This window comes from Cornus florida, unplaced genomic scaffold (genome assembly GCF_030987335.1).
Source record: "Cornus florida cultivar Cherokee Brave unplaced genomic scaffold, ASM3098733v1 CherokeeBrave_3.0.0_Hap2_Chr08, whole genome shotgun sequence".
NCBI classification, from domain to species: Eukaryota; Viridiplantae; Streptophyta; class Magnoliopsida; order Cornales; family Cornaceae; genus Cornus; species Cornus florida.
In genome coordinates, this window is record NW_026775578.1 from 16,342,352 (window position 1) to 16,480,629 (window position 138,278).

Sequence of the window (138,278 nt, forward strand, 5' to 3'; positions counted from 1 at the left end):
TGAAAATGAGTTTTCGAAGTTAATTTATTAAACGTGTTAGCCAAATATTATGATGGTATATGCAATTGATATATGATACATGTGTTAAAAAGTTGTGATAATAATAATTTGTTGTTTCCGAATATGAAATCTTCCTACATATAGTGAAAGTGTTTGTGGTTGTAATTATAATTTAGGAATTGTGAGATTGAGTTGTGGAAGTTAATTTTTTTAAGTTGTTAGGTCAATATGTTAATTCAATAAAAATAATAAGTTAAATGCATACATAATACATGTTTAGATAAGTTGTGAGCATAATAAATTGATCTGTCCAACTTTTTGTATTGTATTGCGTTACAAATAGTAGGTAATGAAATATGCAAATCTTCGTACATATATGTTGAAAGAATTTGGGGTTCTTATTATTAATTTATGAATTGTGAAACTGAGTTGGGATAGTTAATTGTTTTAACGTGTTAGAAAAATATGTTGATGCAATATGGAAGTAATACATGATACATGTAAAAAAAAGTTGTGATCATATGCAATACATACATAAAGGGCCGAGTGCATTAGGAAGTACCGGCAAGAGCACTCAAAACATGATAGGTTACCGAAGGCAGTGATGCTTGCGGTGCACAAATCTGCTAGATAGACATGGAATACAAAGTCTGCGGCTGATAAAGAGCCATGGATCAGGGAGTGTACAAGACGAAATGAAGAGTACGACAAGCTTCCTGAAGAAAGAAAGGCCCTAAAAAAAGAAAGGGTGATTAAATTTTATGTAAATATTTTATTTGATGACGAAACCCAGAATGTATGCATAATGTGTTATAATCATATGCCTTTGAAGCAAAAGAAAAAGGAAAAGATCAATCGGACCCAAGGTGCCTGGCACAGATGCTCTCTTTCCAAGTTCCATAAAGCAGTGTCACAGCTTGATGAGGAAAAGATAAAGGCTGTTGAGGAGCTTGGATTTGGAAAATTGCTGTAACTTAAATGTTCTCTTTTGTCCCGGGAGTTATGTATGTATTTAATAAAAAAATTTGACTCTGAAAAATGTTGTATAAAAGTTAAGAACATAGGTTATATACCCATCCATTCAGCCGATATCCACTCGATCCTTGGCATACCATTTGGTGTTCCAAAAGTGCCGAAAAATAATCAGTATCTTGATTCTAAGTGGATAGATGAAGGTGGTTATAAGGAAGCTGGTCGAATGCACCAAGATGTATTGTTAGAGCAGGTTTTAACGATAAAGGGAATAGATGAATTCAAGCAAGCGTTTGTGCTCTTTGCTTGCAGTAGTATACTTAGTCCCATCAGTCGTAATAATTGTCATTGGGGCTTATTGAAAACTGTGGATGATGTGAATGCAATTAGCAGTTACAACTGGTGCGGATATGTCCGTGATTGTTTGGTGAGAACCCTGGAACCAGCTGGAGAAGGGAAACTGAAAAAGTCATACGGTGGTTGTATGATTTTTTTGCAGGTATCCTTTGTTATGATTTTTATACATTTGCCTTTAAAATGTGTGTGAATTACATATTAATTTTATGAAACAGAAGAAATAATTACTTTAATTATTGGTCTTTTAAATCAGCTGCTTTATCTGATGCGTTGTGATACACAATACCGAGCTTATCTTGAGGAAGATATTAAAAGCTTAGGTTTTTGGACATCAGAGGTTCTACGATCACGAATCAGATAGGAAATGGGTAATGGAGGTTTTGGACATGGACAGGTAATTATTTTTGTCATGTATGGACAGGTCTATTTACGAATAGTATTTTGTATTGTTGAAAAAAGTTATATATATTATAATTTGATGATAGAGCAGTGTTATCTAAAAATGGAATGGAAATAGTTGATCCCTTAGAAGCTGAAGACATGTAGTAGCAGCAGCAGTGGTAATGATGTGCCAACCGAAGATGGTTTTGGCCCTTCTTTAAACATTGATTTTGATGATTATCATTTTTCTAACTCGGATGTGGAGGTAATTGTGTTGTAAAATACATTATCTCTATTTACAGGATATGTTTACAAAAGTTATGTGAATTAATTGTTCTTAATTTTCGCAGGCTTGCATAACTAAAGTACGAATGGACATACAAATGCCTGAATTCAATGTATTAAAATCCAAAAGAAGCCTAACAAAAATGTTATCTGCCTTCAAGAAACGGGACATGCGAAAAAAAGCAAGACTGTCAAGGGAGAACAAAAGGAAGAATGATGGGTTGGGTGGGCAATGAAGTGATGTAGATGGTAATGATGATGATGTTGACCGTGTTGAGGAATCAGGTGGGGATAAAGAAGTTCAGGATGAAGAAGTTGAGGATGTAGAAAGTGAGAATGAAGAAGTTGAGGATGAAAAAGTTGAGGATGAAGAAACTGATGGTCAGAATGAGGAAGATGATGATGAAGAAAGTGATAGAGACTTTGCGAATGGCAATGAGGCCAATGAGGAAGGTGAGGATGAAGAAAGTGATGGAGACTCTGTGGATGGCAATAAAGAAAATGAAGAAGGTGAGGATGAAAAAAATGATGGAGAGTCTGGCAATGGCAATGAAAGAAGCAAAAATGAAGAAACTGATCAAAGAAGTGAGGAAGAGTGTAATGATGATGATGAGCAGGAGCAGGGTGAAAAGAATGAGACCTGTTCTACTCCAACTAACAGTCTTTTGCTAAGTATTGAGGAAAATAATGACTTGAATGCTGTTGTTGCGGCCAGTTGTCGAGACAGTTAGTTAACAGAGAATGAATGACTTGTAAAGGTTACAAAGGGGAAGAGGAAAATGAAGAGCTGCGGATATGCTTACGCTGACTATGTAAAGAAAAACAATAAAATGGTTCGTTTCACCAAGGAGCAGAAAATGCTGTTGACATATGTGGGAAAGTTTGATGGAGATAATTTGTAAGTTTTTTAATGCACGCTTTTCATCTTCTGCATTACATATGTTTGCGTTTAAATAATTATTGCATTTTTTTATATGGAATGTGTGAGTATGATACTTAATTTACAAGCATTGTTGTGAATTGTCTCTTCAGTGAAATAATCGTTTCCATGTTTGATCGCACTATAAGTCAACATCAGATTCAAAGTGTATTCCCTGATAGGTGGTTGTAGGATGATGTGAGTTGAATGAATTTCGCACATTACTATTGCATAGTTGTGGTTGTTGATGGTATACAAATTAAATTTTTCTAAATTAAATGTATTTATTTAAAGGTGATTAATTTCTTTGGGAATATACTAAACATGGAGAAGGACCTGCTGGGGAGAAGTACTGCTTTACTAATAGAGCGGTACAGTTCATAATTGATTTCAATGTGTTGAAAATAAAGACTAAAGCTAGACGTTGGCCTGTCCTATAGCAAGTCTGGTCAAAATACATTAAGGATTCTGAGATGACTTTTCTTCCACGTTCCATGCAAGCGCAGTTGGTGAGTATGTCTTTTATTTATTGGATAGTCAATTTTTAAACCTTGGTTTTTGTATGATTAACTTTATACTAATATTGGTGCAGTTATTATTCCCGTCATGCATAGATGAGCATTGGTTATTGTTTGTGGTAAATCATCACAAGCGAAGGGTGGATTACATTTGTTCAAAGGGAAGAACCCATACATGTAAAGGATATGTTAATTTGTTGGTACGTATATGCAGTTTCAGTTGATATAAATAATATTTAGTGGCAATATATTTTAAAAAAACTTGCTTTGATCAACAGAAAGAGTTTGCTGGGATTGTGGTTGGTGAATATTTGACAAAATATTGTACATACATACCAAAGAAAATACCCCAACAACCTGACAGGTATGTATAATTGAATGTGTGTTTCATGCAAACGTGAGGTTATACGGTTTTGGCGGGTTAGTTGTAAACCAATTGTAATACAGTTGATCGGTTTGACTTGTTTTTTTATTTTCGTTTCAGCGAATCATGTGGGCTTTATGTGATGAGATTTATGGAGACGTGGAATGGGGAATGTTTTTCCTGTGAATTTGAACATGTAAATAAATATGTTGATAAGTTTTACGTGTAAATATATTTAAAGTAATTTAATTGATACTTACATTTATTCATACAATATTGATAATGTTGCAGGAAAACACAAAAGCAATGCGTTCCGAGACGCTACTGCAATTGATTAATGATGATAGGAATGAAAAAAGATGTGATTTGTACTCGCTGGCCGCATCTCTTCCATGAATGAATGTAAAACAAAAAAAACCAATATTTGTTCACATGTTACCATTGATGGCTGAATAATATTAATCAGAATTTGGTAGTCACCATTGAGTAGTATTTGTGATGTTAGTTGGTAAAAACATGTGATAAATAGAAAGTCTGTTCATTTATTGATAGAAATTTTATGTTATAAATGTGTTCGTACAGTACATGAAAAATATTTGTGATGTTACAGTTGACATATAGTGATATTATAAAACATTTGTTTGGATGACAATTAAATTAATCAGATAAATGCGGTAAATTATTTATATGATATTTATATGACTATTTTGTTATAAATATGTTTCTACACGACATGAAATGTATTTGTGATGTTGATTTATAAAACCCTATAATGTAGGCAAAAATGTATAATATTATTTATATAAATGTTACGTTATACATGTGTTCATACGATAGATATAAAACAATTGTGATTTGAGTTAGTAATACAGTATGATGTATGCCAAATCAGATTAAAACGTGTTTGTGTTAGTATATCTAAATAACAGTTGACATCTAGTGAGATTATAAAACATTTGTTTGTATGACAATTAATCAGATAAATGCAGTGAATTATTTATATGACTGTTATGTTATAATATTATATATATAAATGTTTTGTTATAAATATGTTCATACAGTAGATGAAAAATATTTGTGATATTAGTTACTAATACAGTATGATGTATGCCAAATCAGATAAAAATGTGTTTGTGGTGGTATATCCAAGTAACAGTTGACATATAGTGACATTATAAAATATTTGTTTGTATGACAATTAAATTAATCAGATAAATGCAGTGAATTATTTATATGACTGTTATGTTATAATATTATATATATAAATGTTCTTTATAAATATGTTCATATAGTAAATGAAAAATATTTGTGATATTAGTTACTAATACAATATGATGTATGCCAAATCAGATAAAAATGTGTTTATGGTGGTATATCCAAGTAACAGTTGACATATAGTGACATTATAAAACATTTGTTTGTATAACAATTAAATTATTCAGATAAATGCAGTGAATTATTTATATGACTGTTATGTTATAATATTATATATATAAATGTTCTGTTATAAATATGTTCATACAGTAGATGAAAAATATTTGTGATATTAGTTACTAATACAGTATGATGTATGCCAAATCAGATAAAAACGTGTTTGTGATGGTATATCCAAGTAACAGTTGACATATAGTGACATTATAAAACATTTGTTTGTATGGCAATTAAATTAATCAGATAAATGCAGTGAATTATTTATATGACTGTTATGTTATAATATTATATATATAAATGTTCGGTTATAAATATGTTCATACAGTAGATGAAAAATATTTGTGATATTAGTTACTAATACAGTATGATGTAAATAAGAAGAAAACACGCAGAAAGATAACCGCCAATATAATGCGATCCGAGATTTCATTAATGCTATTACATAACATATCACCCCAGTACAAAAGTAGTAGTCCAAATCAGATTTCATTTAAGCAACAAGGTGAGGATAAGTAAAAAAAATTGCCAATTCAAGGATGTGATACCCCTCGGATCCGAGACACGGGTTGATCAGGCCCTGGCCCAAACCCGAGGAAATATCAAACAATTTAAGTATTTTAAGGCGAACACAGATGACAAAAAGAAACAATAAAGATAGATTAAAGCTGAAAGAAATAATAATAATAAAACCCTCCATATAACTGACAAATGAAACTCTAATCCTCCAAAACTTCAGGGTTACAATTTGGGAATCCACTGGTGGACCCTTAACCAAAAGTTCAACTGAAACTGAAAACTAAAAATAGATAATGCTAGAAATATCGAGAGAAGTCCTACGTAATCAGATGAATGTGAGACTGTCCTCGACAAGCACGATCAAGCTCTAAGGCTGGAACCGTCCTGTACTTGAAAAGAATAATAAAGGAGTGGGTCAGACCCACGAGCAAGTTCTAATCTAACTGCAATCCATACAGTGACCCGATACGCAGATACACCGTAGACACCTCACAATATCTATCTAGTCCTTACATATAAATATATTCGCACTAAGGAACATTCACTAGTCTATAATAGGGGTCTCAACATGAATAGAAGGCAACATGCGAATACCCAAAGGTGGGCATGAGTACCTAGACCTAACAAGGTACACCTCCACCTATTATAACCAACTACGCATCCACCGCCTATACGTACCCTAACCAACGAGTCCGAGACTCAAGCTCAGCTCGTGGTACCATAAACATATATATAAAGTCCGTCCAAATCCAGGGTATGTAGTTCAAATATTTAATAAACTGACATACAACAAACCAACTAGTTAGTCACTCAACTTATTCAGTTGATGTGACTTAACTACCGTCCATTAATCCAGGAAGCCACTCAACTTAGTTGCAGTTGATTTGACTTAATTCCAATTAGGATTCAATATATTTTCAATCCACTCCTTTAATCCGTTAGGTTAGGTTCAGGCGTTTTGAGTTAAACCGTCCCTAGTATGTCACCGTCCCATACCGGTGCATACTATCCTCCATATCCTTGTAAATTACATCATATATATATATGACAGTTTAGTAATTTACAATCCAAGACTAATATCCAAATAATTGCAGTAAGAAGATTAACAATCTAGCAATTAAAATTCAACCGTAATCCACTTAATTGTAGAAAAGATTTACTATTTCGACAATTAACATCCCAAAGCATGTATAGATCACAGGGAATAAATAAGGGACCTTAAAATGCATTTAAAACATGTTTTATAAACATCCAGTCTCCTAATACATTGCTAAAATTTAATTCAACAATTTAATCCGTCCTTCCTCCGTTAACAGTATAGACAACCCAATAATTTTATGCTGTTGTTCCGTTGTCTAGAATTAAACTTTCATCAATTAAAGGTCTTATTCAAACCTAAGACTACCTTTTTAAACATTTTGTGAAGTCCCAGACTTAGTCCAAACAGTCCCCAACTCCTACAGTCTCAAATTACTCATAATTTTTTTTCTTCAGAAAGTGTATTTGAGAGAGAGCCTGCTCCAAATTGTGGGAGCAGGCTCTAGAATGCTTGGAGCTGGCTCCAAGGTCCTTGGAGCCTGCTCTACTTGTGTGGGAGCCGGCTCCCACATCTATGGAGCCGGCTCTCACCCCTTTTTGAAAGCTTCCGGCCTCCTGTTGCTCTGTTTCAGCTTATCCCCTCCGTCTCCAGCTACTTGAACCTTCTTGTTCTTCCTTTACTTTGAGCTTACAGGTCTTAATTTACATCTAGTGATAATTAAGTTCTTGGTTTAGTGCAGAAGGTTCAACAAAAGATTTAAAACCGATAGACGTTTTTATGCAGAAACAGAGACATACAAAACCATATATGACAGAACAATTATATATTAATTTTATCGACAGCAGGAAATCAAATATATCATACAACAATCATACATGGTTCAATTATTGTCCAATTAATCCCCTAAAGGCTATTTAGGTGCACAAAACACAGGCAAAGGGAAGGAGAAAGAAAAGAACTTGCCTGTGATTTTAGTTATGAAATCTCGGCGCCGTCTCTAAGTTTCCGGCAACTACTGAATAACGGTAAACCTTCTATTGCTCCAAATCTAACCTCAATCAACCTCCTTGGTCCTTTCTGTAAAAATTCCCCTCAAGCCTTGCTCTGTTTCTCTCACATCTCTGTTTTCTCTCTGTGTTTCTTTCTTGTCTTTGATATGTGAAAAGGAGTGGTATAAAAACTTTTTAAAACCCTAAGTTGTCTTAATGATATCCTTATAGGTTTTAAACTAAAACCCTAATCCAAAATTTCTACCCAAGAAGGAAACACAAATACTGATATTCTCTACCTCAGTCAAATACGTGAAACCCTAAAAGAAATAAAACCTTACGATAAACATTAATTTAATTAAATTTAATAAAATAAATAATTAACAATATAATTAATTAACAAACCAATACAATCAAAATGCCAATCATTCAAACAACAAGCAAATAAAGTTCAAATAAATCAACCAATGAAAACAAAACAAATAACACACACAATTAAACAATTAATTAAATAAAAATGCAATAAAATCAATTAAACAAATAAAATGCAAATAAAATGCAATTTAAACAATAAATAAAATACCAGGACTATCCTTTTGAAATTAGGGGTATTACAAAGGAAGACCATTGCTGCAACAAAGAAGATAAAGAAAGGTTTTGCAATTGACAAATATAAATTAAGAAGATTGGCGTCTGGAGCAGGAGCAGAAGTAGTTGCACGACCAACTGGGTTTTGAACAGGCGCTGGTGAATCCACCCACATAAAAAAAGAACAACATCTTGCTGCACAATTGAAGAATCGCCTCCCTGGATTTTCTTTTGTGTGCGAAACATGCAAAAGACTCAATTCTCCACAGAAACATTTTGGGTGTGCCACTTCACCCCTACGACGTATTCTACTGTTGCTGGATTCAGCCATTGAAGACCTATGTCACAAAGATACCACCTAACAGAAAAAAAAGATCAAGGTAGGAGTTGGGAAATAAGTGTGTGTGCATGTGTGTCTGTGTGTATATATATAGATATGCTCTGTGTAACGGCTCTTGGCCTTCAGACTTAACGGTTGTATTTCAACGGTCAAGAATTTGAAAGCTGAAAATTATACTATTATTCATACATACAATATTATAATTATATTGTTTTATAAATACGAATATCTATTTAGGTGGCTAAGCTATGTTTGGTTATAATATAATTGGTAAATTTATATATTTTATCCATTTATATGAAAACAATTCTACAGTGCCCCTCTAAATTTTGTAGTTCATAAAATTTTATTTTTATTTTCTCTTTTATTATTCTAATTCCTTAAATTTCCTTAATAGATAAAGTCAAAATTTCCTTAATAGATAAAGTAAAAAATTTCCAAAATAGCCTGATATTTCACAATTACGGTTGGGTTTGTGTTGAAAAATATGAACCCATATATAATTGGTGTTAGGTTTGGATTTAAGTGGTAGCAACCTGAATCCGTATTCTAAATTATTTTCATCTTATTATATACGTTAATTTTTTTTTCAAAATAAAAAAGTATCACTATATTTCATAATCCCAAGTTCATACTAAATAATATTATAAATCATTATCTTTATTGAAATAAAAAATAGTGTAAAAATGTAATATAAATCTTTTGTTATTAATTTGTTCCTACATTATATGAAATATATTTGTGATATTAGTTAGTATAATAGTATGATGTTTATTTTTATTTTTATTTTTTTTTTTTATTTTTTTTTTTTATCTTAGTTACTTGTAACAGATACCTATATGTAATACATAAAACAATATGTAATACAAAAATTACATATTTCACATTTCATATTTCATGCAGTACGCATGAAAGTAAGTTCCTTATAGGAACTACAAATGGCTTGCAAAATACATATATTATATATGACATAACAAAAGACTTGAACTGCTGGCTCTCTTCTACGCATCGTCTGGGTTCTGACCTTCATTTGGAGAGGATATGGGAGATGGAGGAAGGAGGTCGTTCATTTCGGTATAGTCGTGCTCGGTTTCCAGCTTTGCTAAGCGGCGTTCCACCCAGCGCAGTTCTTTCTCCATCCTCTGCATCTTTTTTATGACACGGGTCAGCTTACCCATTATGGTATTCGAAAAGTTAGGATGGTTCATATCTAACTCATCAGTCTCATTTATGCTTGTTTGAGGATGCGGCACTGGTGGTAGAGGAGATGGGTTAGGTTTCCTTTCCATCTTGGTTGTGCCTGTGGTTAGACAAAGTGTGGATAGTTAGGTTTTATAGGGTGAAAATGTAACTACCATATCTGACCATACATAAATGCATTTAGAGATGCATCAGAGAGGTTTGTGTGGCAGAAGGAGATATGCACCTACAACCAATTACTTGTTCGTCAAAAAGAGTAGAAATGCTGCATTTAATTACTTGTTCGGCCAAAAAGAGATGTAGCTGCATTGCATTAATAACTAAGATATTTGTGTAAAACAAGTATACTTAATGAAGTTGTTGGGTATAAATGAGAAGTTAATAGTGGCCAACTACTAATTACTATTCAAATTACTGAATATATCTAAGGCAGTTTCTTGCAACCCGAGAAATATTCCAAGGCATAAAATTGCAACCCGAGAAGTTGGTGAGTTTTTCTATCTTAACTATACTCTTTTTTTTTTTTTTTTTTATCTTAACTGTATATATATAATTTATACTTGTCAGTCTGAGCACTGAACTAGTCAGTTTTGTGCACTTTCTTTTCAGACGGCATTCACGGCATGGTTTCCATTATTGTTCACTATGGTCGGCATACTGGTGAAATCAGAAATGTGAACCCAGAAAATTATGGTTACCTGAAATTTTAAGAAGATTTGTGTGGACTGTCATTCATTCGTGCTATTCCACATCCTTTTGCCATGAACGTATATGCTTCTATCCCTGACACACTCGACAAAATGGTGCTCTGCAGTGATTCAGATATGGCGACGATGTTTCAATTGAAATATCCCTGTAGAACGCTAATTGTTTTCTTTGAAACAGAGGAAATAGGTTATCCATTAGTTACCTGCTTTTGACACATGTTATGTTATGTAATTGTGACACATGTTTAAAACATAAATAAAGTTGTGACATATGTTATGTGATGTGGGAATGGATCCTCTACAAGGAAAAATTTACATTTAAAGCATATATGTATGTATGTGTGTGTGTATATATATATATATATATATATATATATATAGAATATATTTATAAAAGGTTAGTGTGAATTCATATCTTAAGGGGTAATGGGACCGCTGAAAAAAAGGAAGGATGTGAACAATTCACATAAGTAAAAAATTAAAATTTATAGAATGAAAACAATACTACCCAAATATAATTATAAAAAAAATAATAATAAAAACTACGCAAATATCCATACACAAATTAAATAAGAATTACAAATATTAATGAATAAAGTCCATTGTGATGCGCCGAAAGTCCACACACAAACCCAATAAAAATGCAGAACTACCCAAATAATCCTTCTATGTGATGTTGTGAAAGACGACCTTGCAAAACCATGATATTTAGATCATACCAATTACGATTATAATTGATGACATCCTCGTTTATGATCCAACAATGCCAATCAATATGGTTGCCTTTTGGACAACATTTTGGAACATCCGTAAAGAATGATCGATTGCAAACAAAACTCCTTTGAATAATTGTTAACATCTTTCAACGGGTAGACTTGATTGAAGGGCTCAGTATTGAATTTATCCTCAACAACGTTAACAAATTAATCCCCGCCTCTTTGTCCGCTTCACTGGAAAACAATAATGCAATACACATAGGATAGAGGGACGGGTAACCATTTTTACAGAGGAAAGCCAACCCTATTTTTTCATTGTAAACAATCAAATCAACCTATGCAATTTTTTTTGCATGTTAGACCTTACAAATAAATAAAGTGTAATGCGTAAAAGAGTACACATGATCTTACTAAACATACCACTCCCCTAATGAACTTTGCAACATGATCCCTAGATTGAAAACATTGTTTCAGGTACATACGTCTTTCTGGGATACTTTCATATGGTCCATTACGTGCAAGTAAATCAATTGTTGCAGCGTATCGCCGTAGACCTGTCGTCCATGATCCAGTGCCCAGTTCTGTCGTTTCCCTACATTTTAAATACGAACAACACCCATATTCCTTACTTCAGTAATGAAGACCCATAACCCGATAATGCATGTAAATTGTAAAGTATAAACATAACTCACCATGCATGCTTGCCCGCACTATTTGTAAAAGCTATAGCCTCAACTCGTCTAACCACATCTTCAATCGCAGTCTATAGAACAGAATCCATGGCTCTCGAATACATGCACCGACTAGATATGGCGATATAAATAGACACATGAATTAACCGTTTATACTTTGCCTAGGGCAGTTAAATAGTCAAAACGTTTTAATATAACAACGGTTAGAAGGGTAAGGTGGAAGTTCCCACGTCTGGATTATTTAAACGTTTTTTTAAAGTTCATTTATGTTGTCCAGGTGTACACGTGTACATTATAAAATAAATTTTTATCTGAACGGTATTTTTTTTTTTTGGCTTCTGTTACGAAATAATTCCTACATTACATATAAATTAATTACGACAATACATATGAAATCATTTTGATATTATTTCGAGTAATTTAATTAGAATATAAGTATTACAATAAAGGTACAACTCCATAAATAACATTTATTACATCCACTTACATTAGAAGGGTAAGATGGAAGTTCCCACGTCTCAATCATTAATACGTTTTTTTAAAGTTCATTTATGTTATCCAATTGTTTACGTGTAAATTATCAAATAAAATTATCTTTTCAAAATCATTTTTGTCTTGACTTCTATTATGAAATCATTTCTACAGTACATATAAATTAATTACGATAAAACATATGAAATCGTTCTAATGTTATTCCCACTAATTTAATTGGATAATAACTACCATCAATTAATTACCACTCTTTTATGATAATTAACTGAAAGAACGGTAAAATCTTTGCTAAATTTTCATAATTATTGTTTTCTTTACTTTGTTTAAGTTTCAAATCCCCCTTTGAATATTCATTGAAAGTCATGGTAGCTACAACTTTAATGTTTAAACTTTACCCCTCTCTTGTGCTTTTTGTTTTTTTTTTGGGGCAAAAAATGGGCTTGAAACTAAACATGCCAGGCAAATGGTCAATGTGGGTCCAACTCTAATGAGTTTGTTCCATAGAACCATAACAAAAAGAGTAGTTTCTAGACTGATAAAAGGCACTTTGGTTTTTGAATAAAAAATTTTAAGAGTTGAAAGAAATTAATTTTTTATTAATTCCAAATGTCATTGCTCTAAATGCATATTAATTTTAAATTACTTTTTATATATTATATATACTTGGAGACTAAAATTATAAGAAATTTATTGAAAATAAGAAGTTTTTTTATCCACAAAGTAGAAGAAAGCAATAGAAATGTTGATTGAGCTTGGTGGACACCAGAGTGAGGACTCCTTGTACTACTAGTGTCTTTGGTTGTTCCCTTTTATTAGGACTGTTTCCTTTGTAGTGGTTAATATGCCTCGCCCTATCCACCTCCCTTGTCAACTCTCTCTCTCTCTCTCTGTGAAAAGTCCTACCATGCATGAAACTTTATATAAATTATAGTGTTAATTTGGTTGACATTCTTAAGATTTGACCAAATATTACATGAAAATATCTTTCTAAAATTACTTTCATTCAGATTTCAAATGACTTTTTTGTCATATTTGAAAAGACAATTTTACCTTTAATTTTTTTAATAACTTTTAAAATTATAAAATATCAAAAAATTAAAAGGACTAAAATGCCCTTACTCTCGTAATCTTACTATGGGTCGCCATTATGGCAACCCATACGGTTGATAAAGGTCGAAGACCACCGGGTCGCCGTCCATGGAGATCAGACCAGGTCGCCGCCGGCAACCTGGTATAAGGAGAAAGGGCAGCGAGAAAGAGGAAAGCTGCAAAGCAAGATATGCAGATTACTGCTTTTCAAAAAAAAAAGCAGATTACTTTGCAAATGATATGTTTATAATCAATCATATAATGCTCCGTTACCGGCCAATTGCACCCAAATATCATTTTACAGCTTAAACACAAAATTGAACAAATTAGTTAAATGAAGCTCATTGGCGTGTCAGTGTGAGGCTCCTATATATTATATATAATTTCGTGTATACAAATTATCTTGACAAGTCAACAAGGATGGCTAGAATTATTAATTGCAGAATTATTAATTGCTCCTCTCTTCACCATTAATGGTCTCTCCCTCTCTTCTTTGCCGACAGCAATGAAGAAGAAAAGAAAATAAAATAAAATAAAAAATGAAAAAAAAAACAGAAAAATTCTTTGCCGGCAGTAACGAAGAAGGAGAAAAGGAAATTAGAAAATAAAGAAAAAAGAAAAGAAATAGAAAAAGAAATATGGATGCACATAAAGAAGAAAAGGTGGAGAAAGCTGATGGTGTAGATGATGAGAAATACATATACACACACATATATATAAAGAATAATTTTAAAAAATAACTATAATTCGGTTAGTGTACATAATGAGAATTATATATATATATATACATATATATATATATAAAGAATTATTATAAATTTATATAATAAAGGTCAAAGGGTATTCAAGTCATTTCAACACTTTTTAAAGTCCATAAATAGTTAGAAGGGTAACAATGTCATTTTACGTACAAAAGGTATCTAACACTGAAAAATAACTTTTGGGGTGTAAGTAAAAAACGGAACAAACGTCTGTAACGAGTGATAGTTATTTTTGAAAGATATTTTAATGTGATATTTGACCAAACTTGAAGAGTGTTAGTCAAATTAACCCTAAATTATATTGTTCCGTATGCGGGCCGAGAGCCCAATTAATTTTAGACCAAAAGGCCCAATTTATTGTTTTTTGGGCCCTTGAGGCCCATGTAAAATTTTCAACTTAATTAATTTCTCAGCCTTAGATCGGTCAGTTGGGCACTCGAAGTTGGTTTGGGTCATTGGTGGAAGGCTTTAGCCCCGCTGTTATAAACTTTCATGCGATCGGGATTTGGCTTTAACCCGAATGACCCGAACCGGTTCCTTTCGTTGATTGATGTCTTGTGCTCCCGGTGCATTTTAGCAGGTGTCACGGAATAGCGAGCGTCCCCTAATTTAAACCTGGCAAGCGAAGGGTGTAGAGAGAGAGGGTCGGGGGTGAAGTGCGCCAGAGAGAGATGGCCGGAAAAGCTGGAACGACTCCAATCACGTACTCACCGTCGCCGACAACGCAGTATAAGAAGAAAACGCCCATTTTCAGAGACGTCGATTGGGTTCGTCCCGACGGTCGTGGCTTTCACGAGTGCAGGCCTGCCTGTATACTCTCTCTTACTCTTCTGATATATATACATATATACATATATCAATGTTTATGTTCTTAGAAATATAACTACTTGCGTTAATTTTGTCGCGTGTAATAATCTGTTCACTGTGTTTTACCCTCTTATCAGTTTTTCTATACTCATTGATGTGGCATTAGATTGATTAATTTATAATTTATTTATTTATAATTGTTATTTTCTTGTATGGGGATTGAATATATATATATATATATATATATATATATATATATATATATATATTTTCCATTGATATATCGGTTGCACAGAACTCTGCTTCAAGTTAATCAATCTTTGTTAGGTGTAGTTCGTGTTGAATCTAGGCCATAGAAGTACATGCATGAGTTTATTTGACTGCGGAGAGAATTATTATTTTTTGGGTAGGTTTATGTGGGATCATTGTTTTTAGCTTTTTTCTATTTCCATGACTATTGGTATGTGATGTTCCCTGATGTTTACTTGTTTGATTGTTGAATTGTTTGTGGGCAAAACTGTATTTCTTTCAATTTTCTTTGCGCTTGATATTACTGTAAAAGTCACATAAGCAATCCAATGGAATCACTAGCCTAAGTACATTATATTTGATCTCTTTTGCTATTTCATGAAACTCCCAAGTTAACAAAAAGCAATGACATGGCTCACATATGTACCTATCTTTGGTTATTTGTTCCTCCTTTGTTGCAATTTTCTTAATCTGTAGCAGACTAGCTGTGCAGTTTCTAGACTATTAGTTAGAAACCAAAAAGTGGCATCTATATAAGCATATGTATGTACAGATGTTACAGCTATGTTTGCATATATATACTGATATGGGCATACATTTGTAGATTAGGAGTTGTAATTATGTGCTTTGTTGTACGGGTGTCTTATTTTTTAAGATTAGTTGATTTTATCATAGGAGGAAATAATCCCAGTATAGGTGTGTTCTTTAGGGTCTCAGTAGGGCTACGTGATGATGCACAATGTTATGTGGATGACTTTTTGCAAATTGATAATCAGAACATGCCCCTTTTTGCCTCTAAGAACATTTATTTCACAATCCTATAAAAAACTGTCAACCAAACAAAATTTTGTACTGTTTTCTGATTTTTAGTACTTTACAAATATAAAAAAATGTTCTCAGAAAACTGAACCAAACAGGCCCTTAACTTCTTGATTTGATTACCTCTTAGTGACTGATAAGGGTTATGATCCTAGATAGAGCAGAAAGGTGAATGACAATACGTGTATTCAGTTTGAGGTGGTTGAGATATGACTCGCCAAGCTGTCCTAAATTCAGTACTATAAGAATTGACAAGTGTCTACCAGTTCCTAAGCTGTGGGAACATGGCTTTTGTCAGGGCTGAATTGTATAAACCAACATCAGAAGCCTCCAAAATAAGCATGTTGTGCAAAGATTTTAGATTTTTCAAGTTGATGCGGTTTAAGCTCTATTGTGAGAGGTTATGTATATGTGGTGTTCTGTTACTTGGTGCACAAAGAGGTGAAGACAGATAAACAACGAGGAATCCTACCATATAATTAGCCTTTTTTTTTTCCTTCTCTTTCTTTTGTGAGATACTATTGTTCCCATTACTTCTTGCACATGCAGTTTATGTTTTACGGTAAGTTATCAAACAGACAATGCATAAAGGAGATGTCAGCGTTAAGACATAATATAAAGTTATGTCTAGTATCATTCCTATATTAAGTTGTCTCATAGACGTATTTATTCTGTGCTTCCATAGCATATTGAAATTTGTATTCCTCATTGCACTTTATTTGCTTACCTCATTCCTTCCCCTGTATTTTTTCCATTTGGGATGGATATACGTCTTTGCTCTTTCTATAACCTACTTGTTAGTTGCATGGCCTCCGAGCTTATAATTGATTAGTTGTTCAAGTATCTTGAGCTCAAGTGTCTATTGTCCTAAAATAAGCATGTTGTGCAAAGATTTTAGATTTTTCAAGTTGATTTAGTTTAAGCTTTATTATGATTTATATAAGAGGTTATGTATGTAAGGTGCTCTGTTACTTGGTGCACAAAGAGGTGAAGACGGATAAACAATGATGAATCCTACTGTATAATTAGGCTTTTTTTTTTTTTTTTTTTTCTTTCTTTTGTTGGATCCTATTGTTCTCACTACTTGCACATGCACGTTTGTGCTTTATATTAAGTTATCAAACAGACAATGCATAAAGGAGATGTCAGTGTTAAGACATAATATAGACACATGATTTAACAAGTTATATTTCATATACTTGCTTATTCTGTGCTTCCATAGCATATTGAGTTTTGTACATCCTCATTGCACTTTTTTTGCTTAGCTCAGTCCTTCCCCTGTGTTTTTGCCATTTAGGATGTCTAGACATGTTTGCTCTTTCTATACCCTATTTGTTAGTTGCATGGCCTCCGAGCTTATAATTGATTAATTGTTCAAGTATCTTGATCTCAAGTGTCAGTTTGTCTTAAATAGAAAACTTCTTCCCATTGTTTTCCTTCCCCCCAAACCCCTCTCTCTCGATTTTTTATCTTTATTTTTTATTTGATGGCTCCCATGCTATTTTATTCATATAAGTGAATATATTTCGTCTTCTTTTGTCTTCTTGTACATGTTGCCTTGTGGGGTCGAGATCTTGTTTTCATTTTATTTATGTTTAATTTTTGCTTTATCTCTTTTGTGTTTTATGTGGGTCTGAACATGTTTATGCACATTTTCAAGAACACGAGCAATTGATATCTAGTTCTCTCATGTGTGTGAAAGGCCAGTTTGTCTGAAATTTGGTAGTGTTACTCTACAATTTAACTTCAGATATACAAGCATGTGCCAAATTTTTATCTCCAGCTTGACCGTGGGTTGGAAAAATGAAGTAAAAGTTGTTCATATAGTTCTAAACAGTGGATTGACTTTGCTTTCTTGGTTAATGTCTCGTGGTTTTCTTATAAAACGAAGTGGTGAACTTAAAAATATATAACATGTTTTTTATTTTGATTAGTAAAAACCAATTCAAAATATCTAACGTGTTTTGATTTTGTTTTATTTCAGAGATTTTATCAATTTCAGCTATTTCTTGTGTAATGTGTTTGCTATATATGATTCATGATCCTGCGATCAATTCCAAACCATAATTGCGCGAGCATTGGACACCAGAGATCTAGCATTGGTGTTGAGGATTGTTATTATCTAATGGACTCACTTACAGGAGCACCAGAGATCTAGCATTGGACACCATGTTAGACCTTCTACTTTCTGATATCCGTTCACTTGAGAGAAACTAATTTGAATTGGAGCAATCATGGTGTGGATTACAGCAGTTGTGATGTTTGGTAGTTGTTAAATGTCATGCCATGTAATTGCTGCTATATCCTAATTTTCCCTCCCTTGGGGGGTTGATGACTTGTGTATTTCCGTAATCTTTTATTTGCCATTTTAAGTTCTGTTGTTTAAGCCTGTGCAACAGTTAAAGTCCTCTGATGCTTATATTTTCAAATGCTCATTTCTTATCCGTCATTTAGCATTTTTTTATGGACAAACTATTGATGTTTACGTACTCTCAAGTGCTCATTCTAGAATCTTCTGTCAAATTTGTAACTGTCTATATATTTACTTTTTGTCTTCTATTCTCAGTTATTTCTATATTTACATGTTTGTTTCTTAGATTTTTCTGTTTGTTCTTGTATTCGTTTCCATCTTATGTGCTGGATGTAATAGCATTGTATAGTTTAACCTACAATTAGCTTCTAAGAACACTGGTTGGAGATTTGCAGTTCTGAGGACTGGTGCTGCGAATGCCGCTTCAGGTTCTGCATATGCAGAGTTTGGAAATACCAAGGTCATTGTCTCTGTGTGAGTATATCCTTTATTTGATGTAAAGATTTTTCTCATAATTTTTATTTACTTATTTACATATTCCTGCATATAGAGAGTGCATGTCTCATAGATTTTCCATGTTCAGCTTCTGATACTTCTCCTGTTTTCTGTCGGTCATAGTTTTTGTTCAATCGTTTTAGTTGTGGGAACCTTCCTTCCATACTAGTTGATGCTCCCTCTTTGTTTTCTTGATTATGCATTTTTTAACTTTGAATCTTTTAAGACACGTGATTCTTTTTCCTTTTTTGTAGACTTGCATGTATATTGTGACGTAAACTCAAACTAGCCTGAGATTTATCAACTAATTCAAATAGTGTTACTTATAAAATAGTTATTTTATGAGAAGAAATGAAGAACATTTTAACTATGAAGTTGGCAATCAAAGTTTTTGGAATATAAGTGCCTTACTGTTCAACTTTTCCAATTTGAATAAGAAGGGCTGTTATCCAAGTAGTCTTCTTTCGGTGATTGATTATAATATTCCAGTAATAACTTTGATACTGGATGTATTTTTAAAAGAGTTCTTAGCTGCATCTTAGTTGCACTACCATTCATTAGTCTTTTTGCTCCGAGGATAGTTGCGTCCCCGCTTCCAATTGTGCTTCTAAGATTCTCCTCAGGAAGTATCAGCCGCTGCTTATTTTTAGACATGATTCATGTTTGTATGCATGTTATTTTGGACAACCTTATAATTCTTATAGGTTGAGATGCAGAAATTAATTATAAAATTATTTATGTTAATAAGTTACAAATTGAATTTTCAATTTGGTACTTACCTTTATGGTATATGGACTTGGGCACATGTAATATATGTGGTTTTTTCTTTTAGATTTGGGCCAAGGGAAAGTAAGAAAGCAATGATGTACAGTGATCTAGGGCGGCTAAATTGTGATGTCAGTTATACAACTTTTGCCACCCCCGTTCGTGGACAGGTATGGACAATCGGTATCATGTAATGCTTTGTTCATACTCCATTTCTCCTTTTTGTGCTATTTTCGGTTTCTCTTATTTTAATGTTCAAAGTCCTTCATGTGTTAGGTATCGGACAACAAAGAGTTCTCTTCAATGCTACATAAAGCTTTGGAGGGTGCGATAATACTGGATAGTTTCCCTAAGACAACTGTTGATGTTTTTGCATTGGTGTTGGAATCTGGTGGCAGTAAGTTCAATGTTTTTAATGCGTCAATATATTAAATGTAGTCAAATTAGTTCATGATCTTTTATGCATAGCTTTGCAAAATTGATGAGCTGAACCGAGTGTACTACTTGAAGTCATCTTGTTGAACTATTCAGCTGAGCTGAGTACAGACTACAGATTTCAAGTTGTGGCAAGTGTATTGGCAACCGAATTGGCCATCTTGAGATCCCTGCAAAACATCATTGTCTGGCATTAATGTTTTAGTATATTGACGAGCTTTCTATACTTTGGTTCCAGGTGATCTTCCCGTGGTGATATCCTGTGCTAGTCTTGCTCTGGCAGATGCAGGGATTTTGATGTATGACTTGGTTGCCTCAGTTTCTGTGGTATGCATGCACACACATTAATATTTCTTTCCTCATTTTGTTTTGAATCTATAAGTATGAAATAAGCTTCATGTACATATAATAATCTTTACTTGGCTATATATTTGACAGTTTCTTTTATTAAAAATTGAAGTAGCTCTGGCTCAAAATTAAATGGTGAAGGGAAGGGAAAACATTTATACAAGGTTTTCATTCTAAAATCTATCAGATTGTTCAATTACAACGTTGATTTTCAGAGAAATTTCTCTTTTGCCTGTATGCTTGTGCATCATCATAGCTTTGTGTACATGACCAACCTAGCGTGGCCAGACTTCCCTGCATTATCACTTGCTAGAATTATTGGGAACTCTATTTCATGTTTTCTCGCTTTTAGTTTGTGCCCCTGCATCTGACTACTCTTTGCCATAATTCTTCCACTCGATATACATGCTAATGTTTTAGGAATCTGTTTTTTTTTTTTTTTTTTTCCCAGTCAACTAAATGGAGAGGATTTCATTCCTTTTCTGCCAAGGCAGTTATTCTTTTAGTGTCCCTCAATATCACAGATATCTAAATCATTTGTTCGAGATTGACTATTAGAAGAGTTGTGTCAACACCGATCTTTAACCAGAAAGATGCATACTCACTAAGTCACTAAGCCAGCAGTTGGATGAGCCATTCATAGTCTACATGGATTACTAATAAGATACCAAAAGAATTCTCGTTCTTTAATGACCGACCTAAAAGTTTTTGTTCTTATGTGGGGCTATTGCTGATTTCTCACTCTTCATATGCTTCCATTTTCGAATGTCTAGTCTTGCCTCGGGAAGAATCTTCTCATTGATCCTATCTCAGAAGAAGAAGGCAACCAAGACGGAAGCCTAATGATTACTTGTATGCCTTCGCGTAATGAGGTTACCCAGCTGACTATAGCAGGAGAATGGTCAACCCCAAAGATTCATGAGGTATGGCAATTCACCGGGATAGTATTCCTTATTTTATACGTTGCTTTATCTGTCCTTCGCTTTTGGATATTTTTTTCCCCGCATAAGAGGACAGAATGGGCATCATATCTAATGGCCAATTCTCTGCATCAGGAACTGGGCGTCATTATTTGCATGTTTTTGTCCATAGTTTGTTAGTAGCTTTCTCCTTTAGTTTGTAGTCAATTATTGATTTGAAGTTACCTAGGTGATATGCTGGTGAGATTTTAGTATGTGCTTGAGGAGTTCTGCACGAGTACTGGTTGACATCTATCTAATTATAAATTTATTTGCATGCATATATACATTTTCTAGATCGAGATTGGGACCAAAAAAAGTTCCAGTAACCCTTGACACACACATAATAGGACAGATGAGTTTTCATGGGGCTGAGAAATCTGACGTCTTCTATGAACAGGCAATGGAGCTATGCCTTGATGCTTGCTCCAAGCTCGGGAAGATCATGAGGTCATGCTTGAAGGAAACTGCTTCTGCTTCGCAGGAATAGGGTGATAGTTTTTTTTTTTTTTTTTTTTTTTTTTTTCATTAGTGCAGATCACAGAATTAGCTATTGAGTTTCGTTTCCTTAAAACCAAGTTCCCGTATATCATACATTCTTGTGTTTTTTTGTTTTTTTAATTTTGTAATTGGTTTGGCCAGAATTTTGCTCATTGTATCCAATGAAGTTCTGATGGCTGCTTCATCGTTTGAATCTCCAGCCTATTTACTTTTGAATTGAGTCTTTTGACAGTGCAAACAAAGAAATGGCCAATTATCTACCTTGTAACTTGTTTTAGTGTGATTTGTAGCATAGGCTAGCACCTGATCAGTGGATAACTGAAAATAATTGTCAGACTGTTTTTGGGGTGAATAAAAGGGATATTGGTGAGGCTTGGTGAATGGAGTTTTTGCCTTACTTTGCCCTGGTACACTGATCAATCCAACCTCGCCAAGAGGGAGGTAACTTGTTCCCTATTGATAGCTTAGAGAACTGAATATCTAAAATTCTTCCTACATGAAATTTCTAAAAATAAATTTCAGGAGACCATTAAAATCAGGAGAATTCTGTTGGGGGCATGTTCAGACTGGAAAACTGATCTAATTTTGACCTAATTTAGAGATTTATTTCACATTTTAGCTTTTTCTGGCTACTCATTCAACTGCAGATATACTGTATTTTATGGTGTTTTTTTGTTTTGCTTGTTTGTTTTTGTGCGTATATGAGTGTGTTCGACTGCTAGAATGTCGAAACCAAGCTAATTAGGCGCTAATATTTTCTTTGAACAGTAGACTTTATTTATTTATTTATTTTTTAACACCACAAACAGTAACAAGCAAACTAGAAAACAGAGCAACTGGGTAAATTCAAAGACACTGACTTTAGGATTAGCAGAAGACCAAACCACATAGGATTGTTTGGTCTGGATTACAATCTGGCTCAAGCAGGTTGATAACCAATACAAAACCTAATGCTGTGTATTAGCTGATCCATATTTTAATCTGAGACAGATCACATTGGTTGTCAAACAAGACCCAACATATCTACAATTTCTTCCGGTTACATGACGCAAAAACACCCGTGTTTAAATGACGCGTGGTTTATAGTTTGTGGGTGACTGCCCATTTGCGGTTTACCCAGCAACCAAGCCTGGGCTGATAGTTGGAAAGAATTTCCCATTTCTTGTTCTAAAAAATAAAATAAAATCAGTTACATGTTGTGTCTTGTAAAGTCCATCTTGTAGATGTTGATCTAGAATTTTATCTCCTTAATCTTTATGTTTTTATTTTGATAAAATAAAATAAAAAAATAAAAAACTTGGAAGGACAAAACATATCTTTGCAAGAACTTAAAAATACCTTTCCAAAAAAAAAATTCAAGATCATTTTTTTTCCCCATTTGAATGATCTTTTATGCAAGAGACAAAACCTATCAGACAAAGTTCCAAACCTTAGAAGTACAAATTAAACTAGAAATGTTCCTCTAGAATACATTCAAATATGTCAACATTAATTCAAGACAATTTAATAAAAAAACCAAAAAAAGAGTCAAACAACAATGGTGTGTCTATGTCATACATACACAAACATGTTCATATAAGATGTGAATTAAGCAATGCATCTCTAGGGGGGAGGAGGTCCTGGCTCAAACAGTGGAGGGCAGCAACATGTAAGTAGACCACAGCAGCACAGAAACCACAAGCTGCAAAATTAATTGGAGGAATTGGAAGAAGACCAAATTAATGACAATGTGAAATCCCACCTCTCATTTATTTATCTCATATTTAAGATTCAATTTATAAAAGAAAAACAAAATTACCATGATTCCAAGAACCCTCCAGCAGGCGGAGCCGCCGGCGGCGGCTGCAGCAGCGGTGCTTCTGGTGGTGGAGGTGGATCCATAAATGATGGAAGAAGATGAAATTAACTGTTACACTATATGGCTCTGAATAGCGGGAGACAAATAATGGTTCATACATATATATATATATATATAAGTGCACCAATTTTTCCACCTCCATCTACCATTCAATGGAGATTAGGAATTTAGGACTCTAGTACCCAACTAACACCATGAACAAAATCTGAAGCTTTAACACGGGTGCATTGGGACAACTACTACAACTCTCTCGACACTCTTAGAGGTGCAGCATTTATGAAGACTAATGTGAAATTTTACATTATTGATTTTTCCTTTTTCTTTTTTCTTTTTTCAAGATAATTTAGTACTTTACTGAATATTTTTGCTTCACTAGGACTCAAAAATGGGACTGACCTAAAATGCCTCTTCACACGTGGTCATTTGTGTGACTAATTAATATACACAAAAATATTTATATTTGAGGTATATATGATTCCATTAAATGGGTTTACAGGATTTTTTTAATAAGTACATCCCTTTTAATTTGGAGTAATTTCTGGAGCACCTACTGGTCAACTAGTTTTTCTGGTCAGAACTTTATATTTTGTTAGAATGTATGCAGTGGGTGTAACAAATTACAACAAATGGACTTATCCTGAGTCAATTTGGATTGCATGTCCGTTTGTTTTGAATTACAAGAAATTAAAATTAAAAATAGGTCATCATATTAATCGTGATGTGATCCAATCATAAATGTTTAAATAATTTGTAATTATAAAATCAGAAAAGTAATAAATAAGAACAATAATTTTTTTAAAAATAAATTCAGTCACATTTTTTAATTTCTTTATTTATTATTTTTCAAATTTTATAATTACATATTAATTATTCATTTGTGATTGGACTACATCAGCAATCAGTATGAATAACCTACTCACATGTGAGTAGAAAAATCTTATTATGTATTTTTTCCCATCTGGCTTAGAGCATTTCAACATCATTAATTTTAAAAAGAATTTTTTTTTTTGGAAAGTTAAGCATTTGTTTTGTATTATAATTTTATAAAGCGTATATAATTATATTGGGCTTGAAGAAGGACAGGCCCAAGAGCCAATCAAATGAGGACCGGGCCCAAGAAGAAAGAAAAATTGAAACCATTCTTTCTTTTTCACATAAATAATATTATCTTGGTTTCATATTAGATTTTTATATAATTATATGTTATTTTTATCTGATGTTAGATGTTTATTTCGAAAACTTTGACTTATAAAAATTATAAGTCTAAATTTTCGCAGTTAATAACTAACATTGAAGGGAGGTAGTAGAAAAGCGTGCCCTTGCCAACTACCATTGCCAGAAGCACCATCACCATCATCACTGTCCAGCTCCCACCGGTATTTAGAGTTTTGACAGTTGGAAAAAGATGGGAAGTAACTTTTTATAACCGCCTAATGACAAATATGCCCTTTTTTCTGTCTAAAACAATCTTACATGTAACATTGAAGAATATGATGAAATATCTCTCTCTAAATGTCCTAAAAAAATTAGTTACTTAAATTATTGCTTTAAATATTTTTTTAAGAATACAGGAAAATATTTATTAAAAAAAACATTTTTCTTTCTTCAACCTTACTTTTTATAACTTCCTATCTTATTATTATTATTATTTTTTTTTCTGCCTAATCAAATGAAGTCTAAAGATATTAATGGAGATTACATTCGAAGCACTCGATCTCTTTTGTATGCTGATCATTTCAAGAATAGAAAGGATGTGCAAAGAGTGTTGTGGAGTCTTTAAGATATTTATAGAATTGTAAGAAATATTAGAGAATATTATAGTATTAGTATAGTTATTAAAATATATTAGAGGACACTTTTCGAGAGCCAATCTTGTTTGTCCATTAGACATAATTACGACCATTAGTTGGAGCCTTGAGGGTCTTTTGCATTTATAAGTTGAATAATGTAATAGTGTTTCAATGTTTCTGTGTTTTGGGTTGAAAAAAACCAAAATTACAAATTATTAAAAAAATCATTTTATGTAAAACAAAATTCTGCACAATATGGGAGGTTTTAGAAGTCGAAAATTAATTAATTTAATTTAAAAGATTAAAATATATAGTGACATACTTAAACGTATAGTTTTATAAGATTTTTCTCTTTAATGTTGTCCTGATTGAACAACGAAAGGTAAGTCTGTTTACTTAATTTACCATCTATTATTAAATATATGATAAAATATGGTTCACATTTTGTACCTTTATATAAATAGTCTCTTTACATTTGTAGTAAAAAAAAAAAAAACATGCATCACGCCCTTCTCTATCTACTATACCACATTTTGGGCAATTTAAGGTGTTAAATTCTAATGATCCGACTCAAATAAGTTGGTGATACCTTTCCCAAATATAAAAATTAAAAGTATATAAAATAACAACAATAAAAAGATCCTAACTATACAAAAAATGTGCAAGAAACAATGAAAAAAATGCATATAAATCCCTATATTATTAATCCTTTGAACAAATTGACCCCTATTGCATAGATCTGACCAAAAAAAATAAAAAAAATTAGATCGAGTAGAAAATAGTCATTAGTGATCTCATATGTTTTTGAAAATCCAAAAACATTCTTTTTTAGTAACAAAAATGCCCTACCAAGTTTGTGTGTATTTAAATTCTTAATGGCCTTGTTTGGATGTGCTTCAAAAAGCCCAATCCCTTTACACATATGCCAATTACACTAAAATCAAACCAATTACACTAAAATCAAAAGAACCAGCAAGAGCTTTTAGATCCAAATAAGACTTAAAATTATTATTAAGACCTAGCTAATAATTAGATGGAAACCGCCAAAGATCGTAACTAATATTACTTTTTCACCTCCTCCAGTCTTCAAACCCTTATAGGAACAAAAGTGAGCGTTAGTTGTCTGTCAAGATAAAAATAACAAAAAAATGAAAAAAAGTGCTGTTGCATAGAGCAATCACTCTTGTACAAAATTATGTGATTCAACCTGAGCGAAAAAAATAATTAAAAAAAAAGAATCTGCAAGAGAGAATGTCATTGTCAAGTTTTCCATTTGCATATGTATATGGATTTATTATTCACTTTCCTTATATATATATATATATATATATAGACGGGAAAAATGCAGTCTTTAGTCATAGTTCATTTAGTAGGTACAGTATGCCATCGATAATCATCCACGATTCACTCAAAAAGGTTCTAGAGGCGTATGAATTTTAGTTGCAGAAAAATCAATGGTGACTACTGGCTATGGTACGTTGTCACCAATTAATAAATCCAAGTGGGTTCAATGGTCGCCTAGTTGAGCATTTCGTTTTCATACCCTTTCTTTCACGTGTTGTATACGCATTAAACGACTGTGATTGACACACACTATTGTGTGTGAAGTCGATGACATCCATTCACTAAAATACAACATGCAAGCAGAGAATATGGCCTTCAGGTCCGAGGATTTTTTTGGTCCAATTGGAATTAATTTTAAGTGGAAGAAAAACTTAGCTTTATGTTTGTACATTTTTAGCTAAATTAAAATTTGAAATTTTTGGTGCTTTGGTTAGAAAAGTCAACCATTTGATATATTGACTAAATAGGATGTGGTTTTGAATGGGCAATCCAACAAATTAGGTTGGAAATGTATAATTGTGGACAACCTATATACCTCAACCGTATGAGCGGCCTTAAATTAAATAGATTTTTTAATTTTTGCACATATTTATGTAAATCAAACCAAGTGGTCACTCTAAGGTCCCTTGTTTTGAAATCAATTTGTTTGTAAATGACAATTCTTTTCATTAGTCTTATGAAGTGAGCTCATCGAGAAATTATTAAATAGTTGTGAACTATTAATACTTAAGTGGAACAGTTAAATATAAATTTTTTAATTAAAAAAATGACTCCACAAGAATATATTAATATTATGAAGTGTTATAAAAGAAAGGTTGTCATTGAATTAGTCCATCAAATGTTAAATACATTATAACCATCTAATAATTTCTAGACTTAGCTCGTCATGAGAAAAAATAAAAAAGAAGAAGAAGAAGAAGAAGAAGAAGAAGAAGAAGCCATAATGCTATAATGCGGGGTCTCATGTGAGCAGGTGCCCTCATATATTGAATTGAATGCCATATCATGTCATATATTTAATATAATAGATAAGGGCTTAATGAATTAAATGAGGCCCTTAATTATCGGGAAAAAAAAAAATTAAATGAGGCCCCCAAACCAAATTATTAGTTCAAAATTAGCATTCGAAAAAGCCCTTTCTTTCATTTGAAAAAAATAAATCAAAATAATAATAATAAATTAATTATTTTTTGGGCATCGGTAAGATCGAATTCAGACTGACAATAGATTCTAGTTGGTGGCATACACACACACACACACATATATATATTTATATATATGGCCTGTTAGTTTTATATGGTTTTCGAGCAACCACATTGTGCCAACTACAAAATTATGCCATTGAAGAGTTAAATTGATAGAATGTGATGGTATGGGGTGTGTTTATACCAGAACCAACCGACAAAATTTTGCAAGACAGAATGTTGTTAATTGTCAACTTTTCCGTCTGCATATTCACTTTTCATGCACACTGGGAAAAGGGGTAGCTACAATATGCAGTCGATAATCGTCCACGTCCATGACTCACACAGAGGGAACTCACATTTTCGATCTTCACTTAATAGAGACCATTAAATGATGGTCAAGCAGTTATGCATTTTGTTGTCATAATTTTATTTATTTATTTATTTTTTTGGGGAGAGGGCAAATAAAATAACATGACCCATTTGCTACAACTTGAAGAGCCATTGGGAGGGAAACATTGTATAAGATGGAGTAATAATTGCTATTTGGATAATATTGGCTTTGTACATTAATTCTTTATACTTAAAGATATTCAAAACACATCTTTAGATAATTTGAAAACATTTACACTTGTCAACAACTTTTTGCTAGGCCTGTAAATGTAGGATTTCATAATTATTTTCTGTTGACACTTAGCATTCTTACTAGTCAGACCCTCGTGGACTTGTGCATTTCATAATTATTTTCTGTTGACACTTAGCATTCTTACTAGTCAGACCCTCGTAGACTTGTGCATGTTCTCTATTTTAGACTAGAAATAAGCTCAAAAAAAAAAAAAAAAAAAAACAAAAAAACAAAAACGAACACCATCCAATTACAACACATTTTGTCAAAAACTATATCCCACCAATAATCTCATGAAGTTCGATCAATCAAATGTATATAAATATTTTTCTATTTTTGACACGAAAGATGGGCATTATTGTCCGTATTTTACTGTAGAAAATATTTTAAAATGAAAATAAAATCACGATTTTTTGGTCATCGTGTTATGCTAATTATTATCTCATCTTCAACTACAGAGTAAAATACATGGTATCATGAGCCTAAGAAAGTTTTTTTATTTTTATTTTTTTACATTGGCTTGAAACACATGCAACTCGCTCACACAAATTACACTTCAACTCGAACCCTTTTCCTTTTGTTTGACGTGGGAGATTCTCAATTTTGATTAGAAAAATATTCGATAATATTCTCACAGTACCACTAATATATATATATATATATATATATATATTCTTAAGAAATGGACGATGTCAAAGACGACTAGTAGAAAAAAAAAACATGTTTTGTGCATCTACCCTAGCTAGCACATAAAGAGTGGGGAGGAAGAGAATGCTCGTTTTTACTACCAAAAACATATATGGGTTAGGTGTTGAAAACACGTTTTGTTCTAACTTTCGTGACCTAAACCTAATTCCAATAGAGCAGACCCACCAACTACGTACGTCCATGGTTCCATTAGAAGAAGGACAAAAGACGAGTTTTCAGGTTTTGAAGTTTCTGTACTCACATTAGCAAGTTGCTTTCTCACACTAAGAATTGTTTCTCTTACAGGTGGTGTTTGCTAAAATGGAAAATTTAAGTAGCAATTGTAATTTTTAAATGTTCAACATTTACTTTCACATAAAATTTTACTCCACTTTAATGGATGTTTAATCATGTTAAGCATATTAATGTTTGTGTGGTGAATTTTTGTATATTTTATGCCTCTACCAAGGCTAGAACACTTGACAGTAAAAACAGAAAATTTATGCCATATTGTGATATTGCCTATTGAACACTTAGACTGGCGAGACTTGTTGAGGGCTAGTGAGGGGCCCGAGGGCAATTGCCCCCCACTATATATATATATATATATATATAGAGTATAGATTTTTTTTTGAATTATATGTCTATAAAATTTTAAAATTGTCCCCACTAATTTATTTATTTATTTTATAAAAAAAAGCCCATTATTGCTCCAAACATTTTTTTTATTAATTTTTTTATTTATATCTTTTGTTAAACACCCCAAACATAAATTTTTGGATCTGCACATAATTTTCTAAATCCGTTTTACTATATATCATTATTTTTATTTTAATTTTATATGAATGTGGTCAGTTATTATTATTATTATTTTAATAATTATTATTAAGTCAATCGGTCGCCTACCCCAATCACAGGTAGAGGGTGGATGCTGAGCGGTGGAGCAGCAATATCGGTTGATTTCCAACGAGGGTTATATATATATATATATAAAATTCATAACATAATAACAAAGTGATGCAAATGGTTTACTTTCTTGGCCTGTTCATATCACCCCTATTGAGTTTTTGAGTATGTTTTGTCAACATCTTTCCGGACAAAGCAACAATTATTTTCATAAGATTAGGATACCTACATACGTGAAAAATAAAAAATATCGTACTATTGCTATGCACACAATCAATTTACAGTATATAGGGATATTTTTGTATTTTTAACCCTCCTACTTTTCAATTAATTTCAATAAATGAAGCATCACAAAATTACATGAATACCCTTACATTGTTTTTGCTCATAATCATGAACATAACCAATTAGTAAGAGGCCCGGGGGCGTAGCAGTGATGGTAAGGTGTTTGCATGCGGCTGTCGCGGCCCGTGTTCGAGTCCTCCCAAGTCTAATATTTCCTCGACTTACCCGGTGTATCATTGGGGCAGGGGTGTAGGTGCTTCGGGCCTATTAAGGGGAGTTCCTGGTACTAACTAAAAAAAATCAATTAGTAAGAGCATTTATTTTAACTTTTAAGCATGACGGATAGGTAGACCAATTTGCACTAATTGTGTTCACACATTTATGTGCATGTACTATAAATGATTAATGTATCTATTTTTTTTTTTAAAGTAAACTGTCAAGAAAGCTACTTTGTGACAAGATTTGTGTCATTACATTGAAGATTTATTAAGTAATTTATTTAATTTTTTAAAAATTTAAAAATTTTATTGTTATCAGGTGAGCTCTCTCATCATGGAGCTTTCCTTTTTAAACTCTTGAATTAAAAAATATATTAAATAATTCATTTGATTTTTTACAAATTACAAAATATCGTTTCAATTTAATAGTTAAAGGACAATATTTGTTAATACTGTTTACTCACTGGTGAATAGCTCATTACTCTTGTTATGATGGAACTCTCTTAATTGCATTACTATTTTTTTTTTACTTGATATTTGGTGTTCTAAATGAATTTATTGAGATGCTTCTACAGGATTTTAATGCAAGTTTACTAATCTGAAATATAAATCTTCTTATTAATGCATATATATATATTTTTTATTAATGCATATTGATCACATTATGAGGGTCACTTAAAAGTGTCAATACTTATCTCAATCAAATACTCCGTAATAATTAAGGTCATACATATCTCATACACACTTAAATTTCCTTAAATCTAAGTTTAGGAATATCTCACCATTCCCAAATGAGACCATAGTGGTATATATTACATATAAAATTACAAATTGTGGTTTTAACTTGGTTGAATCTCAGAGAGAGAACTTTTGCACATTGTTGAATTTTCGACTACCTTCCGAAAAAAAAAAAAAATTACCTCAAGTTATGATTTGAGTTTTGAATTATTTTATTTTCATTATATATTTGTGAGTGTGATAATAGGGTCTTTTACTGCAAACTTCAAAGCGTCGCTTTGTAAATATCACAGGTAGATCTACATCAAGTCCTCCCTCCTCAAACCCTACTGTAGCAGCATAAAGAATGGGTACTCTCTCTCTCTCTCTCAAGGCTGGTTTGAAGTAGTTTGAGGCGTAAAGGAAAATGAAATACTAACTCAGGTCTTCTTACACTAAGTACATTAATATAATACTAATAATTTTTAGAGAAATGATAGGTCTTCCGACTTCAATCGTTGACTTATCTTCCGAATACAATGTGATTGGATTACGTTGGAACTCTTAAAACAAAGTCGGCAATTGAGGTCGAAAGATCTATCACTTCTCTAATTTTTATTTAAAATTTATTTCCCCTACTTAATTTGCAATAAGCTCAGGGAAATAATAATAATAATAAAACACTATTTTACAATTAAAAAAGAGATAATAGTTTAATTATACGTGAAGACAATTTCATGGGTAAGAAAGCCAATAAATTACAAAGTATAAAAGAAATATGGAGTGTAATGTTGAATAACTAAGTATAAAAGAAATATGGAGTGTAATGTTGAATAACTATTGATATTGTAAGAGAATTTAAAAATTATAAGAAGTTCAAAAGGTACAACCATATTACTTTAAAACAAAAGGTGGATGGTTCAAGTCCTCCATACATGAGTATTTCTTATTAAGGTAAATTAAATAAATACATAAAAATAAAAAATGTAAAAAAATAAATCTTTTAGGATAAAAGAAACATGTATTGACTTTGATGCCAATACACTGTTGGCCAATAGAAAAATGATATTTATTTCGTAATTAATACAATAAATAAACTTGTATTGACTATTCATCAAGAGATAAGTGATATTTATTTGGTAATTAATACCATAAATTAATTTGTATGGATTATTGACCAATAGAAATACCATAAACAAAACTATTAACCAATAAAAAAACAATATTTATTTGGTAATTAATACAATAAATAAAGCATAATTAATATATTAAAAGAAATATATAGTAAGTAAAATAATGAGACAAACAAAGCATGATGTGGTATGCTTATTGAAGGTCTTATATATGTTGGAGAAGATATTAAGATTATTGGTATTTTTTTTTAGCAAACAAACGAGAAATACATTAAACACCCAAAGGAGAACAGTCGGGAGTAAGAGCATTTAACAACCATTTGAGCCATATGCGCCACTCCAAGTCACCACAATTGACTTCCAAAGCCATTTACTCAACAAATGAGCAACCACATTACATAAACGAGGAGTCCACACAAGGGAAGCCTCCGAGCAAGGCGTAAGAAGAATAAAAACATCTTCAAAAATAACCACAAGAGCCTCTTCCGTGGGAAAAAGAGACATTACAGGTTTACAATCACCTTCAAACACTACGTTACTGTAACCCCAACATTTAATTAGCTGAAAGGACTCTTGGAGCACCAGACCTTCCGCTACAGAGGAGCTGCATACATTGCGGAAAAAAACTATAACTATCTGAATAGGTTGGCCCAGATGATTCCGAAGAAGTAAACCTCCCCCACAAAACTTAGAGATCGGATTGGAAGAGGCATCAAACTTAAGCTTAAAACGTCCAAGCGGTGGAGCAATCCAAGAGGGAAGACGGATAAGGGCAGAGGGCAAAGGCAAAGAGAAGAGAGCATGTTGAGAGCAGATATTCCGAAAATCAGTAAAATTCTTGAGAGCCCGCTGAGCGGCATCGAACGGATCCCATAGCTTGTTGCGAAACATGAGATCATTTCGGCACTTCCATAATGACCAATAAATAAAAGCAGCAAACATGATTTTGTAAAATTAATTCCGTTTAATTTTAAAAACTGCCACCAACGCAACCACCTTAATGAGTTAATGATTAATCTGTGTCTACTTCTAGATGGAGGAGAAAATATACAATGCCTCCATTTCTCAAATTAAGAGGTTTTCTGATTATGTATTGAGCCGGAATATCATATGTAAAGGATAATTTACACAAACCTCTCCTATGATTTGTTATAATTACAGGGACCTCATTTCCTGTTTCGAAAATTATTCGGACCTCCTTTAATTTTGAAAATATCCTACACGGACCTCCCTTATGTGTGACGGACCATTAAATACACTAACGGATCTGTCAAAATTTACTAAAATACCCTCTCTTTCGCATCTGAAATTACTAAACTACCCATCTAAAACTCTGGGCTCTCTGCAACGCCAATGTTTGCTTGGGTTGGGGAGGCCTAAAGATCTGCGAATGGTCTAGAAAAGATCTGTGAATTTGTAGAGGTTGCAAATTCTCTCTCTCTATAAGATTTCAACAGATTTAGAACATTTGCAGAGGTTGCAACTTCCTTCTCTCTCTACAAGATCTAATTCCTTCTCTTTCTCTCTCTACAATTAGTCTCTCCTCTATCTTTCTCTTCTTATCTTTCTCTCTCTACATGTGTTTGGGTTTCTTTTCTCATCTTTCTCTCTCTACCTGTGTTTGGGTTTTTGCTGTAGATTAAGGACTAAATATGCACATATACAGATAGAAATTTACCAAAATAAAAATAAGAGTAAAGTACAGTCGTACCTCCTGAAGTTTGGCAAAAGGATACTCAAATGAAACTTACCTGTTTTTTGGATAAAGACACCCCCTGAAGGAATACACCCCTTTACATGAAAAATTGACCAAATTACCCTTTGACCTTTTATGAGACTTTTTTAACTTTACAATTTAATAAATTGGACCAATCTACCCTCATGAACAATTTATGAATAAAAAAAAATAACCAAAAAAAAAAACTTTATATTGTTCACTTTTTTTTTTTTTTTTTTGTTATTTACTTTATAAATGTCCCAACTTTTTAAAAATGTAGACGTCTAAAATGATTTTTTGATCCAATACATATATTTAAAATAAATTATATTTTGTTATTACTTCTTTTCTTTCTTTTTTTTTAATTTTTTTTTAAATTTAAGATGCTTAATTCTTTCATCTAAAAAAATTAAACCAATCTCTTTTCCTTAAAAATAAAAAAATATGGTACCAGTATAACTTTATGCATCTTAAATTATATATCAATATTATGCATTTCCCAACATAAAAGGAAAAAAAAAAAATAATAAAACAAAGGGAAAATAATAATAAAACAAAGGCATGTATAAAGTTATACCGGTACCTATTTTCTTTTATATTGGGAAATGCATGATATTTGATATATAATTTAAGATGCATAAAGTTATACTGGTACCATATTTTTTATTTTAAGGAAAAAAGATTGGTTTAATTTTTTTAGATGAAAGAATTAAGCATCTTAATTTAAAAATAAAAAAGAAAAAGAAAAGAAGTAATAACAAAATATAGTTTATTTGAAATATATGTATTGAATTAAAAAATCATTTTAGACGTCTACATTCTTAAGAAGTTGGGACATTTATAAAGTAAATAACCAAAAAAAAAAAAAGTGAACAATATAATGTTTTTTTTTTATGCATAAATTATTCGTGAGGGTAGATTGGTCCAATTTATTAAATTGGAAAGTTAAAAAAGTTTCATAAACAGTCCAAGGGTAATTTGATCAATTTTTCATGTAAAGGGGGTGTCTTTGTTTATTTTTAAACCTTCAGGGGATGTCTTTATCCAAAAAAGAGGTAAGATTCCTCTCAGTATCCTTTTGCCAAACCCCAGGGGTGTGACTGTACTTTACCCAAAAAATAAATATAAAGAGAGAAATTTACCAAAATAATAAATATATATATTAAGAAAGAAAGAGGACTAAATGAAGATTATACATGAGGCTTGTGCATATATTAGCGTGTGTGCATATATATAGAGAAGGAAAGAGTAATAACTTGGAATTGTGTCAATATTGGGTCTTTGGGATTTTGTTTTCGGGGATTTTCTAGATCAAAACTTGTTTTTGGAGGACCATCACGTCGAATTGGATGCAGAGTATATATATATATATATATATTAATTGGAATTTTAGTAAGAATAGTAGATGATGTCATCAATTTCCGTCGTTAATTGCCGTTAACTTTAACAAAATGGAAGTTCGTGTAGGATATTTTTAAAATTAGGAGAGGTTCGAGTAATTTCCGAAATAAGAAGAGAGATCCTTATAATGATGACAAACCATAAGAGAAGTACGTGTAAATTACTCCATATGTAAATTAAATATCATTTCCATATATGTGTGTGTGTGTAAAATGTAGATGTATCCCCCAACCCAATTGACTCCCACCAACCCACTTCCCTCAAGTTTTGACGGGTAAAAACAGAGATATCATGTGCATCTCTAATTGCATGTACCAAACAGGACCTATGACCTACATGGGAAAAGGAAAGTGATGATGAGAATGAAAAAAAGAGCTACGTGCCATGTTCCTAACCCGTACAATCATCACATGGAGAATCAAACGGCCACGAAACTTATTCAACTAACACCTCCACCTTCCCATCCCACACTCTTTGAAACGTACGTAACTCACCCCTTTATTTAATCCTTTATTTAAACCCCCCCCCCCCCCCCCAAAACTGGTGAACCACCCTCAGCAAATTCATTGCGCGCGCGCACACACACATAATCTCTATGTCTATCTACACTCTCTGTATCTATATCACCAGCACATAAAGAAACACACAACCTTTTTGGAGCTTTATGCAATCTTATTTGTTCATGTTTCTTCCAAGATATATTTCGTGAATTTCATGCACCCATATATAGATATTCCCTAGTTTTGTCACAAATTTTTGGTGCACTTGTTCATTTATCCTAGCTTGTTTATTTATTTTGTCTCTCTTGGAGACTTGGACTACTTTGTTATATGAAAAAAATGGAGTTTTCACATCATGAGAATGGAAACGGCAATGGCAATAACAAGGTGTTGATGAATGGATTTTGTGTTGAAGATCCATTGAATTGGGCTATGGCCGCGGAGTCGCTGAAGTGTAGCCATCTAGAAGAGGTGAAGCAAATGGTTCAGGAGTTTCGTAAGCCGGTGGTCCAGCTAGGGGGTGAGACCCTGACCATTTCGCAGGTGGCTGCGGTTGGGGCTGGTGTGGGCAGTGGTGTCACGGTGGAGCTCTGTGAGTCGGCGAGGGCCGGAGTGAAGGCAAGCAGTGACTGGGTGATGGAGAGCATGAACAAAGGGACGGACAGTTATGGGGTCACTACTGGTTTCGGTGCAACTTCACATAGAAGGACCAAACAAGGAGGTGCTCTTCAGAAGGAGCTTATAAGGTTTGTTTTATTTTATTTTTAATTTTAATTATATGTCCTAAATTCTTAATTAGGATTACTACTGAATAATTCTTGATAAAAAAAGAACATGATTTCTTTAATTTTTTTTAGTATACCGTTGTGTGGTAGGTGATTTGGGTGGTTACATTTATGTAGAGAAAAAGTGGCATGCATGGCCAAGTATGGTCCTCGCATAAGTGGATCCAAATCGTTTTAGAATCACGAGGAGATATGTGTAATATTAATTGGGGTGGGACTCAATTGAGTATATCTATTGAATTGGAATTTTTAGGAGTTACGATTACAAATATGATTTGAGACTTTACCCTATTCGTGTACACAGATTGAGCCCAAATATTCCGATCATGCCGGAAAAGCCGGAACAGATTTGTTCCCGTATCATACATGATTCGTTTGGTATGATATGATAAATGATTTAGAGACATGGAAGGACAATGCCTTATGAGTGACTGAAGATATTTCAATTATACGCTTTTAGCGTTTCAGACACAGTAAGAGTTTTATCGTCTTGGGAAAAAACAAAGGTTGTTGGGTGCAACTTGCGGCAAGCCCCAACTCATACTGTATTTATTTGCATCTAAATGTTAACACATGATAAGAAGTAGGAGAGTTCCACACATTCAACTTTTGTATTGCGTGATGTGATATGTAAGAAGAAGTTCAATTTTCGAATTAAGTATCATAACATAATTTGTTTTGACAATTAAATATTATAATATAATAATTAACGGGTAAGTGATTCAACGACATTAAGTATCTTATTCTTGAAGGGAGATCAGAGTTTAAGTTTAAGTCTGAGTGAAAGTACGAATGTGTGAGTATCAATTACGAAAAAAAAAAAAAAAAAAAACTAAATAATTTTAACAAGGAATTAATTGGTGCAAACTTACTTGTTAAAACTTATAAAAAGAATTTTTTTATTTTGAATTTTAAATATAAATGAGAAATATTAAAGTTTCATTTAATTTTGTTATTTTTATTTTTTTTAAACATATTTTAAACTTCTTCTTTTTATCAATTTGAGGAGTGGTGTGAATAGGAACATAATTAAAAAATGTCCACCCATTTATGCATTTGGGTCTGTTGTAGTGTGGGGCCCCAGTACCAGAACTCATAAAAACAGTGGTCCTTAATTGAGACAATGACAAGTTAGATTGATAATATATAGTGTACATTTTATTTTATTATTATTATAATTATTATTTTGGTGCTATAGTGTGTTGTGCATATGTGCAACACCATTAAATTTTATCCCATGCTCTTGAATTCCCTTAGATAGATGACACCTATTAGAGTAGAAGAGATCTGGGCAACTCATATATAATTAATTGCTTAATCTGCAATGACGTGAAATTAGTTACTTGTATTTAAAAAATCCACTTGTTTTAAGTTTAATTTGAATATTCCAATTCTATAAAGTATTAGGGGCTAATTAAGCACTAAAGTTGTTCCTTAATTAATAAAAAGACTAAAGGATGAACAACTTTAACTTTTTCATAATTCAAATAATTGAAGATAGATATAGTATGTTTATGATAAAAAAATTAAATTAAAATTCGAGTTTAAATTGGGTTCGGGTTGTTGGCACCTCAATTCAAGATCAACCCTAATTAAGTTCGAGTTGGGATTTTTCAATTTAGGTTGAACTCTAATTATAAATATGGTTGTCAAAGTCTATAAAAATCCCGTGCTAAGATTAAGTTTGGGTTAGCCCGCCCAATTTGAACCCATAAACTCTTGATTTTGTTTCATTTTTAATTCTGTTAAGTCCCCAAAAGAATATACTAATAAATAGTTCAGTATGTTTTTTTTTTTTTTTTTTTTTTTTTTTTTTCCTTTCTGCAGTGAATGGAGAAGTTATATTACCCAAATGAAATTGGATTGGATTATGTCAATAGTATTTTATACCATGTATTGATATATATATATATATATATGTATGTATATTTTGTTCCAACAGGTTTCTGAATGCTGGAATATTTGGCAATGGAACAGAGTCATGCCACACACTAGCTCAATCAGCAACAAGAGCTGCAATGCTAGTAAGGATCAACACACTCCTCCAGGGCTATTCCGGCATTAGGTTTGAGATCATGGAAGCCATCACAAAGCTCCTCAACCACAACATCACTCCAATGCTGCCTCTCCGTGGCACGATCACCGCCTCTGGAGATCTAGTCCCACTGTCCTACATTGCAGGACTCTTGACAGGCAGGCCCAACTCCAAGTGCGTGGGGCCTAAAGGAGAGTCCCTGGATGCCGGTGAAGCCTTCCGCCTTGCAGGCATTGATGGCGGTTTCTTCGAGTTGCAGCCTAAGGAGGGCCTTGCTCTTGTTAATGGCACGGCTGTGGGGTCTGGTTTGGCCTCTATGGTCCTCTTTGAGGCCAACATATTACTACTTCTATCTGAAGTTTTGTCTGCAGTTTTTGCTGAAGTTATGCAAGGGAAGCCAGAGTTTACCGACCATTTGACACACAAGTTGAAGCATCACCCTGGCCAAATTGAAGCTGCAGCTATAATGGAACATATTTTAGATGGCAGCTCCTATGTCAAGGCTGCGCAGAAATTGCACGAGATGGATCCTCTTCAAAAGCCTAAGCAAGATCGGTATGCACTTCGTACTTCTCCACAATGGTTGGGCCCTCAGATTGAAGTGATTCGATCATCCACAAAGTCCATTGAGAGGGAGATCAATTCTGTGAATGACAACCCTCTGATTGATGTGTCTAGGAACAAGGCCTTACATGGAGGGAACTTTCAGGGTACCCCAATTGGTGTGTCCATGGACAACACCAGATTAGCAATAGCATCCATTGGGAAGCTCATGTTTGCTCAGTTCTCCGAGCTTGTCAATGATTTCTACAACAATGGGCTGCCTTCAAATCTCTCTGGTGGACAGAATCCAAGCTTGGATTATGGATTCAAAGGCGCTGAGATAGCAATGGCAGCTTATTGCTCTGAGCTCCAATTCCTTGCCAACCCTGTCACAAACCATGTTCAGAGTGCTGAGCAGCACAACCAAGATGTGAACTCTTTAGGCTTGATATCTTCCAGAAAAACAGCTGAAGCAGTTGATATTTTGAAGCTCATGTCATCAACTTTCTTAGTTGCACTTTGCCAAGCTATCGACTTGAGGCACTTGGAGGAGAACTTGAAGATCACGGTAAAGAACACAGTGAGGCAGGTGGCTATGAAAGTCCTAGCAATGGGCATCAATGGGGATCTTGTTTCTTCAAGATTCTCAGAAAAGGATCTGCTCAAAGTGGTTGATCACGAGCACGTTTTCGCCTACATTGATGACCCTTGTAGCACAACTTATCCATTAATGCAGAAGCTAAGGCATGTCTTAGTTGATCATGCATTGATCAGCAACGACGATTTGAAGAATCCTAACACTTCAATTTTCCTAAAGATTGGAGCTTTTGAGGAGGAACTGAAGGCCCTTTTGCCCAGAGAAGTGGAGAACACAAGAAGAGCTTATGAGAGTGGAAATGCAGCAATTCCAAACAGGATCAAAGAGTGCAGGTCATACCCACTGTACAAATTTGCGAGGGAAGACTTGGGGACCGAGTTCTTGACCGGAGAGAAGGTCAGGTCGCCAGGTGAGGAATTCGACAAAGTATTTTCAGCGATTTGTGAGGGGAAGATTATCGATCCACTGCTCGAGTGTCTCAAGGATTGGGATGGTGTCCCTCTTCCAATTTGTTAGATCATTCTGAACATGTATTGTTCAAATTTCTTGACATAGTACTATTAGACCTGGTGTATTTGGATTAAATGAGTTTTTTGGGTCTTTTGTAATAGCAAGCTGTTTGTTTTGGACTATTTTTCTCCTTTTCCCTTCAATAAATTTCTGCACAGCAAGAACTATATAGGATTGGGGCCAAAGAATGCTTGTGGCATATACATCATGTTTCAACATCTTAGTAAAAAATCAGAGTCCTTTGCCAAAACAAGATGTCTGATTATCCAGCTTTTACATATTCATTTTATAGGCCAGCAACAATCATATATGCTAAAAAGATTTAAATTTATTACATAAGATATTTCAATATTATTACAAAATAAAATAAAATAATTGATAAAAGTTCAGCAGGGATTCTGCAGTTCTGTTATTGCCAGATTAAACCCCAGAAAAAGAATGTGTAAACCAAACCACTCTAGAGAACATGCAAATGCTATCCATACCGATGAATTACATAACCAGATTCCGCTGGAATTGGAACCAGATAGCTATTTAAAACATCAATTTTTTATTTATTTATTTTTTTTCTCTCTTCAAAAAAGCATTTTCTTACCAATAAGCACTTCACAATAATCAGCAAACCCATTGCTCCAGAGAGTAGAGCACATATAGATGGTTAATATCAAAGGGCCTCTACTCCCTATTCACCTCCAAGACTATAAAAATCTGACAATAAGGCCAAAAAATTAAAAATTGAAGGGCGGGAAAAGAAATCTTACATCATTAATTAGGCAAAATAATACTATTTGACAACGTACGGCTGCAGAATTTCTTTACGAAAATGTCGGTATTTCATTTCTTGCCCGATTAGTTTTAGATAATATGCAATATGTTAAAATTTACAACACGTTAGTCGTCATCCAATAGACAACGGTGTCAGCGGCTTCACCTGTATAGGCCCAGCTATAACCCCTACACTACCCTAAGCTCCGAATTCTGAATACAAAAAAAAAAAAAAAAAATCAAAGTCTGAGCCCTCCAAATCCTATAGCGGAGGCAAAAAGTTAGGCAAACATGCAGCAGGTCGATTATCAAACTCCATAAGCAACTCCAGCGCAGATAGATGGTTACCAATCCCGCCTACAATTTCAGGTTCAGGTCGAGGAGGCCTATAAGGGGCAGAATGATATGATGGTGGAGATGGTTGGGGAGGAAGTGGGTGAGCAGGAAGGGAAGTTGCAGGCGGACCACTTAGTACATGCTGACTCGGCATCCCAAATGCAATGTGGGTTGACGGTCTAAAAGGTTGAAGGTGTGGCGCTGGAGAACGAATTTGACCGATTTGGTGATTTCCTGTGGGAGGACGAATGGAGCTGATATTTGGGGGTCTGCTTGGAGTGCTCGAGAAAAGTGCCGAGGGATGGTGAACAACCTGTAGAGGTGGCACTGTAGTATTCTGGCTGGTTGCAGGTGGGCCAACCAAAGATGAACCAGTGACATGAGAAGGTCTCGATGCAGCAGGTTGTGATGATAACTGATGCAGCTCCTGCACGAAACTGGAAGGCACAACTGCAAGGAAATTGAAGGTTAGGTGCTAGTTGGCAAGGAACACTAATTATCAGCATGGGTGTTAAAAGCACAAAAAATGAAAGCACCTGCAGCTTCATACATGTGTTTATGCATATAAATAACATGCAAGCATAGTTGAAGGTAATCGGAACTGGTTCAAACATTATTATATTAAAAATTGGGACAGCTTCATGATTTTCTAATTAAGGAGGCACATAAACCGCATGGAAGCTGCAACTAGAACAAAATCCCAACAATATTTACCAATTGTCCAATTGGCAACTTTTGTATCTAAAGTTCTAAACCAATGGTTAACGGCCTTCTTCAACATATGCAGTAATTGTGCCAAAGTTATTTTCTTTACAGGTTTGATATTAAAATGGCATAATACATTTGTATTCTGATTTTCCAAGTAATATAATGTTGATTTTAATCGACAAACACAAAACTATTGTAAGACACAGGTAGATAGATAAAAATTTAGTCTCAACAATCACAAGTCCATCCCCCAGAACATTAGGGAAAAGTTACTTGCACATCATAATTAAAATTTTCCCTTTGGAATATCTGGTGTCAGAAACAATGAGATTAGAGTGTCTCATTCACGTGTGTTTAAGACACCAATTGTGCAAAGTAGAATTGTGCCTCATACATCGTACTCTGGAAGTGTCATCTTTTAGTTATGACATTGCTTTCTTCAATATGTCAATTTTCAATCACAAATTTGTATGGATCATGATTCTGGAAGCTGCTCCTTAAGTTGGAAGGATGAGTACAATTTTTGTTTATCAAGGAGTAAACTTTGAACAACAAAGTAGTTAAAGCCATAAACTATAACTTCTGTACTCAGAACCTGACGCTGATTAGCTCTTGTTTAATTAATTATTCTTCTAATTTCACCACTGGCACAATTGGCTAGATGGCATGTAAGGTTCTCAATCTTAATGTCGGGCTCAAGTTCCCTTGTTTTTTTTTTGTTAGGTAAACACTCACACACAAAATGCCCACTATGTGGCTCGAACCCCTCACCTCCCCCTTGAGGGAGGAGAGGTTATACAAACTAGGCTAATGGCCCAGTGGTGCTCAAGTTCCCTTGTTGACAAGCACAAACATTCAAATTTTAATTCCAACAAAAGATGAATATTGGAATACAAAATGTATCTTCAAGAAATGAGTACCTCGATGCATTTCCAGAGTACATCTGAAAGCCTCAGCAAATATCTTGTTCATGAGAACTTTATCATGATTTCTATCAAGTTCCTTCTTTTTTAGCAGAAATGCAGCCTCAGCATCCTGAAGCTTAGCCTCATACTTCCTACGAATTTGAGCATTAATTTCCTCTATCTCCTTGTCGCAGATGGATCTCAGTTGCAGCTTCTGCTAACAGAAACAATACTCTGAGAAAAATGAAAAATAAAAAATGACACCACTTGCAAAAACTGATCAAGCAAAGTACCATGAACACTAACCATATCTTCATGGACTTTGATAGCTTGTTCCTTCTCTTTACATAGCCTTTGCAATTCGTTTTGAAGTGGATCAGCATACAATGGTAGACTTGGAACCCCCGACGCTACTTGGGATGCAATATGTACTGGCAGATGTCTTACAAATCCACTAACAGGAGTATCAATTGGAGCATGCAGTTCCAAACTTGCACACGGCTGCAGAAAAGCTTGGTTTGGAAGTTCTGATGTATGCTCAACTAAATGCAGTGGGCCCTCAGTAGATTGGGTACACCCTTCACTGCTTGGTTGATCATCGATTCTACTGGCTAAACTTACATCAAGTTGATTAAGGCCAAGAGGTAAATTTGTAGCATTTATCGGGGGATGCAATTCTAGAGTTGCCCCAGGTCGCAAAACAGCATGATTTGAAACTTCCACTGGGTCCTCAACCAGTTGTGAAGGAGCCTTGGCATTTGGGACAGAAGTGTGTCCTTCAGCACGAGTCTGCTGTTCAACCCCATGAACCTCAAGTAAATCAGGTTGACCGCAACCAATAGATAAATGGTTAGATGATGATGGCTGCAGTTCTGCAACAGGCTCATTTATTGGTGCTTCGTTAGTATTTTGAACGGTTAATCCATCATCAGCTTGATACAACGACGGAATCTCCACTTGCTGCACAATATCCTTATTTCCACCAGCTGGGGCATCCCCATCTCGCTTTCCAGTACATGTCAATAATTGAAAACCTTCTTCCCGGAGAGCATGATTTGAAACCTCTGCTGGGTCCTCAACCAGTTCTGAAGGAGCCTCAGCATTTTGGGCAGAGGTGTGTCCTTCAGAACAAATGTGATGTTCAACCCCATGAACCTGAAGTACATCAGGTTGACCACAACCAATAGATAAATGGTTAGATGGTGATTGCTGCAGTTCTGCAACAGGCTCATTTAGTGGTTCTTCGTTAGTATTTTGAATGGTTAATCCATTGTCAGTTTGACACAACAATGGAATTTCAACATGCTGCACAATATCATTATTTCCACTGGCTGGGGCATCCCCATTTCGCTTTCCAGTAGATGTTGATAATTGAGAACCTTCATCCCTGAGAGCCTGACAAGATAAAGATTATGAAAGAAAATTCAGGCAGCTGAATCAGATCAGTTTAGAATTCTAACAGAATTTCTCATGGAAAATGTATTGGTCAACATCTGAATAACCATCTCTTTGCAACATTTAAGAAAATACTAGCTCCTTGGGCTGAATTACCATTATTCCATTAACCATACTTTCTCATGACAAAAGGTTACTACCAGGAATCAATCCAGTAAAGAGTCCAGAAGAAAGCATATGGTTGTATAACTTGTATTTGTGAACATTTACATAAAGCCACTGAAAAGATCATGATAAAACAAGTTTTTCACATAAAACTATTTTTTTAAAAAAGAAACAATTTGTATACCAGATCCTGTGGCAACTGGCCACCTTGAACTGGAGTAATGACTGGCTGCACCAAAGTTGATTTGACCGAAGATAGCTCCACAGAGAGTAAATCACCATTGATGGGGCTACCAGCTGCCTCATTAGGGTATCTGGTAGCACTGGGTATAATATTTGAGTCATTTCTTCTATCGTTCTCTCGATCGGATTCCAAAAAAAACCCATTAAAATGCGAATCACTGTCAGTGGAGCAACCAATTGCATCATTCTCATTTCCCTTAACATTTGGTATAAGATCTGTTTCATGTCTTGTATCATTCTCTCCATTGGATTCTACAGAAGTTCCCATTTTTATGGAGTCAGCAGAGCGCACCATTTCACTAAGAGCAGTTCCAGGCATTTCTAAAGGAACCTCCTGATCTGGGATGCTTGACGGAGCTCCATTAGGGATTTGTTCTTCAGAAAGCATATCCACAGAGACCAGATTATCAGAACCGTCACCAGAACTGCCTAATGAATTGGAACGCAGCTCACCAACTAAGTCAACTTGTGCCAATGGCTTAATTGCTGCCAACCAACGAGCCCCAGCCTTCTTCCTCTCCTCATTCCTTTCAGCCAATTGATGTGCCTGAAGATCTTCAAGGCATTTGTCCTTCTCGCATTTAAAATTTTCCAATTTCTTTGCAAACTCCATATCTAATATTTTGAGCTTATCTGTTCTCACTGGAATACAAGAGTATATAGAGCGAAGAAGAGCTGAATCTATCCTGTGCTGTTTCTCCAGCTGTATCTTCTTTCCCTCCCAAACTATGGAGAACTCCTCACTTTCCTCCTTTTGTTTTAGAAGGAGCTTCATCATCAGCTTTTCACATTTTATCTGAACACGTTTGATACTTTTGGGGAGATCTTTATCTGTCACTGTATGGTTTGGTGAGTGTTCCTGTTCATCAGCAAATTCTTGGTTCTCTGGTCCATTTTCAACCGCCAGTTTCAAGTCTTGGTCTGACACCCTTGAATATAACAGCTCTTTTGTAACATCTTGAGCTACCACTATTGAACTTTTTGAAGAATCTGATCCCTTGAGATTCTTTGTACGGTACAAGAACATTTCCTCTTCTTCCTTGTTGCCACATATGGGGGTGGGTGGCACAAGCGATTCCTCCCTAACAATTTTATCTTTGAGGGATGAAGATGAGATCAAACACTGAAATAATCACAGCATACCAGTCAAAAAGGTGAGAGAAGAAATGACAAATGATGAATGCGAGAGAGAGAGAGAGAGAGAGAGAGAGAGAGAGAGAAATCATGATATCTTACAATAGTTTCTGACAAATTAAGTGTTCGATGTTTTGAAATGGAAGAAGAGAACTTTACAAATTCACACACACATATTTGGAGGCCTTTAGATTTCTTCCATTATTCTTTGGACATATTTATCCTCTCCACTCCCTTCTAAACTATTTGCGTTGATGTTACTTCTCAGAAAGGAGGAAGAGAGGAGTGCAGCAGTAAACCATGGGAATGACAGAAAAAGAAAGTGCAAAGAGATATCTCATATTTGTGCATTTTGTTAGTTCTATTGTGCAAATTTATAGAAATGCCCATTCTAATTGTCAATTACCATTTTCTTTGAAAACTTAATATGTTAAGAAGCCCAACAATGTATATCAAGAACTAACACTCTCCCCAACGTGCAAACCTGTCTCGCACGTGCAAAGTCAAGGCAAAAGACAAACTTGCACATAAAACTGGTGAACAAACACAGAATTGGAGACTTAGGACCTCCTAAAACCAAGGCTACGATACCATGTTACCCTACAAATTAGGCCCCAATACGTTTTTAGGAATTACCCAACAAAATTGTGCAGTGAAGTGCTTTCTACTTTCGAATAATGTTTTTGTTCCTATAGAGAAAAAAAAATGCAATGCATTAATAAATTTGACAACTAATTACAATCTGGGAGATATACCATTTCATTGATTTTTTTTTTTTCATTTGTAACTGGTTGAGTTTTATATAAATTTACAGCCACTGATAGATGAGATCACGTGGTGAAGAAATGAATACATTTTTCTTATCATATCAGGCATTAATTTGTCAGTGGAATTCTTTTTTTTTTTTTTTTTCCCGTTTCCTTTTTGGGTTTTTTTTTATAGGGATAATTGCTTGATAAAGGCTAGCAATCGCGAGGGGCAGATTTTAGTGAACAGCCTTTTCTGCCAAATAATGCCAAGATTTGGTTTATCAGTCTTACCTTCTTTCCCAGACTCCCAGTACCTTGTGTCCCTTAATTTTTTTTACGTAATTCTATGCAACCTTTTCGTCCTCTCTTCAACTGTACCCTGCCTCCTCTCTTTGTTGAGTGTCCTAAAAATCCAATCAAGGAATCAGAGTATCTAAATTTTTTTCCCCCTTCGGTAGAACTAGGAATATAGACCAGGCCTATGACGTTCTAGTTACAGGCTTCTATATCAGTTACAATAAATAAATAATCACAACATACTTGGATGAGAGTAGGTGTGACTTGGCCAAGTAAGATTGATAATGACCCTTTATTGTAATGTTACAGCCGAGTCAGCAGTCCAGCCTTTAAAACAACCATTTTTACCTCAATTTTTTTTTTTTTTTTTTTTTTTTTTTTTTTTTTTTTTTTTGCCTGTTTCTCTTTCTAAAGACTTCCTCTACCTTCAAACTCGTCCTAAATCTAACACCACTGAATCAAAGCTCAAAAAACATTAAATTTTAGCCCAATTTTTCAATCAAAGCACTCAAGCTTCCAAAATATCAAGCATCCAAATAACTGACAATCATTTATTATGAAAATGTTGTTTGATGCTAGATTTATAAACTTTATTTGTAGATCTTGCTCTACATCTTCAATGTACTGATTTTAAAATTACTTTCAAATTTCTTCAAAGGAGTGTGTGTATGTGAGATTCTCATAGTCTCATACAATCACGTAATTAATATTTGAAAGGAGTAAGATGTTACAGTCATGTTTCTGTAGGTTTTCACAAACATAGCATCTATGTGTAATTAGAGTAAACCTCAGGGGTTGTCAGAGTAATTTACCCAATTTTCTTTCTGTTGAAGATATTTAGAAGTTGTGAATTTTAATTTTTAAAATCCGTATATTTTCTACAAATATAGAAGAGGATTACACTTGCACCTAACAAGAATCGCATTTCCACCCAAAAGATTCTTCTATTTTTGCGTGCAGCTCATTTTGTGGTGACAGGTATTCCTCACTTTCAAGTTCCAACTTCCATTATAGAACATTGATATGTACAATTTATGAGTTGTTTAGTCATATTAAACCACCTTAAAACATTGATCAAAATCCACCAAAAATAATTAACCTAAATTTCTTAGATTCTAAAGTTAAAAATTCTGCATCAACTTGATGAGGCCATCGTGTATGAGGTAAAAAAAAGTTTCACACCCACGGCTTTTAGTATCCCGACATAATGGATGTTACATCCCATGTCTATTACACGACGACTGCATCAGCTTCATCTGCTATTCAGAACCTTGATCAAAGGAAAGTATGTTTACAAATGGCTCTAAAAGAGCCGAGCCGATCCAAGTAGTGGGTTGCTTAAGCTCTCTCAGAAACTAAACGAGATTCAGAATGAAGATTGAGTATGGCTTGTTCAACCAGTATTGTGCTAACAAACAGCATTTGATAGCACGTCTTAAAGATGACAAACAACCGGGGTAGAAAAGCAAACCAACCTTAGGAATAGACGTCCCACGTGGGTCCTTGTTTAATGTCGCATTGCAAGAACAAACTTCTTGCTTTGGTGAATCACATTCTAACCTGCAAGATATGAAAACAAAAATTAATAAATGTTTCACAATGCCACACAATTAAATTCACCAAAGAAAAAAAAAAAAAAAAAAAAAAAGAAACAACTGAAACATATGCTTAGAGTAAGAGGTTGTGGTGTATTTGCCAGTTCCTCAAATAAAAATTTGAGAACATCAACATGAGATAAGGCTTCATTGGGTTCTAGTTCAAGGAAGGACTGCAGTTCCATATTTGCAGAGGACTGCAATTTATAACTCATGAAAAGTGTGTGTGTGTTGTGTATAATATACTGTTCACCTTGGGAGGCAATACCCTGTAGCAAATAATGCCCTATACACAGCATGTCCCGCAAATTTTGTGGCGACACATATTCTAGATAGCAAGCTATCAAATTCCAACTTCCCTCAATCATTAAACATCATTTCTAAAATCTTATCAAGAAAAACGTTCCATATATATAAAATCTTATTGAGACATGTTCCATATATAAATAAATCAATAATTATTCGGTAAATTACCTTGACCTCCCCTGTGGTTTGGTTTAATTACCTACGGATTAAAGTTTTGCAAAAATAACTATGACACCCCAGTCAGAAATTGCAACCGTTAGTTGATTAATATTTATTATATTACTTCGTATTACTAAAATACCCCCAATTATGAAATATCAATACAATACCAGAATGATGAAATAAGCAGCCATCACAAAAATGACATAACCCATATCACTCCACCACCGCCCCGTCGCCTCCCAAATCCATCTCACCCCCAAAAATCCATCCCCTATTTCCTGGACATTAATGGATCTCTCTCCAATGACGTCATTAACCCACCATCTCCTCCTCTGCCTTTCTGTATCATGGTTGGCCTCTTCACTATCGTCGTTTACACTGCTGTAAATCCCTAATTTCCTTCTCCACCTCCTCTTCCTAACCCTCCATCAAAACCCTAATTTCTCAAGCCAAGAAGGTCAAGAATAATTCTTAGACTTCCTTTCTCACCAAGATCAGAGTACTTGGCCCTAAAACCCTCATTCCCTCTCACAATTTCGTCAAATCCGTGGCATTATGGCATGTAAAAACCAGCCCCAATCAAGTTGCACTCCAATGGTGCCTGTGTTCATCAGAATATCGTAAGGGTTGTTGGACTTGAATGAAGATCCAGTGATGAGGAATGCCTTAGAGGAATCGGTGGCATGATGGCATTGTTGGTGTTGATGGTGGAGAGTGTGTGTGTGTCAGGCTGGTGGTGGTGTGGAGAAAAAGAGAGGTGAGGGGAGCGATGTGGTGCTCTTGGCGGCAGAGGCAGCTGGTGACAGTGGTGGTGATTGAATAAGTTTCTTTAAATTTTTTTTTTTAATTATATGTTTAATGAAAAATTATAAGTATATTAAATTTTAATTGGGAGTAATTTTTTCTTTCTTATATTTTTTATATAATAATGGGTTAAATTGTAATTTTAGAAAATGAACAAGTCTATTAAATCTTTCAAGTAAGAAGAAGAGTAAAATAGGTATTATTATAATTTTCTTTAACGAAACTAACTGTCTGTTAACGGCAAGGGAGGTATTAGATTAGTCAATAAAACTTCAAGGGTAGTTGACTTAAAAATTTTGACAGTTTAATATGTGGGCAATTAAGCCAAACCTCAACAGAGGTCAGAGTAACTTACCCAAAATTATTTTACAGCATAACATGACATGTGTGCCACTTTATTTAATTTGTAATGCAATGAATAATTTCACATATGATATAAAAGGTACCATGTACCCAAAAAAATGGTTATGGACTTAAAATATGTAACCACACTTGTACCAATAAGTAGTGGTGATGAAAATACTTGTTACACAGCAACTGAGCTCATTCATATCAGATATGATCACACAATCCTAGGATCCAAACTAAACAAATCAATTCGGATTGTATGAAAAATCATAGAGAGGTAGGATATGGTAAGATCGCATACCGATAATTCAGGATCGCTGTAGGATTGTGCGATAGGATCATTCAGGATAATAGAATAGTGAAATAGGATTGTTCAAGATACTCTAAAAATCCAATAATTTGTTTTTTTTTTTTTATAATACTTGAAAATATTTGCATATGTAATTGATATTTAGTAGATTGTGTTACAAAATTTTATTTTCCATTATATATCAATTTTGGCATTAGTAAACATATATTCCGAGGAAAATGAGAAAATGGAATGATCTAAATCTTGATGTTCTCATGTAAAAACTACCTTGTAAATTTCATGTTGATTATCATATATCAATTTTTTGTGTGCGCGTGTGGGTTTGTGTGGGTTTTTAAACTTGATCTCAATCATTTTTAAGATACTTATAGTTTTAGTGTTTCTTCAGTTAACTTTGTAGGATCTTGTGATCCACGATCCTACCCTACAATCTGATCCAATGGACCCCCTAATCGGTCCAACATAGGATCCCAATCCTAACCACCTTGGAAATTGTGTCCAATACCAGTTTCATAATTGCAGAATACTCTGCTTTAGAGATAGCAGAAATCAAGGCTTGGTGAAAGGAAAATTTTTGAAGACCATAAAAGAAAATTTATTTCAGATTTTAAAAATAAAGAGAGAGAGAGAAAGAAAACTACCTAGGCCCGGTTATCCTACCAAAGCTGAAATTGGGAGACTCTCTATGGGATTTCATCATTTGCTAGGTTGAGGGAGATTCTGATGTAGTAGTAAGGTGGGTGGCTTTGGCCTTATGACTTGATGGTCATTGGTTGAGAGAAATATTTGACTCATCTTCCAGTTTACAAATGAAAAATAACAAGGCTCCTAGATTATATTTACAAATGAAAAGCAGCTAGGAGCTAGATTAGCAAATGTGCTATGTGAAACATGCAAAGAAGGGAAAATTTGGAAGTTCATATGAGTCCACTTGGTACCTGTCCAATAATGGTCTTCTTTAAAATAAGAAATTGAGAGTATATTAATAGTAAAACAATATCTACATATAAAGAAGGATGGGAAATCTCTCCACCAAAGCAGGACCTAAATCACTAATTGCAAAGAGAATTTCGCAGCATAAGGACGAGATATATCCCAAGCAACCAACCAACCAACACAAGAAGGGTAATTTTGAGGTCCTAATTCCAATAGATTTAAGAGATGACCAGCAAATTATAAGATCTATGTAATAAATCAATTCCATAATGTTAAGTTTTTGGAACTTAGAGAGAAATTTTGAACCGCTGACTGATTGTAAAACAAACCTAACCCTGTGGGTGAGGCACAAAAGATCATTGTAGGTGACATCTCCAGAAGATTCTTCCCCTTCGACAAGATTGGATTTATAATTCTAATCAAAACTACTACAACAAACTCTAATCATTTCCCTACCATTTTGGAATTTACTTTAACATTAGAAAGTAAAACTGTTGATTACTTTAAAAAACCACAAGTAGATTCCACTAGTTTACAACCCCACCAGACACCAACTTTTCTTCTACACTTGAGGCCCCTCAATCCCAAAGCTTTCTGTAACTTTTCCCACCATAAATCCAATTATAGGCAATGCTATTCCAAGTTCCGTTTCACTGTAGCACATAAACGATGAGGCAGATTTCTTAAGCTACAGGTGGCTGACAACTTCATGACCTTGTAGAGATCGCTTTTTGTTTTTTTTGATAAGTAAAGATATATTAAAAAGCGTTCAAAAGGGGAACACGTCCCAAGAGCTGTACAAAAACCAGAAACAAGAAACAAAGAAAAGACCTATGGTCTCAAAGAACCCATAAAGTCCACCAATTCATCTATGGATGAAAAATTTCTCCCCCATCCCCAACAAAAAAGAGAAAAGATAATGGAAACTTCAACGCCCCAATGGAAGATTCCACCCCATCAAAAGATCTTCTATTCCGCTCTTTCCAAAGGCTCCACCAATTGCAAAGGGGGGTCACCCTCCAAAAAACCCTAACATGCGCCCTCACCCTTTGGCCCCTCCAGATATCCATCAAATCCCTTGAGGTCCGAGGTATGACCCAATGGACACCAAAGAGTCCCAGGATAAGACTCCAACAATCATGGGCCACAGGACAATGCAAAAGAAGGTGATCCACGGACTCTCCATCAATCTTGCAAAGACAACACCGGTTCACAATGATTTGTCTTCTCTTCCTCAAATTGTTGAGGGTCAAAATCTTACCCCAAACAACTGTCCACACAAAAAAAGGCCACCCTAAGAGGCAGCTTTGACAACCAGACCGTCTTCCACGAGAAATTGGAGCCATGAAACCCAGAGAGCAGAAAAAGAAGGACCGGACCTGAAAAGTCCTTTGCGCCGACGGCACCCAAGTCAAGGAATCCGCACTAATACTGTCCACCTCCTGTCCATACAAGAAAGCCAACAAACCAGTGATGTCATCCAACTCCCAATCCTGAAAGGAACGCCGAAACCTCACATCCCATGACAACCTACCGCTATCAAGACGATAGCAATCAGCAACCAAAGCATGTCTGTCAACAACAATCCTGAACAGCCTTGCGAACAAAAGAGAAAATGGGCATTCTCGCACCAGGAATCCTCCCAAAACCGGACATCTTACCATCCCAACAATGGGCGTTCCTTGTAGAGACCACTTTTACCCTCTTTAAAGTTGTTGGAAACGGTTGTATTCTCGTACTACTGCTGCTGCTGCCAGACTGAAATTATGTGCGCGTGTATTTGCATGACTGTATGCAGTGGGTTGTGTAATTTGATTTACTTTATGTGCTGCATCCTCTTGGCACAGAAAGATTTCTCGACCTTCAAAACCCCATCTTAGTAGTCCATTCAACTTCAGAAAAGAATCAAATACCAGGCTATTCAGTGTTCCATTTCTGATCTATCAGAACAATACATTTTTAACAGGTAACATATGTTAACCACAAAATTATTTTGAAATGTCAAATACTTAGTTCTCCCCAAGTTTTTGCTGTGTTATTTGCTAGGATTAACAACAACAATAATAATAAATCATTTTTAAAAACCCAAGAACCTCAGACTCCATTCAACTTGTTGCACTTGAGCTCACCTGATTTTCTCACACAACGTAGCAGAAAGTCATTCTACCCAAAAATGTATTAATACAAGCCCATAAGATAAGGTGACAATTATTGTCATATATTCTCCATGCAAAACTTCTCATTTTTATGTCACTATGCTCTCATATTCATTAGTTTTACCAAAAATCCAGGCCAGCAGAAATCTTCAAATTCCAGATAGAAACCGAGTTGAAAAGGGGGTAACCTGTTCCGTTTCTAAATTGGAACAAATTGTTGTGGGTACTGCCAGTCAAAATGAAACCGAGTTGATAACTATGATTCATGTAAAAAAAATTCCTTCCTAATATATTTTTCTGGTTCTTTATTACAATTTTTTTACACATGGTCAACCATTATTTACTTTAAAAAGTGAAAAAGCACCAATGTCTTAAACATTTCGTCTACAGAACATTCTATGATGTTAAAATTTTCATAATAATTATTTTGTTTATACAGAGGAACTGTATTATCATATGAAATTCAAATACAACTCTCTATGCTTCATACACGCACAATTACAGATGCATATAGTATTAATGTTTAAGAACAATTATGATATTGTCTATGTTACAGTAAAATATTTTTTGACATGACGATCAAACATAACTCTCTGTGATTCCAACACATACACATGCACACATGGACCCCACATACACCTCTATTCAAAATCGAACAGTAGCTTTCCTCTCATGCAAATGTGTTCTACCACAATCAAAGACAATAAATAATGGCAGGATATATTTATAAATGAAATATTAACAACAGAAAATGTGGAAGCTCTTCAAATAAAATAAATAAGCTAACAAAATACAACAGAGGATCATACCAAGTTCCAAAATGACATTATAAAAGACAACAAAATTTAAAGCATAATCATAAATAAAAGATTTTTTTCCCCTAAGCATAAATAAAAGAGTAGAATAGGAAAATAGCAGAATGTATACAACTATATTTTTTATTTTTTGAAAAAAACACATTGAAACCTAATATGATGGTTATGTACAATAAGGAAGACTTTCACATTTTCAGGATTAATTAACAAATAGCTTAGATAACTTTAGAAGTCCAATTATGTCTTGGATCATGATTGATTTCTGCACTCTTAGATGGTTATAGCAATCCAACAAGTGCATGCGCTTAAAAATGTGAAGGAACTTGAAGAATCACATCAACAATTTGTGAAAGGTGGGAGGACTCAAATAGGTGGATCTAGACACAGAATAAAAGAGGCTTAAAAGAGTGATGTATTAATATTAGTACCTTTTCCTTTTAGAACATGCCACGCAGGTTTCAACATTATTGTGCCTTTTGCTCCCAGATGATGGTGGAGAAGCAGCATCTACAATACAAGTGACAATCATTAGGATCAGCAATTGTGCAGAGTTTTAATACAACAGAAATTAACAATAGCAAACAAAACCAAGACTAGAACGTAGATTTTTCCAGCCATAGTTACAAAACAGAGGAAATTCAGGGTGTTTCCTAGGCCCCTTCATTTATCAAGTTTGAAAATCGTAACGGGCATGTAAAGAAATTTGCTGCTTATGATAATCAAACTGTAAATAATTGATAAACAAATTTTAGCCACTCGAGGGAGGAAGAAGGATTCACAAAAGAAAGACTTTGGCACCTTGAAAAGTATCCCTTCTTCGTTGTGGCTTAAATAAAGCCTTGTAAGTGCGGGCAGTCATTCTCATCTTATTCAAACCAGCAGGTTTTGGATCCTGTTTAAGCCTTTTCAGGAAAGGACCACTGTCATCATCCTTAATTTTATGAATAGATTCAGCATCATTTGTCATCCTTTCAGCTGTGAATTACCAAAATGAAGTAGAAACTCTTTCAAATTAATATGAGTAAGAAGGATTCTCTTCCATCATATCAACAAACAAAAAAGTAAAAACAAAATGTTTCGGTATTGGAAATTTATATTGATAACCATCACGAACTTAATGCAAGAATAGAGTGAAAAGAAGAATAATATCCCCTAAGCTAAACATGTCAAATGTTATAATAAGTTCCACCAATGGAGTTAAGAAATCATACTGCCCAACACATGATCCAAACACACCAGCTCTTCATGCCAAATGTTAATAATTAAAAGCAACATGTCTGTTCTTAATGTCAACTGTAGTTTCCTTCTATACAAAAACTCCACGCTTCAGCTAAAAGTGCAACCAATCAGTAAATTAAATAGGACAGATACTCAGCACCCAATTGAGGACAAAAATGAGTATTCAACTGGTAGATCAAGGCCCATCCAGTGTTGCTTCAATATACCTTTGGAGAGTAATCCTCTGAACAATTCTAAATTTTGAGCATTCAACACAAAGGTCTAAATCTAGGAATGTCGACTAAAGGTTCATTGTATGAATACATGTTTAATATAAGTAAAATATTTCCAAACATCATGACCAATTTACTTTCAACCTGTACAACTTAACCAAATTAGAGATTTGTGGGCGTGACTGATCTAAGGACAGCCATTTTTTGGAGCCCAACAGCAAACACTATCCCTATAAGAACCCTTGCAATGCTCCATTAGTGGATAGTGCACTCCTCCGATCTAGCAACTTCTAACCAAATTTAAAAATTTCCAAAATACTTTCAAAAGAAGTACTGGTGAATAACATAGCATTCAATCCCTATGCAAGCAATTTAACTCAATTATTGTCACTACCAATACAATATAAATGATGATCCATCAATTGAATTAACACATGCCAAAAGTTACAGAATCATATTTGGCGGTAATGCATAAGCTCAATCATGATCAACTTATTCACCAACCTGCAGAGCATCGTTGCAAAACCTACTCAAGTTTTGCACTACTTTGGGCTACAGAACAAACACAAAAGCTAGAAATGTCCATTTCAAATGGACCAAAACCCTAGAGTTGGGTCTCAGTGACAAAAGTGTGTGTCAGAGCCATGAACCACGGTTTTGATAAAAATAAAAATAAATAAATAAATAAAATGAACCACGGTTTTGAAAGTCTTTTGAAAAAAATAAAAGTAAAAATTGATGACTGATGTGTAACTCGAGCAGGCGCATTGCTCAGGGAACACAACTCACGAGCAGCATAAGAAACTTGTTGATTGATGGGTACTAACTTTCTATTGCAAGTAAATCAACAATAGTAAACTTAAATAGAAAGATGGGTAGTTTCATTTCTTTTGAATGTATTTATTAAAAACACCAGCTAACACAAACAAAAAGTTGTTGGGGGCTTGATGGTTACTTCATTTAAGTACTACTACTATAGACATCAAATCTAATACACGCAGCTCATATGGTTTTTGATATGTTAGTACAAAAAAGGTGAGCTCGTTTCTCTAAGTCTCTATCTATTTATAATTCTATATATATGCGTGTACAAGTACTCTATCTAAAATGATGTGTGCAGGGGTGCAATGTATATATAGTACCATTAATTAGTACCTGCTGAGGAGGGATTGATCTCTCTGTATCTTTTAAGGTTTAGTGGTTGGACTAGTTGTTGGTATTGTTGAATAGTATGATCTCTTGGGCGCTTTGAGGCAGGGATCCAAGTGCTCCTGATGTGGGTTTGGCACTGAAACCCTTGGCTTGTACAACAAATCCTGCACCTCCTGTAGACACAGTTCTTCTTGGCTTTGTTTCCACACTTTTGGCATCTCATCATTGATCTTCTTAATTGTGATGATCTCACCAAATTTCTTGATACTACTACTAATTTGAAATCATATCTTAATTTCTGGAAGAAAAAAAATGTAAATTCAGAAAATAAAATCAGTTGTATAATTCTTATTTCTTTAATATTTTTTGTTGTTTGTTATTTGTAATGGTCTGGATGGTTTATCGAATAAATCAGTTTGAAAATGAAGAGAAGCTAGGAGTGACTTGGCGTTCCTGACGCTTGACAGGCAAGCTCAGAAACGGGGAACAACTGATAAAGAAGCTGAAGTGATGAGGAAGCCAAAACGATAACTATAATCCACAATGGACCACGTCTCCTGAGATCTCTCCCAAAATCGCAACAGGAACATAACGGAAAGAATTTCAGATTTCAGAGCAACCGTAAATCTCCTATAAGAAGCAGGTCAGAAAACTCAAAAGGCACGACAAAAATTACATACAGAAGTCTTTCTTTAATATACAAATGATCGAGTACAAACTCGATTGTCGGAGGGTACCCGGCCGGCACCACACCGATGCTAGTCTCGGTTACTACTGCAAGAAGATTGTGCTGACTTGGATTGTACCAGAATCACAAATCAACAATAGGTAAAATATTTCCATATATCACGACCAATTTACTTTCAAACTGTACAACTTAACCAGATTTAAGATTTGTGGAAGTGACTGAGCTAAGGACAGAAATTTTTGGACCCCAACAGCAAACACTATCCCTATATGAACCCTTGTAATGCTCCATTAGTGGATAGTGCACTCCTCCAATCTAGCAATTTCTAACCAAATTTATTAATTTACAAAATACTTCAGAAGAAGAACTGGCAGATAACATACAAACATAGCTTTCCATCCCTATGCAAGCCATTTAACTCATAAATGACGATCCATCAATTAAATAACGCATGTCAAGAGTTGCAGAATCATATTTTGGTGGAAATGCATAAGCTCAATCATGATCAACTTACTCGCCAACATGCAGAGCATCGTTGCAAAACGTACTCAAGTTTTTCACTACTTAGGGTTACAGAACAAGTACAAAAGCTAGAATGTGCATTCATACAAACCAAAACCCTAGGTTGGGTCTCAGTGGGCAAAAGTGTCAGAGACATGAACCACTACAACTGGTTCAAAAACGCGCATGAAAATCCCTAATTTACATGTAACTGAATTTTAATTCAGCGAAAAAAAAGCTTGAGCAGATATTATCTTTGATATTTAATGAATTTCCAATAAAAAAAACAGCAAAATATACCAACCTGCAAGAAAATATCTTCTCGGGAAGTATGAGGGACGATGATGGTCTGTAATATAATATCTACTGCATATTTTTACTAGGATTTTCTCGGACGGATAAATTTTCCGGGAAAAATGAAAGAACAGGGAAAGTAACTAGGAAAAAGAATAACACGTGTTGCCGTCTAATATATCGTCTTGGCACTAAATATTATTGTAAAGCTACCGCCGTACCGCCTCTGAAATGACGAAAATGACCTTCGTTTTGAATGGATTTCCTCTTGTAACTTTGTCTTTTTACTATTACCAAAATGACATTTTCTCGTGCCTTCTTTTTTTTAATGAAAAATTACCATTTAGGTCTAAAGTTGGTTCTGAACCAAAAAGTTGATATAGTAACTCTAAACCCTCTTTTAGTGCATGTTTTTGGAACCGAGAACCATAAATTTTGCAGTTGAGTGGATTACAGCTGTATGACAGTCTACAATGCAGCATCGCACACATGTGTGAGTGAACACACGTGTGAGTGATGAGAATGATAGATACATAAGATAATCCAACTTTTAGGTTAAATGGTCAAATTCGTGTAATGATTTGGTCAATTTTTCATATCTTTTATGTCAATTAAGTGGATCATTGGCGGTCGTTCAAGCTAATTCTAATAATTTCTCCAATTCAATGGATCAAGTGCGTTACAGTTGTGTGGCACCAGTTGGTTCACACCACTCGTACAAATAATATGCTTAGATTTTAAATATTATACAGTTGGTAATTCACTAGTCACATGCATTTAGGCAAGCAGGTGAATTGGGTCGGATTTAGACATGATTAAATATGAACAGCTCAAAAATGAGTTGGGTCAAAATAGGTGGAGTCAATCTATCACGACCAATCAACCTGTCTTAGGGAAAAAATATATATATATTATTTTGTTTAATTTTATTATTATAGTTTTTTTTTTTAAAAAAATTTTAGATGGATAAAAATTAATAAATATGTATATGGATAATTGTAAATCTTCCAATTTATTTTAGAAATTTTGTAAATTTATATTATTTTATTTTATGATTACACATGTATGAAAGTAAGATTAGGGATGGCAAATGGGCGAGTTGGGTTAGATTTGAGCTGGGTTAAAAATGGGCGAGTTAAACATGGGTCAAGATCCATATTAAACCCGCTTAGAACGGGTTGAATATGGAAGGGTAAAAAATGTATAGAGTCAACCCGTTATGACCCGTGGACCATTAAAAATTTTAATGTTTACAAATATGGAAAAGGAAAATGTAATTTGCATATTTGTAAAAAAAAAAAAAAAAAAAAAGACCCGTGAAACCCGCCCTATCCACCCAAAATATTGATGTTTAAAAAATAAAATTTTCTTAAGAATTTTGATGTTTACAAACATGGAAAAATAAAATGTAATTTGAATATTTGAAGGAAAAAAAAAAAGAAAAGAAAAATTGATCCGTGAAACCCGACCGACCCGCCCAAAATTTTGATGTTTAAAAAATAAAATTTTCTTAAAAAATTTGATGTTTACAAACCTGGAAACGGAAAACGTAATTTATAGTTGTAAAAATAAATAAAAATTGACCCGTGAAACCCGATCGACTCGTCCAAAATATTGATATTTAAAAATAAAATTTTCTTAAAAAATTTGATATTTACAAATGTGGAAAAAGAAAATGTAATTTGCATATTTGAAAAAAAAAAAAAAAAAATTTACTCGTGAAACCCGACCGACCCGCCCAAAATTTTGATGTTTGAAAAATAAAAATTTCTAAAAAATTTTGATGTTTACAAACATGGAAAAAGAAAATGTAATTTGCATATTTGAAAAAAATAAAATAAAATTTGACCTGTGAAACCCGATCAACTCACCCAAAATTTTGATGTTTAAAAAATAAAATTTTCTTAAAAAATTTGATGTTTACAAACATGGTAAAGGAAAACGTAATTTGTATATTTATAAATAAAAAAAAAATTTAAAAAAATTGACCCATGAAACCCGATCGACCTACCCAAAATATTGATGCTTAAAAATAATTTTTTCTTAAAAATTTTGATATTTACAAACATGGAAAAAGAAAATGTAATTTGCATATTTGGAAAAAAAATAAAAAATAAAAAATTTACCCGTGAAACTCGATTGACCCGCCCAAAATTTTGATGTTTAAAAAATAAAATTTTCTTAAAAAATTTGATGTTTACAAACATGGGAAAGGAAAATGTAATTTGTATATTTGTTAAAAAAAAAATAGTAATAATAATAAAAAAAAACCTGACAACCTGCCCAAATATATGGGCTAGGCTGGGTTGGGCCAGCCCAACTTGCAGCCCTTCGTGAGATAGAGAAATGAGATGAGTGTAATATCGAATAGATGTGTATTGTGTATCTATTATCTGATGGGTGAAATATGGGTTGAATATTGGTAACTATTTCTAACCCATCTTAACCCTCAAATTAAGTCGTTAAAAATTACCCAACTCATTTTGACCCATCTTAAATATGGTTTACCCATAACTATTAAAAAGCAGGCAGATATGGGCGGATTGATGATTTCTGATCCATTTTACCACCCCTAATATATATATATTTTTGAACAATACTTGCCTACTCATCAGTGAGTAGGAAGTTTATGCTCACCATCAATGTGACGCAACAACAAAATGACAAGTGTCTTCTAATGTAAAATAATAATAATAATAATAATAATAATAATAATAATAAAAGATTTAAGAAGTTATTTGGGTTAAATTCAATATGATCCAAATCAAACCTATATCTAACTATCTTTTTCTTATGCTACTCTATTGCCCTAATCCCTAAGTTATAAGGAATCACAACTACAAGTAATCACAACTACAAGTAGCTTGCTCAAATCAAATCCAAGGAAGGAAACGGATTAGGATTTTTTATTGTAGGTGATAAGATTTTGTGTGAACTAATATATATGATGTTCTTCTTTTGAAGCATGGCTTGTGTTGTTTAGCCCTTCGTTGCCTTCTTGTTGACAAGGAAAGAAATAAGGAAAAAGAAAAACCAAATTGTTTGTTTAAAGGTAGATGCTTGCACTTATTAATGGGGTCTTATCCCACATGTGAAAATAAATATGAATCTATGATTGTTTTGTTGTTAGGAAACGTGCTAGTATTTAAAAACTTTTCGAGGGATTTTGATTCATAGATCTTGATTCATCACATAGAGACAAGTTTTATACAAAAATAAAAATATGATATATCATTCAATTAATGGATTGAATACTTACATCAAAGGTCTGAGTAAACCTTTAAATCTTTCCTCTAAAGTGAATGTTCTCACTTATTGTAGATCCCTTAGCAAGATGCCTTCTCCTTGAATCTCCATATTCTTGGTAATTGTTTTGCCTTTAGGAATCACTCATAAGTCTCCATGAATGACCTTGGAAAACTAGGCTTGTGGGAACCTCCATTAGATGAGAATACTAACCCTAATTTTCTAGAGAGAGAAAATTTATTCATTTTTTTCAAAAATCACCCCCAAAAATATACATAGACCATGTATATTTATAGGCAACATAAAGATAAAGAAAAGGAAACTACAAATCCTTCTCAATCTCTAATTCACATGTCTCAAATCTAATATGATTCCAATATCAAGTTGGGCTATGAGTGAGAATCCATTGGGCTTATTATTTTATTGGCTACAATGAATTAATAATTAGCCCGGTCTATGGACTTAATTCAATTAATTCATAAATTAATTTCTACTCCACTAAAAGAAATTAATTGAACTCCAATTAAATAATAAATAACCTCTAAGTCAATATTGCACTTTGACCCTTCTATGCATAATTAGTTATCGGATAAATAAAGCCATCAATCCGACTACTTAATTAATATATTTATTTTGGTACCATTGATTATTTCTGGCTCGATCACAATAAAACATTTGTTTGACAAAAAATAATAATTTAAATAAATAAATATATAATAAATCATTTTGTCTAAAAACATACGAAGGCCTTCGAATTTACTTTGTGATCAACCATAATCAATACAAAATAAATACAAGTAGCAGTGATGCAAATATTGAAAATATAACCCTCTAACTATTAATTACATAACTACCCAAAGTGTCGGTCTAAGGATTCCGAAGAATCCGCCGAACAAATCAAAGTAATTATTAATTAATAAAAGAGTTTATAATTTTCTCATGCTTAAGATTCAAATGCTATGACGGTGATAGGGAGTAATTGCATACGACGGCTCTCGCAATATATCTCAACCTAACGCGGATCCAGTTCAAGTCTTAATTAATTATGAGTCCATCCATAATTACCGACTATGAACAATTTATAATTACTATTTATATATCATGCATTGATTGCCATCACATACATATATATAAATATTTCTCGTAATCACAGGGACACTATCAATTTCATAGTGAATCGAAACATAATACATTGAATTTACCAATTATATAAATTATAAATATTTCAGATATGTCAGGAACATATGTCACTATAATCCAGATAGGAATTTGCTATGCTAGGGCATATAAATCCCAACAGCTCCCACTTGCCCTCATAGCCAATTCAAATTGCATCTAACTCTAATGTTATCTAGGTGTTGATCAAAACTATTGATCGACGACACCTTTGTTAATGGATCAACAAAGTTATGTTCCAATGCAATGTTCTAGCCACAAGTACATTTTCCTGCCGGACAATATCATGTAGAACATGATACTTTCTATCAGTGTTTTTTGTTCATCTATGGAACATTGGGTCATTGGTTTGGACTACTTCTGCACTATTGTCGCAATATAGCTCGATAGGCAGGCTAGTATGCTCCACAACCTCTAAATCAGTGAGATCAAACCAATAGGCTTATTTTGCCGCCTTTAAGGCTGCAATATATTCCACCTGCAGGTTTGAGTCAACAGTTGAAATCTGCTTAACAATCTACCAACTGATTTCCTTTCCATTAAGTGAACATACACTAAGTCATGAATTTCATAGTATCTAGTTCTGATTGAAAATCAGAACTAGCAGACCTGACTAGGACCATATCATCACATCCATAAATGAGTATGATATCATTGATTCTCCTTAGGTACTTAATGATATTTTTCACAACAGATCAGTTGTCAAGTCCAGTATTGGACTGATCTTTACTGACTATCCCTACTATGTAGCGGATGTCCTGTTTGGTATAGACTATAGCATATATGAGACTCTCATATGCCGAAACATATTTTTCCAGTCTCATTTGCTTAATCTCCTTTGATAGTCTTGAAAAACTACTTACTAGAGAGAGCAATCCATATCAATAAAGTAAGAACTCATTCTTTGAGTTATGCATACCAAACCTGGTCAAAACTTTATCAATGTAGGATTATTAAGATAAGCCTATTTTCCTTTTAACCTGATCTTGCAAAAGCTTGATCCTAGGAATATAGCTTACATCTTGAAAATCCTTCAATTAAAAGTAATTGAACAACTACCTTTTTATTGATGACAAAACTTCCACGTCATTATAAATGAGTAGGATGTCATCAATATATAGAATTAAGAAAAATAATGACATTCCCTTGTACACTCATGATTTATTCACTAAGAAATCTTCTGGTATCTTTTTGTAGATTAACTTGCCTTCCATAGGTATCACCTTACTAGAAAGTTCTACAAGATCCCAGAATTTATTAGAATACATAGATTCCAACTCTGATTTCATAGTAACTCGCCAAAACGATCTGTATCCATATCGGTTCACCCTTCCGTGTAGCTTACTGGGTCCAACTCATGTTTAAGAGGGATGTCCATAATGGTCTCACCTAAAAACATGATTCTGTCGGTTGGATGATAATCCTTCCACTACATTAATGTACCGATGCAGGAATCTGTGTACTAGATGATGCTGACGCATCAATAGGGAATTCATATATTATTCTCAATCTCTATAATAAGTGTGTTCACATGTGGTACATCTGGTACTCATACCATATTCTCTAACATTATGCTACTAGGTGTGTGATTCATAATATGATTCTCCTATAGATAAACAGTGAGTGTAAACAATCAACTTTTATCTTTGAGATCATAAAATAATCCATCCTAGTGACTTAAGAGTAGCTATCAAATCTAGCATGCCTATGATCTGCTTCCAACTTACTTGTCCATATCAAACGCATATGTGCAAGACTACCCCATACGTGCATGTGATTCAAACTAAGATTTAATAAAAAACACAGCTCAATGGTATCCTTGAGACAGACTAAGATGGAATGCAGTTCATAATGCGCATCGATGTCATTAACGCTAAACTCTTAAATGAAAGAGATAATGTAGCATAACTGATCATAGATCTAACCATGTTAAGTGGAATTCTATTATTCCTATTTGACACCTAAATGCATTTAGCGTCAATTGCGAAAAACTGGTACATAATACCCTCATTGACCATATAGTCTTTGCACTATCCCAAGAAATACTCATATCCTCGATCAGATCGAAGTGTCTTGATAAGTTTACCTAATATGTGCTTCACATCAGTCTTAACCTTCTCAGAATATACCAAGAGTTTAAGACTTGTGTTGCATCAGATAAACTTATCCAAAACGTGAGTAATCTTGCTTGGATGTTCATAAGACCACACGTGTCAGTGTGTACCGACTCCAATTGTCCTTTATGTCTATTTCATCTGGTTGATTAAGCCCTAAGAGTTATCTATCCTTCAAAACAGGGTTCACAAGTTTGGTTTAGTTTCCCCTGCCTCACTAGGTAATTAACCTTCTTTGATCAATCTTTGAATCTCATTTTGATTGATAACAACCCAAAAATAGACATTAAAAATACAATGAGTCATGAATAACAATTTTTCTCTTAACATTCAATCTAGAAGATGCAACATTAGTTTCTACATCCTGCAAATCTTAAGAGTTTGTGATTATAGTATATTAACCATCTTTCAATACACCAGAAGCAATCGCATATCTATTCAATTTTATAAATCCAGTTTTACAAAATAACAACACAGTTTTTATAAACCACAAGTGAAACAAAAATTAGATTGCGTCTAACTTCTGTGCATAAAGATAGTTCTCTAATACTAATATCCTCATACTCTCTAATTTCAGATGTAATACTCCCACTGACCTAACTACAACCTTGGCATCAGGTCAAAAGATAAATATATATCCATATCATCAAGGCTTCTGGATTCCTGAAATCTTTACGATGAATTGCAAACATGTTTAGTGGCTCCAGAATCTATCCATCAGGAATTAATAGATGCAACCACATAACATGGCTCAATGATTAAATATATATTTTCCTATGTCACGTCATTGCTTAGACAGTTCGTCCTATAGTGTTTTAGTTAGCGGCAAAAGAAACAGTTTCATTCGCCCTTAACATACACTGCCTTATTCCCTTTAACCTTTTAGATACCTATGTTTTGTGCTAGCCTAGTCCTATTATCATCCTTTTTCTTTGCTTTGCCCGTCCACTTGGGCCTAGAAGAAGATGGTATAGACTAGGTTAGATTGATAGGAACACCCATACTCTTGATTATCCCTTCATCTGTTACCAATTCTATAAGAATATCAGCGAATGTGAACTCAAACTGATTCCTTATTTAGTTCACTCTAACAGAATCGAATGAGTTTGGTAACAAGACAATAATCATGTCAACTTGAAACTTACCACTCAAGTCAGCCCTTTTGATCTCCAGCTAATTTTTAAATAATAAACAATCATTTTCCAAAATTCGATTTCATACTGGAGTTCCTTAGGCTATCTTGATGCTATTTAAGTCTGATATAGTACTTTGGCATACTCTCTATCTAATCTCACCAAAACATCTTATTGACATCTAACATGATGCTTGAAGAAAATAAAATAATGTAAATGTTAGCTTTGAAGCGTATTCGAGGTAAACTCTAGAATATTGCACTAATTCATCTCATTTGCCTTATTTCACATATTCAAAGCATTAATGTTCTCTTGGGTATCTTAAAGTAAAAGGATTATGTTTTAGGAGTAGTAAATACATTTGTACCACCACGTTGTGAATAAAATATCTAAATTCCTTTTCTAGTCATTATAAATGAAGTCCACATACATTGAAATTAGCAAGCAGATAAAATGGATTGGACATAATTAATCTGAATATAAATACATTCATACAATATGCAAGGTGAATTATTAATACTGTCATGCATATTTAAAATTAAAATGAGCTTGTTAATCACATAATATAATAAATCTCAATCGAACAAGAGATCATTATCATTATTGGTGAACAATCCCTTTTAATTAATGCGGGTCCCTCAACTCTGTAGTATAATAAATCAACCAATCAATATGTCAATAACTTATCCTGTTGGAGGAGTTCATTATTACTATTGTTGAGATTCATTTACTATTAGGCGAGCACTTCCATTAAAATAGTATGTGGGTCCCTTAACCACTGCATGAAAAATCGGATAACCAATACACCAATAACTTATTCGGTTGGCGAAGTTCATTATTGTTATTGGCGGGCAAATCCCATCATCTCCATATTTCTTAAGACAATGTCTTGTCTATCATATGAAATGATTCCCGATTTTATTTAGCCTTTCTAAAATCACCTAGTGTAAACCACTCCGTTGGGGAGCTAACACTATTGATTTTAGATTGAGTGTATAACGTTATTAAAGCTCTAATGAAAAATAAAACATTAAATATCTTGTCATTATAATCTAGACTCTTTAAATCATGCGTAGGGCCTTATTTTTAAAAATCTAATTACAATGAACATTTAATATTCTTATTTTCATGAGACAACCATTCTTGTAATATTAAGACTCTTCAAATCATGCGTGGAGCCTTATTTTTGAAGATCTAATTACAATGGTGTTAATAACGAAGGTTATGGGGCAATGTATAAAAATCCCCGCTCACACTCAATTTTTTTTAATCATTTATAATTAGGGTTTTCATTTTATTCAAATACATGATATGATGCATGCTAAATGTCTTGATTTTAATCCAATTAAATTTAGAAAATATTTGAACTTAAATGATTCACTAATATTTAATTTGAGGCACACTTCAAAAATAATTTTTCGTTTCCCAATAAGTGCCCTCTAATTAATTAGTAATCAAATCCAATTAATTTTCATAATTTAATTAATATAAATCAAGTCATTTAATTAAATATCATGGATCCAATGCATGAATAATAATTAATTAACAATTATATATTCCATGCATTTCATACATTGCATAAATATATAAATGACAGATAAAGCAAATAAAATGGCCAATGGAATCAGCTTTTAACATTTAATTACTCTACGTATTGCGGGAAGATCATCCATCGGCTTGTAAACACCTGTAGGGAGCTGGTACGCGCTTATGGAGGCAAAACAGCACTTGAAATGCGCCCGGAGGGCCCCACACGAGCTCACACGCGCCTGGGGCATGCACCAGGTAATGGCACGCGCTCCCACGCGCCCCCACGCGCTGGGACACGCCTGTGGCGCGTGGGAATAATTTCCCTTGGTTGGCGCATGAGATCCACGCGCCAGCCCATGTCTACCTCCTGGCGCGTGTTCCACACGTGCCAGGTGCACTTCTTTGCGCCGCATGGGATAACTTCCCATCATCCAAAAGCTCAGATTCCAGTTGCACCATATAATTGTGTTCCGCGAAGCATGTGATCATCAGTCCTTCTATCTCCGGCCAATACCTCGCCGCCGGCAATTTTCCGGTCGCCGGAAAAATGCCGAAAATTCCAGAAAATATTAGAAAAATTCCCAGAAAATTAAATTAAGTCTCAAAAAATTCCAGAAAAATTCCAAAAAATTTGAAAAAATTCCAGAAAATTACTGGAGCATAATTTAACCTTTTCGGACCCTCTTGAAGCTTCATAGCATCCTTTGATGAAAATTACATGGTTTTAAAAATATTTACAATTTGAAATACAATGGAAAAAATTAAATTACATCATTGAACTTTCAAACGGCTAAATCAAAGCCTTAATTACATTCATCCAAAGATAAAATTACATTCCAATAACCTATAAGCTTCATCCATGGCCCAAACATTCGTCAACATTCATCCAATCACAAATATACATACATCATGATCATATAAAAATATATACATATGCATATAAAAATTTGGATCCATGAATGATGATTTTCATAAAATCATGATCTCTAATAATGAATCAAACCATGCTCTGATACCATTATTAGGAAACGTGCTAGTATTTAAAAACTTTTCGAAGGATTTTGATTCATAGATCTTGATTCATCACATAGAGACAAGTTTTATACAAAAATAAAAATATGATGTATCATTCAATTAATGGATTGAATACTTACATCACAGGTCTGAGTAAACCTTTAAATCTTTCCTCTAAAGTGAATGTTCTCACTTATTGTAGATTCCTTAGCAAGATGCCTTCTCCTTAGATCTCCATCTTCTTGGTAATTGTTTTGCCTTTAGGAATCACTCATAAGCCTCTATGAATGACATTGGAAAACTAGGCTTGTGGGAGCCTCCATTAGATGAAAATACTAATCCTAATTTTCTAAATAGAGAAAATTTATTCCTTTTTCCTTTTTTCCAAAAATCACCCCCCAAAATATACATAGACCATGTATATTTATAGGCAACATAAAGATAAAGAAAAGGAAACTACAAATCCTTCTCAATCTCTAACACACATGTCTCAAATCTAATATGATTCCAATATCAAGTTGGGCTATGAGTGAGAATCCATTGGGCTTATTATTTTATTGGCTACAATGAATTAATAATTGGCCCGGTCTATGGACTTAATTCAATTAATTCATAAATTAATTTCTACTCCACTAAAAGAAATTAATTGAACTCCAATTAAATAATAAATAACCTCTAAGTCAATATTGCACTTTGACCCCTCTATGCATAATTAGTTATCGGATAAATAAAGCCATCAATCCGACTACTTAATTAATATATTTATTTTGGTATCATTGATTATTTCTGGCTCGATCACAATAAAACATTTGTTTGACAAAAAATAATAATTTAAATAAATAAATATATAATAAATCATTTTGTCTAAAAACATACGAAGGCCTTCGAATTTACTTTGTGATCAACCATAATCAATACAAAATAAATACAAGTAGCAATGATGCAAATATTGAAAATATAACCCTCTAACTATTAATTACATAACTACCCAAAGTGTCGGTCTAAAGATCCCGAAAAATCCACCGAACAAATCAAAGTAATTATTAATTAATAAAAGAGTCTATAATTTTCTCATGCTTAAGAGTCAAATGCTATGACGGTGATAGGGAGCAATTGCATACGACGGCTCTCGTAATATATCTCAACCTAACGCGGATCCAGTTCAAGTCTTAATTAATTATGAGTCCATCCATAATTACCGACTATGAACAATTTATAATTACTATTTATATATCATGCATTGATTGCCATCACATGCATATATATAAATATTTCTCGTAATCACAGGGACACTATCAATTTCATAGTGAATCGAAACATAATACATTGAATTTACCAATTATATAAATTATAAATATTTCAGATATGTCAGGAACATATGTCACTATAATCCAGATAGGAATTTGCTATGCCAGGGCATATAAATCCCAACACTTGTAACTAATCAACTTAAAAGAATTCTTAAGAAAACAGATTTTATTTTTATACCAAATCATGACTAAATACTTTTATTTATTTATTTGAATAATGTTAATAAGTTTATTTTAATGCAACTACTCTAACAGGGAGTGGCTAGGTTTACAATTGAACTCTTAAGTCTCACCATCATCAAAAAGTTTAATCCAATTCCTTCTACATAATTTTTTTGGACTTGATTCGGATTTTATGAGAAAGAGAATAGTCAAATTAGGATTTGATTTAGATTTTATTGGTTTTAACCTAAATAAAATTTCAAATCTTTATTTATTTATTTATTTATTTTTATTAGAGTGACACTTGTCACTATATTGTTGAGCCACATGAGTAATAAGCATAATGTTTCTACTTATCGGTGAGTAGGCAAAAATTATTCTTATATTATATTATATGAAATTATTTGTTAAGCTTTTTATATAGGTCAGCTTCAATGTGTTGAAGTTAGATCACATTCTGAATTTCTAAGCATCATTTGAGGTTTAATTTTTGAAATTTTACGATTACGCCAAAGCCCACCCTCCACTAACATCATTACTAATTGTTTTAATTATTATTATTTTTTTGACTGTTTGACTCATTGCAATTTGTTAAAAGATTCTGGTATGCAAAACTACTATTAAGAAAAATTCAAAAACCGGTACTGTTTTATTCCCAATATCCATTTGGACACTTGCATTGGCCGGCTTTTGATGGTGCCTTTTTAAGTTTCATAAACAGGTTTGTTTTAGAAAATAGATGTGCACTTTGGCTGCACATGACTATTTAAATAAGGTGGATCCCTGTGATAGATTGGCACTACAATTTAATAGTCCAATTGTGTTCTCATAAAACCATATTCTAAGTTAAAAATTAGTCAGCATGATTTTATCACATCAATTACTTGCTTCTTCCTAATGCTTTTAGTACATTCTTCTTCTATATGTAACAGACCATATTCAGATTTTGAATACCATGTTTACTATATGGTTTCTCATCTGGTTATGTTTTGATTTAAGCTATGCTCAACAGTTTTATGACCAGACACCATGTTCTTCAGATGATGCTAACTATCCAGACACTAATCATCCCGGGACACGATACACCTGCAACTCCTTCCAGCCTTCATGCCGGACATTCATGGTCTACAGAGCTTGCCAAAGGTTTCAGACTATTTCAAATATCTCCAATTTGTTCAGCATTGACACTGATGAGTTACTTTCCTTGAACAATCTCTCGTCGGCTCTGCAGACTCTGCAGCTTGGTAGAGAAGTACTTGTTCCCATCAATTGTTCGTGCCCGGGTCAGTATTACCAGGCAAATTTCAGCTACATAGCACATGACAGCACACCACTCTCGGAGATTGCTTGTGGGGTTTTCGAAGGTTTGTTGAAATCTATTACGCTTGTTGAGGAAAATCCGGTTAAAGAACACAATCCCAAGGTTGGTTATGTCCTTCATGTGCCTTTGAGATGTGCTTGTCCTGATAATTTCACTAGTAGTAATGGGGTGAAGTACCTTGTGACATACCCTTTTATTGAAGGAGATGATCCTACCAAATTGAGCAAGAAATTTGGTATTCCTCAACATGATATTGAGCAAGCTAACCTTTTAGCACCTAGTGCCACTGTTTATCCAAACACAACTGTTTTAGTTCCTTTGAAAGCGAAGCCGGTCATTCATTTTGATCTTCCAGCTGATTCTCCACCTCCAACCCCAGGCTTTCTTCCCACAATTCCGGTAAGACAAACAGCAAAACAATCAAAACGAAAGAAATTATACATTGCAGGATCGGTTGTTGGATTCTGTCTAATACTAGTGGCATTGCTTGCAAGTGGATTATATGTCACGGTCTTAAAGAGATGGAAGGCCGAGCTCTTTCAGTTTTCAGCTCGTAGAAGCTCTATAACCTCATGTTCAACCCCTAGAAGCTCCCAGTTATCTCGTGCCACGACTAGAAGCTCCCCAGTTTCATGCTTGTCTCCGGATCTTCTTGTTGGAATAAAGTACTCTTTGTCCAATTTCAGCACAGAGGATCTCAGGAGGGCAACAAAGGATTTCAGTGAAGATACTAAGATTAGTGCTTATGTCTACATGGGGATGATTGAAAATGTTCAAGTGATGATCAAACGGATGAGATTTGAAGACACTCGCCACCTCATTGATGTGCATTCGAAGATCAATCATGTCAATGTTATGAAGTTAATTGGCGTTTGTTATGGTGAGAGTGACTTCTCTTGGTCTTATGTTGTGTTTGAATTCCCTGCTAGTGGCTGCTTAAGGGACTGTCTGTCTAACCCATCTAGTCCTCTTGTTTGGCATCGTCGGACTCAAATTGCTATTGACATAGCAAGGGCCCTTCACTATTTACACTATTGTATGGTTCCTCCCTATACTCATACGAGCGTGAATAGCAGAAATATATTTGTGACACCAAATGGGAGGGCAAAATTAACAGTTTTCGGAACCACCCCTGCTGCTGGATCATCCAAAGAAAGTGGCAGCACATCAAGTGTTGGAGGGTGGGTTGCACCAGAGCATCTCCTTAACGGCTTGGCTTCTGAAAAGGTAGATATTTTTGCATTTGGAATTGTTTTGCTTGAACTGATCTCCGGAAGAGATGATATAGATGGGAAGTTATCAAAAGAATCGATTGATTTTCTGGGAGGAGGAGTTAGTGAAGGAGGTTGTTTCGAGCAGTTGAGGAATTTCATGGATCCATGTTTGAAGGAGGATTATCCTCTCGCGGAGGCCTTATGTCTAGCTGTTTTAGCTAGAGCCTGTGTGGAGGATGATCCCATGCACAGACCATCTATGGATGATATCATGAAAGTCCTTGCCAGAATGGTATGACTGCAAGAAGTGAAACTGAGGAACCATCATCAAGTTGTAATTGTTACCATGTACATTATTAGTGTTTGTATGTAACAGTCAATAAAAAAAATTATCATCATTATTAGCTTGTATGTTGCATGCAGAACAACTTTTTAGCTCAGAATAGCTTGATACTGTTGTCCTAATGAGTCATAAAGGCCACAAAACAAAGGCTTGTGAAGTTCAAATTTTCTTGTCCAGTTTTGGAGAAGTGTCTTGTAGCAGGGTTATATCTGCTCAAGCCTTGCTCAACGAAAAAGGATATATATGTATGTGGTCTAGCTTCTCGCAACAAATTAAATTGATCTTATTTATATAAAGAAACATATATATGCCACAAAAGCATATATAAACAGCCAGTACAAATGCCATCAAGAGCTTATTACAAATTATAACTGTAAATAACAGAATGTAAACAAATAAAATTGATCAAAGCTATTTTCCCTAACTCTATGGCTCTATGCATATACCATCCTAATGTTGGAAATGTGAAAACTTCATCTCTCTTCACGAAATTATTGGTCTATAAAGTTGCACTGAGCGCGCGTTTGTTGGTTGTATTGGCCTTATATTAGCTCCGGAGCCCTGAAGAAAAAAAATAGTCATTCACAAAAATTTATGAATGCAGAACAAAGTTTTAAAAATATCGTCTGTCTGGCCATAATTTCTATCTTTGTATTAATTAGATATCACAAATTAAGGGTGTGGGATTGTTTGATATCGTAAATTAACATCAATGAAGTTGAAAGTACTTAGTGGAAGATAAATGAGTGTTAAATTTCAAGAAATTCATCACTATTTGAAACCTTGATTGTGTGTATGTGCATATTTCATATAAGAAAATTCAAGATAGTAGCATCTCACATCATGAACAGCGTCGCGAAGTAGTCTCACTTGTTCTCTTGTAACAGTTCTTACCTGATAAATTAAATGATATTCAGACTAGTTAATTACCTATAGATGGCAATATTTGTACTTGAACAATTATGTAGGCTAGTATATATCTATATATATATATATATATATAGCATACCTTTCTCACAATGGTCCAAACAACATTTTCAGTGCAAGGAGGAGCTGTAAGAGAGCCAATGTACCTGTAATACTTTCTACTCCCTATCTTAATTTGCTTTGGGTCAACTTTACCCACCACTCTCTCTAATTCATTGGAGTTTGCCATGGCTTCTAAGTGATCCTTCATCTGTAATCAAACATAGCAAGCATGAGAGAGAGAGAGTGTGTGTGCACGTGTGTGAGAGAGAGAGTTTATTTGATTACCTTCAACAAGAAAGAATCAGGTCGTCCGAATTTGTACATGATTCCAACCACAGCAATCTTTTTGCTCTTGCTCTCATGAACCAGGTGAAGCTCTAGATCAAATCTGTAGTATAATTTAACAATAGAAGGAAAACTTTTAGCATTGTTGTTGTGGTCATTATTTACTTTATATGCATACATGTATTTATGTATGTATCTATATATATATATATATAATGAGAAAAATCAGAAACACCTCTTGCCATCAATAGTGTGCTCAGAAGGTGAGTGCCAGTGACACTCTTTGAGTTCATACTTTGTTTCATTGATTTGCATATGTCCTGCATCCTTCCATTTCAACTGCATTCATAAATAAATCATGTAATTTAGAAGAATAATTTTTAAAAAATCATGGAAAAAAGAAAGAGAAATGATAACTAATAAGTTCTCTGAGGTTAATACAAATTTATATGCTCTGTCCACAGTTTTTCACCAAATTATATATTTGAGCACCAGTTGCAACTTTCCAACTATACGTCAATTGTGATTAATTCGACATTAGAGATTGTTACATGAGTAAGGCCATGGACTCATGGTAGGTAAGAAAGTGACTTAAATGCATTTTGAAATACGGCTTAACTGAATAAAATTATATGGTTTTAGGTAGACGACAGGATAAGAAATTCATACTCTAAAAAAAAGCTTCTTATTATATACCACATTTTATTAAACTTGACATAAGCAGATTGAACCATGGAATAAAGTGTTGGCTTATTGAAAGCTTTGATGAAAAAACAAAAGTAGATTTCTGTGTGTGTGTGTGTGTTTGCTTACCATCATATCATGGCCTCTATTGATAAGAGTGGCATTAGAAGGCTTATAGTCCCTCTTAAGTCGTCTTAAGTAGGAAACTATTTGAACCCTCTCATTCAACAGATCAATTGGAGACTGCATTTCTCCATTACTACACATACTCCATTCTGAAGAAATCTCTCCCCAGTGTTCCGGTCCATTTTCGCTGCCTTCATCATAACTAAACCCTCTCTCATCCTCTGCACCATTAATAAATTATATATATCAAAGGAATAAAGAAAATAGAAATTAAACAAAGACATACAAAATCATTTCACTAAATTACTTAAACAAATATGCTATGACTTACCTACTTCTTGAGATGTTGCTTGGAATGGAACCGAAAGTAAAACAAGAACAATGAGAATATTAAAATACAAGATTTTGGTTGTTAGCTTCTCCATTTTTTCGATTTCTCGAGACATGTAGCAGTGATAGAGAGGCTTAGCTGCTTATATAGATTCAGTTAGCAATATGAAAGCAAAAGGGGTAAATTGGTTTTTATTGGACTTTGTTAAGCCTTTTTCTTCCCATTAATTTCAATTTTATAAGCTTGAAAGTTTGAATATAAATATAAGGATTAGCATCATGCATGAAGTTAGCAGCAAAATGAGGTGTTGTGACATGATTAAAATAACATTAGAAATAAGACACAGGCGGTCTTTCTGATGTTCTTTTTCTTGTACATGGTGACGAAACTTGGTTGAACAAAAAGAAAGGCCGTCTGTCATACTATGCATGACTTTATTGTTTAGGGCTAGGCTGCTGGTTTTAGTTGGTTGTTGAATTAGACAAAAATTAAGATATATATATATATACACACACATATACCTATATAGAAATTGGCTGGGATTAAAATAAATTAATAGCGAATTTTTGGAAATGGTTATTCCTATTGCTGGAGTTTGTGGGAGATGCTTATCTGGAGTTTGTATTGTGCTATTCCTTTTGTTGATTTGTTTGTTTTGATGTTTCTTATCCAATTTATGCCTCTCTTTCTTGTAAGTGTGTTTCTTTGTTAATAAAGTGATGCTTAGGAAAGTTACAATTTTAATTTGGGTTGTGCTTGGAAAATAATATTATGTAGAGCATGCAAGACACTTTATAAAAATAACGCTAACACTTGGATATGCGTTCATTCGGTCTTATTCCTCTAACACCCTCAGATCGTATTTAGATCATTTATCCTTTGTCTCTAGTTAAATAATTATCCTAATGTTGTGTTTGAAAGTATTGAACCAACGCCTGACTTCTCTATGCATCAACAAACCACTGCAACTAATACTACTGATATGCTTTCATACTTGCACCATCTGGTGGGTTTATAAGAATTTCAATTCAATCTTGGACTTCGCTGGCTAGTAGTAGTAATTAATTAAAAGTTAAAGCAATATATATTTGGTTGCAAAACAAAAGATCTTTAAAATAATGGTATACATAAATATATACATATATTTATTATAATACAGTAAGTTGATTATGAAATTTCAATATTAACTGTTTTCGAGTGAGATTGTGGTCAAGTTCTTAGTTTTTGACAAATAGGTTGAATTATGGGTCAAAGATTGATCCTTTTTGGTCGTCCAGCAAGGTTTGAAAAATCCCTGGAACTTTCAAGAGATTGGGGTTTGTCCACAAACTCATCATTAAATTGGTACGAAACAGGCCCTGTGAACAACAACAAAAACAATAACAATGACAATGACAATAAGAATAAGAAGAATAATAATAACAACCCTGTCAACCACAACAACAACAACAAAAACAATAACAATAAGAACAATAAGAAGAATAATAATAACAACCCTGTCACCAACAACAACAACAACAACAACAAAAACAAAAACAATAACAAAATTAATAATAATAATAACAACCCTGTCACCAACAACAACAACAACAACAAAAACAAAAACAATAACAAAATTAATAACAATAAGAAGAAGAATAATAACAAGAATAACAATAATAATAATAATAATGTAGCAATTATATTGTGTTGGTGATAATGGAATATGGAAATTAAGCCTACTAAACGTCTATGAGATTAAACTTAATGACTGATTGAAATAATGTTGAAGACTGATTAATCTAAGCAAATGGAAGAAACATACACACATATTTGTGATAAACTTACACACACAGTTTATTACAGAATTCATCGTATGCTTTTGTTCTTTTTGCCAAGAGAAATGTTATTTAATCGGATTTCGACTTAAACTTACACACAAAGTGGTGCTAGAAATGTCGGTTTAAGCAGAAACCGACTTAAAAACAATATTTCTTTATCCAAACATATGTACACATAGAAATAGATAAATTTCTCCACAATAAAAATAGTAACCACTAAATTTGATCCAAGTGTAAAAGAAACTAGTTACAAACTAAATATAACAATCATATCAAATAGTTATTTTATTGGATGTTCAAGAAATCATTTCTACGCATTTATACACACCGGATATTCTTCTATAAGTAGGATTCAAAACAAGGGTCATTAGTATATTAATCATGTCATGAATTCATAACTATGTCACGTTGGATTCAAATTACCAAAGAACAATAAACAAATGAATAAAGAAACAACCACAGAGATTCATTATACACAGTTTTTTGTTGAGGAATGACTACTACTATTCAAACTGAAAAAATCATTCATATGGTTGGTTTAATCAACCAGATCTAATGTGTACGGAAACTATTGGTGACTGAATTGAATCTAAAATATAATTATGTGATCTTTGATTTCAAATTTTGTGACTTGAGCACAAACAACTTTTAACTTATAATCTAAAGAAATTGAAAAACTCCCATCAAAATAATAACAGTAACCTCTCTTATCACAAGTAAATGGTCAAACAGTTTAATCATGTGTCAACTTTTCAATATATGACTAACATACATTTTCAGCATAGTATTCAATAGGTGTGATAATTTGTATTCGTGTTCGTGTTAAAATAAGGGTATTATACTAAATAGGTAAATTTAAACCCAACCTATTTAATAATCGTGTCAAGAATTCTCAATAACGTGTTAACTCGTTTAATGACCTATTTATCAAAACCAGATGTTTAATATTTAATCAAAATGAAAAAAAAAAAATTATCATAATTAACCCAAATATTCAAAATAAAAAGAAAAATCATAAAGCATAAATAAAGTTTATGTTGAAATTACTTAACTATCCATATTAATTGAGTCTAAACAAGTAAAATATTACATAGATCATTTCCATAATTATAACATGTTAAGTTAAATGGGTCATAAATAGATTACAAAGGTTGAATTCCTCAACCTTAATCTAACACGATTAAATAAACGGGATAATCGTTTCGACCCTTTTATGACCCAAACCCTTTTATGTCAAATTTAAACTTTTTGTGTCGTGTTTTAACTGATAATACTAACTAATTTAAAAGTTAAAGCAATATTATATATATTTGAAAACAAAAGATCTTTAAAATAAGGGTATACATAAATATGTACATATATTTATTATAATACAGTAAGTTGAAATTTCAATAAGGACTGTTTTCGAGTGAGATTGTGGTCAAGTTCTTAGTTTGACATATAGGTTGAATTATGGGTCAAAGATTGATCCTTTTTAGTCGTCCAGCAAGGTTTGAAAAAAACCTGGAACTTTCAAGAGATTGGGGTTTGTCCACAAACTCATCATCAAATTGGAACAAAACAGGCCCTCTCATCATCGTCAACAACAATTACAACAATAAGGGCCCGTTTGAATGGGGATATCATATAGGCATTATGATTTGGTATGATATAAAAATAATTGTTTTGGTATCGAAATGTTTTTAATAAAAATCGAAATCACATTTGGGAAGTTGATAACGAACAAAAATTTTGAAAACAGAATCATCCAAAACATGTTTGGCATGATTGAATGTTTCCAGAAGTGTTGAAAAAAAAATAAATTCATTTCACTCTCAACAACTCTCTCTCTGATATAAGAAATCGTCTTCAAGAGAATTTTCAACATACCATCTGCGAGTCGTCATCACTTTAGAAATTGATTTTCTCTAATTCTGTTTTCTTTACTTCGTTGTTTTAATTTGTAATTCAAGATTTTTAGGGTTTGAAATCTGATGATTTCACTGACCGCATACGACGATGATTTCTTGCCTTATAATTTCAGATCTTGTTTGCTAATTCTGATTTCAACAGTGTCAAAATTAGTAACTCTCTTCACCATTCATCAACAGGTTGGAGAAGGGGAAAACCAAGCACGACACAAATTAGTAACTCTCTCTTCACGTTTTCCGGTCAACGGAATCCATGGCGGACCTATATTGGTCGGATTGCAGCGAAGCACAGAGGTGGTGTGCGAGAGATGTCGTCTTCTCCGCTGTCTCATCCGCCATCAACTTCGACGCCGCCGACAAGCATAACTTGGTATCTAAGAGAGATGGTTTGCAGAGAAAGGGGAAAGATTTGTGGTTGCGAAAACACGAAAATAGCGTTTCTCGAATCGCCTCTCGAATCGCTCTTTCAGCCGCTGCGTGAAGAGAGAGAGAGACAGAAAATAGGGTGTCCAAAAATAAGAATTTATATGCCTGTTTTCTCCTTCGTTATGTGTTTGGACCGCTACAGTGCCCATAACACCCAATATCACCGAATTGGTGATATGGGTTTTGGCCCAAATTTGGTATCTGTTATGACACTGTTTAAAATCATGTCAGCCCACCCCAAACGTGATATGGGCTCAAAATGTAATTTCAAAACACCAACACCAATAACAATATCAAACCAGCTGCCGAACAGCCCTAACGATAAGGATAATAATAATAATAATGTAGCAATTATATTGTGTTGGTGATAATGGAATATAGAAATGAAGCCTACTAAACGTTTATGAGATTAAACTTAATGACTGATCGAAATAATGTTGAAGATTGATTAATCACAGCAAATGGAAAAAACTTACACACATATTTGTGATAAACTTACACACATAGTTGATTACAGAATTAATCATATGCTTTTGTTCTTTTTGCCAAGAGAGATGCTATTTAAGTTGATTTCGACTTAAATTTACACACAAAGTGGTGTTATAAGTGTTGGTTTAAGCAGAAACTAACTTAAAAACAGTGTTTCTTTATCCAAACATATGTACACATAGAAATAGATAAATTTCTCCGCAATAAATATAGTAACCACTAAATTTGATCGAAGGCTCCGTTTATTTCGACTTAAAATATTCTTTTTAAAAAATATTTTTCTTTTTCAGGTAAAATATTCTTTTATTTTTACTTTGTCGGTATTTTATAAAGGTTTACGTTGAGGCTGAGATCGAGTCTATCGGGTAGGGCATGTAAAATAACTTGCCGAAAATTTATTGATAAATTATTTTTGTTAAATTTTAATAAATTTTTTTTCTTTGTAAATATTTAACGATAACCAAGCACTAGAAAATAAAAAAATATTTTTTAAAAAATATTTTACGTTCAAACAAACGGAGCCTAAATGTTAAAAAAACTAGTTACAAACTAAAACATAATAATCATATCAAATAGTTACGATGTTCAAAAAATCATTTCTACGCATCTATACACACCCGTATTTTCTTCTCTAAGTAGAATGCAAAACAAGGGTCACTAGTATTAGTATATTATTAATCATGTCATGAATTCATAACTATGTCCCGTCGGATTCAAATTACCAAAGAACAATAAACAAATGAATAAAGAAACAACCACAGAGATTCATTATACACATAGTTTAGTTTTTTTTTTTTTTTTTTTTTCTTCTTCTTTTTGAGAAATGACTATTTCTATTCAAACTGAAAAGGTTGGTTTAATCAATCAGATCTAATGTGTGCGGAAACTACTGGTGAGTGCATTGAATTTAAAACATAATTATGCGATCTCTGATTTACGCACGTCAAATTTTGTGACTTGAGCATAAATAATTTTTAACTTAAAATCTAAAGAAAATGAAAACTTCTAAAAAAACATGACAAGAAACAAATGCAAAATTTTAATCAAAATAATAACAGTAACCTCTCTTACCACAAATAAATGGTCAAACAGTTTAATCATATGTGTCAACTTTTCAATATATGACTAACATAGATTTTTAGCATACTATTCACCAGGAAAAAATAAAATAGAAAAACGAAAACCAGCTCACTAGTTGCACATACGTCTCTAGGTATAATATTTTTTCTTTCTGAGTCTGAGATTCAAGATTCACCATTCATAAGTTGCCAAAGAAGGAACAACTATGAACACACACACATACACACACACACACACATATATATATATCTCTCTCTCTCTTTAAAACTAAACTATGATAGATTAAAAACATGGCAGAGAAATTACTGGTTGTTGAAGGAGGTTCTCAGTATGATGAGGAGATTGTTCCACGTAAACCAAAAAATCTGAGATCAGTATTCAAGTGGAGATCCAAATAACACAATGGATTCTTTGTATAGTAAAGATTAAGAAAGGAAAGGCCGACCTCAGTACCCAATGAACTCGAGCTCGACAATGTCTGGTGGTTAAGGTCGTTGTTGTTACGCCCTTAAAGGCTGATTAATGCTCCTATTTATAGTACTCATTCCCTTGGTCAATATCTCTTAGTCCTTTGGGTGAGCCCGCTCTTGCCCAAGGGTTTGAGGGTCTCCCTTCCTGACAGATGGGACATTGACGGATGGACCGCGACGTTTTGCCCCCCGGTCCATAGAGGTAACAACACTCCTTAATTAATATAGATCTTGTCAAATGTCTTTCGTAATTAATGCACTTTCTATCACTCATAGCTCAAGCTTGGGTACCGAATGTCCTTTCCCCCTTATATCAGCCACCCGTCCACATGCCCTCAGATTCCCAAACCCAACATAGGGATAAGCCTTCTCCGAGGTTCTGCCTTCTTGACCTCTTGCGGCCACATCCTGACTCTACATTTCGAGGTCCCTCAAACCGGAAATAGTGGAGCTCATAAAGCAGAAAGCTCAAGGTCGCTCTAGCAAGAAGCGATCTTGGAAGAGTAGGGAGGATGGGCCCATCCGACTGGAGCTGGGTGTATCCTCTGGAGAGGAAGGGTAGTGACCCCCTCCTCGATTAACAAATCCAGTCGTGGGACAAGTAGCTCGAGGATACTTAGTCCCTTCAAGGGTAGAGGCATACCAAAAAAGTATTGGCCAAGTGTGTCTATTTTCAGAAGTGCCGCCTAGGGGTACACAAAAGAACCGTGAAACCGGAACCGTGAAACCCGGAACTGAATTTTCGGTTCTCACGGTTCCAGTTCCTAAAATAAGGAACCGTTGTTACCGATTTCGATTCTTGGCTCATGGTTCGGTTCCGGAACCGAAACCGATATATATATATATATATATATATATATATATATATATATATATATACTTGGGCTACTAGTACTGGGTTGTGCCGCTGTGGGCTGTGCAATTTATTAAATTATCAGTAATCCACTAATCCACTATCATATAAACAGATATTGGATAAAATAATAAAATATCAAAAATTAAAATCACAAATTCAAAACTCAAAACTCAAAAACCTAAACCTAAGTTTACCTAAGTTCCTAACCTCTCAAGTCTCAAACTCACTCCGCGGCTCCGCCTCACCTCCTCTTCTCTCAGCCTCTCGGCCCTCTCAGGCTCTCACTGTCTCAAGTCTCAACTCACTAGTTTCTACTCTCTATCTTCTCAGAACTCATAAATCTCTTCGAACTCGCCTCAGATCACAGTCTCTATCTTCTCAGATCAAGTCTCAACTCACTGATTCGTGGATTCGGTTGGATCGGTCTGTGTCTTCTCAGATCTTCGGCTTCTGGTCTCAATTTGGTAGGTATTTCGTAGCTCTCTTATCTTATCAGATTTTTTGCTTTTAGATTCGTGAAAATGGATTGTGGATACAAACTTCTTATATATGACTATTCTACTTGGGAGTTGGGGGTTTAGGGTTTGTTTGATCCATCCATCTTGTTCATATATTGGGGGTTTAGGGTTTTTCCATCAATTAGTCCTTTGGTTTGATTTGGGTCCTTATCGATTTCTATCTCTGGTGAATGATGATCGATCAATTGGTCTTTTCATTTTTCAAATCTTTTTCTAGATTTTGACCCAAGCTATTACAATCTAGTGTCCGGAGCTTTTCTTGCTGGTTTTTTTTGGTGGAAAGTGGAATCCATCCTAAAGAGTTCGTCTAGACATGGGCAGAATTCTTGTGGTGGTTGTTGGTTAATTTGATGCATATTGAATCTATTTTTTTTTTTAAGGAAAAAAAAAAAAAAAAAAAAGGCTCGACTGTGACATGTTCTTGTTGTTACAATCCGTTTTTGGTTGAACGTTGTTGTTACTTGTTACTTGGGTTTTTCTGCCTCTAATCGCTTTTGGAACTTCTTTGAAGATTTGGATTTGTTGAGATTTGATGATTTTTTTTTGCTCCTGATATTGAATCTGGAAGTTATTATCACATTTAGATTCAATTTTTGGTTGAACATTGTTGTTACTTGTTACTTGGGTTTTTCTTGGTTGTTTTTTAAAAGGTTGACAAAGGTGGGGAAGATGCTTTCTGTGTGAGCAGCTACAATGGAGGAGTCACTGCTGCTGTTGCCAAATGATGTTGGATTGTTAGAATGTTGATTCAGTTTTTTTTTAACTTTTTTGTAATTCTAATGGAGTAACTGAATTTCTTGGATGTAATATTTTTATATTGTGTGTTTATTTATGTTATTGTATTTTTTTTTAAGGAAAATTAAAATAATATTGAAAAAGTTAGCTTGATTAGCAGTTCCATGGAACCGAACCATTTTTACGGTTCGGTTCCACTACCCACGGTTCCGGCTCCGGTTCCGGTTCCATTTTTTAGGCACCGTTGAGACCAGTTCCGATTCCGGTTCCAGTAGCAACCGTTAGGAACCGAACCGTGTGCACCCCTACTGGCGCCACTTGGATAGTTAGCGGCGCGATCATCAACACTAGTTGAAATCATAATTAGCTTCCCACTAACGCCAACCGCAGAAAAAATTAACTGTCACCTTTCTTTTCTCTGCTGGACCATTTGACTTCTTTGCTATAAACAACATATTCTCGACATATTTCCTTGCCTTGAGATATTGTATTAGAAGTTACCGATATCAGGATTAGTTGGTTTAAGCTAAATTGTTGAATTATGCACTACCAAGAATTGTAATTGTCCATGGGGGGTGGATTGTAATGATCATGTGGGTGAGTGTGCCGTGATCGGATACGAGACACTCGCAAGCTACCACATTGGGCGTGCTACGAGTGCACAATCTCACATGATCTGGGTAGAGGAAAGGTAAAGTGCTTATATGTAGTGATGTTATCTCCAATTGATATGAGACGCTTTAGGATAAAACTCTACAGCAAAAACTGTGCGGGCTCAGGCCCTAAACGGACAATACTATACCATGTGGTGGAGTGAATCGTTATAAATGATATAAGAGCCTGACCTAGCTGAAGCCAACGAGGACGTTAGGCATCCAAGGGGGATGAATTGTGATGACTCTGTGTGCGGGGTAGAGTGGGTCGTTATACTAATATAGTGGTATTTTTTTACTTTTTAAAGTAGACTAATCCATAGCGAAACCATCAAGAACAAAAACTGTGTATAAGTTTCTAAACAAGCTAAAAATAAAATATATATATATAATAATAATAAAATAATGTTGGATTATGCTGAACATGAGCTCCAATTTAATTGCCAAAATCCGAATTAGCATGTTATAAATGAGGATCATGTTTTTAGACATTGTATTAGAAATGTAACTCAGGCTACCCCAAAGGAATTTTAACCGTGCATGTTGGATAGGGACCACGTGCTCCATAGTGCCACCATCAAGAAAGAAAGAAAGAAAGAAAAGAATATATATATATATATATATATATATATATAGAGAGAGAGAGAGAGAGAGAGAGAGAGAGAGAGAGAGATTTTATGAAAAGGACCGTGTGTGTGTGTGGCCATAAGGAAACTATTTTAAGGCTAAAAAATTGCTTAAGTGATCTTAAGCACTACCCTGTTTCTTGCTTCAGTTGATGCATGTTCCTTCTGTGGATTCTTTCCTTGGTTATGGCCCTTGTATTTTTATTTAGTTCTCGTCTTTTAATCCTATTTACCTTCCTAGAGAAAAAGGAGATCACTAAAAATTGGTGATGCAAAAGCATAGATTTAATTTAGGGTGTTAATTTTATATCACACAACATTATGTTAGTTTGCTCAAGGGAATATGTCATGTTGATTAAGTATTGATTTCAACTAAATGCTAAATTAAAGATGATTCAGCAACCTAATAATCATTAAACCTAGAAGATTTCCAGAACTACCATCTAACTTATACCACTTCAAAGATGACAAATTAAAAAGAAACTGCAGAGAAAATTTGCATTTATGATCTAACTATGCTTTGGCATCACAAGGCAACAAAACAGAACCTCCACTCCACTGCACTTGATTAATACACAGAGGCATTGGTTTTGAATCTCAAAAATAGTAGAATATTCTTAAATATACATACAAGACAATCATGTCATGAATTCATAACTATGTCATGACAGATTCAAATTAACAAAGAACAATAAACAACAAGTGAACAAAATAACCACATAGATTCATTATACACAATTTTTTGTTGAGGAATGACTACTGCCATTCAAACTGAAAACCCCATTCATATGGTTGGTTTAATCAATTAGATCTAGTGTGTGCGGGAACACCAGTGACTACATTGAATATAACATACTAACGGGCCAGTGGCCTGGTGGTATCAGTCTCTTACCTTTTAAAGGGAAGTCAAGGAGTTCAAGTCTCAAAAGAGACATGTGTATGTGAGTACCAATTAGGAAAAAAATATGTATATAACATATAATTATGCCATCCTTGAATGTAGACATCTAATTATGTGGCTGCAGAACAAACAACTTTAACTTATAATAAAAAGAAAATGAAAACCTCCAAAAAACGTGGCAAGAAACAAATGCACAAATTTCCATCAAAATAATCATAGCAACCCCTCTTACCACAAAGAAATGGTCAAACAGTTTAATCGTCTCCTTCAACTTTTCAATAAATGACTAATATAGATTTTCAGCATACCATTCACCAGGGAAAAAAAGAAAAAAGAAAATCAGCATGCACACTAGTTGTGGATCCGTCTCTAGGTATAACATTTTTTCTTTCCACGTCTGACATTTTAAGATTCAGCATTCATCCATTGGAACTACGAAATGAAAAATAAGCCACATCAACATAATCATAAATAATATTACCGCAACTGGCCCCAACGCTTGCGATTGCTTGTCATTCCCATCAAAGCTGTTGGGTGAAACATGACTCCACATATTGCTTCTCATTCCCAACAAAGATGTTGGGTGAAACCAGACTCTCCACGTACAAAGCCAATCTGGGATAAATGGGGCAATTACAAATTCTCGTAAATCTCTTTTTTTCAGTATCATATGATATTAATCATGTTCGATCAATGACTCCTGGTACTGATTCAATCTTCAGTAGAATTTCACCATTCCTCAAGTAACATAAAGGTATGGCGCCATAGCCTATGTTAGATGGGAGGGTGAGAAACCTAGTCCAAGATGCCTTCACGCCATTTTCCTTCATCAACCACCCATACCCATCAAAAGTTCCATTAGCACAAAATGAGATAAGACCATACATACAAACATTCTTCGAAAGCACCCAATGCAACAAACAACGTATCTGTATCGCCCTGAATGGATATCTCACTAAATACCTCATTTGATAAATCAAAACAAACAATTGCCCCGTGAAGTCCTACATCTTTGGGTAATAGTAGCCAATGAAGAGCTCCATTCAAGAAAATTCCATTATCACACATTAAGAATCTCCCAAAATGACTAAAACTCAAGTCTTATATCCTTCTCCACGAATTGTGTCTGACACTAAACATATGGAATCTGATACTTGTAGAGACATCAATAATCTCAGTTCCCCAAACTACCTTGTAATCATCGTTGTCGGAGTCGAAACCAAACCCATAATAACACTCAATCCTACGACTCTTATCAAAGAATAGAGGAGTGTTGGGTATTTCTGGCAACTTTTTGGAGACTCTAGAGGAAGGGTTGTATAAGATAACGTTCAATTCGTCAACAACATAACAAATCTAGCCATTGCAAGAACCAATTAAAGAGACATTGCTATCTTTACTCCATAATGGACAATCCAACTTCACTACTGCATTACTATTATCATTAATATCGTTTTTATCTTGACCCCACAATGAACAATCCAACTTCACTACCGCATTACTATCATCATTAATTTGTGGTTTTTTGTTGTTGTCATCGTCGTCGTCAAGTAATGATTCAAAGTCTATTGATTGACGAGGGAAACGAGAGCAAAGGATTTTCTGGCCATTCTTAGAGAGAATTGATCGATTGAGATGAAATTTGACGAAATAGGGATCAGAAATTAAAGAGCGAAATGGGTTGGATACGCACTTGAATCGCACAAGAGATTCAACTGGAAGTCTCGAGAGTACGTCCATTTCCATTTCTTCAGGTAGGTTAAGGAACGCCATTGCCTCCCCCAATTCTTCGACTGTTGTATGAGACTCTTTAACTTTACCCTTCAAGAGTTTAACTATGTTCGGAAAAGGAAAGAGAAAGGAAAAGGGAAGGGAAGGGAAAGAAAAGGAAAGGGAAGGAAAGGGAAGCATTTATGAACTTATGATATGTATGAGCAAAGTTACACAATTCAATTCAATTCTAATTTTTCGAAAAAAAAGTTACACAATTCTAAACAGGAGTGTAGCTCTTCCCTACCTGTGCTCTCCCTCTCCCTCTAATTCTTAGGCCTCGTTTGGATTGACTTTTCAAATGCTGCTTTTGGCTTTTTGAGTTTGGAAGTCGTTTTGAGTAGTGTTTGGCTAACTTTTTTAAAGAGCTTTTGGGTCTTGAAAGAGCGTTTTGGAGAAGCTAGTGCCCCCCAGCTTCTCCAAAACGCTCTTCTTAAATACACGGGAAGAGGTTTGGGAGTATTAATAAAACTTTTTAAATGACAAGCGTACCCTTTATATTATCCCATAACAAATTATAATTCCAACCGTATCCCTATAAAAAAACCCCTTAATTCTACTTCCAAACCCTAGTCTCGAAAAAAAAACTCACATTGGTGTTCTCTGACAACATATCCCTTCAGACTCACAAGAATGATCCATCAAGCATTCAACCAGAGAAAAAAATTGAAATAGATAATTGCGAGAGATAACCAGTGGCTTTACTCCTTCAATCTATCATTCGACCTTGGTATTTCTTCTCTTGCCTATTTCTTCTTCTTTTTTCCCCTATTCTCTCTAAATATTTTCGAAACTCCCCGACGAACAATCACTGGCTTCCATAGAAGTAATCACCATATTTCAACGATGCATCTTACCGTCACAAATCTTTATTTTTTTTTTTCACCTTCAAATTGAATTCCCTTTTGTTGCAACAATGGATTCCAGTTATTTACCCAAAAATAAAGTTTTTTTTTTTTAATCAGATTAATTCATCCGCATAGCATTTCTTTTTTATTAAATTAATTTAAGATTAATTCACTATCATAGATCTTTCCTGTATTGCAATCTAATGTTGACCATAGCAATATTTTTCCTTATAATATAATTAAGTTAATATAATTAAGTTTGTAATTATAAAGAAACAATAATATTATTCTAGGAAAGTCATAAAGCATGAGATTACTTATTTTCTTTTTGGAAGAAAAATTAGAAACCCTCAATATTTTATTATTCTTATTATTATATTTTGGTAAAATGTTCAATTACAAAATTTTCTAAATCATTTAATAGTTTTTTGCAATCTCTTAATTGTTATTCCTATTGTTTTTATCAGTATTATTAATTATTATGTTGCATATGGCATGTTGTGGATAAATTTGATTAAACTTAGTGGTATATTTGTATGTTTTTACAAAAAGAGTTACAAAAAAACAAGTTAAACAATAATTAAAAAAAATACTCTATCTAAGGGCAAAATAATTATTTCAGTAGTAAAAGAGCTTCCGTAAATATTTTGCCAAACAGATTGAAAAACTCTTCTACCATTAAAAGCTATTCTAAAATATAGTTTCCTAACACTAATAAATAAGCTAAACAGAAGTGATAACTTTTGCTTCTCTTTTTCTTCTGCTTAAAAGCGGAAGCAAAAGTTATGCCAAACGAGCCCTTAAAGTGATTTAAATTTTCTTATATTTTAGTTCACGAAATAGTTGTCGCTTCCACTCCCAATTTTTGTGACTCAATTCATGATAGACAAGAAAATATCAGAGAATAATTGTGTTTGGAGTTTGGACGGTTTGGTTGATTTTTTTTTTTTCTTCTTCGTCTAAATGCTCATTTGGTTGATTAATGAAGAAAAATTATAATAATAATAATAATAATTTTAGGACTTAATAAGTTTATTAATATACTTTTTTTATTTAACAGATAAATTTATTAATGCATGATTTTTAATTCATCAATGTAGGCTGACTGATGTAGTCAGCAATTTCGGTATATCATAATGCCTCTTCTATGTACCCAATGTTATGGGTTTAAATACATGACATTTATTACCGAAGTCTTTTAGTTTCCGGTCGAACTGTCTCGTCAAGAATAAGGGAGTGTATAAATGTATTTATTGTATATATATATATATATATATATATATATATATATATATATAATGAAATACTGTAAATAAAAAATGTCATTGGACAAGCACATAAATTATTATTATTTTTGGATAATTAACAAGATTAATTTGAGTACAACAGCAACTAAACATGCTAAATTGTTGAGTCTTAGAGCAACTCCAATAAGCTGCCAAATGGCTACTAATCTCAAAATATTGCATGTGAGTTTAACATGGGCTCTCCAATAGACTGTTAAATGGGTTGCCAAAATATAACTTTGTCAAATCTTGTGCCAAATATAGCACAAACTATAGCTATTGCTTTTGAATTTCTAATTCTCGTAGATTTTGTAATTTGCAGTTGCATGCGCACACAGAGAGAGCGCCCCGGGGGGGTGGGATAGAGCGCCCCGGGGGGGTGGGGTTTAAAGTTTTGAACCGGGCAGGGTGGGATTTTATAGTTCGTAGTTTGAAATATATTTTATTTTTTGGTTTAGAGTTATTAATAATATAATCAAATATATATGATTTATATTTTATTTATTTTTAATGAGGCAAATAAGATAAATAAAATACAAACACTCACAAAAAAAAAAAAAAAAAAAAAAAAAAAAATTGGTCGTTGAAAATTGGTAGTTAGGAATTGTAGTTGAAAAAGAATGGTTATTGTTTAAAAAAATAACATTTTGGATGAAATGCACCATTGAAGCAAAATTGCTAAAATATACTAGTATTTTGACACTATAACTCCTCTCAAAATATAAATTTAATATTAGGGCATGTATCTTTCAAATGACAAATAGGTACTTTACTGCCTCATACGTGGAAGAAATATTTAGACATTCTAATGTTAATCTTTATAGCACATTTTTATAAACTCTTCCATCTCTACACAATAATATCACTGATTGGAGACTCTGCAACATGTTTTGATAGAACCGAAAAGACATTATATAGATCGACTCTTGCAACATGTTTGGATATATGTATTCTATGTTTTTTTCCACAAGTAATTAAATTGATCCTACGTATACTGATCAGCTTAATAAAGAAACATTTACATGCCACAAAAGCATAAATAAACAGCTGGTACAAATGCCATCAAGTGCTTATTGCAAATTATAACTGTAAATAACAGAATGTAACAATGAAAATTGATCAAAATTGAAAATTCCATCTCTTCACAATATTATTGGTCTATAGAGTTGCACTGAGCGCGTGTTTATTGGTTGTATTGGCCTTACATTAGCTTTTTGATCCTGAAAAATAAAAAATCACCCACATAAATGTATGATTCCAGAACAAGTTTGAAATTATCATCTAACCACAATTTTTTTTTTTTTTTCAATTTTGTATTAAGTATTAGAACACTAAAACCAAAAGTTTCAGTCACAAATTATGTTAGATATCAAAAAATTTATAAGAGAGTTGAAAATAGTAGCAACTCACATCATGAACAGCGTCGCGAAGTAGTCTCACTTGTTCTCTTGTAACAGTTCTCACCTAATAAATTCGATGATATTCAGACTAATTAATTACCTATAGATTGTAATATATGTACTTGAACAATTACATAAGCTAGTATATATATATATATATATATATAGCATACCTTTCTCACAATGGTCCAGACAACATTTTGAGTGCAAGGAGGAGCTGTAAGAGAGCCAATGTACCTGTAATACTTTCTACTCCCTATCTTAATTTGCTTTGGGTCAACTTTACCCACCACTCTCTCTAATTCATTGGAGTTTGCCATGGCTTCTAAGTGATCCTTCATCTGTAATCAAACATAGCAAGCATGAGAGAGAGAGAGTGTGTGTGTGTATGTGTGTGAGAGAGAGAGTTATTTGATTACCTTCAACAAGAAAGAATCAGTTCGTCCGAATTTGTACATGATTCCAACCACAGCAATCTTTTTGCTCTTGCTCTCATGAACCAGGTGAAGCTCTAGATCAAATCTGTATGTATAATATGATAAATAACAATAGAAGGAACAAAATTTATCATTGTTGTGGTGGCCATTATTTACTTGTATGTGTGTGTGTGTGTATATATACACATATATATGTAATGAGAAAAATCAGATACACCTCTTGCCATCAATAGTGTGCTCAGAAGGTGAGTGCCAGTGACACTCTCTGAGTTCATACTTTGTTCCATTGATTTGCATATGTCCAGCATCCTTCCATTTCAACTGCATTCATGAATTAATCATGTCATTAGAAGAATAATTTTTTAAAAAATCATGGAAATAAGAAAGATGAATGATAACTAATAATGTTGTCTGAGATTAATACAAATTAATATATGCTCTGTCCACAGTTTTTCCTTGCACTTTTCGCCACGTTAGGTGACTAATAAGGACGTGAGGTAAATAAATTGATTCAAATCGATTTTAAAATAAGGCTTCAATTAAATAATTTATTATATACCACATTTTATTAAACTTGACATAAGCAGATTGAACCATGGGATAAAGGGTTGGTTTATTGAAACTTGACATCAACTAGAAACTTTTGGTATGGAGAGGATCCATCGAGGAAAAACACATAAAAAGTATACGATAATTCTCTACAAACACGTAAAAATGGTCTGTTTGTTTTAGAAAATTATTTTTAGAGAACTGTAGGATAATTCTCTAAAAATGAAACTTCTTATAACTAAGTTTTTATAAAACAGTGTTTAGAAAACTGAATCAAGCAGAATTTTTATACAATTTTCTGATTGTCAGATTTCTGAAAATATAAAACTGTTTTTTGAGTGACAAATCAAGTAAACCCTAGATTTCTCTCTCTTTTTCTTTCTCTTTCTCCTCCGTTTTCCCTTACCATCATATCATGGCCTCTATCGATAAGAGTGGCATTAGAGGGCTTGTAGTCCCTCTTACTAATATGTTCTCTGAGGTTAATACAAATTTATACGCTCTCTCCACAGTTTTTCACAAAATTATATATTTGAGCACCAGTTGCAACTTTCCAACTGTACGTCAATTGTGATTAATTCGACATTAGAGATTGTTACATGAGTAAGGTCATGGACTCATGGTAGGTAAGAAAGTGACTTAAATGCATTTTGAAATACTGCTTAACTGAATAAAATTGTATGGTTCTAGGTAGACGACAGGATAAGAAATTCATACTCTAAAAAAAAGCTTCTTATTATACACCACATTTTATTAAACTTGACATAAGCAGATTGAACCATGGAATGAAGTGTTGGCTTCTTGAAAGTTTTGATGAAAAAACAAAAGTAGATTTCTGTGTGTGTGTTTGCTTACCATCATATCATGGCCTCTATTGATTAGAGCGGCATTAGAGGGCTTGTAGTCCCTCTTAAGTCGTCCTAAGTAGGAAACTATTTGAACCCTCTCATTCAACAGATCAATTGGAGACTGCATTTCTCCATTACTACACATACTCCATTCTGAAGAAATCTCTCCCCAGTGTTCCGGTCCATTTTCGCTGCCTTCATCATAACTAAACCCTCTCTCATCCTCTGCACCATTAACAAAATATATATCAAAGGAATACAGAAAAGAGAAATTAAACAAAAAACACATACAAAATCATTTCACTAAATTACTTAAACAAAGAGGCCATAATTAGTTGCTTTTCTAATATCTACACTGAGAAATGACTTACCTACTTCTTGAGACATTGCTTGGAATGAAACTGAAAGCAAAACAAGAACAATGAGCGTGTTAGAACACAAGGTTTTGATTTTTAGATTTTCCATTTTTTCGACTTCTCGAGACATGTAGCAGTGATGGAGAGGCTTGGCTGCTTATATAGATTGAGACAGTATAATATGAATGCAGAAAGGGTAAATTGGTTTTGATTGGACTTTGTTAGTCTTTTTATCCCCATTAATTCCAATTTTATAAGCTTGAAAGTTTGAATATCATATAAAGGTAGGATTAGCGTCATGCATGAAGTTAGCAGCCAAATGAGGTTTTGTGACGTGATTAAAATAAGATTAGAAATAAGACACAGGCGGTCTTTCTGATGTTCTTTTTCTTGTTCCATTTCTGAAATGTGCATGATTATAAACTACATATATGGTGACGAATATTGAATTGAACAAAAGAAAGGTCATCTGTCATACTATTCATGACTTTATTGGTTAGGGCTAGGGCGCTGATTTAGTTGGTTGTTGAATTAGACAAAAATTAATATGACTATGACCATTCACAACTATAGATATAAATTTTTTGGGTTTAAAATAAATTTGTTACCTGAATGTTTTCTCTTCGATATAAATGTTTGCATAATTTTTTAATATGGTTATGTTGCACTGTAATTGTGTTGCATCAGTACACTCAAAATCATCCATTTGGAAATCGTTCATTTCTTTTTAGTTGTGATGTTTTAGAGAGGTATGCCAAATGCCTCTCTTTTTCTTCTTGTGTGTTTCTTTGTTAATATTAAAACAATGCTTAGAAAAAAGTAATTAATTAATTAATATTCCTTCAAAAGTTGTAAATTTAATTTAGGTTGTACTACATAAATGGTATGTTTGAGAACATGTGCATCCATTTAGTATATTCCTTAAACATGCTCTATTAGTGAGATAGTATTTAGATTTACCATAGCCTCTTATTAAAACTCTCGTTAAATAATTATACTGATATTATATTTGAAAGTACCGAATTAATAAGTTGTTTTTAAAACTGAAAAAAATTCGATCTAATATTCTGTCTAAATTAGATATTGGGCAGGAGTTTCTTGTTTTTTATCGGTTCCTTCATCTTATTTACTTGATATGAGCCAGTGATTCTTTATAGCTCAACAAACCACTGCAACTAATACTCCTGATATGCTTTCAAATTTCAATTCAATCTTGGACTTCACTGGCTAGTAAGTACAAATTAATTTAAGGCTAATGCAAGATTATATATATTTGGTTGGAAAACGAAAGATCTTTAAAATAAGGGTATACATAAATAAATAAATAAATATTTATTATAATACATTCATGTTGATTTTGAATCTTCATTAATTAAAGTACCTCGTGGCGATTTCAATATTGACTGTTTTCCAAGTTCTTACTTTTGACAAACAGGTTGAAATATGGGTCAATGATTGAGCCTTTCAGTCGTCCAGCGAGGTTTGAAAAGAACCTGGAACTTTCAAGAGATTAAACTGGTTCTAGTTGAAAAGAGTTTTGAAAAGAACTACATTTGTTAACTTAGAATTTGTTTGATTTTTAAAAAAAATACATTTATATACTCTCTCTCTCTCTCTCTCTCTCTCACACACACACACACACACACACAAATATAAAGCAAACGTTAACTAGTGTGGTTCATATGTGGGATGACTGCATCTGACCGATTATGGCAGCATTATTATAGTCTTTATAGATTATGATTATATTGACATAGGAGATACGTTTACATTTTGGTTTGAAACTAAAGTAGATGTTAGATTATGAAAATGGCGGAGAATTTACTGGTTGAAATCAAAAGCCTCCCCACTATCACCAACCCCAGATAATATTAGCTTTTCCATTTTTTCGACTTCTCGAGAGATGTAGCTGCAGTGATGGAGAGGCTTAGCTGCTTATATAGATTGAGACATTAATATGAATGCAGAAAGGGTAAATCGGTTTTGATTGGACTTTGTTAGTCTTTTTATTCCCATTAATTCCAATTTTATAAGCTTGAAAGTTTGAATATTTGTAATGATCCTAACTGATGCCAAAAATTTTAAAAAAAATTTCGGCATGACCTTCACTAAAAATCGTCCTACAACAACATATTTAAAAGAATTTTAAACCTATCCCAACACAAATATCATATAATACACTCCATAGTGGTACAACCACATACTATATCATCCAAATATCATAATTACAATTCCAAAATACAAGATTAAGATTAAATGTCCATGCTTGACCGCTTATATAAAAGTTACAGCCTATAGGTATAATTATAATATTAGAAGTCCATAAGTCGTCGTACAAAATACATTATGCTTAGTCTTACAAAAATAGTGAGACCTAAGTACAAAACAACAACATAAGCTCCTAACCCATACTAAGTCTGTAGTAGAATGTCATCCGTCACTTCTTTCCCATTTCCTGAAAAAAAATGTTAAATAAAAGGGGTGAGCAAAATTGCTCAGTAGGTAGTACCTAAGACGCATCTCTTGAAATCCCGTGAATCCAAATAGAGAATAGAACGATAGGAATTTGGGATCATGCAAAGCCGGGAAAAACACAATATCACTTTTAAGTTCAAAGCAAATAAATCTCGTGCCATAAATGCAATATTATGCATGTCACTCCCCATTTTCAGAAAAACATCATCACTACACAAACTGTTAATATAACCCGCCCTTTGGTGACTCCGCAACAACACGAGAAAAGGATTGGCTATTATCCCTGACCTTTGGTACCTCCGCAGCGTCATTTGGGGCCTAGATAGCTCAACCACATTAGGGCAATCTCCCTAATTCCCTCTAGGCTATATTAACATACCGGCCCTTTGGTGACTCCGCAGCGATCGGATTTTCTCAAAACACTTTATCGAAACACTTCCCCAAAATCCTATTTCATTTATTCCAAATCATTTCATCCCCTTTTTTCGTGCCCATGTTATGAATGCTTTGGACATGCCCCTTTTTTTTTTTTTTTTAAATATGAGAAAGTTAATACCACACAATTTCACATGCTTTCTCATATAAATTCTAACATTTCATCAACACAATAGGCATGGAGAAATTAACAATTAGACATGCTTTTCTTATATCATTTCCAATTAAACTACATATATATCCATATATAAACACAGACGTTACAATATCATATAAATATAAGGTGGCTAGGATTAGCATCATGCATGAAGTTAGCAGCCAAATGAGGTGTTGTGACATGATTAAAATAAGATTAGAAATAAAACACAGGTGGTCTTCTGATATTATTTTTCTTGGTCCATTTCTGAAATGTGCTTTATTATATTGTGACGAATATTGAATTGAACAAAAGAAAGCTAGGCTATTCCTTTTGCTGGATTTTGTGGGAGAGGCCTTACCTGGAGTTTGTATTCTGCAATTCCTTTTGTTCATTGGTCTGTTTTGCTATTTCTCTTAGCGAAATTTTGTCATATATGTGACAACTTTAAATTGTAAATCCAACTTCTTTACATTTGTAATGTAACAATTACGTAAATGTATTGAATTTTTTGTTTATAGTATTATAACGTTACTACACGATGTGATATGTTGATTCGAAACCCTGGATACAAGATTCTTATCAAAGTACATTGGTCTGTTTTGCCATTTCTCTTGGGAGGTTTTTTTTTTTTTTCGGTTCCTTCATTTTATTTACTTGATACGAGACAGTGATTCTCTATACCTCAACAAAACACTGCAACTAATACTCCTGATTTACTTGATATGAAAACGAAAGATCTTTAAAATAAGGGTATAGATAAATAAATAAATATATATATATATATATATATATATATATATATTTATTTATTAGAATACAGTCATGTTGATTATGAAACTTTATTAATTTGAAGTACCTCGTGGCCATTTCAATATTGACTGTTGTAGCAAGTTCTTACTTTTGACAAACAGGTTGAAATATGGGTCAATGATTGAGCCTTTTAGTCGTCCAGCGAGGTTTGAAAAAAAAAAACGTGAACTTTCAAGAGATTAAACGGTTCCCGTTTTATTTTTTAAATTTAGAAGACACAAAAGTAGAGCCAAAGTGACAATACAGAAACATAAGACAAATCAGATAAATACATACAAATCATGAAGCGAAATAATAAAATGAAAAATAAGCTTCAGATTTGTTGAGAAAGAGCCACCACTCCAGAACGGAAACCACCAAGAAAGAAGGACAGCAACTGAAGTGACCAAAGGTGTTCCAAAGTTACATCCACAAGGCACCTCCACATATTCAATCCTGCACAAGATCAAATCAAGTTAGGGAAAACAAAATTCAACCTAGATCAGAGATCTAGCCGAAAGGAAAACAACAAATCCACCCTGTCGAGCCAGAAACAAACCAAACAAGAACAGATCTAGTCACACAAAAACAAAAAAACGACACTCACAGGGCGAATTTATTGAGACACGCCGAGATTATTAACGTGTGGAAGACAAGCAAAGTCACCTCCCCACTCTCATGGAGCAAATCGGAAGGGGAGGAGCGACTAGGGAAGAGAGAGAACAGAAGAAAAGTTAGAGACGGCTCCTAACGGGTTCTCGTTGAAAAGAAATACATTTGTTGACTTAGAATTTGTTTGATTTTTAGAAAAAATACATTTATATACTCTCTCTCTCTCTCTCTCTCACACACACACACACACATATATAAAGCAAACGTTAACTAGTGTGGTTCATATGTGCATATGACCGATTATGGCAGCATTATTATAGTCTTTATATATTATGATTATATTGACATTGGAGATACGTCTACATTGTGGATTGAAACTAAAGTAGGTGATAGATTATGAAAATGGCGGAGAATTTACGAGTTGAAATCATTAGCCTCCCCACTATCGCCAACCCCAGATAATATTAGCCATCACATTTCTTTTCTCTGCTGCAACATTTGACTTCTTCATTACAAACAACGTATTCTTGACATTTTTTCCTCGTCTTGGGTGAGATTTTGTATTAGAAACGTGTTATATCAAGACCTATCAAATTATAAATGGAGTATTGTGGAAGCTATGATGCCTGGACTAGTTAGGTTTAGACCTATAAACGAATCGGACTCGGATTGAATCAGACCTAAATCATCCAAATTCGACAAAGCTATTAAATGATTGAATCCAATCTATAACCCCATGAATAATTCAAGAATCAATTTATATCCAATTTGGATATGCAATGTGATAAATTGATAATTCAATTCATTAAAGGTGTAGCTTTTTTTTCTTTTCTTTTTTTGTTTTTATAAGTTAAAGGTGTAGGTTTTTTTTTTAAAAAAAAAAAATAAAAATTAATATTTAAAGAGAAAGACAAACAATGATTAGAATATAACGAAGAGAAAAGGGAAGACAAATAAAATATTAAAAAAAAAAGGTGTAGAAAATTATATTAGGTAGAGGAAAGAAAAAGATGAGGAAACAATTACAGAAGATTTTGATAATATGCATATACTACCATGTATTATAGCATTTGATATATATAATTAAAATATTATATAATATATTATGTTCGGATTATTATTTGATTAAATTGACCAAAATTCATATCTAATTTGTTTAGCTGATAGAATATCGAATTCGGATTATTAATGAATTATCTCAACAAATTTCCAATCTATATTGGATATTAAAACTGCCGGTCATTTTGGGTAGGATTGACTAGCAAAGTGATATTAAAAAATATTGGGTGCTCACCATGAGACACATAAAGGTCATTAAAAAAGCAATTTCTAAAGGTGTTTGTCGGATGAGAAAGTTAACCAACCCCTAATAAGTGTTTATATGCTTTTGATCAGGTTAGTTTTATTATAAGTCGTAGTAGACATGGAAGGAGTGATTAACTAATTATCAAATGGAAAGGACATAATAGCCTACCAAAAAAGGAATGTTCTTTGTTCTTCATTTAGGAATTTTCTATCTGAATATATATCAGTAAATATATACATGTAATAGAGAGAGATATTTAATGAAAAAGAGGGAATATGTGTGTGTTTGTGTGTGTGTGTGTGGGGGGCCAGAAGGGAACTTTTTTAGACTAAAAAATTGCTCAAGATGTCTTAGGCACTACTCTGTTACTACACTAGTTGCATGCTCCTTTTGGGATTTCTTTCCTGGGTTATGGCCCCAATATCTTTGTGTAGTTACTTTCTTTTAATCCTACTTCCCTTTACTAGAGAAAAAGGAGATCACTAAAAAAAATGGTGATGCAAATACATAGATTTAATTTAGGGTGTCAATATTATATCACACAACATTATGTTAGTTTGCTGAAGGGAATGTGTCATGATGATTAAGTATTGATTTCAACTAAATGCTAAGTTAAAGATGATTCAGCAACCTAGTAATCATCAAACCACTTCACTGATGAAAAATTGTAAAGAAACTTCAGAGAAAAATTGCATCTACGATCTAACAATGCAACATAACAGAACCTCCACTCCACTGCACCTGATTGACTTCAGCTTAATTTATCTACAAGTTGAGATATATCTATTTATAGTGCAGCATAAATTTCCTTCAAACCCAACATTTTAGTTGTTCTGATAACCATTTCACTGGTGCAATATGTGCATTTCACTTTATTTATTATACAGTCATTCACACAAAACCTAGCATGCAATTATATGTAAAGAATTTATTGAGATCTGGTTGCTTCCTCACAAATTCACATCTAGCATCCTACTAGCTGTTTATTCACCATCAGGGTAAAGTCCATATTCTGTATTAGATTTCAAATAAAATCAACAATGAACATAAATTGGATGATTACCATAGTGTTATCTCATGCATTCATAATGAACTTAGTTTTAATTTGTTTGTTTTAAGTGGCAGCTAAAAACAAGAATGAGGCTTCTAGGGCTATCCTTGATTGTAGACATCTAATTAAGTGGGTTGAGCACAAACAAATTTAACTTATAATCAAAAGAACATGAAAACCTCCCAAAAACATGACAAGAAACAGATGCACAAATTTCCATCAAAATAATCACAGCAATCCCTCTTACAACAAAGAAATGGTCAAACAGCTTAATCGTCACTGTCAACTTTTCAATATATGACTAACATAGATTTTCAGAATACCATTCACCAGGGATGAAAAAAAAATAATAATAACATAAAAAAGAATTTAAGGAAAAGAGAAAATCAGCACACTAGTTGCATATCTGTCTCTAGGTTTAATATTTTTCCTCTCTAAGTCTGACATTCAAGATCCAACATTCATCCATCGACAGAGAAGGAAGACGAACGAAATGAAAATCAGCCACATCAACCAAAGCATAAACAATCCCACTGCAATTAGCCCCAGCCCAGCCGGTTGGGGTCGCTTGTCATTCCCATCAAACCTGTTGGGTGAAACCAGACTCTCCACATACAAAACTGGTTCGGAAGAATGGGGGCAATTGCAAATTCTCGTAAATCTCTTTTTTTTAGTATGGTATGATCCTAATTCTGTTCCTGATCCTGATTCAATCTTCAGCAGAAGTTCATCATCCCGCAATAAACATAACGGTGTGGGGTCCAGTCCCACATTACTTGGGATAGTGATAAACTTAGTCCAAGATGCGTTCATGCCATATTCCTTCATCAACCACACCTCCTCAACAAAAGTTCCATTAGCATTAGATGGGCGAGACAGTGCATACAAACATTCTTCAAAAGCCCCCAAGGGGCGAAACGACAAAAAAGTTTTGCCCTGAACTCCTAGGGACATCTCACTAAACACCTCCTTTGATAAATCAAAACAAACAATTACCCCATGAAGTGGTTCAAAATTAATGTCGCCTTCGGGTATAAGTAGCCAATGAAGAGCTCCATTCAAGAAAACTCCAAAATCATACAATGAGAATATCTCTAAATGACTCAAACTCAGGTCTTGTATTCTTCTCCAAGAATCGTGTCTAAGACTAAACATATGGAACATGATACTTATAGTGCCATTATTATGAGTTCCGAAAACTACCTTGTAATCATCCTCAGAGGAATCAAAAGCAAAGCCGTAAGAACAACGAACCCTACCAGCCTTTTCAAGGAGTGGTGCTTTTGGCAATTCCTTGGAGACTCTAGTGGAAGGGTTGTATAAGATAATGTACAACCAATCAACAACATAACAAATCAAGCCATTGCAAGAACCAATTACATGGACGTGGCTATCTTCACTCCACAATGGACAATCCAACTTCACTACAGCATTACTACCATCATTACTATCGTTTTCCATCTTCTTCTTGTCAAGTAATGATTCAAAGTCTATTGATTCGGGAGGCAAACTAGAGGAAAAGATTTTCTGGCATTTCTTGGATAGAATTGATCGATTGGAATGAAATTTGACGAAATAGGGATCAGAAATTAAAGAGCGATATTGTTTGGATACGCACCTAAATCTCATAAGAGATTCAATTGGAAGTCTGGAGAGTATCTCCATTTCCATTTCTTCAGGTAGGTTAAATACAGCCATTGCGTCCCCAATTTTTCGATTCCTGAAAGCACAGCTTGAGACGAACTAGCCCGGTAATGCTCCGATTGAACTCACTAGGCTCGAAACTCGAATGCGATACACCTATATTACACGCACAAACACACATATATCATTATATATTTAGAAATCTACAAATAAATTATGCATTTGTAAGTTTATATATATATATATATATATATATATATATATATATGCATACTCGTACCTAATCGCTACACTGAGCTTCGGCAGATCTCCATTTACACTGTCAATCTCCGATCACCACGATTTTCTGCCATCAAAACCCACTTGCAGATTTAGGAATATGAGAGAAATGAGAGAGAAAATGGGTTGAGACGGAAAATGAGATTAGGGTTATATATATACATACACACACGCGATGGATTTTAGCTACTGGGTTTTAGAAATGAGTGATATTATTTAGGCCTTACAAGCCGTGTCAGATGATTAATAATTTAAGCGAACTTTTTGTATGTTACAAGCCTAATCATTTTATTTTAGTTAAATTCGTTTATTAAAACGAGTTGAGGCCACAATCCACATCGAGCCGAGTAGTTTACAAAGAGTTAGGACAAAAACAAAAAATAAATAAATAAATAGAGGAAAGGAATTGTATTTGGTTGATTAACAAAGAAAATAGAAAAATATTAATTTAAAATTTTTTGATAAAAGAAGGAGAGAAAATAAAATTATTTTAATAAGTTTATCAATATACTTTTTTTAGACGACAAATTTATAGATGCGTGATTTTTTTTAATTCGTCTATTTAAATTGAGTGGTTTGATAAAAAGAGAGAATAGACATTCATAGTGAGAGATTGTGTCATCTTTTTTTATTCCTTTAGATGGAAGAAAAAAAAATGACAATTTATTGTGTTAGTTAAGAAAGAATAGAATAGAGTTTTTAAATTTATTTGTATCATAATACTTATCACTATTTATAGTATTGTAATTTATGAAGAATAATATTGTAATTTAAACCTTTTATAAGAGCGCCACTTGTCTTTCCTCCTCTCTTCCGATTATATTTGGAGGGATAAAATTTTATAAATGAGAAAGGATTATTAATTCATCCTATTGTTCGTTCTCTCCATTTCTCCTCTTTCCGAACGAAATAAATTTATTCCATCTTTTCTATCTTCCCTCCACCTTCCTTCATTCCTTCCTACCTAACGAAGGATGAATGCACCACCTGTGACAAAATAGTTTAATGTTAATTTTTCAAATGATAAATAGGTACCTTGTTGCCTCATACTCGACATGGATCTTTGAAATGATTTTTTTTTTTTTTAGCCAAATAGGTAATTTATTGCCTCATACTCGGAGAAATATTATGAGATTCTAACGTTCATTTTGGTGAGCTCTCCCATCCTTAGCACGATAATATAATTGTATGGATGATTCATGCAATATGTTTAAATAAAATGGGGAAGAAAATTGGATGAACCGAACATACCAGATGGCAGACATTAAAATTTCTTAAACCTCTGCTCATGACATATTAGACCCACAACAAAATATGAATTGCAGGGTAACTTAAGTTGCCCAAGTAGTCCCATTTAATAGTAGGTTACTTAAATGAAAGCATAATTATTTTTAATATAATATAGTTGAGAATAATTATTATAAATGATAATTATTACAAAATAAAAAAATATTAAAATTTGTATAATTATCTACTGTATTTTATAAGAAGTGACAATTGTCACCATCTTTGATTGACTAAGAACCTCAATTAACGGCAGTTATAGTCCGTTAGTTCGGGTTTTTAGTTATTCTTTAATGTTAAGGTTTGGATGGTATAGCGCCTGGGCCATTTGTTTTGCCCAAATTGGTCTGTTCTCCCTTAAGGGTTGTTTGGCCTATTGGTGTTAATCTTGTTTTGTTGGTTGATAAAAGAAAAGAAATAAAATAATAATAACCCTTTTATTTGATTTATTTTCCTTCCAAAATTTTATAATGAAAAAAAATATCTTTTCTTTTCCCTCCATCTCTTTCCAACCAAACTGGGCTTTAAAGGATTCTTAAGCTAAAATTTTCTTGTCCAGTTCGGGACTAGGATTTTGTAGCTGGGTTAGATCTACTCAAGTCCTGGTCAACAGAAAAGAACATACACCTATGTGTAGTAGGTTTTCAAAACTAATTAAATTGATCATAATTATAGTGATAAGCTTAATAAAGAAACATTTATATGCCATAAAAGCATATATAAACAGCCAGTATAAACACACTCTTCTCCAAATCTTCGTCCAGAACATCATCTTCTCAGCCTTGACACCCTTTTATTTCATGAAATTTTAGCTAGCGGAATCACAAATCCTGCATTTCTACTAGTTTTGAAGCACATAATATTTTGAACTGATACTGTTTGTTAAAATTACATAACCAAATTTGAATTGAAACTCAAGGATAATTGAATTGAAACTAGTAGCAATAAGTAATTAAAAAGCTACACCATAAAGGCACAAATACTAGTAAGAAAAAAAGGATGTCCTGTAAACTTGGTCATAAAACATTATAAATGGTATGCTGTTACGTAATTTTAACCAGCTAAATGTAACACATTTCAATAAAGTGTTTTCTAGGATATGTGTGGGGTTTAGTTAAACAACAATGCCAGCACAAGGGTGTTGTTGTATAGTCGAATACTGGCAGCATCAAACTAAGATCAGGCCGGGTCAAGGCTTTTTCGCAAGGAATTTTCAATGATCAGACAGTAATAATGGAAAATCATGAAATGCAAGTTCTACCACAGATCTCTGTATCACACAGTAACATTTGTCTAAACGAAGATAATCTATTCTCCTGGTTCACCCTTTTCTTTTTCCATTTTTTTTTTTTTTTTTTTTTTGGGGGGGGGGGGGGGGGGAGGTAAATCAATGAATTTATAAAGAATGGTAGAGGGGATTCGGGAGTTTAGGGTTTGAAGGGCCATGAGAGAGTTGCAGTAGGTCTTGACGCTTGTGTTGTTCTCTAGTTTTTGAAACCCTTTTATTGGTTTCCAAGGAGGTTTAATCCAGAAAGGAAACAGAATACAAAGGAAAACTTCACAAAGTATGAAAAGAAAAAAACAAATAATATGTAATTTTTTTTTTAAAACAAAATTTATTTCTGAAAACCGAGATAAGTAAACTAAAAGATAAAGCAAGAGACAGATAGGACGTTTCAACTGTTTACTGCTCACATTGCATTTCTAGGATCATCTAAAACTGAAACCTCATTTCAAATGAAGAGACACACAACTAGAAAGAAGATTGTCCAATCGGTAAGGCCTAATGTATAATTACAGACATGCAGAATCGCCTTTTATTGGCAGGACATCAATATAGGTGAATCTCAAATGCATCTTAAAAAAAAAAGGAGTGAGACAAATTGTCCAGTGGCATTTTAGTTTATGCATACTTGGAGCTTATTTCAAATAACAAAAGCAAGAAAAGCGGATTTGATAAGATATTAGAATGTATATATATATACACTTATCAATATATATATACACACACACACACACATATACACCTCATTTGCATCTAAATTAGATTATAAATGCTTACAAGAAAGTATGTATGGAAAAAGTGGTGATATTTAAAGTATGTTTTCTTAATCTTCTTCAATATATATATATATATATATATATATATATATATATATTAAACAAACTGAACAAAAAGCAAACTGACAAAATTAAATTGACATAGAGGATGCAAGACCTAAGTCACAATCCTTCTCAATGGGTGCCGCACTTACGCTCCGCGTGTGTTCTTATTCTTTTTTTCACTATTTGTAACTTAATTTTGCTACTTTGGCACTCCCGTTCTCGAATTCGCAATGTCAAATACTTTCAGAAGTATAAGCTGTATGATAAACCCACTAGAACCTTTCGGAAACCTGATGATACTAAAAAACATACCTACTGATTCTACTTCAAACATATGTACTGGTAACACACACACACACACACATATATAAAACAAATATTAACTAGTGTGTCTCGTATGTGGGATTGGCTGAATCTGACCGATTATGGCAGCATTTTTATAGATTTTGATTATATTTACAAAGGATATGCGTTTACATTTGACTTTTTTTTTTTTATAAACAACATATTCTCAACATATTTCCTTGTCTTGAGATTTTATATTAGAAGTGTGTTATATCAAAACCTACTAAAATATAAATGGAGCAGCTGCAGATATCTGGATTAGTTGGATTATGCACCACCAAGAATTGTAATAATTTCAACTAAATGCTAAATTAAAGATGATTCAGCAACCTAGTAATCAATTAACCGGGAGGATTTCCAGATTTCTCATCTAAATTATACCACTTCACTGATGACAAATTGTAAAGAAACTTTACAGAAAGTATGCATCCATGATCTAACTATGCTTTGACATCACAAGGCAACATGACAGAACCTCCACTCCACTGCACTTGATTGACTTCAGCTTAATTTATGTACACGTTGATATCTATGTATTTTAATTGTTCAAATAACCATTTTATTGGTGCAATATGTGCATTCCACTTACTCTTGCCTAATTTAGTGGAGACTCCATCACCATTTCATTTTTACAGTCAGTCAGTCATTCACATAAATCCTAGCATGCAACCATATATATCATTATATTGTATAAACAATTTATTGAGATCTGGTTGATTCCTCACAAATTCACATCAACCATCCTTCTAGCCATATATTCACCATGTGGGTAAGTCCATATTCTGTATTAGATTTCAAATAAAAATAGACAATTAACATAAACCATAGTTATCTCATGCATTCATATTGAACTTCGTTTCAATTTGTTTGTTTTAAGTGGCAGCTAAAAGCAAGAAAGCTCAAGAATGAGGCTTCTGCTGCTTGTTGATACCTAAAGGCATTGGTTTTGGATCTAAAAACACGGAGTAGCATAATATTCTTCTCTAGTAAGATGCAAAACAAGGGTCCTTGGTATATTCTTAAATATACATGACAAAATAATGTATAACTATGGCATGTCAGATCAAAATTAGCAAAGAACAATAAACAAGTGAATAAAAAAAACAACCACATAAATACACTATACACACAAGTCTATTCAAACTAAAGACCTTATTCATATGGTTGGTTTAATCAAGCAAATCTAATGTGTGTGAGAACACCAGTGATTGCATTGAACTTAACATATAGTCAGGTCATCCTTGACTCTAGATATCTAATTATGTGTTGAGCACTAACAACTTTAACTTATAATAAATAAAAAATGAGAACCTCCCAAAAACTTGACAAAAAACAGATGCACAAATTTCCATCAAAATAATAACAGCAACCCCTCTTACCACAAAGAAATGGTCAAACAGTTTAATCGTCTCTGTCAACTTTTCAATATCTGACTAACATAGATTTTCAGCATGCAATTCACCAGGAAAAAATATATATAGAAAAAAATAGGAAAGAAATAAAGCGCACCAGTTGCATATCAGTTTCAATATTTTTTTCTTTCGAAGTCTGACACATTCAGATTCAACATTCATCCATTGCCAGAGAAGGAAGAACTATGAAATGAAAACCAGTCACATCAGCATAATCATAAATAATGTTTATGCAATTGGCCCCAGTACTTGCAGTTGCTTGTCATTCCCATTCCCATCAAAATTGTTGGGTGAAACCAGACTCTCCACGTACAAAACCTCATTGAAAAATTGGAAAAATTTACAAATTCTCGTAAATCTCTGTTTTTTAGTATTGTATGATCCTAATTGTGTTATAAATCCTGATGTTGATCCTAGAAGTTCACCATTCCTCAAGAAACATTACGGTGTGATGTGAGTGCCCCCAAAATTTGAGATGGTGATTAACTAAGTCCAAGATGCGTTCACGCCATATTCTCTCAACAGAGGTCAAGTTGGAAATAGATGACATAGACAGTGCATACCAACATCCTTAGAAAGCCCCCAATGTGTGAATCCACAAATTTGTTCACTAAATACCTCATTTGATAAATTAAAACAAACAATTACCGTGCGAACCAAACCAATGCGGGGTTTGGATATCAGTAGCTAATGAAAAACTCCATTCAAGAAAACTCCATTACTATGCATTGAGAATCTCGGCAAATGACCCAATCCCAGGTCTCGTAATATTCTCCAAGAATTGTGTCTAAGACTAAAGAATCTAATACATGCAGATACCATGGAATAATTGTTGTTAGTTACCAAAACTACCTTGTAATCATTGTTGTCGGAGTCCAAAGCAAACCCATAATAACAACTAATCCTACCAAGGCTACCAGTCGTTTCAAAGAGTGGTAGTTCCGGCAATTCCTTGGAGACTCTAGTGGAAGGGTTGTATAAGATAATGTTGAATTCATCAACAACATAACAAATCAATCCATTGCAAGAACCAATAACAGAGACCTTGCTACGTTGACTCCAGAATGGACAATCCAACTTCACTACTGCATTATTATCACCTAATATATTATAGAACCCATAGACCCCAAAATGGACGATCCAAATTCGCTGCTTCATCATCAAGTAATGATTCAAAGTCTATCGACTGGGGAGGGAACCTAGAGCAAAAGATTTTCTTGAAATTCTTGCAGAGAATTGATCGATTGAGATGAAGTTTGACAAAATACGGATCCGAAACTAAAGAGCGAGATGGTTTAGACACGCACCTGAATTGCATAAGAGATTCAACTGGAAGTCTTGAGAGTATCTCCATTTCCAACCCTTGGGGTAGGTTAAAGACCCCCATTGCGCCCCAATTCTTCAATTCGATAAAGCACAGCTGCACAGATGGTTCTAACTTTACTCTTCAATAGTAAGGGCCAGTAGGTTTTTTTTTTTTTTTTTTGGGCAAAAGGCCCATTGGTTAGTTAGGGCTAGTTTGGCATAATGAAGATGGAAGAAAAAGAAAAGAAAGGAATGGAAATGGAGGAATATTAGAAATTGGGTAGTAAATGAAAAGAAAGGATTTGAACGGATTTAGGTTAGTATGAACACTACCTTTTTATTTGTCACAAAATCTATGGCAAAATAAATTAAATAGTTGTAAATTTATCAAAATAATTTCTTTTTATTTTTTTATAGTTATTATTATTTTTTATTTTAATTTTTCATCTATCAATCTACCTAATATTATACTATAAGTAGTTAATATTACTATCATGTCCTTTTATTTTTTTATTTTTCTCTTTTAATTAATGTTATCTTTACCTTTCTTTCTTTTTTTTCTTTTTTCTTTTTCTATTGTACCAAACATATAAAAGAAAGGAAACTAGAAAAAAATAACATTAGTTACAATAGTTATGAGAGGTGATACGGAATATTTGATTAGATAAGGAACAACTCAAATTCAAGTGAGAAATAAGATAAAGGTAAAGAATTTATCCTCCCCAAAATTTTGATGAAATCATAAAAAAATCTCTGGTTACCATATGTAACGACAATTACCATTCCTATAAGAAGGAAACAATATCATTTTGGATCGGAGAGAATCTCGCTTCAACAATTACTATAATTAATGCTTCTATAAAAGAAGTGATCGGTCAACTTAAAAAGGTAGGCCCTAAATTTCATATATAATCCTTATCGGATATTGAATCGTCAAGTACTAATTTGACCGTTGGAGTGCACCGGCCAGCACCACGCCGGTCATCACTTCTCTTATCTTTTGGGCCAAGGGTTCCGGAGCGTGCAGGTTCTTGCATCAACAAGAGGAAAGCAAAAAGTGCAAAGGAATTGTGTTTGGTTGGTCGACTGAGAGAGAGAAAGGAGGAGAAAATAATAACTTCAAATTTTAATATAAAAAAATGAAATATTTCGATATATTATTACACTTAAAAGACATTTACACTTAATAGACATTTACAGACCATGTGTGATCTTTAAATTCATCCATGTAGAGTAATTCATTCACAATTCTTTTAGAATGATGTTGCTCTCAGCTACGTCTCTATGGCTTTTGTCCATGCACAATATGTTTAACATTAAGTACATAATTTCTTATTCTTCGAAAAAAAAAACAATACATAATTTCTTTTAAATTAACGTTTCTCTTACACTTTTTTCACTCACATTTTTTTAAATAAGATATTAAATGAGCGAGACATCACGTTATTGGTAAATACTCATTTAATCAACAAGTTGTATTCAAATAAAAATGATGAATGTTGAAATGTTGATTTTTTTTTTCCTTTTCAAACAGATAAATTTCAAAGGTTGAAATGTTGATTGAGTGAGCATACCAATAATATGATATAGTAGCCCCATCCAATTTTTATTTTTGAATAATGATAGGAAACTGAAGAGTAATTCCCGAATTATCACCAAATCAAGCCACGTCAGATTTTTTAGGGACATGGTAAAACTGACTAAAAAAAAAAAAAAAAGAAAACCTTTACACTTTGTTTGGAATCAATTATTTTAGGATTTGGAAAAAGGAATCGGAATTAGAAAAGGAATTGGAATTAAAATGAAATTCCATTTCTATGTTCGGAACCAATTGAATTTAAAGTTGGATTTAAAAGGGGATTTGGAATAAAAAAAAATATTATACCATTTTTGCCCTTGTTTAAATGATAAATAAAATAAAAAACTAACTTATTAAACATCACCAACATACTTTAAAAAAATCACTAAATAGTAAAATAACATTGATTAACAGTTATATGAGAAAGTAGTATGGAATTAGTTAAATAACGTTGGAGATAGAGATATGCTAGTATATATTTAATAGGATAGGGTTAGATAAGAAAAAGACGGTTGGAGATTGAAATTGGTTAATGTGGATTCACGGGGTCATAATGTTGGAATTTATACGCCTTGGCATAGCAAATTTCTATTTGGATTATAGTGACATATGTTCCTGACGTTTCTGAAATATTTATACTTTATATAATTGGTTAATTCAATGTATTATGTTTCGATTTATTATAGAAATGATAGTGTCCACTTAATTACAAGAAATATTTATATATGTATGTGATGGCGATCAATACATGAATATAAATAGTAATCATAAATTGTTCATAATCGGTAATTATGGATGGACTCATAATTAATTAAGATTTGAACTGGATCCGCGTTAGATTGAGATATATTGCGAGAGCCGTCGTATACAATTGCTCCCTATCACCGTCATGGCATTTGACTCTTAAGCATAATAAATGTATAAACTCTTTTATTAATTAATAATTACTTTGATTTGTTCGGCGGATACTTCGGGATCCTTAAATCAATACTTTGAGTAGTTATGTAATTAATAGTTAGAGGGTTATATTTTCAATAGTTGCATTATTAATACTTGTATTTATTTTGTATTGATTATGGTTGATCACAAAGTAAATTCGAATGCCTTCGTGTGTTTTTAGACAAAATAATTTATTATATATTTATTTATTTAAATTATTATTTTTGTCAAACAAATATTTTATTGTGATTGAGTCAGAAATAATCAATGGTACCAAAATAAATATATTAATTAAGTAGTCGAATTGATGGTTTTATTTATTCGATAACTAATTATGCATAAAGGGGTCAAAGTGCAATATTGACTTAGAGGTTATTTATTATTTAATTGGAGTTCAATTAATTTCTTTTAGTGGAGTACAAATTAATTTATGAATTAATTGAATTGGGTCCATGAATCGGGCCAAGTATTATTTCATTGTAACCAATAAAATAATAAGCCCAAAGGATTCTCACTCATAATCGAACTTGATATTGGAATTCTATTAGATTTGAGACATATGAATTACAGATTGAGAAGGATTTATTGTTTCATTTTCTTTATCTTTATATTGCCTATATATATACATGGTCTATGTTTTTAGGAGTGATTTTTTGGAAAAAGCAAAAAGAAATATATTTTCTCTCTCTAGAAAATTATGGTTAGTGTTCTCATCTAATGGAGGCTCCCACAAGTCTATTTTTCTAAGGTCATTCATGGAGGCTTATGAGTGGTTCCTAAAGGCAAAACAATTACTAAGAAGATGCAGATCCAAGGAGAAGACATCTTGCTAAGGGATTTACAATAAGTGAGAACATTCACTTTAGATGAAAGATTTAAAGGTTTACTTAAACCTTTGATGTAAGTATTCAATTTATTAATTGAATGATACATCATATTTTATTTTTACATAAAACTTGTCTCTATGTGATGAATCAAGATCCATGAATCAAAATCCCTCAAAAAGTTTTTAAAACTTGTACATTTCCAACACATAAGAGGTGTGTCTTAGGCACTTCCTACTGAGCAATTTGCTCAACCCTTATATTTAACGTTTTTCAGGACACGGATGGGAAGTAGCGTACGACGCTCCTCCACAGGGTTTGATGAGTTAGTAGATCGTTTTGACATACTTTACAACTATGATCTCATTTTATTATTTATTTATTTATTTATTTATTATTATTATTATTATTATTATATAAATCCTGGGATGACACGTATATTATGTATTGGCATAGGACAGGATGGTAGTGTCCTTAGTTGACCTCGGGTTCGGGTAAGGACCCGGTTAGCGATTCGGACTCTCGGGTTCTGGTCGTTACATGTTCGATCACAGAGCGGTTGTTATGCAAAAGCGTTTCCCAGTCACAAAAAACAATTCGACTTGAAAAAGGTGAAAATTTGGAGGTCAGCTCTAGAAAAGGAGGGCAATTTGTCCGGTTACGTCTTGCAAAATGTGGCCAACGGGTACTTAATTCTCTTTATTCTCTTCAAAAAGGCATGCTAACGCATTTACCTGTTTGATCACTTATTTATTTTGAATTTTCACCTCTTTGTATGTAAATTTGCTTAATTTCATTTTTTGATTTTTGTTTTTTCTTAACAATAAAAATTGGACAGGTGTGAGTCAACGTGTATTAAGTCCATTGTTAAAGGAGTGGCAGATAAATTAAATCCTGTGGGCTTAAGTGCTCCAAAGTATCAAGTTAGAATAGAGCATAGTGTTGAACAAGTGACTAAGTTTCTAATGTTGGGGTCAAATAGTATTGGTAATGATGTTAGGATTATTGCCATGTGGGGATTGGTGGAATTGGTAAGATTACATTGCTAAAGTACTGTATAATCGCATACATCGTTTTCATCCATTTGAAAGCAGTAGCTTTCTTCATGATGTTGGATGAACTTCTAGGGATACCGACGGTGTTGTTAAATTACAAAAACAGCTTATGTCGGATCTCTTAAATGATGAAAATGAGAAAATAAGATGTGGAGATCATGGAATTGAGGTGATAAAATGTCGAGCATGGCGTCGAAGGGTTCTTCTTGTTCTCAATAATGTGGATAATGACAGCCAATTGAGTGTTTTGGCTATAAATCGTAATTGGTTACGTGCCGGAAGTATAATCATAGTAACAACTAGATATTTATCTACAATAAAGTCACTTCAAGTGAATGAGGTGTATAAGTTAAAAATTTGAATAAGGAGGAATCTCTTCAACTCTTCAGTTGCTATGCCTTTAGAAGAGATTGTCCTCTAGAAGGTTATGAGAGCATTTCTGACGCAGAACTGTGTTATGCGAAGGGACTGACTTTATTTCTTACAACTTTAGGTTCTTTATTGTCGGGTAAAGCGGTACCTAAATGGCAAGCTCAATTGGAAAAGTTGAAAAAGATTCCTGATCCTAAAGTTCAAGATATACCAAGGCAGAGCTTTAACTCACTAATTGATAAACATAAGGGTTTATTCCTAGATATTGTATGTTTTTTTATTGGAATGGACCAAGATTTGGCCATCAAAATACTAAAAGACTGCGATTTCTACCCAAATATTGATATTGACATTCTATCCGATCGCTGTCTTATAAGCATTGTAAGAATCGATAGGGATAACCAACTGATAATGCATGATCTGACTCAAGACATGGCAAAAGAGATCGTCCGCCAAAAATCCCCTATAAATTCCAGCGAACGTAATAGATTGTGGTATCATGAAGACATTCTCGATGTACTAAGATATGACACGGTAAGAGCCCAATGCCTAAATTAATTACATATCTTGTCACTTTAAAAATGTCATAACACATGACACATCATGAAAGTCTCACAATCTGGTATGTGACCCTATTTTCAATTCAATGTCACACGTGCACACCACACCCACACCCACATATATACTTACATATACAGTTGTTATTGTCATTAGGGGACAGTAAATGTTCTGGGCTTAGTCCTGAACTTGCCAGAATCAGAGGAGCTACAAGTAAATGCGGAGGCATTTATAAAGATGAAGAGCCTGAGATTGCTTCATCTCAATTATGTCCAAGTAAGTGGAAGCTACAAACACCTCTCCAAAAGACTTGTATGGCTGTCTTGGAAAGGATTTTCTTTAGAATGTATACCATCAACCTTAATTATGGATAATTTGGTTGCCATTGACTTGAGCTATTGCAAACTTAAACATGTTTGGAAACGAACAAAGGTATGATGATACTACTGTTTTTTTAATCATCTACTTTAAACTACATAAAGTATACAATGACATGCTTGAAAATTTGTTGTCTCTTTCTGTTCGTAACAGGTTTTGTGTAAATTGAAATACCTCAATCTTAGTCATTCCTATCTCTTGATTAAAACTCCGGACTCATAGGGCTCACCAGTCTTGAGAAATTATTGCTTAATGATTGTAAAAAGCTGGTAGAGGTTCACCAAACTATTGGACGTCTGGAAGACCTTATTGTCTTGAATCTAAAGAATTGCAAGCATCTTAAGAAGATTCCCCGAAGTATTTTCATGTTGAAGTCTATCGCTGATTTAAATATGTCCGGTTGCTCCAAATTAGAGTGGCCAGCATTTTTTCGAAGATCGCCACCTGAATCAAGCTTTTCGTTGTTACAATTGTTAAGTCGTATCAGGAAATTATCTATGCAAAACTGCGATATAACAAATGTGCCAGTGAAATTGGTAGTTTGGTGTCCTTGGGATTTTTGGATCTTTGCAGAAACAAATTTTCTAACCTACCAGCTACCATCACTAGCCTTCCACGACTGGAGTCTCTCTTTGTACACAAATGTACTCAGCTTGAATCACTTCCCAGCCTTCCAGTAAATTTGCAGTATTTGTGGGCAGACAACTGCACATCATTGCAGAACATATCAATTATTGAATCAAAAGCAGCACACAAACAATTAATGAATTTTAACAGTTGTCCCAAATTACACAACCGGCAGGAGAAGGTTTATGGGTGAAGAGGTTAAGGGTTAGTCTGATTTACGAAGGCGATGAGAATAATCCGGACTCATATGATGCCTCACGTCACTCGCTCACTACTGCCTTAGATATTATTCATCCTCCTCCAGATGATAAGCAGAATGAAGAATTTATGAAGGACCTCCTCCTACGGGTCCAACTTGGCCGGCCCAACGGATTATTGGGTTAGGATTTTTTTATTTTATTTTTACTTATATATATATATATTCGATTGTTTGGATATTGATACAGATCTCTGGTAGAATTATTTGACTATGTAACACCCTTTTGCTGGCATTGTTAGTAAACTTACCCCCCACATGTATAGCCTAGAAACACGTAGTTGAAATTGTTGGGAAACGTGCAAGTTTTAAAACTTTTTAAGGGATTTTGATTCATAGATCTTGATTCATCATATAGAGACAAGTTTTATATAAAAATAAAATATGATGTATCATTCAATTAACAGATTGAATACTTACATCAAAGGTCTGAGTAAACCTTTAAAACTTTCCTCTAAAGTGAATGTTCTCACTTATTGTAGATCCTTTAGCAAGATGCATTCTCCTTGGATCTTCATCTTCTTGGTAATTGCTTTGCCTTTAGGAATGACTCATATGCTCCATGAATGACCTTGAAAAAATAGGCTTGTGGGAGCCTCCATTAAATGAAAACATAAACCCTAATTTTCTAGAGAGAGAAAATAGATTCCTTTTTCCTTCTTCCAAAAATCACACCTAAAATATACATAGACCATGTATATTTATAGGCAACATAAAAGTAAAGAAAAGGAAACAACTAATCCTTCTCAATCTCTAATTCACATGTCTCAAATCTAATATAATTCCAATATCAAGTTGGGCTATGAGTGAGAATCCATTGGGCCTATTATTTTATTGGCTACAATGAATTAATAATTGGCTCGGTTCATGGACCCAATTCAATTAATTCATAAATTAATTTCTACTCCATTAAAAGAAATTAATTGAACTCCAATTAAATAATAAATAACCTCTAAGTCAATATTGTACTTTGACCCCTCTATGCATAATTAGTTATCGGATAAATAAAGCCATCAATCCGACTACTTAATTAATATATTTATTTTAGTACCATTGATTATTTTTGGCTCGATCACAATAAAATATTTGTTTGACAAAAATAATAATTTAAATAAATAAATATATAATAAATCATTTTATCTAAAAACATACGAAGGCCTTCGAATTTACTTTGTGATCAACCATAATCAATACAAAATAAATACAAGTAGCAATGATGCAAATATTGAAAATATAACCTTCTAACTATTAATTACATAACTACCCAAAATGTCGGTCTAAGGATCCCGAAGAATCCGCCGAACAAATCAAAGTAATTATTAATTAATAAAAGAGTCTATAATTTTCTCATGCTTAAGAGTCAAATGCTATGACGGTGATAGGGAGCAATTGCATACGACGGCTCTCGTAATATATCTCAACCTAACGCGGATCCAGTTCAAGTCTTAATCAATTATGAGTCCATCCATAATTACCGACTATAAACCATTTATGATTACTATTTATGTTCATGTATTGATCGTCATCACATACATATATAAATATCTCTTGTAATCAAGTGGACACTATCAATTTTATAATGAATCGAAACATAATACATTGAATTCACCAATTGTATAAAACATAAATATTTCAGAAACGTCAGGAACTTATGTCACTTTAATCCAAATAGGAATTTGTTATGTCAGGGCATATAAATCCCAATAGAAATATGTTATATTTAGCTGGTTAAAATTAAATAACCATAATGTTATATGACTAAGTTTACAGGACATCCTTTTGTTTACCACTACTTGTGCGTTTTTGGTGTAGCTATTTTTAATTACTATTGCGTGCTCTGTATGAGAGGTGAGAGAGAGTGAGTTTAAAGTTTGGTGCTTGTTGCTACTAGTTTCAATTCAATTATTCTTTAGTTTCAATTCGAATTTCTTTATGTAATTTTAACAACTGTATCAGAGATCAATATTAAATGCTGCAGAACTTGTAATAGTGAATAGTGTGTTTTGCCAAACATGACCCTGTTATGATTTTAGCATTCATTGTACACTGCTCTGGATACTCTTTGTCTAAACATAGGCAAAGACGCACGCAAATATTAATTAATATTTATTTTTATAAAATGACATAATCCAACATTATTTTATTGGAAATTTTCATTCATATTTCAAAAATCTCAGGTTGTTCTTTTTTTTTTATAAATAAAAATCAAACAAATCCCAATTTAACAAGGTACTTCATTTGAACACTCTTTCCTATTATATATATATATATATATATTTCCCCAAACCTCGGTGTTTAAATCTTTTACCCATAATTCAAACAATTCGTCAAAAAGAAAGAACTTGGCCACAATCTCACTGGAAAATAGTCAAAAATGAAACAGGCATATTTTTCTCAATTTTATCCAAAACGTGTTGCATGAGTCCAGGCATAAAATAATATTATTATGTGGAGACAGAAGGGTTTACAAAAATGTCCTATAAAAATATGCCTCACCTTCAAGTGTCAGGAATTACAATTGATTTATGAGTCAAGGTCGAATGAGCCAACTGGCAAGTCAATTCGAAGAACCAAACCCTCTTCTCCTCGTCACTCTCTGTCTCGATAGAACCGACCCCCAACTCTACCGGAGAGTTGAGTATAGGGCATTTGTTAAAGGAGTCGATTTCGTACGAAAACTTGATGAGAAAGCAGAGGCCGTTCTTGTTGAAGTTTTCTTCATCTGTAGCGTATATTCAAACAAGCGTCAGCTTTCTCGCCTTACCATTAACACTGTGTTTGGAATGCTGGATTTGATGGGATTTGGATTTATAAATAGGATTTACAGTGTTTGGAATGATTGGATTGTGAATGGGATTTTAAAGTTATGGGATTTCAAATATTATTTTTGATGTGTTTCAAATCCTATCTAAAACGGCAGGATTTGACGGGATTTGGAAGATAAATAAGATATTTTCTTAATTAACCTTATACAATATCTACTTAGAAAGCATGAAAACGGGTTTATACTATACCGGGGATGTAAACCATAACCACAACATTCAATATAAACACAAATGTCATCCCAGTCACAAATACACTATGTATGCCAATGAAGTGCAATGCCATGCTCATGTCACTCGCCATTTCTGAAACATTTCCGTTTCAACTTCCAAACCGTTAGTGCAATCCGACCCAAGGCACCTCCAAGGCGTCACGAATGGAGGGTTGACTAACTATCCACGACCATAAGGCACCTCTAAGACATCACATCCAGCCTAATTAGCTCAATCATACTTCCTTCTAGACTACACGGACCAATAGGCGCCTCCTAGGCATCCGGTTTTCGCAAATACCTATGAAAATATTTTCCCAAAAATAATTTCATTTATTTTTAAAATAAATTTTTCCCTTTACTTTCCCAATGGTAATGCATGAATTATGCAATTCCTTCAATGTTATGACAATATAAAAATTTTGTACATGTCATCCACATAAATTAGACATGTTTAAAATATGAATTTGCACACAATAACACATTCTCACATTTCGAATTCATGGCATTTTTCATACTTTCAATTTGCAAATCCAACAACTTAAATACATAAGGCTTAAATTAACATCATTTAAGCATGTTTCATCTCAACAAGGCAGCTATTACATAATCACACACTTTCTACAACATAAAAAAAAAATTCATGTATACAATATATAAATTTCGTCTCAAGAATTTAGCACAATATAAGCATGTTTGTACATCAATTAAAGAAGATTTACTCACAAAGCTTAAAGAAATGGGTATTAGAACACCCCTACCTCAATTTTGTAGAAAACCCTCCAATGGGTTCAAATTTTCGGAATCTTAGAGTGGCCAAAAGCTGAAATTGCTTACATCAACTTGAAGATCTCACCGAGCTCTTCGATTTGCCGCAAACGGCACCCAAAAACTCCAAGGAATGAAAGAGAAATTGAAGCTTGAATGTTGCAAAGAAAAAAAAGAAAAGAACAAAAAAAAACAGAAAAGAGGGGAGAGAACCAGATCGGGAGAGAGAGAAGTAACGCCACAAAATGAAGATAAGTGGTGGTGGGTCCCACCACCAAAAAATCTAACCTCTTTTTTTTTTTTTTAACCATTATAGAACATTAGAAGGTTCAACATCATAGAAGATGGGAATAACAATCTGGTTGAGTGTGGTCTTACAATCCATGATCTTGACAAGCTCATCAAGGCACCATTTCGAGGATGCATAGTTTTTCGAGACTACGATAACGGAAACTATTGATTCCTCAATTGCTTTCAACAATTCAGGACCAACTTCTTCACCTCTTGGGAGTTTAGTGTCATCTCTGAATGTGCTAAAACCATGCTTATCCAAAGCATCCAAGAGGTGACCAGTAAATGTCTTGCGAGTATCAAAGCCGCTGAAAGACAAGAAGACATCGTAAACACAGGAAGCTGCCATTTTTAAAGCTCAAACAGTTTTGATCAAATCAATGGAAAGGAAAAGAAAAGAAAAGGAAAAAAAGAAAAAAAGAAAGAGAAAGGTTGGGTTTGTGCTTGAGAGAGGGCTATTAGCCCTGACTTATATATAGATCAGACAATGAGTTTCATGTCGTATTTTTCCAAGCATCTATTAATTGAAAAGACTTCACATAATACAAGTCGCGCGCACACATACACACGTTAAGGGTTGGCCCGTTTACTAAGTTTCACTTTCTTACTTTTACTTTTTTTCAAAAGTAAAATGATGTTTAATAAGAAGATTTTATTTTTAATATTTTGAAAGTAAAAAGCAGAAAGTAAGTTTAATTATTTCAATTTTAATTTTAATTTTGCTTTCCTGTTATCTTTCTCTCTCTAAATTTTTTTTTCTGTTTTTTTTTTTTTTTTATCTTTCTCACTCTCTCTATATATATATTTAATCTGGGTTTGATTATGATGAGTCTCTAGGCTCTTTGTCGAAAACACGCGGCACCGAGCAGTGTCACGCCGGCATCTCACCAATTTCCGAGCCCCATGGCCTCCACCACCACTCCCAAACATTCCCTTTGCAGTTTGCATAGTTTCTTACTGAAGATCGACCAAACGAAGCATTAGAAAAACACCCACAAGCAATCAAATCCAACCCAGTTCGACCAAATTCAAGATTGTGGCATGTCATTGACACCATCCTCAACAATCTCCAGACAGAGAAAACACCAAAACTTGAGTCTAACTGAAAACCCACCTAAGAAACTTGCTCAATTTGCCATAGAAATAGAGATGATGAAGTGCCTCATCCTTAGCAATCTCTCTCTATATACTGTTTGCCTATGCCAGAATCCATGAAAACCACAAACTCTCTCCCTCTCCGATGCCGGAATCCATGGACAAACGGATTGGGAATAGAACTTTGGAGTATGAGTTGCTTGTGGATGCGAATTTGGGTCTCCCTCTCCGATGCCCAATTGCCGGATTCCTTGCACGTATTGTCATAGCCTCGTCACCGTTTAGTCCACCGGTAAGTTCAGTCCAGCTTCACTTGGAGTCACTGCTAGCCGCCCCCGTTCATATACTTTCAGCCAAATTGGCTTCGCTTATGGTTAAACTAGTAGAGAGAGAACAAATCTGAGTGCTACAGTAAAATGAAGTAAAAGGAAATAATTCTCTTCTCTTCACAAAATTAGAAAGTACTTTAAAGTTAAAAAGTAAAAATATTTTACTAAACATGATTTTGGCTTTTGAATCCTATTTTAGGAATTGACAATAGAAATAAAAAATTAATTCATATAACTAAACAGGCCCTAAGTGACGAACGTATTCAACTACTAATTTGAAGAGTTGTTGAATAACTTGAATATCTTAAATCATTTTAAGAGTAGTTGAATACCTTATAGCATCTCTAACCGTTGTGTATATGTTTTGTGTAAATCTGATCTGTCGAGTAAATTTATACAAAATTTTTGTACTACCTATTTTTAGCTCCAACGGTTATTTTATACCTTTTGTGTAAAAAAATATCCTCCAATAATAACCAACCACATGTCATATCCAATGCCCTATATAATATTTACAAACTTACTTGATTCATTTACTTTTTTGCCGTTAAGCCTCACGTCCCAATCCTCTTCAATTAAGAAAAAAATAATAATTTTTCCCAATATTTTACTTTCTACATAAACCAAAAATATGCAACAACAATTGCGATTAAATTGACAAATCACCAAAAAAGAAAAAAAAAATTTATAACTATCAAAATATATATCTAATCTTGGTTAGTACATATTCATCTCATTAGAATAGAATGTAAAAGGATAAAAAAATATATATAAAAAAAAAATCCTAGAATCTACAGCGATGATTACAGAAGATAAGATGAAACGAAAGTGATGAATCAAACTATTTTTATTAAAAAAGAAAAAAGAAAAGTAAAAGATGGTCAAATAGGTTTTACCTTGTCGCCAGTTGCAGATTTTTCTCTATGGGCCTCTAAAAGTGGGAAACAAAAAGGCTTAAAGGAATGAGAGAGAAGGAAAAAAACCTCGAGAGGGAAAGGGGATGAGAGAGAAAATATGGTTACGTGGCTATGTAAAAGGGCTGTGTAAAATACACAACCCTTTTACACATTGGTAATGTGGCAGTGTATCTTAACAGATGGTTAGAAATGAAAAAAAATTATAAATTATACGTGATAGTGTATATTTTACAAAAAAAAATTTTTTAACATACCGCTGGAGATGCTCATACATCATTTGTAAAGCAATAATTTTTTATATTTAGTTATTGCATATTATGTATTGCACTATAATTTTAAAAACATATATATATTGCACTAAATAATCTTTACAAAAACGAGGATAAGTTTCACTGATGAAAACAATTTCAACTACTCTTCAAATACAAACTTGAATTCTCTTTAATTCTCTTACTAGTGAATAAAACCACGAACTTTTCAACTGATCAAAAGTCAATTAGGAAAATTATACTTTATTACTTTATCAGACTTAACCATAGTTAATTTACCATAATTAGCCAGTACCTTTATTCAATCTCTCTCTCCTTAATCTCTTCTATCGTCCTTGTAATCTCAATCACTACCGCCATATTCATACTATCACAGAGCCACCATCTTCACCGCTACAGCCACAACACAACTACCACAACTACCATATTCATTTTCCAAAATCGGATATAGGTCATTATCTCTTTCTCTCTCTTCTTTTTGCTCTTTGATTTATTTATTTATTTTTATTATTTTTTTTTGCTCTCTCCCTTTTTTTTTTTTTAACCTTGATTGCCCAACTGTTGCTCTCTTATTTATTTTTTATTTTTTTCGTCGACCCATTATTCCACACTTCATAAATAAGATTTTTTTTTTGTTCAAAGGATGCCAATTTTTTAGGGTTAGTGAATAAGCACAACCTTCAATCACGGAGTCTCAAATAGAAAGCATATATTGCTTAATCTTGCAATGGAAACAATAAAATGTCTCTAAATTTGGGTTTTCTGGAACTCCATAGCTCAATACTGAGACAGAAATAAGAAAAATCTCCAAATTCCGGCAATTTGCTCGCTTTTATTCCCATTTACGTTTTCACTCATTATATTTTCCTCAAATTTTATGTCACAAATACGATTATGGTAAATTAACTATGGTTAGGTTTAATAAAGTAATAAAGTGTAATTTTCTTAATTGACTCTTAATCTGTTAAAAAGTTTGTTATTTTGGACCGCATAAGAACCTTCTTGTATATTACATTACTTATAAAATAATACTAATTTATATATATATCTATTGTATGTTTGATAATTTTTTATATTGCACTAAATAATCTAGGGAACCAAAGACAGAATTTCTTTCACACGAGAGAATCCGGCTTCCTCGAAATTCAGTCTAAATCAAGTAATCAACTCTGTTTTGTCTTGATATCCACCAAGAAGATTGGGTCTATCTATTTGACGTGACATTTCAAAAACATAACGATGGCCTTGACTTACTTACATTAGATCATAACTTCGGTGGTCCTTTGGCAATAACGAAGAAAGAGGGTAGAAATAATAGGAAGAAAATATATATATATATATTTCGAAAGTTAAGCTGTATTGATTGGATAACTGTACAACGATATAGGTAGGGCAAAGCCCATTACACCAGACGAAGCCCAAAAGCTGTTAAAACAAATGGTCCAAGTCCATCAAAAGTTGAAACCAAGACAATAAGGGCTAGTTTAGTATAGAAGAATGAAAATAAAGTAAAAATGGAATGAAACAAGGAATTGAACGACTCTTCTTTTGTTTAGTTATGCATGGCTTAAAAATGAAAACTAATATATATATATATATATGAGTCCTAATCTCTTGCTCTTCGAGTAAGAAAAATAATCCACATGTTCCATATAGACCTAATCTGACGGTTAATTTTCAAACTCGCCTATAACCTTTCCTTTTAACACAAAACCACTCTCATCTTATATTTAATTTCTATATTTAATTTTACTATTACCACTTATTATAACAATATACACTATATTTTACTAAAAATTTGTTTTTATTTAGATGTTTCTTTAAAAGAAATATCTTTGCGGTGAACTTCACCTATATTTTACACCTCTATTTTTCACGTTTATGTCAAATATAGAAGAATTAGAAGAAAATTGATAGGGATTAGGCGGTAATCGCAGGCTAAGGACAAATGATTACTCCACATAGATAAGGTTGTGAGAAGAGCTTCACCCATTTTTTTGGGTTACTTGTTGTTTCTGAGATGGATTCTACAGTCCCACCATAGTCTCACAAATTTACACATTCAATAATGAATTTCACCAAATGCCCAACTTAAAATTGAAATAGAAAGAACTTTTGTTCAAACTTTAAATGAAATTTTCTTCAATTTCAATTCCAATAAATCAATTCAATATTCCAAAATGTAACATTACATTATATTTATTGATAAATTTACTTATACTAGAGAAGTATATTAATTTCCTTAGATTGAGAACAACAATATATTTATTAGGAAAAGGCTATATAATATCATATTGTTGTTGCAAAATTGAAAAATAAATAAAAACAAATTTTTAGTAAAATATACTGGTATTATTTTTTTTTTCAAACGTTTTTATTTTTATTTTGGTAATTATTTTTTATTATTACGGTAGGTGGTAATAGTAAATTAAATATATAAACTAAAAATTGGGTGTGAGTGGTTTTGTGTTAAAAGGAAAGACTATAGGTGGATTTGAAAAATAACCATTAAATTTAATCTAACGATCTATATAGAAAGTGTGGATTAATTGAGATCAGGACTCATATATATACATGTATATGTAAACCAAATAAATAAATAAATATATATATGTGTAAATATATATTTTCGATATATATTTAGAAATTAAGGAGAAAATATTAAGAAAAAATTGACTTTTATTAAATCTCGTTATTTGAAAAAAATGTATTAACAATCACATTGTTAAAATAAAGTATTTTTTAATATTATTTTTACTTCGTATTTTTTTAATTAGGATTTTGATGGAATGACCTTCATGAAAAGTGGAGAAAAGATATTTCATCTTTAAAATTATTTCTAAACAAAAGAATGGAATTAAAAACATTCCATTCCACTTTATTTGTAGTTGGCTTGTGCAGTTGTACTGGGACGGCGGCAAGGAAACGGCGGCGACGAGTGATGATGGTGACAGGTAACTCTTCTTCTTCGTCCTTTTTCCTTTTCCTTTTTCTCTCTCTCTTCCTATTCCTCTTTCGATCGGAAACGGAAGGCAAGGGGCTTGGATAACCATGAAGGGTTGTTGGCAGCGGTGGCTTGCTTTGGTTTCGGTGGTGGTATGATGGAAGTAACAATACCATTTTTTCATGTTTCTTAATTCCATTGATCCCAAAAAAAACTATTCCAATCCGGCCCCGTCAACCCTAAATATAAATTAATAGTACTAAGTTTCTTTATTTTTGTTTTTGTTTAATTATTGATTTATTTAAAAAATTTCTGATTATATACTTCTACCATTGTTTACATATTGATGTTCATCTAATTCCTTTCAATTAAATTAATTTACCTTATGCTTGTTTTCATGGGTGATGATGCAACCGGGAAAAAGTAAAGAACTTTGTTATTTCCCTGAATGGACCTGAGGACACTGCTTGTTCTGCGGCGACGAGCGGTGATGGTTCCAGGTAACACTTTTTCGTCGTTCTTTTCCCTTTTTCTCTTTTGATCTGACCTGGTTTGGTCTCAATGGTTGTGCGATAAAGTAATAATAGGTCAGTTGATCGAAAAGAACTATTCCACAACATCAACCCCAATTATAATCTTCTTTGTTCTTGTTTATTGATTGATTTATTTATAAATTCTCTTTCAACTATTATTGAAATTTTGTTATTTATTGTTTGTTCATCTAATTTTTGCCTGCGGCTTGCCCTTTCAATTCAATAAATTGACCCTTATGTTTGTTTCTTCATGGATGGTTTTAGGGAAGAAGAAGTGAACTCCTTGACTATTCTTGTGAGTACACCTGAGGAAACTGCATCTTCTGCGAGGATTCCCCTCCGCTGGTACTTTAATTTTTAAATTTTTTTTCCTGAACAGTAACATTTTTTCTTTCTCTCTTTCTTTCTTTCCTTTTTCTTCCCCATAATCACAACAGTAACACTTAATAGGTGTGGTTTTGAGTTTTACTTCTATGGGTATTATTAATTGTTACTCATTTGATGTCCAGGAACTTTAATACTTGGGCAGAGGGAATTAAGGATGCTGTTTGTTGAGCATGGATTGGCCTGACTTGTTATTGTGCAGCTCTTTTACAAAGGTGGAATGATAAAATTATCATTCATCCAGTGCGGGCGATGGATTGTGGCATTTTCTTTGGAAGCTGTTTACTTGTTTCGGGCTGTTTATGTTGGCGGAATTAGTATTATTACCATGAGCACGGGGATTATATTGCTGCTTAATTTTGCAGAATTTCTCTACCCAAAAAATTATTCTCTCAAACAGCCTCTCCCGGCATATTCCTCCGACGAATTCAAGCCCTATATTAGCCAACTCCCAGAGTTTGAATTATGGTGAGTACTATATTTATGTCTGTGTGTGTGAGAGAGAGCTTCATTAAATGTCAACAATCCATCTTAATAGATGGGAATGTAGGATACTCAACATTTTCAATTCCATCTTAGAAACTGACCTTCTTTTCTTTCTAATTATTTCAGGCTCTCTTACATGTTTATTAGGTCCTTGGCCTTGGTGGCGTCTTTTTTTCTGAGAGTGGAGGGAAATGATTTCCCGTGGTATGTGCAAGTCGCTGTGCTCGCCTTCGCTGGCAGTTTTTTCTTGCGTAGGCCTCTCAAGCATCTGAAAAAATACTAGTATTTCCCATTCAACTCATGGAATCAGGTAAGTAAAAACTATTTATTACTCTGCTTATGTTAAAAAATACAATTATGTAATTTTGTACTCATCATAGAAAATCTTCTCCCCAGTTTTATTTTATTTTTTTGTTTTCCCTCTTTTCCTTTAGAGTTCTATCGCCATCGCCAAGGGAGCATTGTAAGAAGGGTAAGTGGAATTCATATTTTAATCCCTCCGGCATTGACCGAGCAATTGTCGATTCATTGGATTTGGCCGGACTCAATATTTTAATTCTGGCTTCTCACCGGAATCCACGGATTCCGACCGGAATCATTCTCTTGTTGAACATGGAGTAGTAAAATAAACTACGAGAAAGTTGAGTTCCATTGATTCCAATTTTAATCCATGTCTCAAATCTAGTCTATATACATGGTATTACGAATTTAATTTACAAAGCACTTTTATTTCAATGTTTTCTTTCTTAGAAGCATCAGAAAGCTCACAGAAGAAGGATCACGACGACAGACACAATCTAATGGAAAGAGAAGAGGAACCCCACTTATATTGTTTATACAAGTGGATCACTTTTTTGTCCATTAAAATAATAATTTCAATTTAATGAATGAATAATTTAGATAAGTTATTTTTGTTACAATGTAACAATAAAATACGCAATAATTTATAACTTTACATGTGTACTTATTTACTTTGACTTTTCAAAGTAGACAATTAATATGGGACATCTAAAAATGATATAGTGGACTATTAATATGGGACAAAGATGGTATTATCTAAACTAATAGAAGGTTTTTTTCATAATTAAATCTCATAAACCCATTAAAAAGGGTTAATAAATAATTATGCATTTTTTATATTACTTTCATATAAAAAATATTGAAAGCAAACTAATTTCACATTAATTACTAATCATGTTTGAGGTTTATAAATATTCTAAAAAATATTATATACATTATATTTAAATTAATTAACTTCTTATCCCATATTTAAAGCTCGGTAGCTTACACACCCACTTATTGCTATATAATTTTCTTATTACACATTAATCATGTTTAAGGGTATAAATATCCTACAAAAAATAAATATAATTCAATGTGTTTAATTATTTATACCCTTAAACATGATTAATGTGTAATATTACTTAAGTTTCTTTTCTATTTAAATCTCACATATCCAATTATTAGTAAGATAATTATATAAATTACTACAGATTAAAATGGAATTAAGAAGGTCAAACTTAGTACAGTGATTCATATATAACTATATAATTAAACACATTGAATGAAGGAGGCTATAATAGTATAGTAATCCTAAATGACTATATAATTAAATACATGGAATTAAGAAGGCTACACTAACAGTGATCCTATTACCTATATAACTATATAATTTAACACGTTTAATTAAAAATCTCACACTAGTATAGTGATCTATATATACCTATATAATTAAATGCATTGAATTAAGGAGGTTTTACTAGTATAGTGATACTATATAACTATATAATTAAACACATGAAATTAAAAATCTCATACGAGTTTAATGATCCATATATAACTATATAGTTAAACACATTGAATTAAGGAGGATAAAATAGTATAGTAATCCAATATGACTATATAATTAAAGACATGGAATTAAAAATCACACACTAGTATAGTAATCTATATATAATTATATAATCAAACACATTGAATTAAGGAAGCTATACTAGTATAGTGATCCTATATAACTATCTAATTAAACACATGGAATTAAAAGTTAACTAACGAGATTATAGTGATCACTGATCAATTGATAACTATATAGTAATTGAACTATGTGACTATAATAATCAATACATTACTATTGAGACTATAGTAATGAATAAATGAGTATATAATAATTGAATTTATGAGGCTATAGTAATCAATAGTTCATTAATGAGACTATAGTAATCACTAATCAATAGATAACTATATAGTAATTGAGTCCATGCATATATGAGACATAGTAACCAATAGATAACTAATGAAATTATACTAATCAATAGATAATTATATAGTAATTGAGAGACTATAGTAATCAATTGAGTTAGATGATGAATTAATCACTTAGATGATTTATTGCTAATTATTATTACTTTGCCTATTCGAATTTAATCACTTAGATGATTTTTTGCTAATTATTATTACTTTGCCTATTCGAATTTAGAGGTTTGCTAACAACAGTCGCCTAAGGCAACTGTTGCTATCAGTCGCGTGATTTTAATGGTCAGTTTTGAGGCCACTATTGCACGTCAACTATTTTACTCATTGACTTTCTTGGTTCTAAAAATCTAGTTTGGAAATCTAAAAAGTGATTTATTTATATTTTAATTATATTATTTTATGGAACACACTTTGAAAATAATCTTTTGAGTTACAATCCGTCAAGGAGACATTATGGAAAAAATCAAATTACTTATTTGCCTTTAAATTATTTTCTCTTATAATCTCTATGTCTAGTGAAAATTGGACAACTCAGAATAACTTTACTCACGTGGATAAATAAAATTCTCCACAAATAAGAGAGTGACAACTCAATTGGACAATTATATATATATATATATATATATATATATATATATATATATATATATATATATATATAAAGATTATACTGCTGCTCAATCGGCAACCATGTCCATCCGGCCACCCCTACCCTTCATCTTTCTTTTTCCACCACCATCCTCCACCTTATCACCAGTATTTCTTAGCACCAACAAGAAATTGAAGGAGATGGGAGTGAAATTGTAAAGTTATACCTTCAAAAATATCAAAATGGGTTTCAATTTAAACAAGTTATATATTGGGCTTAATTGAATTTGGTGCGTGATGGGTCTCTCTCCATTGATGATGATTTTGGGAATCGACATCGTCTCTCTGATCCATTGATGATATCATATGGTGAGAATGAACATACAAATTGGGGCGAGAACTTGGTCTTGAGTTTTGGCAAAGAACAATGATATTAAAGTGGATCGGAATTGGTGCGTGATCAGAACTAGTGCGTGTTGGGGTTAATCAGGATGTGTGTTTGTTATAGAAGAAGATGATAATGGAAGGAACACAATTATAGATATCATATAGTGCATTTTATTTTCATTTTTTTCTGATCATTTGGTGGATTTGGTGAAATTATTATTACGGGAATATAATTGCCACGTCAGTATCTTAAGTTAGAAAATAATTTAAGGGCAAATAAGTAATTTGATTTTACTATAACGTCTCATTGACCGATTGTAACTAAAAAGACTCTTTTCATAGTGTTTTTCATAAAATAATACAATTAAAATATAAATAAACCACTTTTTAGATCTCCAAACTAAGTTTTTAGAACCAAGAAAGTCAATGAGTAAAATAATTGACTTGTAATAGTGGGCTGAAAATTGACCAATAAAATCACGCGACTGATATCAATAATCGCCTTAGGTGACTGTTTCCAGCAAACCTCTCGAATTTAATCACAATGACTAATTGAATGATGAAATATTTCATTAAGAATAATTGTTTAGACTATAGGTATTGAAATGAAATATTTATTATTAAATTAATGTAGTAACTATACCTAACTTACTAACTTAGTTATAGAAATTAGTTAGCTTACTAACTTACAGTAATTTTGTGACTAACTTTACATCATCACATGGGTACAAAAATTGTTTGAATCAATCAAATTAAATGCTAACTTAATATATAATATTAGATTTTATATCAATGAAAAGGCTGTTTGGGGGTGATGGCTTAGTCAGGTTATAAAATGCTATTGTAACATATTTTGTGGCTCAAAGCACATCTCGTGTACCATTCTTACATGCCACCATTTTCAGAAGAGCTCCAGCCTGCGCCATTTTCATCTTCTATCTCCTCTTCCTGTACCATTTTTATGTTACTCCGGCTTGCATCTTTTTTATATTGCTATTCTATATACTCTGATCTTTAAGACTGCAACACAAAGAAAACTTGAACAGGTATATATAACTTCTCTCTCTCTCTCTCCATATGGTTATACAACTGAATCAACTCATACTTGTATAATTTTATTTTAGGCACCTCCAATAAAATAATTTTATTGTTTTAAGTTTTCAGAATTTTTTTTTGATATTTTATTCTTTAAAGTTTTATTTTGATCATCATAATTTATAACAATAGGTATATATAACTTCTCTCTCTCTCTCATGGCAGAACTAATAAGACAGAAAAGAAGAGGAGTAAGGTCACTATTCATAGAACCAATTGTCTGTAGTACCAGTAGTCAGAAATCTGAAAGCCACCTTTTAGTAACTTGGAAAGGCGTCAGTTAGAATCAATTGTTTCTTCCAATAATACAGTAATCGTACGTACTATTCGATGGGATTTATGTGCCCTGGCATAGCAAATTCCTATTTGGATTATAGTGACATATATTCCTGACATATCTGAGATATTTATGATTTATAATTGGTGAATTTAATGTATTATGTTTCGATTCATTATGGAATTGATAGTGTCTATTTGATTACAAGAGATATTTATATTTGTATGTGTTGGCGATCAATACATGAATATAAATAGTAATCATAAATTGTTTATAGTCGGTAATTATGGATGGACTCATTATTAACTAAGACTTGAACTGGATCCGCGTTAGGTTGAGATATATTGCGAGAGCCGTCGTATGTAATTGCTCCCTATCACTGTCATGACATTTGACTCTTAAGCATGAGAGAAGTATAGTCTCTTTTATTAATTTGTAATTACTTTGATTTGTTCGGCGGAATCTTTGGAATCCTTAAACTGGCACTTTGGGTAATTATGTAATTAATAGTTAGGGGGTCATATTTTCAATATTTGCATCATTGCTACTTGTATTTATTTTGTATTGATTATGGTTGATCATAAAGTAAATTCGAAGGCCTTCGTGTGTTTTTAGACAAAATGATTTATTATATATTTATTTATTTAAATTATTATTTTTGTCAAACAAATGTTTTATTGTGATCGAGCCAGAAATAATCAAAGGTACCAAAATAAATATGTTAATTAAGTAGTCAGATTGATGGCTTTATTTATCCGATAACTAATTATGCATAGAGGAGTCAAAGTGCAACATTGACTTAGAGATATTTATTATTTAATTGGAGTTCAATTAATTTCTTTTAGTGGAGTAAAAATTAATTAATGAATTAATTTAATTGAGTCCATGGACCAGACTAATTATTAATTCATTATAACCAATAAAACAATAAGCCCAAAGGATTCTCACTCATAACCCAACTTGATATTGGAATCCTATTAGATTTGAGACATGTGAATTAGAGATTGAGAAGGATTTAATGTTTACTTTCCTTATCTTTCTTTTGCTTTTATATACATAGGTCCATGTATATTTTAGGAGAGATTGTTTTTGAGAGGACAAGAATATATTTTCTCTTTCTAGAATTCTAGGGTTCATGTTCTCATCTAATGGAGGCTCCCACAAGCCTATCTTTCCAAGGTCATTCACGGAGGCTTATGAGTGATTTCTAAAGGCAAAACCATTACCGAGTAGATGGAGATCCAAGAAGAAAGCATCTAGCAAAGGGATATACAATAAGTGATAACATTCACTTTAGATGAAAGATTTAAAGATTTTTTCAAACATTTGATGTAAGTATTCAATCTATTAATTAAATAATACATCATATTTTATTTTTGCATAAAACTTATCTCTATGTGATGAATCAAGATCTATGTTAGAAAATCCCTCAGAAAGTTTTTAAAACTTGCACATTTCCTAACAGTGGTATCAGAGCATGGTTTGATTCATTACCAGAGATCATGTTTTTTATGAAAATCATCATTCATGGATCCAATTTACATATGCATATATATATTTGATGATGTATGTATAATTATGAATGGATGATGGTGTATGTTTAGGCCATGAATGAAGCTTATAATTTTATCTTTGGATGAATGTAATTAAGACTTTGATTTAGCTATTTGAAAGTTGAATGATGTAATTTAATTTTTTCCATTATATTTCAAATTGTAAATTTCTTTAAAACTATGTAATATTAATCAAAGGATGCTATGAAGCTTCAAGAAGGTCCAAAATGGTTAAAATAGGCTTCAGGAATTTTATGGAATTTTTTCGGAATTTTTCGAAATTTTTCTGGAATTATCGACGATTTTCCGACTCCGACTCCGGCTCCGGCGATTGCCGACGACGAGGACGGCACAGGAATGGAGGATAGATGATTCAGTGGTTCGCAGTGCACCATAATTAGGTGCAACCGCAACCAGCAGCCATTGGATCAGCGATGGAGAGGTGGGATGATCTGGTGTAGCAACGAGCATGGTGCGCCCTAGGCGCATCCAACCGCGCGTGGTCATCACGTGCCGGCAATGCAAGGTTCTCCTCAGCGCGTGCCAGGCGCTACAGCTTACTATCGGCGCGTGCCACGCGCTTGCTGGCAACCCCAGTGCGTGCCAGCGCTCGGGGATTCCCTGCACACTCCCCTAGCGCGTGCCAACGCGTGGGGATGTGCTGCTCACTCTCCAGGCGCTTCCTAAGTGTTGTTTTACCTCTTCAGGTGCGTATCAACCTCTTGCAAGTGTTTGCAAGCCGATGAAAGACACTCGTGCAATACGTTGAGTAATTAAATGTTAAAAGCTAAATCCATTGGCCTTTTTATTTGTTTTATCTGTCATTTATTGATGTATGTAATGCATGGAATAATTAATTACTAATTATTATTGTTCATGTATTGGATCTATGATATTTATCTAAATGACTTGATTTATATTAATTGAATTATGAAAATAAATTGGATTTGATTACTAATTAATTAGAGAGCACTTACTAGAAAACGAAAAAAAAATTGAAAATTATTTTTAAAGTGTGCCTCAAATTAAATATTAGTGAATCATTTAAAGGTCCAGTTATTTTCTAAATTTAATTGGATTAAAATTAAGGCGTTTTACATGCATTATATCATGAATATAAATAAATGAAAAACCCTAATTATGAATAATTAAAAATTGAGTGGGAGTGGGGATTTTTATGCATTACCTCATGACCTTCATTATTAAAATTATTGTAATTAGATCTTCAAAAATAAGGTCCCACGCATGATTTGAAGAGTTTTAATATTACAAGAATGGTTGTGTCATGAAAATAAAAATATTAAATGTTCATTGTAATTAGATCTTTAAAAATAAGACCCTACGCATGATTTAAAGAGTCTATATTATAATGACAAGATATTTAATGTTTTATTTTTCGTTGGATTATTAATAACGTTATACACTCAATCTAAAATTAATAGTGTTAGCTCCCCAACGGAGTAGTCTACACTAGTTGATTTTAGAAATGTTAAACATAATCGGGAATCATTTCATATAAATAGACAAGGCATTGTCTTAAGAGATATGAAAATGATAGGATTTGCCCGTCAATAGCAATAATGAATTTCGTCAACCGAATAAGTTATTGACGTATTGGTTATCCGATTTTTCATGCAGTGGTTAAGGGACCCACATATTGTTATTTTAATGAAAGTGCTCACCAAATAGCAAATGAATCTCAACAATAGTAATAATGAACTCCACGATTAGGATAAGTTATTGACGTATTGATTGTGTGATTTATTATGCTACGAAGTTGAGGGACCCGCATTAATTAAAATGGATTGTTTACCAATAGTGATAATGAATTTATATACTATTGAGATTTATTATACTATGTGGTTGACAACCTCATTTTAATTTTAAATATGCATGATAGTATTAATAATTCACTTTACTTATTGTATGAATGCATTTTTATTCAGATTAATTATGTCTAATCCATTTAATCTGCTTGCTCACATATTCAATGTAATTGGACCTTATTTATATGGATTGGAAAAGGAACTTAGATATTTTACTCACAATGTAAGGGTACAAAATGTATTTTCTACTTTAAAACCTAATTCTTTTACTTTAAGATACCCAAGAAAACATTAATTTTTTTAATAAGTGAAATAAAGCAAATGGTATGATTTTGTGCAATATTTAGAGTTTATCTCGAATACGTTCCAAAGCTAACATTTATATTGTTTTATTTTCTTCAATCATCATGTTAAATGTCAATGAGATGTTTTGGTGAGATTCGATAGAGCAAATGCCTAAGTATTATGTCAAATTTAAATACCATCAAGATAGCTTAAGGATCTCTAGTAAAAGATCGAATTTTGGAAAATGATTGTTTATTATTTAAAAATTGAATTCGAGGTCAATAGGGCTGACTTGGGTGGTAAATTTAAGTTGACATAATTATTGCCTTGTTATCAAACTCGTTCGACTCTTTTAGAATGAACTAAATAAGGAACCAGTTTGAGTTCACACTCGCTGATATTCTTATAAAATTGGTAACATATAAATGGATAATAAAAAATATGGGCGTTCCTATCAATCTAACCTAGTCTATACCATCTTCTTCTAGGCCCAAGTGGAAGGGTAAAGGAAAGAAGAAGGATGCTAATAGAAGTAGGCTAGCACAAAACATGAGTATCCAAAAGGTTAAAGGGAATAAGACAGTGTATGTTGAGGGCGAAAAAAACTGTTTCTTTTACCGCTAACTAAGATACTAAAGGACGAACTGTCTAAGCAACAAAGTGGCATAGGAAAATGTATATTTAATCATTGAGCCATGTTATGTGATTGTATCTATTAATTCCTGATAGATATATTCTGGAGCCACTAAACATGTTTGCAATTCGTTGAAAGGATTTTAGGAATCTAGAAGCCTCGATGATATGAATATATATATTTGTCTTTTGACCTGATGCCATGGTTGTAGCTAAGTCAGTGGGAGTATTACATCTGAAATTAGAGAGTATTAGGATATTAGTATTAGAAAACTATCTTTATGCACAGATGTTAGACGCAATCTAATTCCTGTTTCACTTTTGGTTTATAAAAACTGTGTTGTTATTTTGTAAAACTGGTTTTATAAAATTGAACAGATGTGTGATTGCTTCTAGTGCATTGAAAGATGGTTAATATACTATAACCACAAGCTCTTAATATTTGCAGGATGTAGAAACTAATGTTGCATCTTCTAAATTGAAAGTTAAGAGAAATTTGTTATTCCTAACTCATTGTATTTTTTAGTATCTATTTTTGGGTTGTAATCAGTCAAAATGAGATTCAAAGATTGATCAAAGAAGGTTTATAACCTAGTGGGCAGGGGAGCCTAAACCAAACTTGTGAATCCTTGAAGGATAGATAACCTTAAGGGCTTAATCAGCCAAAAGAAATAGACATAAAGAACAATTGGAGTTGGTACACACAGACATGTGTGGTCTTATGAACATTCAAGCAAGATTACTCACGTTTTGGATAAATTTACCTGATGTGACAGAAGTCTTAAACTTTTAATATATTCCGAAAGTGCCAAAACTGATGTGGAGCATAGATTAGGTAAATTTATCAAAACACTTCGATCTGATCGTGGATATGAGTATTTCTTGGGATAGTGCAAAGACTATATGGTCAATTAGGGTGTTGTGTACCAATTTTTTCCGCAATTGACGCTCAATGAATTGAGGTGTCAAATAGAAATAACAGAATTTTGCTTAACATGGTTAGATCTATGATTTGATATGTTTTCATTATCTCTTTCATTTTAGAGTTTAGCCTTATTTAATAGCTACTCTAAAGGTATTAGGATGGATAAAGTTTATTGATGCGTCAGCATCATCTAGTACACAGATTCCTGCATCGGTACATTGTTATAGTGGGAGGATTATCATCCAATCTAACAGAATCATGTTTTTAGGTGAGACCTTAAGGACATCCCTATTAAATATGAATTGGACCAGTAAGCTACACAAAAGCGTGAACCGATATGGATATAAATCACTTTGGTAAGTTACTATGATATCAGAGTTGGAATCAATGTATTCTAATAAAATCCGGGATCTTGTAGAACTTTCTAATATGTTGATACCTATGGAAGGCAAGTTAATCTACAAAAGGATACCAGAAGATTTCTTAGTGAATGAACCATGTGTGTACATGGTAATGTCATTATTTTTCCTAATTCTATATATTGATGACATCCTACTCATTTAGAATGACGTGGAAGTTTAGTCATCAGTAAAAAAGTAGTTGTTCAATTACTTTGAAACAAATGATCTTCAAGATGTAAACTATATTCCTATGATCAAACTTTTGCAAGATCAGATTAAAATGAAATAGGCTTATCTTAATAATCCTACATTGATAAAGTTTTGACCAGGTTTTGTATGCAAAACTCAAATAATGAGTTATTGTTTTACTGACATGGATTGCTCTCTCTAGTAAGTAGTTTTCTAAGACTAGTAGAGGAGATTGAGCAAATGAGAGTAGAATAATATGCTTCGACATGTGGGATTCTCATAGATACCATGGTCTATACCAAATAGGACATCCGATACATTGTAGGGATAGTCAATAGATATCAGTCCAATCCCAGACTTGATATCTGGTCTGTTGTGAAAAATATCATTAAGTACCTTAGTTGAACCAATGATCTCGTTCTCATTTATGGATGTGATGATATGATTCCAGTCTAGTATGCTAGTTCTGATTTTAAATCAGTTGTAGATATTATAAGGTTCATGATTTGGTGTATGTTTACTCAATGGAAAGGAAAATCAGTTGGTAGATTGTTAAACAAATTTCAACTGCTGACTCAAACCTGAAGGTGGAGTACATTGCAACCTTAAAGGCAGCAAATGAAGGCTTTTGGTTTGATCTCACTGATTTAGAGGTTGTGGAGCATACTAACCTGCCTATCGAGTTATATTGTGACAATAGTGCAGAAGTAATCCAAACCAATAACCCAAGTTTCCATAGAGGAACAAGGTACACTGAGAGGAAGTATCTACATGATATTGTCCGGTAAGAAAATGTACCGGTGGCTAGAACATTGCATTGGAACATAACTTTGTTGATCCATTAACAAAGGTGTCATCGATCAATAGTTTTGATCGTCACCTGGATAACATTGGAGTTAGATGCAATTAGAATTGGCTATGAGGGCAAGTGGGAGCTGATGGGATTTATGTGCCCTGGCATAGCAAATTCCTATTTGGATTATAGTGACATATGTTCCTAACATATCTGAGATA

General features: G+C 33.3%; 10 protein-coding genes and 3 long non-coding RNA genes across 18 annotated transcripts; 5 read left to right on the forward strand and 8 right to left on the reverse strand.

The window, feature by feature from the left end:
- Window positions 1–14,947: 14,947 nt before the first annotated feature.
- Window positions 14,948–22,261, forward strand: LOC132269583 (exosome complex component RRP41-like). The gene is made up of 7 exons (XM_059770820.1): window positions 14,948–15,166; window positions 18,938–19,016; window positions 19,870–19,972; window positions 20,079–20,199; window positions 20,476–20,564; window positions 21,359–21,508; window positions 21,945–22,261. The coding sequence occupies exons 1-7, from the start codon at window positions 15,028–15,030 to the stop codon at window positions 22,032–22,034; spliced, it is 771 nt and encodes a 256-aa protein (XP_059626803.1). The 5' UTR covers window positions 14,948–15,027; the 3' UTR covers window positions 22,035–22,261.
- Window positions 22,262–23,362: 1,101 nt separating this feature from the next.
- On the reverse strand, window positions 23,363–24,434 carry LOC132269584 (uncharacterized). Its single transcript, XR_009469537.1, has 2 exons — window positions 23,844–24,434; window positions 23,363–23,726 (listed from the first exon to the last, which is right to left on the reverse strand). It is a non-coding gene; the product is annotated as an uncharacterized LOC132269584 (long non-coding RNA).
- Window positions 24,435–33,101: 8,667 nt separating this feature from the next.
- Window positions 33,102–33,734, reverse strand: LOC132269787 (uncharacterized). The gene has a single exon (XM_059771029.1). The coding sequence runs from the start codon at window positions 33,732–33,734 to the stop codon at window positions 33,102–33,104; it is 633 nt and encodes a 210-aa protein (XP_059627012.1).
- Window positions 33,735–36,443: 2,709 nt separating this feature from the next.
- On the forward strand, window positions 36,444–41,003 carry LOC132269586 (phenylalanine ammonia-lyase-like). The gene is made up of 2 exons (XM_059770825.1): window positions 36,444–37,156; window positions 39,138–41,003. Exons 1-2 carry the CDS (start codon window positions 36,741–36,743, stop codon window positions 40,885–40,887), a joined length of 2,166 nt encoding a protein of 721 aa, XP_059626808.1. The 5' UTR covers window positions 36,444–36,740; the 3' UTR covers window positions 40,888–41,003.
- Window positions 41,004–41,867: 864 nt separating this feature from the next.
- Window positions 41,868–59,252, reverse strand: LOC132269585 (helicase protein MOM1-like). Of its 4 annotated transcripts, none has more exons than XM_059770822.1 (9): window positions 59,107–59,252; window positions 57,617–57,911; window positions 55,809–55,985; window positions 55,439–55,517; window positions 49,054–49,138; window positions 45,340–46,521; window positions 43,902–44,990; window positions 43,611–43,809; window positions 41,868–42,432 (listed from the first exon to the last, which is right to left on the reverse strand). In XM_059770822.1, the coding sequence occupies exons 2-9, from the start codon at window positions 57,837–57,839 to the stop codon at window positions 41,909–41,911; spliced, it is 3,558 nt and encodes a 1,185-aa protein (XP_059626805.1). In that variant the 5' UTR covers window positions 57,840–57,911; window positions 59,107–59,252; the 3' UTR covers window positions 41,868–41,908. The 4 variants fall into 4 exon arrangements, with proteins under 4 accessions (XP_059626805.1, XP_059626804.1, XP_059626807.1 ...); XM_059770821.1 differs by lacking the exon at window positions 59,107–59,252 and adding an exon at window positions 58,816–59,083; XM_059770824.1 differs by lacking the exon at window positions 57,617–57,911.
- Window positions 59,253–71,736: 12,484 nt separating this feature from the next.
- On the forward strand, window positions 71,737–73,614 carry LOC132268722 (lysM domain receptor-like kinase 4). Its single transcript, XM_059769515.1, has one exon. It carries the CDS (start codon window positions 71,737–71,739, stop codon window positions 73,612–73,614), a length of 1,878 nt encoding a protein of 625 aa, XP_059625498.1.
- A 528-nt stretch (window positions 73,615–74,142) lies between these two features.
- LOC132269788 (alpha carbonic anhydrase 7-like) lies at window positions 74,143–76,148 on the reverse strand. Its single transcript, XM_059771030.1, has 7 exons — window positions 76,055–76,148; window positions 75,727–75,944; window positions 75,149–75,252; window positions 74,914–75,016; window positions 74,669–74,836; window positions 74,500–74,553; window positions 74,143–74,220 (listed from the first exon to the last, which is right to left on the reverse strand). The coding sequence occupies exons 1-7, from the start codon at window positions 76,146–76,148 to the stop codon at window positions 74,143–74,145; spliced, it is 819 nt and encodes a 272-aa protein (XP_059627013.1).
- Window positions 76,149–83,190: 7,042 nt separating this feature from the next.
- LOC132269587 (uncharacterized) lies at window positions 83,191–84,451 on the forward strand. Its single transcript, XR_009469538.1, has 2 exons — window positions 83,191–83,569; window positions 84,274–84,451. It is a non-coding gene; the product is annotated as an uncharacterized LOC132269587 (long non-coding RNA).
- A 2,767-nt stretch (window positions 84,452–87,218) lies between these two features.
- LOC132269789 (F-box/kelch-repeat protein At3g06240-like) lies at window positions 87,219–88,311 on the reverse strand. The gene is made up of 3 exons (XM_059771031.1): window positions 88,033–88,311; window positions 87,730–87,894; window positions 87,219–87,434 (listed from the first exon to the last, which is right to left on the reverse strand). Exons 1-3 carry the CDS (start codon window positions 88,309–88,311, stop codon window positions 87,219–87,221), a joined length of 660 nt encoding a protein of 219 aa, XP_059627014.1.
- A 3,273-nt stretch (window positions 88,312–91,584) lies between these two features.
- On the reverse strand, window positions 91,585–94,141 carry LOC132269790 (alpha carbonic anhydrase 7-like). Its single transcript, XM_059771032.1, has 7 exons — window positions 94,048–94,141; window positions 93,684–93,901; window positions 92,497–92,600; window positions 92,262–92,364; window positions 92,016–92,183; window positions 91,853–91,906; window positions 91,585–91,662 (listed from the first exon to the last, which is right to left on the reverse strand). Exons 1-7 carry the CDS (start codon window positions 94,139–94,141, stop codon window positions 91,585–91,587), a joined length of 819 nt encoding a protein of 272 aa, XP_059627015.1.
- A 6,903-nt stretch (window positions 94,142–101,044) lies between these two features.
- Window positions 101,045–109,597, reverse strand: LOC132269589 (F-box/kelch-repeat protein At3g23880-like). Of its 2 annotated transcripts, XM_059770827.1 has the most exons (3): window positions 109,217–109,597; window positions 102,764–102,829; window positions 101,045–102,639 (listed from the first exon to the last, which is right to left on the reverse strand). In XM_059770827.1, the coding sequence occupies exon 3, from the start codon at window positions 102,535–102,537 to the stop codon at window positions 101,287–101,289; it is 1,251 nt and encodes a 416-aa protein (XP_059626810.1). In that variant the 5' UTR covers window positions 102,538–102,639; window positions 102,764–102,829; window positions 109,217–109,597; the 3' UTR covers window positions 101,045–101,286. The 2 variants fall into 2 exon arrangements, with proteins under 2 accessions (XP_059626810.1, XP_059626809.1); XM_059770826.1 differs by lacking the exon at window positions 109,217–109,597 and having other exon boundaries at window positions 102,764–103,209.
- Window positions 109,598–119,438: 9,841 nt separating this feature from the next.
- LOC132268440 (TMV resistance protein N-like) lies at window positions 119,439–121,422 on the reverse strand. The gene has a single exon (XM_059769285.1). The coding sequence runs from the start codon at window positions 120,242–120,244 to the stop codon at window positions 119,915–119,917; it is 330 nt and encodes a 109-aa protein (XP_059625268.1). The 5' UTR covers window positions 120,245–121,422; the 3' UTR covers window positions 119,439–119,914.
- Window positions 121,423–125,424: 4,002 nt separating this feature from the next.
- Window positions 125,425–127,803, forward strand: LOC132269590 (uncharacterized). 2 transcript variants are annotated; one of them, XR_009469540.1, is made up of 6 exons: window positions 125,425–125,459; window positions 125,879–125,949; window positions 126,247–126,327; window positions 126,492–126,834; window positions 126,979–127,162; window positions 127,287–127,803. It is a non-coding gene; the product is annotated as an uncharacterized LOC132269590 (long non-coding RNA). The 2 variants fall into 2 exon arrangements; XR_009469539.1 differs by lacking the exon at window positions 125,425–125,459 and having other exon boundaries at window positions 125,466–125,949.
- Window positions 127,804–138,278: the final 10,475 nt, after the last annotated feature.

Bases quoted from the DNA above. Each gene is read 5' to 3' on its own strand.
- LOC132269586 (XM_059770825.1), top strand. From the start codon at position 36,741: ATGAAAAAAATGGAGTTTTCACATCATGAGAATGGAAACGGCAATGGC. The intron at 37,157-39,137 runs GTTTGTTTTATT...TTGTTCCAACAG, and splicing joins CTTCAGAAGGAGCTTATAAG to GTTTCTGAATGCTGGAATAT.
- LOC132269790 (XM_059771032.1), bottom strand. From the start codon at position 94,141: ATGGAAAATCTAAAAATCAAAACCTTGTGTTCTAACACGCTCATTGTT. The intron at 92,601-93,683 runs GTAAGCAAACAC...TCATGAATGCAG, and splicing joins ATAGAGGCCATGATATGATG to TTGAAATGGAAGGATGCTGG. The intron at 91,663-91,852 runs GTGAGTTGCTAC...TTTATTTTTCAG, and splicing joins TTCGCGACGCTGTTCATGAT to GATCAAAAAGCTAATGTAAG.
- LOC132269583 (XM_059770820.1), top strand. From the start codon at position 15,028: ATGGCCGGAAAAGCTGGAACGACTCCAATCACGTACTCACCGTCGCCG. The intron at 19,017-19,869 runs GTGAGTATATCC...TTTTTCTTTTAG, and splicing joins ACCAAGGTCATTGTCTCTGT to ATTTGGGCCAAGGGAAAGTA. The intron at 20,200-20,475 runs GTAAGTTCAATG...CTTTGGTTCCAG, and splicing joins GGTGTTGGAATCTGGTGGCA to GTGATCTTCCCGTGGTGATA.
- LOC132269787 (XM_059771029.1), bottom strand. From the start codon at position 33,734: ATGTTTGCTGCTTTTATTTATTGGTCATTATGGAAGTGCCGAAATGAT.
- LOC132269789 (XM_059771031.1), bottom strand. From the start codon at position 88,311: ATGGCGTTCCTTAACCTACCTGAAGAAATGGAAATGGACGTACTCTCG. The intron at 87,895-88,032 runs GTAGTGAAGTTG...TGCAATGGCTAG, and splicing joins TTAATGATGATAGTAATGCG to ATTTGTTATGTTGTTGACGA. The intron at 87,435-87,729 runs GTAGTTTGGGGA...GTGCTTTCGAAG, and splicing joins CCGACAACGATGATTACAAG to AATGTTTGTATGTATGGTCT.
- LOC132268440 (XM_059769285.1), bottom strand. From the start codon at position 120,244: ATGGCAGCTTCCTGTGTTTACGATGTCTTCTTGTCTTTCAGCGGCTTT.
- LOC132268722 (XM_059769515.1), top strand. From the start codon at position 71,737: ATGTTTACTATATGGTTTCTCATCTGGTTATGTTTTGATTTAAGCTAT.
- LOC132269788 (XM_059771030.1), bottom strand. From the start codon at position 76,148: ATGGAGAAGCTAACAACCAAAATCTTGTATTTTAATATTCTCATTGTT. The intron at 75,017-75,148 runs GTGTTTCTGATT...ATTATACTACAG, and splicing joins CACACTATTGATGGCAAGAG to ATTTGATCTAGAGCTTCACC. The intron at 74,221-74,499 runs GTGAGATGCTAC...TTTTTTCTTCAG, and splicing joins TTCGCGACGCTGTTCATGAT to GGCTCCGGAGCTAATATAAG.
- LOC132269589 (XM_059770827.1), bottom strand. From the start codon at position 102,537: ATGGCTGTATTTAACCTACCTGAAGAAATGGAAATGGAGATACTCTCC.
- LOC132269585 (XM_059770821.1), bottom strand. From the start codon at position 58,959: ATGTCTCTGACACTTTTGCCCACTGAGACCCAACCTAGGGTTTTGGTT. The intron at 55,986-57,616 runs GTACTAATTAAT...GGTAATTCACAG, and splicing joins GATCAATCCCTCCTCAGCAG to CTGAAAGGATGACAAATGAT. The intron at 46,522-49,053 runs GTTGGTTTGCTT...TGATTATTTCAG, and splicing joins GTGGGACGTCTATTCCTAAG to TGTTTGATCTCATCTTCATC.